This window comes from Mus pahari, chromosome 21 (assembly GCF_900095145.1).
Source record: "Mus pahari chromosome 21, PAHARI_EIJ_v1.1, whole genome shotgun sequence".
Taxonomy (NCBI): Eukaryota; Metazoa; Chordata; class Mammalia; order Rodentia; family Muridae; genus Mus; species Mus pahari.
This window is the reverse complement of record NC_034610.1, coordinates 44,798,216-44,936,799: the sequence shown is the minus strand read 5'-3', so window position 1 is coordinate 44,936,799 and position 138,584 is coordinate 44,798,216. Positions and strand designations below refer to the sequence as shown.

At 43.5% G+C, this 138,584-nt stretch overlaps 2 protein-coding genes, 1 long non-coding RNA gene and 2 pseudogenes across 7 annotated transcripts; 2 read left to right on the top strand and 3 right to left on the bottom strand.

The window, feature by feature from the left end:
* The first annotated feature begins 5,515 nt into the window (after positions 1-5,515).
* LOC110337982 lies at positions 5,516-5,970 on the top strand (annotated as a pseudogene).
* A 12,729-nt stretch (positions 5,971-18,699) lies between these two features.
* On the bottom strand, positions 18,700-40,069 carry Aldh8a1 (aldehyde dehydrogenase 8 family member A1). Its single transcript, XM_021221567.2, has 7 exons — positions 39,844-40,069; positions 36,472-36,619; positions 35,015-35,170; positions 32,632-32,781; positions 27,185-27,441; positions 23,462-23,623; positions 18,700-19,926 (listed from the first exon to the last, which is right to left on the bottom strand). Exons 1-7 carry the CDS (start codon positions 40,057-40,059, stop codon positions 19,474-19,476), a joined length of 1,542 nt encoding a protein of 513 aa, XP_021077226.2. The 5' UTR covers positions 40,060-40,069; the 3' UTR covers positions 18,700-19,473.
* Positions 40,070-44,156: 4,087 nt separating this feature from the next.
* Positions 44,157-114,449, bottom strand: Hbs1l (HBS1 like translational GTPase). Of its 5 annotated transcripts, none has more exons than XM_021220923.1 (18): positions 114,258-114,449; positions 111,198-111,263; positions 107,556-107,669; positions 104,551-104,745; positions 75,334-75,442; positions 70,998-71,263; positions 70,435-70,600; positions 67,749-67,866; positions 65,538-65,684; positions 63,790-63,864; positions 61,007-61,124; positions 60,446-60,514; positions 58,176-58,280; positions 54,657-54,747; positions 54,238-54,346; positions 48,246-48,346; positions 45,290-45,434; positions 44,157-44,760 (listed from the first exon to the last, which is right to left on the bottom strand). In XM_021220923.1, exons 1-18 carry the CDS (start codon positions 114,298-114,300, stop codon positions 44,749-44,751), a joined length of 2,049 nt encoding a protein of 682 aa, XP_021076582.1. In that variant the 5' UTR covers positions 114,301-114,449; the 3' UTR covers positions 44,157-44,748. The 5 variants fall into 5 exon arrangements, with proteins under 5 accessions (XP_021076582.1, XP_021076583.1, XP_029388788.1 ...); XM_021220924.1 differs by having other exon boundaries at positions 75,334-75,433; XM_029532928.1 differs by lacking the exons at positions 104,551-104,745; positions 107,556-107,669; positions 111,198-111,263; positions 114,258-114,449 and adding an exon at positions 103,241-103,286.
* LOC110338113 lies at positions 70,922-94,001 on the top strand. The gene is made up of 4 exons (XR_002381287.1): positions 70,922-71,515; positions 88,813-88,976; positions 89,508-89,592; positions 93,815-94,001. It is a non-coding gene; the product is annotated as an uncharacterized LOC110338113 (long non-coding RNA).
* Positions 114,450-120,403: 5,954 nt separating the features above from the next.
* Positions 120,404-120,989, bottom strand: LOC110337981 (annotated as a pseudogene).
* Between the last annotated feature and the right edge of the window lie 17,595 nt (positions 120,990-138,584).

Sequence of the window (138,584 nt, the reverse complement as noted above, 5' to 3'; positions counted from 1 at the left end):
GGGCGGTTCGAGGACGCTGTGTTCCGGCTGGTCTGGTGCGCTCCAGCTGCTGTACTCCAGCGTCCCTGTAAAAGGCAGGACCCAACACACAGAGACCATGACTGGTCAAAGTGTGTTTTAAAAGTGAATAGTGGATACTCAGTCGTAAAAGAGACTAAAAGAGACAACTTTTCCCTGTCCCCTCGATGGCTCAGGGGACATTGTGAAAGAGGAAGCAGGAAGAGACATCTATGTGGAATTTCAGAACCTTGTGCTCTGGACAGGACATGAACAACTGAGCTGACAGCAGTTATGATTGTGAGACAAGAGCTGCACAAGATCCAGTTTGTCAACATCCCCCCGTGGATGAAGGACTCAAGAGGCTTCACCCCTTCCTGATAATCCATGGGCCATTCAGGATCACTAGAGGAGAGGGAGTTGGGAGACTCCACAGCTCCCTGAAAACTACTGGCAGTTAATGGCCACAGGGCAAAGGAGAAACATTTTCTTTAGTGCCATAGCCCCTGGTAAGTTGTCTGTGTTACAGTAAATAACCCCTTATTCTTAAGCATGTATAAACCTTAGCTAAATTTCCTGCGTCACCACATAAAGATGGAAGGGAGACGTAGAAGTAGAAAGGGGGTTCCTTAGGAAGAAGTGGTGGTGGGGAGACAAGATAGGAAAATGGGGAGATGAACAGTATCACAACGTAGTATATACATGTATGCAAACATAATGAAATTCACTGTTACATATAATTAATATATGCCAATAAAAAATGTAAAGAAATGGGTAGATTATATAGTGTGTAAAATGTCCATGAATAATGGTTGTCTTCGTTTTATGTTGCTGTGACCGATACCTGAAGAATCCACATAGAGAATGAGCTGTGTTGGCTCACGGCTTTAGAAGCCACAACTCATGGTCAGCTGTTTCCATTATTTCTGGGCCCAGAGTGAGTTAGAACATCGTGGGATAAGGTGTTGAAGGGCACAGGCATGCGCCGTGTCGAACCTGGGAAATGGAAAGGGATAAAAGAAAGGGCCGAAGACAAAATGTCACTTCCTTGACCCCAAGGACCCACCTCCTCCAACCAGACCAGGTTCCTAATCCCACTGCCTCACATTGTGCTGTCACACTATAAACCCAGCAGCAGGACAAAGGTAAGTTTCCATTTAGGACGTTTCCCCCATACTGTGTAGCATCAATCTGCATGAAGTTCCAAGAAGACCTGAGACTCTAGCTTTTAAAGAGTCTGTCGCCTGCCAAGTGTGCCCTTTAAGTCACCCTCTTCTGCTGGCTAGTCTCAGGTCACCTCGACACAAGCTAGAGTTATCTGAAAGGAGAGAGCCTCAATTGAGGAAATGCCTCCGTAAGATCCTGCTGTAGTGAATTTTCTGAATTAGTGGTATATGGGAAGGGCCCAGTCCATTGTCGGTGGTGCCCTCCCTGGGCGGGTAGCCTTGGGTTCTATAAAAAAAGCAGGCTGAGCAAGCCAGGGGAAGCACTCGTCCATGGTCTCTGCATTAACTCCTGCAGAGCCATTCCCTGCTTGAGTTCCTGTCCTGACTTCCTTCAATGTTGAACAGTGAGGTGGAAGTGTGAGCCAAATAAATTCTTTCCTCCCCTGCTTGTTTGTTGGTCATGGGGGTCTCATCATAGCAGCCTAACTAAGTCACCTAAGTTCTACCTAGATTGAAACGTTTAGTATCATTCAAGTCTTGACAAAACTCATTTCCATGTGTCCCATATTAAATCTTCTCCCTTTGTATCTTTCCCCCTGCCATGGATCTTCGTGGGAGCACATCAACCAAATCTGTGGGTCAGTTTGGTTAATGTACCCTCAGAGGAACGGAAAAACATTTTGGAGGCTAGGAAACTAGGGATGGAACCCAGGGCCTCTTGCATGTTCAACAAGTGGTCGGCCACTGAACTGCATGCCTGGTTCTGGTTGATTTTCATTGATTTGCAAAATCGAACAAAGAAGAAAACAAAAGAGATATTTTGCTCTTGTCAAAAGAGACTAGGTATGAATGGGTGGTAAAGGTGTGGATGGCTGGTAGAGGTGTGGATAGAGGGGTGAAGGGGTGGTAGAGGGGTGAAGGGCTGATAGAGGTGTGAATGGCTTGAGTGGCTGGTAGAGGTATGACGGGGTGGTAGAGGTGTGAATGGCTGGTAGAAGTGTGAACGGGTAGTAGAGGTGTGAAGGGCTGGTAGAGGTGTGAAGGGCTAGAAGTGTGAAGGGGTGGTAGAGGTGTGAAGGGCTGGTAGAGGTGTGAAGGGCTGGTAGAGGTGTGAAGGGCTGGTAGAGGTGTGAAGGGCTGGTAGAGGTGTGAAGGGCTGGTAGTGTGCAAGCCTAGCATGTGCAAGGCTTAGGTTGAATCCCTCAGAGTGTGAAAGCATCACTTACACTACATTGTAAGTACTCCCTGCATCCCTTCTCCATATATGAACTACAAAGAGATGCGTAAGGAAAGAAGAACTGAGGAGGAAGGAGTGCACCGTGCGCTGAGGAGAGAGCATTGGTGTGTCTATCATATTCACAGGCAATGTTGCCCCTTTCTATGCTCTGGCTCAATCCCAGCCCAAGAAGTGCTGCAGGTACAACCAGAGATGTCTCTTTGCCCAGAGAAATCGTGCCCAGCTGCCCGCCTCCTCCACTGTGGAATCTCCTGAAGACCATTGATGGGTGTCCTGGTTATGGAGCACCCAAGGACAGCACACACTGCTCACCTGGAGGTATTCAGGCTGCCTGTGTGAGGAGAGGGACAAAAGCCAGCAGCAAGATGGGTGACAGGCCCCTTTACCCACTACACTGTTGTGAGTTCAGAGTCCCAAGAGATTGGCAATAGACAAAGGCGACACTGAAGTACCATATCTTGGAAGATCAAGCCTTGTGTTCCCAAGTATAAACAGATTGTGGGCATGTGTGCACAATATAAGATTGTGGATCTAAATACCTCTTGGCACAACACTTGGCTATAGCTATCAAAAACTTTTAGGATTGACTCTTCAGCTAATAATTCTATGTTTAATGCTACTTTATGTCTTTAAGATGTATTTGCTTTATTTTATGTGTTGTGATTGTCTCCCCATCTAATGTCAACATGTGTCACAACAGAGGGTGGGAGGCCAAACCATTGGAAGTAGTGGCCACCAGAAGACAAAGATAGATAGATAGATAGATGGATAGATAGATAGATAGATAGATAGATAGACAGATAGATAGATTTATATATAGCTATAAATGTATGAATATAAGCAAATGCAAAAGGAAGGAATAGCTTTTCACGACCTTCCAGAATGTGCCCAACTGTGAGATAGCACTGAACTCAGGTGGGCTGCAGTCATGTTGAAAAGAAATACCTATGTCTGGGACTCAAGGGCTAGCCTTGGAACCCCAAGCTACTCCTGCTGAGAAGGTCACAGAACTAGGCTCCCTCCTGAAGACAAGCAGAAACCACCCTAAGACAACCACGGAGAACGGAGCAGCAAACTCTCCCCCAAGAAGTCCCAACACTGCCAACAGTCCTAAAAGTGCCAAGCCGATCAAGCCATAAACCAACAATGGACCCTGTAGCGTAAAATAATAAAAAGGCAAATCCACGCTATCACTGGCAAGGACCAGCAGGCCTTGTTCTCATCTCTGGCGGACTCTCTAACCCGGAGCTCCGAAATCCCGCCACCCGACAGGATGGCGGGTCACTACCACACCAGCCCCACGCTTCCAAATTCCCACAGCTTCTTGGGGTGCACTTCTTGCAGACCCACGCTTTGCCTCCGTACCTTTCTATCTGGAACCCAGTTGAGCTGCCGCTTGAAGGAAAGCACCACACAATCAGAATCAACAGGTAACTCAATTGTTGGGCTCAACAACTAGAATCCTAATCATGTAAGCCATATTAAATATAAATCCTCCAGTGTCAAATCCTGGCTGATTCACCATCTAAACGGGGGGGTGGGGGGGGCGTCACTTGTAGCTACATCTTGTCCTCCCGCCATTCAGGTCCAAAAGCCCATATCTCTCTCCTGCCTCTTCTCTTCCTTTCTCCCACCTGGAAGTCCCGCCTACTGGCCCAGTGATTGCTTCTTTATTCATTAGAAGGATCACATGAAGTCCTGAGTATGTGATTCGCTCCTTGTCCCAGACAGCCCCTCTTGGGGAAGCTGAATTAGCATCAAAATACAAACAGTACCAGGGTTACCCACAATACTTCTCCCTTTCTGTCCAATTAAAAGACTCTTTTACCTCAACCATAAACTGAGCACAATTATCACCGTTCTGTAATGTAGAAAGTACAAAATTCACCTAATACCCAGTCCATCATTTTTGTCAATTAAATAGAACACTGCTACCTATCCTAACTTAAAAGAGGCTTATAAAGCCATGTTATAATCTGATTTAGCTTGTATACTACCTGAAAACTATCTTCTCAAATATATTTTTCTCAATGTGAATTGCCTAGGTTGACTATGAGACTATAACTAGTCTTTCAACCCTGTCAGAAATCCAAGAATGACCAACATTATCTGAAAATACAGGAAACCTAACACAGCTTCCAGAACTGAGACAAGTTGTAGAGGCAGCTGCCTACAGCCCCAATAAGTCAGGAAGTTGGAGCACCGAGACCCCTCTGAAGGGTTTAATCTAGGCAGGAGACAGAACCACAGGGTCTTGCAGTGAGATCTGTTTTAACCTGTCATTTGCACCTCGAGTTAGTATATTGCCACTTAGGGTAGGAGCAGAAGGTTGAATTCTCAAGCTTAAAATTTGCCATTATTTTTCTTGATCAAATATTAGACCCGACAAAGGCTATTTGTGTCCAGTGATAATGAGCTGGAAATGGCAGCTGCTCCACCAGAGTCATGGGTGTGTCTAAGCCCCACCCCACCTCAGCTACAAAACCTTATTGGTGTAACTAAGGGCAGATTAGAGCGGTCCGGGCCATTTGGTTCTTTCAAGTCTCACCTGTGTGTGTCTGGACTCCAGTCCTGTTTAACAGGCTTAATAGGAAGCACCCCATTGTATCTGTAAAATGTTCTGCTCAGACATTTGTACTGTACTCCTAACTCCCTCCGGGAGCCAACGCTTATACTATCATTTAAGGAACTGGCTCTCCTCTTTACATAAAGTCTGGCAGCTTCTCTTTGCTGGAGTGAAAAACAAGATGACAACAGAATAAAAATGAGATGGGATTTTTCAAAAGCACACACGTGCACACATGGCTTGCCCAGGCCAAGCCGAGCAATAGTTTTAGCTACACTGGGATATTCTGTGTCCGACTCTTTCCCAAACCTGGTTTCCTAGCTTTCTTTTGATCATGAGACTTTGGTGGTGCGACCATGAGACAATATTAGAATTGGAAACCCACGAATTCTATCACCCATCGAAGCTAAAGAGATGCCCTCTTTTATAACATCCATTTTTTATAGATATGATGGTTTTCCTTTACGGAATGTGTGCTATGGCACGAGAGGGACAAAGCCGAACCTTTGATCCACTGTTGGAACCTCTGAACAGGTCCGCTTTGGCTCCATGCGCCCCGCCCGTTGTGTGCTGCCACCTGCGTCCTTCTCCTCCTCTGCCACCGCAGGTGGAGTGCAGGTGGAGACCATCTCTCCTGGAGACCTGCGCACCTTTCTGAAGGGCAGCCAGACATGCGTGGTGCACTACTCGGGGATGCTTGAAGATGGAAAGAAATCTGACTCCTCTACGGGACAGAAGCAGCCTTTTAAGTTTACACTAGGCAAGCAGGAGGTGATCCGAGGCTGAGAAGAAGGGGTAGCCCAGACCCCAGAGTGTGGGTCAGAGAGGCAGACTGATAGTGTCCTCAGACTGTGCTCTGGAGCCACCGGGCCCCTAGGCATCGTCCCACCACATGCCACTCTTGGTTTTGATGTGGAGCTTCTAAAACTAGGATGACCGAAGTGGCCTCCTCCCTTAGCTCTGCACGTGGATCTGCCATGGCGGAATCTGGTACCTCCAGTGGGTGCACACGAGTCTATGGGGAGCTTTTCCTGAAGTCATCACCCTTTATAGACACCTACCCGACTGGATGTGTTCTGTCGATCAGCTTTGCTTCAGATACCTCCATGTCCTCTGTCCCCTTCTGTAGGCGTGTTGTCCTAAACTATAGGCCGTAAACCTCGAGTTACTTTATTTGGGGGTGAAAGACTCAGTTTCTATCTTTCGGAGCTAAGTTTCCAATGAAGTATATTGTCAAGCGATGAGTTAGTTTTAGAATATGAAATGGTGTTGGAGGGGGGAGGGGATTTGCAAGAATTTTTATTTTAATTTTTTGGGTGAAAATTTTATCTATTATATATTAAGACATTCTGCTGCTGCGCTGCAAAGCCATAGCAGATTCAAGATGCTGTTGAGGGCTGGATTTTTCTCCAGTGAGGGAGGTTCTGTTAAACTGAAAGCCCTACCTCACTGAAGTGGGAAGGGAGTGAAGGGAGTGAGGGAGAGAGCCTTTGCTTCTGACAGTCTTTCCACCTTCTGACATTAGCTGCCTTTTAAAGCAGGTCCCTTCACTGCTGTGTTGGACACTACAATATCTGTCCCTGGAACCTCTGAAGCCTTCTTTGTGACCTGGCTTAATTTGTTTTTCATCCTATGGTTTTTCTAGTGGATTTTCTGGACTTTTGTAATCTTGTAACTATCCAAGCTCCACCTCCTAAATTTAAGAACTTCTGTGGAAAGTTTGAATTGAAGGTGCTGTTTGTAGACTCGCCACCCAATGGATGCCCAGCCACCACGACACATCCTTGAGTGTTCTCTTAGAATATGATGCTGGTCATCACAGCTTCAGCATCTCCTGGGTTTTGATGCTTGACTCTCTGCTGATCTTGGCTTCCTGATTTTTCCTCCTTCAGTTCCTTCTCAGCCTCTGCTGTCCTTGTCTCATGATTTGGTGAGAGAAAGCTTTTGTCCCCTGCCCTCTGCACTACATATGCGTTTCAAGTTTTATTATTGCAATGAAGTGCTTTACGCTGGCTTTTCTCAAAAAGAGAAGGAGAAGAAGGAGGAGGAGGAGGAATAGGAAGAAGAAGGAGGAGGAGGAGAAGGAGGAGGAGTGTGTGCTGTGCCTGGCTATGATGATGATGATGATGATGATGATTAATTTATTTACATCAATTTGAGGGAGGAATGCAGAGTATAGGGGATAGGAAATGGGTAATTAGGATGGAAGTATTTGCCATGTATTTGTTCTATTGATGAACCAGGATTTCTTTTGAGAGTGTGTGAGTATTCACTTTATTTTCTATTAAATCTGAGCCAAGGTATAAAGATTTTCAAGTCAGTATTACTAGGTAGTATAACTATCAACTCTGGTCTCCCATAATTCACTGTGAGAGTTGAGATATGTTTCCAGAATGGGCTACATTTCCTAAGTGTTCTCTAGTTCTAAAGACCAAGTCTCTCTCCTGTTTTCTTCTATAGAAAAGTAAAGTTCCATATTCCTCATTTATTAAACAATTACCGAACACCTAAAATATATAATGCATTAGATTGGAATCCAGGGCCCATCAACAAACAGGACACACAAGTCATCCACCCTCACAAGAAGCACTTGCTGGTCTGGAAGACCCGCTGGACTTAACAATCAGTCAAGAACATAAGGTTTAACCCGAGCCCTGGAAGCTTTGAAAGTGGATGCCCCCAGTCCAGGATGCAGAAAGAGCTTCCTTGAGCAACGATGAGTTAAAGCTAAGAGTAGGCTAACACAGAGTTTCCTGGGTAGACCAGAGGGGAGGTGGCGTCGGGCAATCCAGAGCAGACAACGTAGCAATAGCTCCATGATTGAAGATGGCCAACGTCTCTGGCTCCTGAAAGTTCAATATTTCTGTTCTAGCTTCACTTCATGTTTTTCCCGTGGATTTTCTTCTTGAAATGTTTTGGTATGCCATATGCGATGTTGTTACAGCCTGTGATTCGCTGAAGAATGATCTCCCAGACTCTATGCAAAAGCAGAGAGCGTTTATTCAGCTGAATTTCCTGCATGCAGGTATCTCCCCCTTTGTGAATGTGAGCCCTTGTTTGATTGTTAGTTGGGGTATGTGCTTATTTACCTTGACTGGTTAGCTCTGTCTCTAGTTGTCTGACTGATTCTACAATTGGTTAGGCTCTGGAAACTTCCCAGGGGGTGGCTTGCTCATTCTAGCTACCTGTTCTTACTTCAGGCCAGATGATAAGGTGTCCTCGGATTGGCTGCCTGTGGCTGTGGTTGCCTGACCACAGGTTCCTGGATCTGGGTTCTTATTTCTGGGAAACAGAAACGTAGGCCTAGTCTCCCACACTGCCAGTTTGCAGCCTGTCACGGAGTCAGCCTGGCTCTGGCTAAGTCAGTCCTCTCAATGTTGAATTCCCAACAGCTCTTTAAAGTAAAGGGCTTGAAAGAGGGCCCTCGTCTACAGTTCATGTCTGTGCTGGATAGTCTGTGTCAACATGACACAAGTTACAATCATCTCAAAGGAGGGAACCCCAATTAAGAAAATACCTTCATCAAATCCAGCTGTGGGCAAGTCCGTAGCGCATTTTCTTGATTAGTTGTTGATGTGGGAGGACCTACCCTTTGTAGGTGGTGCCATCCCCGGTCTGGTGATCCTGGGTTCTATAAGAGAGCAGGCTGAGCAAGCCATGGGGAGCAAGCCAATAGGCAGCACCCCTCCATGGCCTCTGCATCCATCAGCTCCTGCCGCCAGATTGCTGTCCCATTTGAGTTCCTGTTCTAGTTGCTTCAGTGTGGACCTAAGCCCTTTCCTCCCCAAGTTGCTTTTGGTCACAGTGTGTCATTGCAGCTATAGTGACACTAAGACAAGGTCACCCCACCTCCTTCCCTTCTGTACACACACCATACACTTAACATTGCTGTATGATTTCCCAATGGAGGTGCTGCAGAATGACCTTCCCGTCATGGGGGCTGTACTCTGTCTAGCACTGGTTTCTTCCTATCACCCCGCAGGGATTCAGAGCCCCATCCTGGATTCTGGCAGGGCCCAGCTGTCTTCACCAGACTTCTAGAGCCCATGTTGCTTGCCAGAACTTGAGACTCTCTCCTGCTCATTTCCATTTTATGGTTTTACACCTGGTAGGGAGTTCAGGAAGTTCCCTTAAGCCTCTGGCTACCTTAGCAGCAGCTTCCCGGTGGTGGATCTGGCGAGCCCATCCTCACAGTGTCACTTCCTGTTTCTTCTCTGTTGGGAGACTCTCCCTTAAGGAGCCACCTACCTTCGTCCTTTCAGAGTCTCCACTGCAGAGTTCTAACCGTTACTAGTCTGCCACAGCCTAAGCAGGCCCAGTCATTCATGTCCCTAGGCAGCAGAACCATCCACTCTAGCCCCCAGCCCAGGGCTCAGAAAACTCTATCCAGGTCTTGCAACTAGTAAATAACACAGCACTAATAACTGGGGTTTGTAGACATCGTTTAGATGAAAATATATAATTCATGATTATTTTACCTTCATTATTTGAGAAGCTTTGTCATCCACGGAGTGACATGTCCCTGCCTGGTCAAGACACGTCTGTAATGAGGACGTTTGACCCCGGTGAAACCCACCCCATCTACAGACTGCCAGAGCTGTAAGCCAAGTGACTAAAAGTCACAGCGATTAGATGAGCGTCTATAAGTGAATCTGACCAGACCTCACCTGCTTCCCTCCCCTCAGAGGGCCAGGGAACAGGCTGTAAGTGGCTGCAGGCTTTCTATGTCCTACACTCTTAGCAGCCTGGGCCTGGCTGCTCAGCGTGCTGCAGGCACTAGGACAGTGAAAAGCATCGACAGACAGTTCCTTCCAAAGCCGAGAAACTCTGAGGAGGGAGACGTTAGAACCCAGGCATCCCACGCCCTCACAGGTCAGGGCGCCAGCCAGCCACACTGGGCTTGTCTTTCTCTCTGTTTCTCATCTCTGGCCCAATTTACAATGATGGTAAAGTGGGGGGGGGGACCCCTAACCTATCCCCACTCCCTGCCGCCTAACTAGAACAAAACCACTCGGCCATTTCCTTAAGAAGCAAGGTTGCAGAAAGGCCACGCTGGGAAGAGATGCCAGGGAACATAAGCTGTCACGCTTTCTCACATGGTGTCACAGAAAGGTAACCTGATATGAATTTGTAATCTTAACGCCCCATCTTACTTAGTCTTACTCAGTGACACAGGAGCAAGAACACAGCTCTGAGCACAGGCTGTTCTGACCATATCTGAGAAATACCTAAGGGCAGGGGAGGGAGGAGGAAGGAGGGAGGAGGAAGGAGGATGATCAGTGATGCAAATATTTTAAAACTCCACGGATCTGCACCCTAATAAAATTGCTACATAAAACACACTGAGAAATGGGAGAGGGTCAAATGTAAAAGGAAAAGGAGAAGAAAGAAGAGGGAAAGAAAAGCAACTGTTTCCTAATGTTGTGATATACACCACAAGGGAAAGACGCCTAGGAGGAAAAGGGCTTACTTGGCTCACAGGCCCAGTCACATCTGAAGGGAGCAGAGGCAGACCTCGTGATGGAAGTCTCTCACTGGCTCCCTCGGCAAGTTTTCACAGACAGCCCAAGCCCACCCTACTTGGAGATGATAGGGGATGATAACGCCCATAGTGGGCTGGCCCTCCTTCATTAATTACAAACCACGGGGGCTGGAGACATGGCTCAGCAGTCAAGAGTACTGCTTGCTCTTCCAGAGGACCCAGGTTTGATTCCCAGCACCTACATGGCAGCTCACAACCATCTGCCACTCCAGTTCCAGGAAATCCAGTGCCCTCTTCTGGTTTCTGTGCACAGATACACACAATACACAGACACGCAGACAAAATTACATCCACCACATAAAATTAGAAACAATTTTAAAAGACGAAAATGTTCCACAGGCCTACAGACAGTCTGACCTAGACAATTTCTCAGTTGAGATTTGTTCTTCCCAAGCGACTCTGATTTGTGTAAAACTCACAAAAAAGGAAGGGCCACACAAGGCCTTCTGTATCCCTCCATCCTGTGTGCCCAAAGCTAAGGCACCTCATGGAAAACACTCATCACCAGGGGCCCCCCACTAGGGTCTACAGAGAGAGCTTTGTACGCAACTATTTCCTCAACCTTGTGGGTAGGTACGACCAGCCAGAGTAACAAAAAAATTATCTCAGAACAACACAAGAAAAGCTCTGAATGCAAATGGAAGTGGGAGCTGAGCCTACCCGCCCCACAATCCCTGAACAATGTTAAATGGAGTTCGTTGGGCTCATTCTCAAAGAGAAGAACTTGAGCTGGTACCAGTGGATTCTGATGTTGTTTGTTTATTTGTCTGTTTGCTTGTTTTCTCCTATCTTTGAGGTGAGGTCTGTCATAACTCCTGGAATCTGATGCTGTTGCCGTTTGGTCGGTTGTTTTTCTCCTATCTTTGAGGTGAGGTCTCTCATGATTCCTGCAGGCTCTGAATTCATAAGCAGCTAAGAATGACCCTGAACTTTTGATGCACTTTCTACCTCCAGTTTTCAGGTGCTGCGGTGATGTGTGCATTCTCACATCTCATTGATGATGTGCTGAGATTGAATCTGGGGATTCATGCATAGTAGGCAAGCACGTTGACTGACTGACATACATCTTCAGCCCAGGGTTCTGTCTTCTCATTGGCTTTTATTAGTTTCCTGCCTCAGGTTTTGGCACTGTTCAAACTTTTGTAAAGAAATTGCAGGATGGCCAACGCCACCAGACAGCCCTCAACATTAACATTTTCTGTGCAGCAGACCGGCAGAGAAAGCACTAAGGACAAAGTACGTCTGAGTGTTGAGCAGCCATGAGTGTTTGAGCTATGGGTGTGTATGGCTGCACACCCATCTCTTCAGCTGTAGCCATCGTTTCCACGCTGAGTAAACAGTCACTGTGCAGAATTTACTTTTTAAACCTCATCCCGCCATATTTAAGGTAGTCCCGGTCCGCAAACAAAGCAACTTATAAACCCAGCCTACGAAAGACCTTAAGGAGAAGTAAAACGAGTGTTGTTTGAAACAACACACGTGCCCTTGGATATGTGATTTACTCAACCCAGGAAAGCCAGAGTTCGCTGAAAATCAGAGAATTAAAATAGGTGGAGACGTGTGTCGATTCCAAGCTAAAGGAATGAATGTCCAGCAGGCCCTGGCCAGGTTAATAGGAGATCAAGATCCCTGAAGGAAAGGAAGGAGAAGATAGTGCTCGTTGTAAACCAGAGAGCGCCATAGAATGTGGAGGTGTCCAGATTAATCACCGGATGAACTCGGTGGGGGTGGGGGAGGGTTTCTGTGGCTCACGTGTCCCAATCATAGTCCCTCACTGCGGGAACTCGAGTAGTAGCGAGGCAGGAGCCATGCCTACATGCTTGCATCCCTGAAAGATGAGCCTCTCTAGTGATCAGGGTCCACCCTGAATCCGAGGACTTGGCCTTTTTCTAAGGACGCATATAAGAGACACAATAAAAGATAACTGTTATTTTTAAGGACATCTCTTGTAAGGTGGTAATTCCTGAAGCGTAGACTCGGCCTTCAGAAAAGACTTGAAAACATTGGGTGAACGCATCTGTCTTCCCAGCGTTCCCAAGTGCTTCCTTCCAGTAGTCAGCTAAGCCTCGGGTTTTCAGACCTCCCGAATGTTTCTTCAGGAGGCAAATGCCAGTTCACAATAATTAGTAGCCTGTTTTATATTTTATGTATCTATTTATGTGTTTGCAAATTAATTTTGCTTTTATCTTTCAGTGGTCTTTCATTCTCCCTCACGTAATAAGTTCTGTGAAGTGAGCCGTCGAATCTACATTCCTTCCGGTCTCCATTGATAAATCCTCTAAGTATGCAATGGGTACCCAGAACAATTCAGTGGGATCTTGACACCACAATACATTAAAAACATTAAATCCTGGATGAAATCTCTGCTCTAAGACATTACTGAAAAGATTCCTCCCAGATATAATTGTGACTAGAAGCACCCAGTTCCACGGGGGAGGGAATACGTCCACTTCCATGGTACACCACGCAGAACTCCCCTGCCACTGTCTCGTGATGTGGACACAGCCTAGTGCATTAACTCACCCTATCCAGCGGCACTCTTATCTTCCTTTCAGTTCTAGGCTAAGCTTGGAAACAGGAACGGGAGGTTCAGACTACAATTGTCCTTCACTGTGTTCGTGTGGTGTCCTAGACTGTAGAAGCTGAGAAGGCCTGCTTACTTACCCAGAACACCCACATCACCGGCTCCCTAACCAGGCCTGTTTGGTTCTCAGAATATATTACTTTAGTATTCCCAATGTTTCTTCACATAGACTTCGTTGTCTGTGTGCCTTATTCTTTATGAAGAGATAATACTCAGAACATGCCTCTCTAAAATGTACTACTTTGGCATGAGAATTATTTTGAGTGCAAGCCAGCAGAAGAGGAACCCTCTGCCTTCCCCTGTGGACTTCAAAGAAAGACCTTGGCTGTCTTTGTGAAGAGTCACTTCACCTCCCATACCAGGAAGAGGAGGGTAGCTATCAACAGACAGGGACGTCCAGTGTGTCTGCATAAACAGATCTCATGGAATAACTTGCTATCACTTATTCCTCATAAATACCTCCCATATTTACTGCCAGCCGTCTCTCCTTCCCTTGGCCACTTCTCCACAATTTATCACCTGTTGTTAAAAATGGTTATCTCAGAAGTTTAAATACTCCTTCCTTCCTTCCTTCCTTCCTTCCTTCCTTCCTTCCTTCCTTCCTTCCTCCCTCCCTCCCTCCCTCCCTCCCTTCCTTCCTCCTTCCTTCCCTCCTCCCCCACCTATTCCCCTCTCTCTATCTTTTTGTAGAATCCCCATGCAAATAAAATTAAATTTCAAAATGCCTTTTGTTCTTAATCTGTCCTCTCGAGGTTTTATTTGCTGGGCTCAGCTGAAGACATTAAGAAGACACAATAAAAGCTTTCCCTCCCCACCCCCAAACAAATGGGGTGAAAACCAAGGTTATGTTCATGTAGATCAGGCACACCGAGTCACCGCTGTGTCCTTTTGGAACTAGAGACTAACAAATTTTTCTAGCCCAGGCTCTTAACTCCTTTCTCTGTGACCAGATCATCTTGCTAGAAGACTTCATTATATGGAAGGAATTCATTGTTTCAAGCGACTTTAATCCCAAGACACGCAAGTCCCTTTTCTGTTTTGAAATTCCTCCAAAATGCTAATCTGGTTTTAATAGTCTCTATAGCCTTTCCCTTACTGCACTTACTTACAGATACCTACTCCCCATCTCTGTCTGAAACTATAGAGTGTTTGCTTCTTCTCTTAACTCCCATCACGTGGCCATTACACACTTACAAGGAGCTATAGTGCAGTAGTGATGGAGATCACAGCCTCTGAACCACGCCTCAAAGAAGGGGCCCCCGAGGGGGTACAGTAGAGGGTCACACTTAATAAACTCCTGTATACAGTACACTTATGCAGAGCATAAGGCCAGGCCACACCTCCCTGAGAACCTCCATCCCCAGGATTCAGACCTGTGTCTTTTGCCAAGCAGCTGGCCTCTGGCATCCATTGTGCACTGTCTGATGAGCCAGGACCCTGGCTGCATTATTCTCTCCAGCTGGATGTCTGGGATGTCCTTGGAAATCAGTGAGAAGCTTGCTCTTGGCTTCTTTATAGTCAAGTGTGTGCTTTCTCCACGACTATGAGTGACACTTCGTACAGTGGTTCCGATTGTTTATGCAATTCAGTACAGCAAAGATATATATATATATATATATATATATATATATATATATATATATATATATGTGTGTCTTCTGTCAAAGACAATGAGCTCAGACCTATAGCTATAAAAGCAATCTTGACAAAGATCCAATGTGAACCCCCCCTTCTCGGGGAAGGTGCACTCCGTGGAGAACAGAGCGGTGAAACCCATTTTTAGGACACTGCTTCAGAAGCTCAAAAATTATGCTTTAACATATTTCAAATTATATAAACCAAAAGAGAGAGAGAGAGAGAGAGAGAGAGAGAGAGAGAGAGAGAGAGAGAGAGAGAGAGAAGAAAAGAGATAAAAAAAGAAAAAGAAAGAAAAAGAGAGAGAGAGAGAGAGAGAGAGAGAGAGAGAGAGAGAGAGAGAGAGAGAGAGAGAGAAGAAAAGAGATAAAAGGCAGGAGACACTGTAAAAAATGTTTGAAATATGGCAAAGAAATGTTGCTTTCTGTATGGCTGAGTCTCAAGCACTCAGCCCGGGATATAAAAAGCTTTGCATTACTGCCAGCATTAAATCAGTCTCCAAACTGTGTGTGCAGAGACAAAAAGATGCATTTTCTGCAGCAAATGGGGGTGAAGGGGTGTAAGTCCCTTCACTGCTGCATGCACTTGGGCATCTGAAGTCCAGGCCTTTGCTTCTTGCAGCCATTCTTAGTGAACAGTATATACAAAGGCAGAAAGAGCCACACTTGCCTTATCACGCCATGGGGGGGTGTCATGGTCCATCTAGAAACAATACAGGCCAAAGGTTCAGAGTGAGCGGGGAAGTCTGACCCCGAGCAGTTTCCTCGCCTTGTCATTTCGAGTCACATGAACTCCAGAGAAGGGGTTTTCTTGTCTAACTATTTCTAACTTTAACATTCAGGGAGTCGGTCTTGCTGGAGATTAGGATGCCCAAAATATATCCAGAGGACCCTTGCTCCAAACCAAGTCCAGGAGGCGCAGACTTTCTCCTTAATGTGGGACAGCAGAGGAAGATGCCAGGTCGGGCAGCAGAGGGAAGGAAGGTCAGTCGTCTCAGAGTAAAAGCCCAGCAAGCATTTTAGTGTCACTTCCACGGGGACAGCAGCAGAGACCTTATCATAGCCTCACTGATGACAGAACTTGTCCTGAACACAAACCATTCACTGAGCCCAAGTCAGAGCCAGTGGCCCCAGAAACCCAGAGTTATAAATAACCCCCCAGCACTGATATTTAGAGCTTATCACTAATAAGCAGGAGACCGCATCCCACCCCACCCCACCCCCCCACAATGCAAAGGGGACTTCCAAAGGATGTAAGTTACTGAGCTTTTAGGATTAGAAAAAAAGTCCAAAAAAAATCCCTCCAAAGAGTTAACTGCATTGATCAATATTCTGGCCTATCTCTGTGATTCTTACATGCTTTGATTTCTTCAGGATGGTGCATGAAAAGTAGATATTCCCTGCTTGGAAACTCAGGAGCTCCTGCTCTTGCTTCCACAGGCGGCCAATGTGACCCCAATGTGACCCCACATGTAAACTCACAACGGGATGCTGAATCTAGAGAGCCCTGTGTCCTGCCCAGGACCTGCTCCCACACACCCACCAGGCGCCTGGACCTGCTGAGCCCCACAGCTCATGGGAAACCATAACAATTACAGAAGGTCAAGTCTGCTTGCCACCCAGAGGCCCAACTGGCCCCACACAGAGACCACCAGCAACAGAGTCCTCCACAAACAGGTTTCTGTCCTCCCCTGCCATTCACTCCTCTGAGCTGCAAGCATTAGAGAGATGTTGTTCTTGTTTTAGACATAAATTCAATTCCAGAAGCTATGATTAAGAATAATTTTGCCTCCATAACTCATCCTCCGTGGGGGCAGAGGCCAGCTGCTTAGGATATGGGCTGAGAGCTCTAAAATACCTCTCAGAATTCAAGATGACTTTTTCGTTGTCCTCAGAAGGTCTTTAACACCTTTACGTGTGTGTATTTCTGGGCGTCCTGTGTGTGCTATACCAAGCACTACCTACAAACACCTTTTGCTGTTAAGATTGTTAGCAAGCAGGTAACTTCTTTTGCATCTCATTGTTCATCTAGGGGAGGGGAGAGGGGCCTCAAGATCTCTGGCAATCTGATTTGTTATGATTCATTCACTTTATTTAGCCAGTCCTTAATATTCCAGTGAGTAATTTCCAAAGCTCTGGGGGAGATTGTTGAGTCACGCTGGAATGAAATGCAATTATGAGATTGGAGAATAATGGCTTCTCCATGGGTAAGAGTGGACTGAGCTGTGTGGAGGAGGGATGGGAGGAGGTGTGGGATGAGAAACCCATCATCATATTCGTAGAGATGGCTCATCCTCAGACAATAGGCAAGGTTAGGTAAATCATTGTCACATGACGCATGGCCAGCTGCAACCGGAAATATGCTGCTTCTCCTTCTCCTTCTCCTTCTCCTTCTCCTTCTCCTTCTCCTCCTCCTCCTCCTCCTCCTTCCTCTTCTTTTTTTGGTTATTTATTTATTAGATATTTTCTTTATTTACATTTCACTTTCTCAAGCAGGCTGGTAACAACATGTTAATAAGTGAACCAGTCAAAGAGAACACACTGTTCACATACAAAACAAGATGATCTATCTACTCCTGAATACAGACCTCTTCTTTCCGATCCTCAGTTCTTTTGCCAGAAGGGAAAAAAAAATTGAGATACTTTCTCACTCTGGACCCCAGGCCAACCTGAAACTCATAGCAATCCTCCTGCCTCAGCTTCCCAAGTGCTAGGATTATAGATAAGTACATTTCATCAAATTCAGAGCAATCGGTCATAAGTAGCTCTGCTTTTAGATCTCCAATAGCATGAAAATACACAATATTTACAGGTGTACTTCTGACCTTATGAACGTCAAGTAACGATCTGTACTCTAGCATACTTTCCCAACCCTGTTACGTCTATTTTTTTTAACCTCCATTTTTTAGGTTACATTACTATATTAAGAGTTTTGCTAGTTAAAGGTATAACTTTTAAAAATGTGTGTTAAATGTTCCTTTCTTGACTCCTCTGTGGTTGCCATTAGCGACCCATTTCTCATCAGTAAGACAAGGAAGGACCCAGAGCTATGAACCCCTGTTCTCTCCCCATTCCAACTAGCCAGCGGATCAATATCTATCACACAGATAGCAATTGCTAAAGATTAGGGCTAGTGACATCTCTTCTGCTAATACTCAAGAATTGGTATTGGACTGAGCTGACACAGGTTGTGGGCCACAGACAGAGAAGAAATTAACAAGGGAAGAGGAAGGAGAGGAGGTAAAAGCTAGGAACCAATAAAGCCCAATGCCATCACTAGCTCTTCAAAAGGTCAGTTGGAATTTCTCAGCATTTGTTCATGAGAAAATTTATCTAAGAAAACTCAAGAAGTTCGGTCTTACCACCCGCACAAAACCTGCCTTACACTATGCAACCAAAACATTGCATTCTTTTCTACGAGTTCATTCTGAGTCCCTTCTGTGGTGCCAGGCATCGTGGAAAATATTCAGAGTTCGGGAGGGAGTAATTGATCTTGGGGCCTTCAGGAACCAGCCAACCGGGAATCAGACGGCAAATCAATAGTTTGAATCCGTGAGCAGCGGCAAGAGCTGGAGGAGGCTCCTAGATGCACAGCCACTGTACATCTCTCTCACCCGCGTGGGATGGAGCCAGTGAGCGAGGAAAGGCAAGGTGGGAGACCAGAAAGGGAAAGGAGACCCAGAACAATGTGTGCTGGGATCACAGCGCCTCTCTGTTTCTGGAGCGGAGCCCATGGCAGCCGTGAGGCTGTGCGAAATCCTGAGCTGTGGAGTCTGAGGTTCAAATCCCACCTCTGCCCCATACTTTCTGTGGAGCCCTGAGGTTGCTGTGGAACTTCTGTAAACGTCAGCATTTTCCTCACTGTATTCAGAGGATGTGGGCAATGGGGCATTAGACGTACTTTTATTAGTAAAGAGCCTGTACTTTTAAGAGAATGAGGATAAAGAGAGTAGTGAACAACTCAAGGCAGATGCCATACTGCTGAACAATTTATTGCTTCTTTGAAGAATTAGAGTTGACTAGACTCGACAGTGAAAATAGACCATACTGTTTTGTGTCCCGAGTTAACCTCTAAAAAACAATAACTACCTTATCTTCCCTTACTCGTATCAGACATATTTAGTAAGATCTAGCGAGCGTGACACTCACAAGCTCTTCAGACAACCATCACTTCCCGGTATGAATGGGCTCAGCCAATTAGCAGTCAAAGTTGGGTAGTGGCTATGGGGTTGAGAGGTTCATCTTCAAAGCTTTGTCAAGGCAGAAATTGATGGTGCGTTGTTTCTCTTCAGGCTTGTTGTTGTTATTGTTGTTGTTGTTGTGGTGGTGGTGGTGGTGGTGGTGGGGTGTGTGTGTGTGTGTGTGTGTTGTGTTATATACCACCAGGTCAGTCTTTTGCACTGATGCTGGGATCTGAGCTCAGGCTCTTGTGCTCATACAGCAAGCACGTTACCCACTGAGCCATCTCCCAGGCCTTTGTTTTGTTTTTTGTTTTTGCTGGGTATTTGCAAATAAAAACACCTGATTTGGGCAGATTTTCAAAAATTCATAAAAACTGCCTTTTTTTCTTTTTCCTTTAGAAGCCGGTAAAAATACCAACTAGCAATGGTCATCAAGAGCAGGTCTCCTGGCAAGCAGCGACATGACTGAACGAATCCTAGGATCTCTGTTGACTACACTGAGGAGCGAGCGATTCTCTGCTGGCAGGCGTCAGCCACAGCAGCTGCCCCATGGCGGAGGGGAGAGGTCAGTGTTTAATGGTGATGGTTTTTATTTCAGTGAAGAACTCGTATGAGTCCCTGGCTCCTTCTCTTCCTATTCCAGAGCTCTTCATCCCTCCGAAGGGCAGGTTCAGCTCCCTGATGAGCCAGCAGTTGGTCCAGACCAGCCCTGACTGAAGCTTCTTAGCTACCCTGTGGATGCGCCCCACATCCTTGGACCACACTGTGGCTGCCAACCCGTACCTGACGCTGTTAGCTCTTGTAATCACTTCTTCTTCAGTATCAAAAGGAACAACACACGTCACTGGGCCAAAGATCTCTTCCGTCATGCAGCGGGACTCATCCTTAATGTCTGTTATCACTGTGGGAAGCATGAAGTAGCCTGCCTGGTTCCTGAGTGGAAGGCTTAGCTGGTCCACACCCTCACCACAGAGAATCCGTGCACCCTCAGTCTGAGCTTTCAAGACATAACTTCTGACCTGGGGGAGAGAAAACCATAATTACAAACCTCTTACCGTTGGGTATTTCACACACATCAGCAGAAAAATCAATATTTTCTAATGATTGAAAAGCAATGTAAGGTCAATGCTAAGGGATTGGGGGTTATATTACCACAACAGCAAAGCTTAAGGCGGAGCAGTTTCCACCAGAGTTTGCATAGTCAGCCCTCCTGGGATAGGTAGCAGATTATTTCATGCCTCAGTACCAGGCACTAATATAAGTGATTTTGTGTATGTCACTTGTAACTCTATGGGTTGTTTTCATCCCCAAGTTGTTCACCTTATCAATATACCTCCAAAAGTATATAGGATCCATACAACTAATAAACAACAAAGCTTAATTCACACTCAGGCATATCCTGCAGTTAGGTACAAAACTCTCTCTCTCTCTCTCTCTCTCTCTCTCTCTCTCTCTCTCTCTCTCTGTGTGTGTGTGTGTGTGTGTGTGTGTGTGTGTTTTGCAAAGGACAGAAGTGTTTTCATCGTAAGAAGTGGGAATATGCCCTATAATAGGGTGGCAATGCCCTTATTAGACAGCCCAGGCTAACAAGTAAAACATTCAGTGCCAGGAATGGATTGCACCTGTTAGAGCTTTAGCCAGCGAGTTCTCATGTTACAAACTATTGCCTTTGCTCTTGCTTACCCTCTAGAACATGATGTTACTGAAAACATCACATACTTGAATCACAGAACATGGAGGAATGAAGCTATTATTGATGTGCAAACATCATCCCTACTGACTAGCTTTCATAGTCATGGAAGGTACTATGCACATTTCAAGAGGAAAAAGACAATTATCGCGATTATCCGGATGCGAACCCTGCAAGCTACAATAATGACGTACACAGACAGATATGTCCATTGGTGCAGTATTAGCATAAATACCATAAGAGTAATAAACTGTCTTCTGGTTGGATTTAAGGTCTACTCCACAAAAATGGAATCCTTATCTGGTACCATTATCAGGGGTCAAGAATCTGTGACTCAATAGACCATAGGCCCTAGAGGACAACCTACAACTATTATTTTGTTAAGGAGACATAACACAATATTAAACTGACTCTTAATGATTTATGGTTATACCATAGATTAGTAGATTTCTCAACCCTCATCAGAAAAGCTTTTTTCCCCCAAGATGATGATAATTAACACATAGATCCACAACTCATTGAGGTGCAGAGTATAAGAAACCGAAGAGTGCAACAAGGCCGTCCTCTGCTACATATGCAGCTGGAGCCATGGTCCTTCCACGTGTATTCTTTGGTTCGACATCAATGGGAGGAGAGACCCTTGTCCTGAGAAGGCTCGATGCCCCAGTGTGGGGGAATACCAGGAGAGGGAAGGGGGAGTGGGTGGGATGGTGAGCGGGGGGGAGGGGATGGGATAGGGGTTGTCAGAGGGGAAACCAGGAAAGGGGATAACATTTGAAATGTAAATAAAGAAAATATCTAATAAAAAGAGAAGAAAAGAAACTGAAGAGCGCTAAGCCATAAATGGGACATCTCTATCACACCATCTCCTTGGGGATCTTTGCAGAAGAGGAAAGCAGAAAGACTATGAAGGGCAGAACCAGTGGATGGCCACACAGAAGCAGTGTTTTCTGGATGGCATGAGGCGACTGCACATATGAACTCACAGCAAATGTGACAGCACACAAAAGACCTGCACAAGCTCAAGACAGATAAAATTTCGGCATTGAGAGAGAAGTAGGCATGAAGTCCCTCCCTTAGCAGAGTAGCTGTAGGTAGCTGATAGCTGCTTGGAGAGATTGGCCGCATTCTATTGGACAGCCATGCACCCAAGAATACATCGGCAATACACAGGACTTGATGTGGTAAAACCTGAAAACACAACGGGGTGGGTATGAAATGAGGATGGAACTTGGAGGAATTAGGGGGCATGGTGAATCTGATCAAAAACATTATGTGAATTCCTCAAAGACGTAATAAGGGAAGAAGAAGGAGAAGGAGAAGGAGAAGGAGAAGGAGAAGGAGAAGAAGAAGAAGAAGAAGAAGAAGAAGAAGAAGAAGAAGAAGAAGAAGAAGAAGAAGAAGAAGAAGAAGAAGAAATCATCTCTAATTTTCAGTCTTATTACTGATTATACTCTAAAAACAAATGAAGGTAATGTAGTGTAGCTGATTATAATGTAAAATAAATTATGCCATAAGCTAACCCAGTGACTCGGCGATAATGGAGCAAGCACTTTTCTAAACCGAGGCTGGGAAATTGAGTTTGTTTTCCATTTGGAGTCCATGCTGATTCATGCCAGCAAGGGAGATGTCCAGAGCCTATATGTTTAGACCCAGTTCCAAGTACTTGAAGCCAAGCACCAAAAAGAAAAATTTTAAACTTAATAGGTACCTTGAGTTTAATGTTCTGAACACAGTTCTGAAACCCAGAGCATGGTGTTAACATGATTCTTCCAATGAATACGGACAGCTGCTGCATTTCTGGTGATTTCCTAAAGTCTCAGGACACAACAGTACATAAACCTGACTACCTTCTGCTCAGGGGGAGACGGTCAGTAAGAGAAGAAGTGCACACTATGCGTCAGGCAGTGTCAAGAATCATGGAGAGAGCTGGAGAGATGGCTCTGTGGTCAGGAGCATGTAAAGATGATCCAGACAAGGACCTGGGTCCCGTTCCCAGCACACACGTGATGGCTCACTAGCATGTCTACGATTCAGTGCCTTCTTCTGATCTCCTTGGGCACCATGCATATCCATGGTGCACAGACCCACCTGCAGGCAAAACTCTCACACATTAAAACAAATGGAAAACAAGAAACGTGAGAAAAAGTAGGCACTGGAGAGTTGGGGGAGTTCCAGGGAGTGTGGTTAGGGTAGGCTGAAAACCTCAGAAGGAAACTTTCAGAAGGAACCATTTGCTTACGGATGGGGAGGAGAGGATCAAGCAAGTGTCTGAAGGGTTCCCTTCTGCTCTTAGTCCATGAGAAACAGTTTCCCATAGCCGATAATTTCTCAAAAGTAATAACACCTCAAGTTCTGACACGTAGTACTCTGCTTATACTGAGCTTCTCTTTAAGATTTGATTTATTCTCTTTACTTGTGCGTGTGTACGTATGTATGTGTGTGCATGCAGGTATGTGTGCCCATGGATGTCAGAAGCAGTTGTTGATCCCTTGGAGCTAGAGTTACAAGCATTTGGAGCTTCTCAATGTGGGTCCTAAAATCCAAATTTGGACCTAATCCCTCTGAGTGACTTCTCCAAGGCCTGAATTCCACTCCCACCCTATTTCTGTTTCCCTCCCTCTTTCCCTGTCTCTCTCTACATATCTCTCTCTTGTTTTTTTTGAGACAGGGTCTCACTATGTAGCTCTGGCTGTTCTAGAACTCACTATGTAGACCAGGCTGGCCTTGAACTCACAGAGCTCCACCTGCCTCTGCCTCTGCCTCTGCCTCCTGGGATCAACGGTGTGAGCCACCACACAAAGCCTCTACGTTTCTCTTTAATTAAGAACTTTCTGGAATGTAGATGGCAGAGATCCACTTACTTTCTCCAGATGTGCTTTACTTATCAAAGCACCCATGTTGGCTGATGGATCAGAAGGAATACCAACTTTCCACTTTCTGGTAGCTTCCACAAACCTCTTCAGAAATTCACTGTAGATGCTCCTCTGGACAAAGATCCTGCTGGTACAAAGGCAGATCTCCCCCTGTCAAAAGTGAAGACAACGATGAAGTTGGGAGCATTCTTCATGGATAGATGCCTGCATGGTTTTGATCACCTGACGTGTACTAGGCACTGGTCCAGGCAATGAGATCCAGATGTCAACAGGACTAGTCCCTACCACACGGAACACATAATCTCACATGAAGACAGAGAAAAAACAAATAAACATTCACTATGCCATATGACTTCACAGAGTTATCAAAACAATAGAAGAACATTAGGCAAATGATAAAATTAAGAACTTCAATGAAAGAATTCATGGGCAATATTTACAGAGTGCCTATTTGAAGGGACTTGTGGTTAACATGAAGGAGCTGGATAAGTAATGACCAAGAGGAAAGAGGTTTCAGTGGTAAGACGAGGGAATCTTCTATAGCCTGAGGTTGGTGTGGGTGATGAAGGACGTGAGTGGAAGAGGGAAGGGAAGAAGATGAGGTTGGGGTGGAGCAGGCCAACACTCTTAAAGGCTCAGGAGGAAGTTGCTTTACCCTCGGCATCATGGAAAGAAAGCAAGAGATTTTAAGCCACAGAGTTTCAGATTTACAGTATCTGTGTGTGCATATGTGTATGGTGTGTGTGTATGTGTGTGGTGTGTGTGGGATATGTATGCATGTGTGTGTAGTGTGCATGTGATAGATGAATGCGTGTGTGTGTGTGTTTGTGTGGTGTGTGTGTGTGTGTGTGTGTGTGATATGTGAATGTGTGTGTGTGTGATATGTGAATTCATGTGTGTGGTGTGTGTGATATGTGTATTCATATGTGCATGGTATGTTTTGTGTTATGTGTATGCATGTGTGTGTATGTGGTGTGTATGTGATATGTATATGCATGTGTATATGGTGTATGTATGATATATGAATGCATGTGTATGTGTGGTGTATGTATGCATGTGTGTGTATGCATGTGATATGTAAATGCTTATGTGTCCATATGTTTATGCATGTGAGTAGGTGTGTGCATATGAGTGTATGCGTATATACATGTGTATATGTACCATGGGTATGTGTGTGGGCATATGTATGTGTGCATGTGGGGGGCATGTGTGTTGTGAGTGTACATGTGGAAGGCAGAAGCAATCCTGGGTGTCATTACTCGGGAGCAGTTCTCCTTGGGTTTTCTTTTTGCTGTTGCTTGGTTTTGGTTTGGGGTTTGTTTGTTTGTTTGTTTGCTTTAGAACAGGATCTTTTCAGAGGCCCAGCATTCTCTGAGTAGGTCAAACTGCCTGAGCACCGAGCCAGAGGACCGGCCTGCCCTCACCTCCTTAGTCCTAGAACTGCAGCATGTGGCTTCCTTAAGTGGCTTCGGGTCCAATGCAGGGTCTCATACTTGAGTGGCAAGTGCTTTGCTGACTGCTCTGTCTCCCCTAACCCTGAGACTTACAGTCTTAGGTGATCATTCGTGAAGTTGTGTAGAGAGCAAAAGTTAGAGTGAGAAGTGAAGAAAAATATTCCAAAAGCTCAAATAAATATAGGGAACCTGTACAGAGGAGGCACCAATGAAAGTGGAGAGAGGAAATATAATTCCACTAAATTCAAAACTCTTAAAGAAGTATGGTACCCCCAAAGTGTAGAAGACCTACACAGATACATTAGAAAAGCAATGTTTTGGAATATGTGTTAATCATAGGACCAACAGAATTTGTTTATAGACCACACATAGGTAGAAGGAAAAGAGAAAGACATAACAGGGTTGCTCCAAGCTTTGGGCCCTGTTCCACTCTGGATGGAATACTTTTCCATGGGAAAGCAGAAGGGGGAAAGAGAAGAGAGGCTTTTCCAGTGGGTGGAGAGAGAGGGCGGATTAAGAGTTCATGCTGTGTATGTTCAACCCCGATGCCCACTAGACACAGAAACAAAGATACTGAATGCCCAGGGGAAAGGTCCTGCTAGGTTTTGGAGAGAAAAATAATCCTAACTGCCGTTTAACTATAACATTAAATAGTTTATGAACCACATCCAAACATTTCATAGCAAACTGTGAATGTGTATGGATGCACAAATATTGACGACATTTTCAGCACATCTATATTTAATGTTCACAGTAATCCCAGGCAACAGAATGATTCTCATTATCTTGGTACTTACACAAAGGCTTAGTGTCCAAAACAAGCAGTTAATGTTCTGAGATAATGAATTCTTTCTCCAACAGGACAACTATCAGAACCATCTGCCTGCGTGGCTTGGAAGATGGGCAAACACCTGTTGGATTCATTTGCATAAGTTCCTTATGCAAAAGAAGGATGTTCTAACAGCCTTCATCATTTAGTGCTAGGAAAATATAGGCCACCCTGAGCTCAGAAACCATGACTCCCAAGAAAAGCCTCATGCACTGATTCTCCATGCCACGGCACCATGAAAGCTCTGTGGTGTGTGAGTTATTCTCAGTCCACGATTAGAAAATGGAGTTTAGAATTAATATATGCTCAAGGGCACCCTGAGAGTTCACCCCTACCTCGCTCGAAGCCAATCATCTTCAATTAAGAGAGAAATATGTTCTGTCTGGAACCCATCAATCAGCTAAGCAAATAAAGCAAGATGTGGTAGTTTGCTTAAAATCCATCTTGGCCTGAACATACCTTTTATTTCATTTATACCTTAAAACATCATCCCCTCAAAGAAAGGTTTGATGGGCCAACCCAAATCCTAAAAGAATCCTGGTAGATGAATAGCCTACAGTCTCTATCTCCTTGCTTAGCATGTGGCTACCTTACACAATGTGTCAGCGGAGTCTCGCTCACTTCAGTTCTCAGAGTTTGTCCCTCTTGTTGTCCTGGAGCCCTGATACAGTTAGTTTGCTGGGTATTACTTGAAATCTGCTCCGTATGATGATTAAATCAGTTGTGTTATAACACGGACTTGTCTGTAAATACCCAAACAATACATGTCTAGCCATCTTCTTTGGGAATTATGGTAAAGGAAATAATCATCATTTCAATTATCATGAAGATATTAATTGAAAGCCACGTTTCTTACTACACATTCACAGAATCCCTTTGGAACGTGGCATTGTTCAAGTGATTATAAAGGTAACCAAACAGAGGCCTTGTTCCCATCTGTGGGAAGCTGTTGTTCAGTTAATCTGGTCTAGTGTTCTTAGTCCTCTAGGGGGCTGTGCCTTTGAAGAACAGAGCCCACAGAAACAGCTCTGATGTGATAATTAGGAGATGCAAAGATGTCCTGACGTTCTCTGTCACTCCAAGCTCAGAATATTACAGGGAATGGGAACTTGTACAGGCATCAGGGATAGTTCTGGGAGAGAAGAAAATCTACTGTTAATCGGACACATGCGTGAATAAATAAACGCAGCGGCCGGGAGTAGGGAAGTCCATGGTTCCACCGTGCTGGCACTGGATAAAAGTTGTGTGACTTAAGATGAGGGACTTGACAGAAAGGCTCCATGACCACACCAGGCACTCCCCGCTGCTAGAGTAGCTCTGGCATTGATTCCCCTCTTAGAAAAATAACAGACACTGCCAATCCCCTGGGCTTTGCACTGTGATAAGATAGATCCAACCGGACAGGGCGGTGGTAAGCGGGACTCAGACCTGGTTAGCAAAGCTGGACCTGACGGTTGCCGGGATACACTCCTCCAGGTTGGCATCCTCAAAGATGATAGCGGGGTTCTTGCCTCCCAGCTCCAGGGAGAGCTTCTTGCAGTGGGGAGCACTGAGCTGGGTAATTCGTTCAGCTGTGGGCTGGCTCCCAGTGAATGAGATCAGGGGTACCTCGGGGTGAGACACAAGGGCTTCACCGACCCTCGGCCCTGTTCCAAACACAATATTGATCACACCTGGTGGGACACCTGGATGGGAAATAAAACCAGTGGTAGTAATTCTCCCAGGGTTACGGAGGATACCTGAGGTGGCATGCAGACTCTCCTCTGGGAGTCCAGAAGCTGGGGGGTGGGGGTGAGGTGGGCTGGTGTGACTGCACCTGGAGGTTTTAGGACAAGCTCAAGTTAATGACAAAGCCAATCTACAAAGTCACCTCTGCTTATAGAACCCACCTGCTGGGGGTTTCTGGGTGCTTTGGCCTGGAAAGATGCAGAGCGGGGACATTCTAAGAACCTCTGACACTGACTAGGCTTTTGGGGCTGATGTAGAAGTACCATGGAGCAGATCAAACCTCATGTGGAGCCGGGACTGGCTCCAGCTTGATACCCAGAAGTCGCAGACCAAGGTGACCGTGTTAAGTCAGAGGATATTTGACTCTGCGGAAATGTGAAGAGATAACTCTCCTAGCTAAAAGAAGCAAGAGTAGGCTTCCCAGACTCAAGACCCTGTGCCCTTGGCTATATACAGCATCGCTGCAACCAAGATCACGTGACAAATACCAAGACCATACAAAAACCAGTGCCTGAATCTTTTCTACTGCAAGACTCTTTAGACCCAAATTTACATGAATACATCCACCTGTTTTCAGGATTAAATCCTTTAGGGTATGTGCCTATGTGTTGTTTGCATGTATCTATGTATTCATGTGACTGCACATGTGTGTGTGCATGTATCTGAGTGTGCATTCATGTGAATGCATGTATGTGTGCCTGTGTCTAAATGTGTGTATTCATGTGAATGCATGTGGATACACATGTGTATGCACATATGTCTGAATATGTATTCATAAGAATGCATGTGGATACATATGTGTGTGCACATGTGTCTGAGTGTGTATTTATGTGAATGCATGTGTGTGCACATGTGTCTGTATATGTATTCATATGAATGCATGTGGATGCACATGTGAGTGCACATGTGTCTGAGAGTGTATTCATATGAATGCACATGTATTGAGAAGCCCAGTGCATTCCTCAGAAGCCATCCTTTTGGAGACAGAACCTCTCATTAGCCTGGAGCTCCTGCAGTGGGCTACACTGGCTGCCTCTGAGCATCTGAGATCAACACACATGCACGCATGCACACATGCACACATGCACTCACACACTGCTCCCCTGTTCCTGGCACCCGGATTTCTCCTGTGTGTGCACCTCCACACCTGGCTCTGTTACCTGGGCTGTACAGACTGAATTCAGATCCTCTCACTGTGAAATACGCATTTGACTTACTAAGATATCTCCCCAACAGTGAATTTATTTCTCTCTGCCTGGGCACCAGGGTCAGAAAAACGATCTGAATTTTTTTTTCCCCACTGTATGCCGCGAGCCAGCAGTAAATGCTGACACACACTGGCTGCTTAGTGAGCACAGCTATTGCTACTAGTAATGCATGGTCATCCTCTGTTTTCTATGGTTTCCATTACCCAAAGTCACTTATTGTCTGAAATATTTTTCTTTTCATTTGGAGAAAATGACCACTCACACATCACATTTTATTACAGGACATGGTTATGCCTTTTCTATTCTATTACTAATTTTTCATAATGCCCAATTATAAATTAAACTTTACCATAGGTATATATGCATATATTAAAAAAGGCACATAGAGAGACCAAAGCCATCCACAGTTTCAGGTGTCTGATCACAGTCTGGAAACACATCCCTCCCTTATAAGGGGAGATTACAGACAGGTTTCTGGCCTCACAACCCTGTAAGGTACTTACTATTTATTATTAGCTCGCTTTTCTGGTGAGAAATGTGGCAAAGTAAAGTTAAATGATGATCAGCAGTCTGGTCAGAGCAGGTTAATGAATGTTAGCGGTTGAGTTCTCCGACCTGTGCTTAGCAGTCAGCATCCACACAGAAACAAGTTTTAAAATGGAGAAGTTTGACATGGTCATGTTGTGTTTGTATCTAGGAGGTCCCTCTGTTTCCTCAGGCGACTAGAGCAGGTGCAGAAATCCTGTGTGAGAAGCTTTGGAACAGCCTGGCAGCTCCCATGTCCTTCCCTTCCCCCAGTTAGGCATCTCTCTTTAAATCAAATCAGATCTTCAAGAATGTGATCTTAAAGTATAGATGATGCTTTTACATTAACAACCCAGGATTATTCAGAGCTCGCTTCTATTGAGCACAGCATAAACCTGGTCACTTTGAGGGGATGGTGAAGACCCCCGCCCCCCAACACACACACCACCACCACCAAGCAGCTCCTTAAAGGAGATGGGTGGGAAGTCAATGTGATGAATCTGTCAGTGTCACGCCTAAGTCGTCAGTCTCTATATTCTCTGTATGAGTTTATGGAGTCTAGTTTAGGTTAATATTCACAGACAGAAGAGCTTCATGTACCATATAGAAGAACTCGGTCCTCAGAGCAAAGAAGATTCTAGACAGATAGCCGCAGGCAGGGCAAAAGCAAGGTCATGCTTCCCACCATCCCTTGAGGCCCTGCAGCTCCAGCGATGGGCCATATCATTGTGTAGACAGCAGAGTAAAGGTCTAAGGGGGGGTTGGCTAATATTAATAAATCCTGAATGGTAAAATAAACCGAGTTGTGTCTAATGCTTACTGTGATATTCTAACAGAAGCTGAGAGAAAACACGGGAACACTGTGTATATGTCAGCAAGGGGCAGAGAGCTCATTCCACAGGCCAACTGATTCCCACGCGTCCTCCTGACTCTCCGCCTGAGTTCTGATGACAGCGTGCTAAGAGGCAGCAGAAACAAAGTGTTTGCACAGGTATCTGCCCTCTAAGCTTGTAAGAGATTCTGGCTACAAGAGAAGAACAGGTTAGTTGGCCCACAGAAATTGTGAAATAAAACCAGGCTAAGTGGCTAGCAGATAACCAGGGACACATGAACCCACCACGAATGAAGCCTTTTTAAGAACTAAGGTTTGATGAAGAGGCGAAAGAATTTTAAACGTAATGGTGCAGGTTAATAACTCATGGGAAGGGCTGTAAAATCTCTCCAGAAGTAAGATGTAGTGCCTTACGAAAGCAAGGAGATTTTGGAATTCCCAGAGCGATGTTTCCTGCCTGCTTCTTCATGTCTTTATTCTGCAGGACGATTGATCGCGTTTGCAGAAATGCTCAAGGCTGCAAGAGTAAATACCCAGGACATACTGTCACTTTGATTCGCCCTTAACTCTCACGCCCTTTAAGGTTTGTCTTGCAGTGTAGAAAAGGAGAATCTCGTATGTCTGATCCACACATCAATCCAATCCCAATGTATAACCCAGGGCAGCTTGAGCAGCAGTGTGGTCGTTCATTAGGGGGAAGATCGGGTGATGCAGCCCAGGGAAGAGAAGCAGAGGCTGCCTTGGAGTGACAGGTGACAGCTAGGAAATGAAAGCAAAATGGTAAGCAAATCTCAGCAAATGGAAAATCCTTATGATGAGGGGGAGAGAGAGAGAGAGAGAGAGAGAGAGAGAGAGAGAGAGAGAGAGAGAGAGATTAGAAAGGAAATCCTCACAAATCAAGATCTGTTCAACGTCTAAAGCCGCCGCCCAGGAACACACGTATTCAGCAAGCCTCTGTTCCTACCTAGGATCCAAGCAGAGTGAGATCCTGCTCTGCCTGGATTGGAGAGCCTCGAAGGCCCATGGCTGAAGGCTTGGTCCCCGGGCTACTGTGCTGCTGTGCTTGAAGGAACATGGAAGAGCAAGGATTTAGAAAAAGCTCAGTCGCTGAAAGCGTGACCCAGAAGGGAAGACGGCAGCCCCGGCTGGCACTTCCTCCTCCTCCTCTGTCCTTCTTGTCCTGAGGTGAGCATCTTCCTCCAGGACATGTTCCCTCTGTGAGGTGCTTCCTCACAACAGATCTAGATATGATGGGGTCAGCGGACCATGAGACTTGCAGAAGTGAGAGGAAACATCAGTAGAGGCTGATCCCTCTCCGGTGTATGCTACGATGACAAGAAGCAGACAAGCACGGCCCCTGTCCTGCCCTACTCTAGGAACCTGTGGTCACAGAGCCGGCAGGACAAGGCCCACATGCACACCAAAGGCTCTGCTTTGCGAAGATGTGATTAGAATGTCGTCCATTAAGGGAGGAGGGCAACATTCCAGGGAATGGAAGAGATAAGTGCAGGCTTCTCGAGGCCTAGGGTATCTGTATAGGTCGCCTCAAAGACTGCAGTTAGGATGGGATGTCTATAAGGACCAGTGCCGTTCTCTAAACAAGCCCCGGGTTAACCTATCATGAGCATCCGAAACAGCCAGCTAAACTTCACTAGAAGCTAACATGTATTCCTTTGCTTCTGAGGGAGAGAGAGAGAGAGAGAGAGAGAGAGAGAGAGAGAGAGAGAGAGAGAGATTTATCCTTGCTGCACATTCTGTTCTGTGGAGGCAGAAGCACCCAGCAGTGCGTCCCCTGTGTCAAAAGGCAGTAGGCACACCACACGCTGACACAGACAGGAGGCTGATCAATCTTTCCCCACTACCCAGTCATCTTTCCCATCCTATCTGTACGGGTTCATAAGCTGAGAGGCTGCTGACAGAAACATCACTTGCTGGGGTTTAAATACCAGGGCAACATCAGGCTTCTCAATGAAGATTTATATTCCACGTGAAACCAGGAAGTCCGCCTAGGTGTGGACACTAAACGGTTAGCTGATAGAGGGTGGGGCGCAAATGGAGGGTGCTGATAAGTTCTGTCCCATCCACTTCTGTGTGGTTCCAAAACAGGAAGAAACTGGGTATGGATATTTAAACCCCTTGGAAACGGCTGAATCTATTAAGCCTAGTTCAACTACACTAACTCTAGGAATACCCAACCTCCAAGGCTGACTGGTAGCTCAAATTTAAATTTAAAGTGACTTGATGATACCATCTTGAACTAATTGGTGCCTTTGATGTGACCAGGTCCCTCTAAACCTGCAATATTAACTACAATGCTCTCAGCCTACAGGGTGATGCTGTTCTAGGGTGACACCCCTATGGGGTTAAAGAGAACCCCCGCTGTGGATGAAGGCAAGGCTAGGAAGCATCCGGCTCACAAAATGGCAAGACAGCAATGGAGTCTTAGCTTTGGGTGAAGATTGCTTCTACCAGTTCTGCCCTAGCTCCGGAGTCTCCTCCCTGTCCCCCCCCCCCCCCCCCCCCCCCTTCCCCTTCCCCCTCGGCCCCCCCCCCCTCCCCCCCCCCCCCCCACATCCTGTTACCTGCTTTATCCAAGAGTTTGCAAAACATCCAGGCAGTCACAGAAGTCAGCTCACTGGGCTTGGCTATCACGGTATTCCCAGCGGCGATGGCCGGAGCTATCTTCCAGGTCAGCAGGTAGAGTGGTAGATTCCAAGGGCTGATCAAGCCAGCTATAGGTTAAGAAGAGAAGCAGCACAGCCCTCACCACCTGCCTCCAGAGACAGACAGCTGGGCGGCACTCCTCACACACAGTCTGTGCTGCTCAGGAAACCAACCTGGGCAAGTTATTCTAAAACACCTTGCAAGCAGTGCACCCCATACAACAGCAAAGTCGATACACTTCCCGTCCTCTTCATAAGCTATGGTTATAATTAGGAGTCATGACAATCTGAACTGCAGGGCTGAAGGCGGCCAGTCCTTTGCCAATGTGTTCTGAATAGAATGCATATTGAATCCTGTAGCCTGATCTTTCCTTTTTTAAAGAACGCCTTCTCTCAGGGCAGAATTAAGCTGTTGAATCGCTGTTTCCTGCTGGGCTCCCCCACCTCTGTCTCTAGCCTGCTGACACTAAGACACTAAAGCTCAGGCATAGTTGAATTATGTATTCAACAGGCACAAAATAATTGTGACTGTGCCACCAGGGACTGGCCAGTGGTTACGCTGAAGGACTCTGACATACAGACTAGAAAATCCGCCCTGGCAATGTAGGAGGTCTTAAAATCAAATCCAATATAGCAATCTTTTGACTTTGTGACACAAAATTATGATCTACCAAGTTCTCACTCAAGAACCATGCAATCAGCTTACTTTTAAAATGACCCAAAGAAGCTGAGCAGTGGTGGCACACACCTTTAATCGCAGCAATGGGAGGCAGAGGCAGTTGGATTTCTGAGTTTGAGGCCAGCCTGGTCTACAGAGTGAGTTCCAGGACAGGCAGGGCTATACAGAGAAATCCTGTCTCGAACACCCTCCCCCCAAATGACCCAAAGAATCTCATGATATTATAAATAACTTACAATTTTCTATATTATGACCATTCACAATTACCTTGAACCACAAGTTGGACATGACAATGTTATCTCACTGAAGTATTTTTTAAAAGATTTATCTATCTATCTATCTATCTATTTATTTAATGTATATGAGTGCTCTATCTGCATATATACTTGTGTGCCAGAAGGGGCATCAGATCCCATTACAGATAGTTGTGAGCTGCCATGTGGTTACTGGGTATTGAACTCGGGACCTCTAGAAGAGCAGCCAGCACTCTTAATCTTTGAGTTATCTCTCAGCCCCCTCTATGACATATTCTCAAACTGTCCAGTTTCTACCCTTAGCCTACACAAATATAAGGTCTCCCTTATGAATTGAAAAAAAAAATAGATTTATTTTATTTTATATTTTTGCCCCGTGGAAGTAAGTATATTTTATTGTACTAAATTTCCCATAGAAAAATCTGGTCTTTCAGAGTAACAAAATATATTCACAACAAAAAATATTCATATGCTTCTTAGGAAATTAAAACTTCCCACGATGTCTTGGGAAATAATTTCTAGAGGGTTCAGAGAATCAAGAGAGTGAAATGTTTCATTCGCATTCTTGTTGTAATCCGAATATTTGAGAAGAAATGTGGTGTTTCTTCTCAGGGGAAACAGCGACATCTGCTGATTATACGTAGTCATTTCAGACACTTAAAAGACAACAGCACTATCTACTGATTAGATTTAGCCATTTCGGGCGCTTAAAGGACACCAGCGACATCTACTGATTATACTTAGTCATTTCAGACACTTATAGAATGGGGCAAATAAAATAATAACTTGGTTAACGCTTATTTACTAGACAACTGACCTTACTTGAAGGGACACATACTTATTTATTGGGTTCTTTTTTTTTTTTTTTTTCAAAAGACAGGGTCTTGTGTCGTCCAGGCTGACTCCAGACTCACTATGCAGCCAAGGATAACCTTGTACTTGTGGTCTTCCTGCTGCCCCCTACCCTAATGCTGGGAATGACGCAGCACAGCCAGCTTACTAATTTACTCAAATTTCTTATCTTAATGAATCATATAAAGATGAACGAGAAAGAACGTCCCAGTTTTTCAGAGTTCTGAAGTGACGCCTAAACAGTGGCACTGTCTGGATTTGATGCTTTCTTATTCTATTTACAAGCAACAAAGCACTCCCAGCATGCCCTCCCGCTGCGGTCTCCCAGGACGAAGTTTCTGCAAAAGGGAGAGACTTTGACACGTTGAGAATGAACTAGAAGTCATTTTTAAAGCCAACGAATTTTCTGCAAAAGTAAAAAAACCGACCCTTTGTGTTTCCTTAGTCTGGCCCCTAGTAGTCAGTGCCTAGAATTTTCTGAACTTTCCGATACAGGTTCTCCTTGGATGCCACCTACCAATGCCCACCGGGGTGCGAACGGTGTAGTGCATACAGCCCAGGTGGCTCATCTGTGTGCACTCCGATACGTGGTGCAGGATGGAGGAAGCGAAGAACCGGAAGTTCAGGACAGACCGAGGAATGTCCATGGTTCTTGCCAGCGTGAGGGTTTTCCCTGTGGAAAATGAAGAACATAAAATGCCGCCTGTGTGTTTCACGTGAATTCGTCTGACCCCACGCTCATTTCCAGCCCGCCCGAGGCACTTCTTCACCGCACATGCGTGGATCAAGCGATGAAATATTTAGGCGTGAGGTAGTGGCATGATGAGGTGGAGGTGGGGCCAAACTAGAGCTAGAACGTCTCTGTGAACACCTCAAGCTTTCACCGCGAGTGTACCAGATGCCGCCGTTCCACGCACACGGGCGTTAGCAGCTTTGAAATGACAGAGTTGGAAAATGACTGTGTGCGTCCTGAAACATCCTCCAAACGCACAGAAGCCATCAAAAGGCCCACTTGAGAACACTCGGCACAGGATGCTGGTTTCTGCATGGAGTAGGCGGGACCTTTCTCGCACTTCTCTGACCCAAGAATAAGAACAAAAGAAAAATTGTCCTTTTCCTTTTTCTTCTTTCCTTTGTGCATATCAGGTGTGGGGAGAGTGGGAAGGGGAATCAGGCTATCACTGTATAGCCTAGCTACCAGGATTCACAATCCTCCTGCCTCAGCAACCCTAGCGATGTTATCTCAGGCAAGCATCACCACACTGACTTTGAAGAAATCTGCTCTAAGGGCCTGTCACCCGATTCCTAACTTTAGGTTGGCTAATGACAGGCATATTTCAATACTGCATGACTTTTCCTAAAAGACATTATGAAATTTATGGATATCCACGCTATCCCTCTGTCCTTTGGGAGGGAGAGAAAACGTGGGATGAAATGCTGCCAACACAACAGAGACCGAGCTGCTCTTCCCATGGTCTGTGCTTGGGAGCCTCTGACTGGAACAGCGGATGGCATGGCCATCCGTAGGTCCTCCTGCCTCCCCAGTCCATACTTTGCTGTAGACTCTTGTAGTTCCTTCCACCAAATAGGCAGAGTGTATTCCCCCACCATGTAGCTTTGGGATCAGCCCCTGACTTGTTGCAGTGGGGCAGAGCATGTCAGCCACAAGGCTTGGCCTTCTGCATCCCTCACACTTTCCCCTCCATCTCTGCTATTGCCTTGAGAAGCAAGTGTGTAAGCTGCCTGGACACCTCAGACAGGACAACATGACCAACTTGCCCCGAGGGCGATCCATTTCAGTCAAAGGCAGAAGATTATTTGACAAACTGGAATGGGGGTTCTGGGAGCCAATATCTATGCAGTGCACGTCAGCTTTCTTAAGCATCTGGTTTACGACACACCTGTGCTCAAACCCAACCCCTGTCGGTAAAAGATCTTGGAGGGCAGACAGATCCTGCCAGAGATGCCCGTCACCTTGGTCTTTAGATTCTGCCTGGGCTAACTCCTCCAGAGACTGCTCCAGGACATCCGCCAGCCTGTTCAGGACGAGAGAACGTTCCTGGGGACTCTGGGATGACCAGGCAGGGAAGGCCTCTCTGGCAGCCTCCACAGCAGCTTCGATCTTTGAGGAGCAAACCAGAGATGGTCACGTTAGCACTGTGGTTTCTGAGGGACTGGCAGCATTCAAAGTCCATGGCTCCCTTCAAACCTGATGACCATTCTGCCCAATTTCAAGGATTCAACATGTCATAGTGCTAAACTACATACAAAATAGACGACGCAGTGCTCATGGAACCAACACACAGGATTAAAAACAAAGGAAGGGGTGTTTGTTGTCTACCTCCCACTGTCCTCGGGCAAATCCAGTCATCTGAGTTCTGAGTCACAGCCACCATGGGCTCTAAGGGATGGGCAGCTGACCATGTGAAAGCATATGCCAAAACCTTCCTTCCTTTCCACTGATTCCCTTAGGAATTTAGTCTCAGAGTAGCTGGCTGGCTCACATGCCACTGAGACAGGACCAAACTCTAGCGTGAATGTCTAGCAGGACAAAGACAAGCAAGAGAATGTCCCCAGCTCCTGTGAGCAAGCCAGCCTGGGGGCCAGGGATGGGATGGATGACCTCAAGGGTGTCAGATCAACAGTTCACCTGGCTCCGCTGACTGTGCATAGGCAGAACAGCTGTTTCAAAGGGTGGCCTGTGGACCCAGGGAAAAATACCTGTACATCGGAGAGCTGACATGTGATGCTGAGTTGCTGCATTCAGTGCACGATAGCAGAGGCACCAGCAATTTGATTGGGGAACAGACAAAAGGTATTTCACAAATAATAAGCATGGTAAATAAGGACATGAGACAATGTCCAGTCTTAGGAGCCACTGTGTTCTGGGATTCGAGTGTGGCTCAGTGGTATTTTCCTAGCACGCCCAATGCCTTCGGATTAATCCCCAGAACCACAAAGAGAAGTGGGGAACAAAACAACCTTTTAGGCACATGTGCCCCCTCCTCATCCCACCCCGGCAAGTCAGCAACACCCTCCCTGGAATTTATCCCAGAGAAATGAACATTTATTTTCATGCCATTAAAATAAAAGGTGTTTGTAGCAGTGTTACAGCCAGCCTCAGACTGCAAGTGACCAGCTCTCCTTTGCTGGGTGAAGGGCAGCCAGCCAGCTGTGGCAGACACATGCTTCTTTGTACTAGAAGGATTAAGCTACAGCTCTGCCGAGAGAGAGCTGCAGAGCTGACAGAAGTGCAGCTGCCTTCACCAGGGCAGCCTCTCCTGTTACAGATAAAGCAACTATGGCCCAGCGGCCTGAGCCACTTGGGCTGAATGGGGATCTAGGAGTGGCTAAGGCTACATCTCAAAGGGATTGACTGAGAGGCAGCCACCATACACACACACACACACACACACACACACACACACACACACACACACACACACACACTGCCACCCCAGCAGCACATAGTTCTAACGTAGGTCAGATGCTTAACTTGCAAACTCAGAGTCAAATCCATGAGACAGGAGCTGGGGGTCAGGGAGAGGAGCATGTGCAATCTTTACCAAGGTATCTAGAATGTGTCCATCAAGTAATTTGGAAAGAGTGATTTTAATTTTAAAAGAGGAGAAGTCTCAATCGTTTCCTAAAGAACATATTGTTTTTGATCTAGTCTGGGATAGGAAAGTTGTCTAGATGTGTCAGACTTCCAAAGCTCTTAATTAAGAGCTGAGAGTTTATAAACTCAAGTATTCACTGTGTGATCCCATCCTACCGCTGTCCCTGGCACTTGAAGTGACTAGCTCATCAGTTACCAAAGGAATATAAACAAACTCTCCTAGCTTTACACCCCAAGTGCTGAACCCCTGTGAAAAGACCTTTGACCCCCATCAGTCTTGACCCACAGGTTGAGAACCACTGTTATAGCATAAGTTTCCTTGCCCCACCCATGATAGAGGCCTCTGTTGGAAAGGGAATGTGGGGCTCCCAGGGTAAATGGATAAAAGCAGATGCCCTCTTGTGGCCAAAACGTGATGCACTCAGAATGCATCTGAGTGCTTTTCTGCCCTCCTCTATGGATCAATCAGATTAAGTCCACAGGCTGTACTATCTTAGTTTGCACTGCATGCAAACACACACACACACACACACACACACACACACACACACACACACACACACACACAGAGAGAGACCCAAGATTTGACACATATCTTGTAAAATCAACAAAGACACAGCTTTTGTGGAACCCAAAATATTTGCAAACTGGATTGCTGAGAAAATAAAACATACATATTACTGGAAAAGCAAAAGCAAATATGTTTTATTCTATTTCCTGAAGAAGTGCCAGCCGGTACCACACTCCACCTGCTTCTCCTCACTTTGGAAACACCAGGAGATGGAGAAGAGAAGCCTTGGTCTCATGCAGTTTGGGTCAGCAAGCAAAATTGCTGGTTACAATGTAACTAACAAGTTACCCAATATTCGTAAACTTTAGTACAGAGTCTAAAGTTATTTTTTTCTTCTAGAAGACAGATTTAAAATTTACCAGTGAAGAAAAAAAAGCTGAATTTTTGAAGAAAAAACTTTGCATATAAGGTATATTTATATAGGAAGATTGGAATTAGAATCGAGTTGTTTGTGCCTTGAAAGTAATAAACAATAGGCACTTTGCATTTGGTAACCACACACACATCATTCACTCAGCACACCAAACATTTTTTATTCTCAGTGTAATAATTCATAACATCAAATATATCTCAAGCATTTTACAAAATTCCCCAAGTGACTTAATTCTTCATAACTAAAAAAGAAAGAAAAAGGAAAGAGAAAGCAATACGAACCGTCATTTTTAAAGTTAAGTTTAATGAAGACATAAGCCTTTAATTTCATTACTCAAATGACTGGCTTTATTAGGCTGGGTATTTTCGGAGCTATGAGGAACTATCAGATGATGGTCTAAAATAAAATACTGGGCTTTTGTTTTGTTCCCAATTTAAGTTTTCAAGACTTATTTTTATAAACCCATAGAGTCAGTGAGTACTTTGTAGAGAGAAGGATGCATTTCATATTGTAAGAGTTCCTTTGAATACTTAGTTCTCTATAACTATTATAGTCTGTCTGAGAATTACAAACAATAAAACCACTGTTCCCACAGCCAACAAATTTCTCTTGAACATAGTAAATTCAGAGCCATTCCGACTCAGACCTGTCCAGTACTATGATAAATCACCTTACAAAATGCTACATTTTCCTCCGTCCTCACCCCTTTAGTTTTAGAAAATAGTTGTCCACAATTTGTCAACACAGTAAATACGTTTTAGTCTCCCAAGTGAATAGACTCACCTCTTCTTTCCCACTGTTTGGTACTTTGCAATAAACTTCCCCTGTTGATGGATCGTAAGAATCTATATATGAGGTACAGGGTAAAAATTTCCCACCTATAAAGTTCTCCAACATCAAAAGTTCCCCTTTTCCAGCCATGTTGTTAGGAGAGTGCGAGAGTGCTCTCTGTGCACAGCAGCCCTCGGTGACTGCCCTCGGGACTTTGGACATCCTCATCTCATCCCCAGGCCCTGTGTCCTCATTTGCATATTAGGCACTGGGAGGAGGAGACCCGACGCTCTCCAGAACATTCCCGATTCCAAACTCTCCACAGTTCTGGAAGGCAACTGACGGTCCATTCTGAGAAATGGGTACTGCATGAAACTAACATCAAGTTACATATGCACAATGTCTTCAGATTGTCCTTTCGTATCAACTGTGTGTGTGTGTGTAAGATGATTTTATAGGCACTGCACCGTAAGTGTCCACTGTTTAAGCATGAAGTACAAAGCGTAAAGAAAATTGGTTCCACAGAATAATGTCCCATGAAGCAATCAGTCATCCTCACTTCCTCTTTTCTAGAGAAGACATTGAGCCTCTGGAAGGTTACGCAGTGTGGCCAAGGTCACACATGACCACTCACATACTGACAGGAAATGAGAAGAGACTTTACCTACATTAATGCCTAACAGCCTGTGAGTCCACCTCAGGAGGACGCATCCATGTCCTGTAGGGACTGGCCACAGGAACAAGGGAGCCCTTCTTTTCTACCTGGCGATGCCATGGTTTGAACACCCGATATCGTTCAGAATTCGGGCTCATTTAACCTTCCAGCAGCAGTGTTTAAGTGGGCACTCCTGGAATTAAGGTGCTGCTCACGGCCTCTGTGGTGCCTTCGTAATGGGCTATCTGTCGTTTGTGCCTTCTGCCGCAGGAGCACAGCTGCTCTGCCTGGTGAGGAAGTGGCAGAGCCTGGGACTATTTCCCATACACAATCTCCTCACACCATCATCATGGTCTTCCCAGCCTCTAGAACAGCAAGAATTCAGGTTCTCTCAGGTGACCTAATTTCAGTTATTCTGTCACAGCTCAGCAGAACAGCACATGGCCTCTGAGAAGACAGGACAAGCCACCGTTCACTCTGCTGAGGCTCCATGGATAACCAAACTCTCCTGTGCATCATAGCTCTTGCTTTGTATTTTGTAAGTAACCCTCTGAAGATACTGTTCCTCTGTTCTCCACGTTGCTATCTCCCCACCCTTCAGAAGGCAGCGCCTGCCCTGAACTCTGTTTCCTAGGCCTGCCAGCCAACGTGCCGGTCCCTGAGGTCCCTGCAGGCCAAAAGGCAGGGTCTGCCCTCTCAAACTGACTACCGCTGCTTCCGGCTAGAATCACAGAATGGAACTATGGGTGCTGCCTCCCACTCGCTCTGTCCCTGACGGCCCTATGCAGCCTCTGTGCTTGTTCCTTTGAGCTTTCTTCAAGGTCTGAATTTCATCTCCTTCTGCTTTTCAAAATTAATAAAGTGATGTTCATAAAGACAACTAAATAATGTTAAAAAAAATTCCCCAGAGGAAAGAATGTAAAGGAAATTAAAATGGAAAAAGATATTAAATTTAGAAAACATCTTTAAGAGAAATAAACAAACATAAAAAACAAAGTCTCCAAAGAAAGGAGAAAGAGAAATAAAGTTTCTTAGTTAGGGTTTCTGTTTGTGTGAAGAGACCATGACCAAGGCAACTTATAAAGGAAAACATTTAACTGGGGCTGGCTTACAGCTTCGGTCCATTATCATCATGGCGGGAAGCATGGCAGCGTCCAGACAGGCATAGTGCTGGAGGAGCTGAGAGTTCTACATCTTCATCTTAGGCAGCCAAGAGGAGGCTCTCTCTTCCACACTGAGTGGAACTTGGGTTCTAGGAGACCTCAAAGCATGTCGACATGAGCCCTGAAAAGGCTGATTCTGAGACTGTACATTAGCCGTGAAAGCTATCTTAGAAATGTCTTCAGAGATTAAAACTGGCAGTGCTCCAGCATGTCTAACAAAATGAAACATTTTCGCATATCACAATATAAAGCATATTACAGGCATACCACACAACCCTACAGGACAAACAGTTGTAGCAAGATCTAATCATACTTTAAAGGAGATGCTCAACAAACAAAACGGGGTAACAGACCCCTAGAAATAGACTACATCATGCTTTATTAACTTTAAAGTTTTTGAATGCTAATAATAAAAACCAGCAGCAGCTGAGAAACACTGGATTATGGAAAAAATAAAACTGCTGAACTAAAAATCAACTTGTCTCTATTAAGAATGTCTTAACAGGCAGGGGATGTGTTGTGTTGGGGGAAAGAATATTCTTTTGTATCAATCAACAGGAGAAGAAAAACTATGGATTAATCAAAATTAATAAAAACCAGATTCGACCTGGAAGACCTCCTGAAGATCCTGACTACAGATAAGAATGAAATCAAGAAGGATCAACAAAATAGGTAACTGATCCCTCTCCATGGGAACAGCCCTAAGACTGGCTGGGACATGAAAATGTCTCAGCCAGGGCTTCAGCTGTGCACAGCCAATAAGTTTTGTTGGCTACAGAATCTTCAAGACATATGCCATCCTTTCAAATGGTATAAATGGGAATCTATATTACAGTTTGGTCCAAACTAACTTATAAATTGATAGATGCCCATTTCCTGAAAAAAATAATCTTTAACTGAGTTATGCTTACTGCACATTGCATACTCATGACCTTTGAAAGCTTATACATTTGAAAAATAAAGGCCATCAAAGGAGGCAAGTAGCCCAGGTGATTCAAACTCACACACTGCCTCAATTTCCCTGCACAAACAACTGTTGTTTTCTGCATCCAGAAAAGCTTCTCTGAGGTCAGCCAGGTCATCCACCATCACAATTCCGGTCAGGACTTCAGGGAAGCCCTGCTCCTGGCCACTCCCATTCCACTTCCAAGATGATGAGCACTGAAGAACCTCCACATGGCGTTTGCTTCTCTGAGGCAAACTTCCCCTGCCTCAACAGCAGACAGTACACTGTCCACTGTTCACACTGGACAGACAGGACGCAGGGAAGCAGGCTGCCAGACTTTGCAAGGACAAGGTAGGCAGACAAGGTAGGCAAGTCCTTCACATTTCCTGCGTCACAGAAAAGTCAGATACTCTGGGCGCTCCAATGACTCGGAGAAATTTTGGGTGACTTTGGGAGACAAAGGTAGGAAGTGTTTGCCTCGTACTCTGAGAAGATGGAGTAACTGAGGAGAGGTAACCAGCCATGTGGGACCGAGAGAACAGAATAAACAGGTTATTTAAGCTACGAGCTAGTTGGGGAGAGGGCCCAAGCTTAGGGCCTAGGCATTTATTCATCAACAATGAAGTCTCGGAGTCATTTGAGAACTGGGACATGGGTAGAAAAGACTGTAGTTACGAGAAGGGCAAAGGTCATGAAAGTTGTCCCTCCCAGACTAACTCAAAGGTAGGATTAACTCAGTTTCAAGTAAGTGAGCCAAAATGTTTTGATATGTAAGTCAACTGAAGGCTGTATTCTATCAGAAGTATCTATCAAGTCTCCCAATAACATAGGAATAGAATGTTCTTAGTAAGTTTCATTTCAACTGCAGCCACACAATGCTGTCATTAAAGGATCACGGTATGAGAGTAATCACAGGGCTGTGGACCCAGCAGGACATTTAGGGTCTGTACCCAGACCATGTGGCTGGGACTCTTCAGCTGCGCAGCAGGTAAGGTATTGTACACCTGCAATCCCAGGGCCTGGAGGGCTGAGCTATACTGCAAGTTCAAGACCAATCTAGACTATACAGCAAAACCCTAAAAAATAAATCAAGAAAAAGAGCCAGAAAAGAGGACCTATTAAATGTGGGAATCCATGCCTTTTCTAATTTCTAAAATGTCTACAATAAAGTCCTTCAGTCCCAGGCTCGGCTAAGGATATCAGATGAACTCAATTTCTTTGACTTCAGAAACGGTCCAACAAGTCACCATTAAATCAATAACCCTTCAAGTTTGTTGTTGATACTTTGAAGAAAATCAGAGTCTTACTCATAAAGGAGCAGAGCCTATCCATATAGAAGACCTAGACATGGTCAATAATCAATTCCAAAGGAATAGAAAACCCAAGATATGGTTAGAAGTGGCTAAGACTAAACTTGGTTCGCCATTAGCATAAAAAGCAAAAAAATCACACCAGTCAGTAAACTCTTGGGTGGAAAGATCCCACACAGCGCCCAAGTCTCATCTGGTGATGGGGTAGAGACTCCTCATAGATGCTTAAGAAATAAAACACATTTTTGCAATACATTCAAACTAAGGCATTTTATTAGCTGGCTTCTCAACTTAAGTAGCATCTTTGTTACCTAAGAACAGGTTCTGTCACTTCGCATTACACTTCAGAAGGCAGGCTTAATGGACGGTTTTATTTTCAGCACAAATTAGCTTTACTGTTACCTTCAGTCAATCTTTTCTTAGTGTTAACTAAAAAAAGCACCAGGTCAAAGATGGACTCTCCAAGCCCCACGAAGATACAACTTCCTTAGAACACACACACAGCAGAAAAATGAAAACAGAAGGGCGTTTGGTTTTGGTTTGGCTGGAAGTCGAGCCCACTGAGTTAAGTGTCTTCTGATGCCTCCCACAGGTCTCAGCACAACAAACGTATTTACTGCCACCCCAAAAGGCAAGAGATGACAGCTCAGTGCTGGCCTCTGCCAGCTGGCAACTGGGAAGTTTTGCAGAGTGATCCTTGATTCTCGTTGGCAGCTAACTGTATGTACTTCAGTTTCTCTCAGCTACACAACCATGGCCGCATGCTGTTGTCTCCTTAGCTGCACCACTGAGAGCCTCAGAGGCTGACAAGCTCCTCTGGAGACCTGGCGAGGGGATGGACCCTCACTCTTTTATCTGTAAAATAAAGATGGAGATGCAGCTAGCACTCGAGACACTTTACAGCGACAGCGGCAGTGGCATGGGTGGTTCCCTCCCTCACTAGTTCTCCCGCCCCGTCCTGATACCCAGCTTCTTAATCTTAAGATAAAATATTCCTATTATTTATGAGAATGTAGAAGAAATTCGAACTACTGAGATTTCCTGCTTCAGTACTAGGTATCCCTTTCAAATGCCATTGTATTTTGTCACATACAAAAGATACGTTTCAGAAAATGTTTACAACTTCATTCATTCAAGTTTTTGGATGAATTATTTGAAATCACTGAAAGCCAGTAAGTTAAAGAAATATGGCTTCTTCTACTAAATAAAACCAGGGCTCCCTTTCATCTGACTCTAAGTCTCTGGTACTTTTCTCCTCTTATTTAAAAACTATTTTAGTATAAATTTTCATTCCTTGTTCCAATACTGTATATTCCCTTCAGCCACAAAACCCCAGCAATCACCTTTGGAAGTGAAACAGACAAAGCTAAGAGGACATAGATACCTCAGTGACAACACCGGCAGCTACCGTGGAGCCACCGTAACGCAGCATAAACCGCCCCAGCTCCTTGAAGTCTTTGTAGAGTTCAAGAGCCACCGGTCTTTGTGTCTGCAGCTCTACCAAGGCGTTCTGGCCCTTGGTCAGCAACCTGTTAGGAGTGCAGGGAGAAAGGAGGAACACATGGGCACAGGAAAGGTGAGCGGCTCACACACAGTCAGCAAATCCACTCAGCCTTCCAAATCCAGGAGAAAAGGTTGCATGTGTGTATGTTTTAAACACAAGCATATACCTTTGAATTTTTTCTGGGCTAAAAGGAATTTAATTCTAGATTTAAAAACTATTAAGAAGATCTCGTGTGTGTGTGTGTGTGTGTGTGTGTGTGTGTGTGTGTGTGTGTAAGCCAATCTTAAAACAGAGCTCTATCCATGCCCTTCAGTCCCACTATATCCTATCCCCCCCAATGCTCAAACATCCATCTCAATTCACGCCACCTCACCATTCCTCGGGAAATCAATTAGTTTAGCTATCTAATAAAGTAAATGATACTAAAGTTTACCATTATTAGGATACTAACACTTAATCCTCTTTTTAAGTGTATTTATTTATTTTTGTAGTTCAAGGATTCAACTGTGGACTTCACACATGCTAAGTGTGTTATACTAGATCTTGTAGCAGGAACAGGGAGAAAAACTCTAAAGTAGACATAATGAGCCAATGTCAACTGAACAGGTCCCCACACAGTCGTCTGGATCATACAGCCCAGACAAAGAGCCCCATACACAAGCCCTCTCCTCTGAGAGGCTCCACCCACAGCTGCCTCAGAGGGATGCAGACCCACAGCCAACAGTGGATGGAACCTGGAGACTCTTATGCAAGAGCTGGGGAAGGTTTGCAGGCCCCAAAGGGGATAGGAACGCCACAGGAAGACCAACAGAGTCAACTAACCTGGACCCTCGGGGCTCTCAGAGACTGAGCCACCAACCAGAGAACAAACCCGGGCTGGACTTAGGCAGCCCCGCACATATGTAGCAGATGTGCAGCTTGAACTTCATGAGAGTCTTGCACAGCTGGAACAGGGGCTGTCCCTAAAGCTACTGCCTGTCTGTGGGATATGTTCCTATAGCTGTGCTGCCTTGTCTGGACTCGGTGGGAGAGGAAGTGCCTAGCCCTGCAGAGACTTGATGTGCCAGGGTTGGGGCGGGGGTGGGGGTGGGGAGGGAAGAAGGAAACTCAGGGGGGGCCTTCACCCTCAGAGGACAAGGGGAGGGAAAAAGGATTGTTGGAGGGGGTGACTGGGAGGAGGGGCAGTGAGCAGAATGTAAAGTGAATAAATAAAAATAAAATGAAAAAAGATAAAGAAATAGAAAATATGGCACAGTTGCATCAAAAGAAAAAAGAAAAGGAAAAGGAAAAACAAGCCCTGTCTCTGTCACTTGTAAGCTGTGTTGCTCTCCTACTTCATGTGACTGCTGGGGACATAACTCACGACAGCCTAGAAAACATGGATCTTGAGAAGTGCCATTCTTCTAGTGTGGTGCTTCCCAGAGCGTCACAGTACACACTGATGTGAGAAGCTAAGGACTCCTTCAAGAGAGGCAGAGCAGCCCTTCCCTCCTGAGAGCAGACTGCCTTCAGTGAGGAGACTCTTCACGGGCGGTCAGCACATTAGCCCAGTAGGAACCCGGGCCCTAACACAGGTGCAGAAGGCGAGAAAAGAAGGGGATTTTTCGGTGGGATTCCCCATAGGCTCAAGATGAGGGAAACTCCAAATTGCAGGCAGCCAAGCAAACTGGGATGGCCTTAGCCTGTACCAAATAAGCATCTATATTTTGCAATATGCACTTGCATTATTTTTATTACAGGATGCTTAGTTTCTCAGAAAGTATTTACTGTGTCAGAGAACTGTGCAGACGCAGCCTAGACACTAAACAATAACCACAAAACCAAGACAGAGGTGATCCCTGCAGTAGAAGGGCATGTGGACAGGAGCAAACTTACATCACAGGCTGGAAAAGGAAGGCACGGGAACATGCACAGACCCTTTTCTTAGACTAGGGGACAAGCTCACAGCACAGATGACAGAGGCAAGGCAAGCACAAGACTGAAATCTAAAACAAGTGGCAACACATTAAAATTCAACTTTAAGACCAGAGGACTTGGGGCTGGAGAGATGGCTCAGTGGTTAAGGGCACTGACTACTCTTCCAGGGACCTGTGTTCAAATCCTAGCTCCCACATGGCAGCTCACAACTGTCTATAACTCTAAAATCTGACACTCTCACAGAGACATACATTCAGGCAAAACATCAATGTGCATAAAATAAAGGTAAATAAATTTAAATTTTGAAAAAAAATAATATAGGACTAGCATTTGTAATGTCTTTGCTCCATCAGTATCTGTGGCCTGATGAATACACATACATTTATACTTTTATTTATAATTCCCATCACTACCATCCACAACCTGAATCATATCTAGCACTCCTAAACTAAAGCTTTCCTGTTTGTGTAGTGTTTGTATGTTTGCATATGTATGTGCAGGTGGGTGTTCATACATGCAGAGCCGTGTGTGAAAGTCAACCTTGCATGCCATTCCTCAGGCACTGTCCACCTTGCTCTTTGACTGGGTCTCTCAGTGAGCCTGGCGAGTGAGCTCGGCTGGTCGGCCAGGGAGCCTCAGGGATCTGCGTGGCTCTGCTTCCTGCATGCTGCCATTACAAGTGGGTACACAACACCTAGCTTTCTTCGGGGTTCTGAGGACAAGACTGCAAGCACACAATTCACTGGCTGAACTATCTCCCAATCCCTTACATGTTTGTTTATGTACATCACTAGTCACTAAAAGTGGTGAGTAGAAAAGTTCTCTGGATCCCACTCACCCAGCACAAGCAAGCTTGAGTTTACCTCTAAGGAACCGCTTACACTGTTAGTGTCTACGGTTTCTGCATTAAAACACTCACTTGGGCTTCTTCTTTGTGACTTCACCAGTACTTTTGTTTAGGACACTAATCAATCGCTTAAGAACAGCAGGCTCACTGACGGTTTGGTAGTGTAGCAGCACCTAAAACAGACAGACAGACAGGCAAATGGGAACACCGAGAACTACTTGCTACAGCAGTTCCAGCCTTTGCATTTGGCACATGACAAGTCATTTGGTGACAAGTCAGTCACCAAAGCTCCATCACTTCCTAGTGAGAGGCTCCTTCAAATTTCTAGCCTTCACCCTGGGTGAACTTTAGTAGGCGATACAGCCTTCCTGTCCCTGTCCCTCTGCATAGGTGAAGAACTTCAGTAGGCGATACAGCCTTCCTGTCCCCTCTCCCTCTGCATAGGTGCAGATGATGGTACCTTGGAATCACTGAAAAGGTTAAAAGCAGCTACTGTTTACAGCACTTACCACCATGGCGACATCATAAGGAGCCTTAGTGAATGACTCTAAGAAACTAAGCCTTTTATTTCCATCTGTGTGCAGGCCAGTTTCCATGACCTGTGCTTTTACAGCATTGGGGCAGGATGAGGTAACAGACCCAGAAGGACAGATAGATATTCAGCAAGTGAACTGCTTCATCACCAGTAATGAGGGAGGGAGGGAAGGAGTGAGGGAGGGAGGGAGGGAGGAAGGANGGAGGGAGGAAGGAAGGGAGGAAGGGGGGAGGGAGGGAGGAAGGGAGGGAGGAAGGGAGGGAGGAAGGGAGGGAGGTCCGTCATATTCAGCAGTGATCACTAATCCATTCTTGGGCCACAAGAATAAAATATTCCATATGCAGAAATAATGAAGGAGAGCAGCATCTATAAGCATCCCTGAGTACCAAGTACTGCACGAGAGAATTTAAAGGCAATAGTTTTATTTATATAGGAGACTAGACAGGGTCTAAAGGGTAAGTGACAAGGGTTCAAATCACTTTCACCTGGGCCAACGTCTGTAACTTACCCACTTATTCACTAAAATGAGGATGCTGAGAAATCATCTGGCATCAACAGCAGCCAGGACAGGGGAATGTCCACATACATCAGGCCACCTATGGCCATCCCACCCTGAACACTCCTGGTCTCAGCTGGCCTAGATGATTATGTCATACACTGATTACTGCGGACTGAGTGTACATGAAGGGACAGCAGAAAGTTGTCATTTAATGTGGCTATGGAACTTCTGTCAGCTTGAATTTCACACCTGAAACAGTTGAAACTACAAATCCTGGCTCTTCCCATGTTGGTTTCCTAAGAGTCCTATAGAAATAGCATGGGCACAATTTTTATAAAATAAGCTTTTATGAAGAAAAAAAGAGGAAGCTTTGGCAGATCCCAATCAAAGTCAAAACACAGATAACCATCCTTCTTCAAATCACCTGCTGTGGTGTGCTGCCAGCATGCTGACATCTGAGAAGAGGGCAAGACTACATTCTCAGGAAGCAGGAAGCCACCACACTTTAAGTGCTCTGTAAGCAACATTTTGGGCCATTTACAGACATGTTGCATCTGGAACCTTCTAACCACAATAGTGTGCACTGTGGGAAAGAGAAGCCACCCAGGGATGCAGGTTGAGGACTTGCACATCACACACTAGGTAGTGGGTCCTACCCGCCCCGCATCCTGGAAAAAGAGTGAATAAAGGAAATAAAAATTGTGCAGGGGGCTATGGATGTGCAAGCCTAGACTTTAGGAACCTTCTGTAAGTTGTATCAAAAGCAATAATGGTGCACTGAAACTCTAGTACTCCAAAAAGTTAAACCAATTTTCTTTTTCAGTGGTACTTAATGATGTGAGGAGCTCCTAGGCAGGCAGATGGCCACCACATGCCGCAGAGAGGAGACCAGCTCTAAGTACTCAATGGCTACGGACCTTAAAGTGCTACACACTGAGAGATAAACATAAGATAAGAATCTAAGAGACATCTCTTCAGGACCAAAGATTCCTTACTAACCTCACACATGACTAGGTCTTCATGGCACCCCAAATACCAGAGAAAAGACACACGTGACCCTTATGAACCTCACTGAGATCTTTCCACCATTTGCTGAGCTGTATGTAACCCTAGAATAACACCAGGACTAACAACTGGTCTGTGAATGAACACACGGGCTTAGGTTTCATTTTTCGTTCTCTCTCTACAGCATCCTGTATTAGCTAAAACAAACAAAAACAACAACAACAACAACAACAACAAAAAAAAAAAACGGTTGGACATAAGTGAGACATCTATTTGAGAACAAGAGAATTTACTGTATATTATCTTGATGTCTTACTATCACATATAAATCAAACTCATCCATAAGGTAGAATAATCCCCAGCACTGTGTTACCTGGAAAGTGTATCATGTCTCACAGTGAAAGTGAAGGATGATAGACTGAGTCCTGGCCTGACCGACCTAGTCACCTAGTGACAACTGAATAAGGTCTACTCCGTCTGTAAATTGGACAATGCCAAATCTGAAAACTTGACTAATCTGCTGTAAACCTATGCAAGCAATTAAGTCTGTTGTCTTTCATGTGTCCCTGACATTAACAAGTTACAACAGAAGCAATGTTTCAGATGTGGTGTTGGGTGTTGCCTCTTCCTGTGACGAGTTTTAAACAGCGTGTGTGCATTCAGTGTTCTGATAAAACCCTTAGCGTTTCTGAATTCTGAAAGACACCGGCCTAAGGGCGTCAGAGCTGCTGCCCTCTGCTTCCCTGGTGATGACAACAAAGCTATCTAGGGCTTACTAAGCTTTAATGTTGGCCAACTAATAAATAGTCTTCCTTAAGTGGCCTTTTTTTAAAAATCAGCGACTATATGGCCATCTGATATTCAACAAAGGTGCCAAGGCTGTTCACTGGGGAGGAAGCCGACGAGAAAATGTACAGGACTGGATGGCCGTGAGGCTCTGCCCAGCACCACATGGCCAACTACACACTGATCAGTGGCACAAGCCTTAAAAAAAACGCAGGCAAAGGCTTGGTGATGCTGGCTTGGACCCTGTGCTCATGGACTTGCCACCGAAGGCGCAGATAAGGAAAAGAAACTGGATTTCCTCAAACTTAAGCATGTGAATCACACTGCAGGACACCGAGAGTGAGAAGACAGTTGTTGACTAGACTACCCTCTTACATCACACTCAGAACAAGCACTGCATGCCTTCAGTCCCGGGATACAGTTCTTGAGACAGACGGCTGCAATGCTTATATAATACAGAATTTTCTCTGTAATGTGTATAGCTCAAAACAACTAAGGAAAATGTACACATACCTGTATGCGTATCATTGCAGAATTAAGTGCTAACTGAAAATAGTTTAGTCGTTTAGGAAGCGCTATTTTAATTTCCTTCTACCACAGCAAGTAGGTCTGACCACCTTTCCCATTCCAGTTTTATCATGATAAGCAGTACAGTAGTGGTTCTCAACCTGGGGGTCATGACCCCTCTTGGTGTGGAATGTATGTCCCTTTGACTGGGTTCCCGTATCAGATGTCCTGTATAACAGGTATTTACATTATGATTCATGATAGCAGCAAAATTTCAGTTGTGAAGTAGCAACAACAATAATTCTATGGTGGGGTCACCACAGCACGAGGACTGTATGAAAGGGTCGCAGCGTGAGGGAGGCGAGGAAGAGCCTCAGCTGGTGCTGGTTTTAAGAAACTACAGACAGGGATTTAGTGGTGCTCTTCAAATAACTGCCACCCTGCCCTCCCTCCACTGGTAAACACTAATCACTCTGTGAGTAAGCGCACCTCCATAACCTCCTTCTCCAGGGATCTGCTTCACTCAGTCCAAAGCAATTAACTGTGACCTATCTGCTGATTGATGCAGGAGTCCTAAATGGTTAGCAATGAAACATTCCATTATAACAACTCTTTTATAAAAATACAATATGCTTATGAAAGTACTTAAATGCCTAATGAACACAATGAGACCATTTATTCAGAAATAAGAATCATACATAAGGTGAATCTGAGTGTCCTATGTTAAGTTTCTTCCTGGCTCTTCAAATACCATCAAAGCTTTAGCAAGCTGAAAAATCAATTTCTGCTCCTGCTTGACTTCACGTCTTCCCTTGAAAGAGTTCTCAGGCTCAAGATCGAAATAAAAAGTAAAATCAGTATAATTAGTAAATCCAGGCTGCACATCTTCCCAGATTAGAATAAGGTGTCAGTAATAATAGTGCATACTTCTGTAAGTAACAGCTTTTCTGAATTTATAAAAACAAGGGTTCTGTGTGGTGATGGGGACTTTAAGGCTGAGTACTTAAACTCACTGAGAAACACTCGCTGCTGTCATGGAGCATCTGCACATTGATCTGATGGGGAAGGAATTAGCTGACTCTTAAGTTACAAATGCAGAGAACTGCACGAGTGTGTGGTCTTCAGTCCACAAGAAGAAAACGACCCCGACACAGAAGCCCACAAGTAACATCTCTGTAGGGTAAGAAACACTGTAAGAAATTCCCATCCCACAGAGAAAGTGCTCAAGTGCAGTCACCGCATGCAGGGTCTGAACGAGCCTCTTTAGCACAGCAATTGTGTCCTCAAGCAAGTTGAAAAGGAACAAACTCTGTGTGTGTGTGTGTGTGTGTGTGTGTGTGTGTGTGTGTGTTATCCACGGATTAAAGGGAAGCTGGGAGGGGGCTGGTGGCGAGGCTGGCCCCGGAGCAAAGACAGTAGAGTAAAACTACATGCAACACATACATGCTGGGAAGATGGCATGTGAGCATGAAACAGGCTATCTACACACTAACAGAAGGGATCTATGCAATCATAGCATGTGAGCATGAAACAGGCTATCTACACACTAACAGAAGGGATCTATAGATTATGCAATCACATAATATTCCTATTTTCTGTATTCCTATTTCTGTGGCTTTCTAACCTTTAAAGCTAATCTATCACTTTTGTAATCAAAAATACTGAAAATATATTACACAAACCAGAAGCACCAAGTTAAAAAGTACTAGTAAGCCTTACTAGTCAGTAAAGTCTATCATCTCCCCCAGAAAAGTCCCATCAGCAGCAGCTTGAGTCAAAATATTATGAAAACACCTTCTCTTGATAAGGTCTCAAACTTAAAGAGTCAAATAATGGCTGGAGCAGTGTCTCAAGGGCTCAAAGCCCTGCTGTACTCTCGCTCTCGGAGGACCTGGGTTCTATTAGGGGTTGGCCTGTCACTATGTATACAAATTCTGAACCTCAAATCTGGTTGCCATCCACTCCAATCCATGCTCATGTACACTGGTCTTTGTTGTGTAAACCCTGCTCCCCAATTTAAAGTGATTGGTTGATAAAAGGCCTGTGATTGGGCAGAGAGAGAAATGTAGGACCTGAGAATCAACTGGGGGGTCTTGAGAGAGACCACAGAGGAGAAGGAGAGAGAATATGGAGGGGAGGGGGCCACGTGGTCAGGAGAAGGGCATCCTGAGGGCAGGCTGATGGAGCAAAAACAGCCCAGGTGAGACTCACACAGAAGGTAGCAACGGGCTACGGTCTGGATACAGTGAGAACAGTTAGTACTGCCCAATCTAGGCTCACTGTGAATAAAATGCTAGGTTTCTATGGGCTAGCTAGAATAAATATTTCATTAACAGGATTTGATTCCCACAATTGCCTGTAACTCGAGTGCCAGGGGACCTCATGCCCTTCTTGCCTCTATGGGCACACACATGATGTACTGATATACATGAGGACAAGCACCCACACACAGAAAATAAATAATAGAATATAGACAATAATATACAGAGAGATGTGCAGAATATATCTATAGAATTATACTATATATAATATATACTATATATAAAATATATAGAATAGTATGCATATATATAGATATATAAGAATCAAAATAAGAAACCAAAAAATTACTTTCAAATCCTAACTTATTTTCCTAATTAGCAAAGACATTCCTGTGAAACAGCAGCATGTTTCTGAGAGAGGCAGGACTTCCCTGAGTTCACAGAAGCAAGGACAGAGCACTGGAAACTTACAGGAAACCCTTTAGTGATAGGAACTTCAATATTGAAGACGAGGATCCGAGCTCTGAAGCGGGTGCAAGCCTTAATGGGTTCTTTGAGGCCACAGAATATGCAGCCGACACTGTAACAACAGAGAAAGGGAGAGATGAGTGAGCCAATGTGGAAAGCCCATCTGTAAAGGAAGGAGGACAATTACACAAAGAAGAATGTTCTCTTAAGGACCCAGTTACAGCTTCATGCATTACATCTTTCATCCCTAGTACACACGAAGTCTGTGTGCCAACATGAATTAACTCCACTTTAGATGGGATTTACTAAAATTATATTTGGTCCAATAAAATTCTGGCTAAAACTGAACTACCGGATTGCTACCTCATGCACCCTGAAACCATTGATCTGACACAAAGTCCATTTAAACTGTTCTTACTCACTTGATCTTAATGATGTCCATCCCAACCACAGTGAGATTAATGTGATCGCCTGCTGCTGCCCAGTCGACAGGCTCATCATGCAGAGTGATTCCTGGAAATGGGGAGAACCAAAGCCCATGTGAACCATCTCTGCCGAGCCACACAACCAGGTGCTGCTCACTGAGCTCATGGCTGTCAGCCTGAATGGGTCAGCAGTGACAAGTGGAACCCAGTGTGGAGGAAGCATCCTTTCTCCAGACTTGAGGCTGTATAGCTCCTCCCTACACACAGGGGGCCAGGTGTTCCCCATGTAATCAAACGGTTTAAACTCATTTACACAATGAAGCCAGTCTCTCAGCAGGCTTCGTTTAAACACCACTATGAACATGCACAGGCAGTTAAGGCATATAGTTCAAATAATTAATATAATTAAATTACTCCTAATGGCATAAAGACAGGACTGGCAAAGGTGACGCCAGTGGTTTATTCCCTTGAGCTTTCCTGCCCTCCCTTCCATCCTTCCAACTAATGCATAGCCTAGGCTGGCCTTGAACTCTGATTCTCCTGCCTTGCAGCCCCCGGGTTCTGGGATCCTAGGAGTGTGCTCTCATACTGGACAAGCTGTTAGAGAATGACCTAATGGAAGCCATGTGCTTGGAGGTGGGTGGGGTCAGAGTCCGAGGGACCTCTCAGCAAGCCCTTAACTATTCTTGCTCAAAGATGCCTTCTTCCCAGAGTCCACACACCACCTCTCACAACAGGAGGGAGAATTAAGGAAACAGCAATAAAACTTAACTTCAAAACAGTGCAGGACACCACCACACCGATACACCTATACATCCACTCATTCCAAAAGAGTCCCAAAGAACAGCTCCTCATGGCAGTGTTTAGCTTCCTTATTAAATGGCTTCATGTGATGGGTAATATTTATGGGTTAAATTATCTTTCCCTGGATATCAGCATTGTGATGAGGATGGTGCTATAGGAGGACTGCTCTGGACTGACATGTTTTTTAATAAATCATAATCCTCTCATTTCCTTATAAAACTATACTTTCCTCCTCATATGACATGTTCTTTTAGGACAATATTCTTAGCTTTAAAAAAATTTTAATATAAAATTGACTAATTTAAATGTTAGTCAAATATCAACTAGTTAAATGTTAACTAGTTAAATATCAACTAGTTAAATGTAATTTTTAAATGTAATGGAAAATGGCCATATCTGTATTTCCTGGGAAACAGGGATGTGAAAAATATGAGGTAGTTAATTTAATAAAGTAAAAATTGCCTTTGGATTATCTTTTGTAAGGGAAATTTCCTAGAGCAGTTTCCTTGGTTTTCCTCTCAAGCATCTTCCTCCCTGATATCCTCCCTCTACAGGCTTTTCTCCTGGGCCAGTCAGGACTCTCCAGACACCTGAGTGTCAAGTTTTGTCAGACATCCCAGGCGAGCCATCATATAAGCGATGATGTCCCAGAAGTAACAGCAGTCCTCCTGCCTCAGCTTCCCCAATGCTGGGATTGAGGATGAGCCACTACTCTAAAGTCTGATGTCACTAACGTAAGTGACTTGGAGTTGCTACTTGATGGCCATCAAGCCTCCATTCTTGCGGTCCATCATACACGTACTTCATGTATTCAGAAAAAGAGCACACAGACCAGCAAGGTGAGCCCAGTGAAAACAGAAGTCAGAGCCAAGCTCCGCAAGCCCTCAGAGCGGGGACTTCTCTGAAAGGAAATGCTCAGTCTCCATCTGGAGAAGACAGCAGTAAGGAATGCAGGGCTTTCAGAGGTCACCAAAGGCACTCAGTATTAAGAGCTAAAATTTCCAAAATGGTAATTTAGTATCATGTTCTTAATTAACAGCTGCTGTTTAGTTTTTTTAAAATCTTATTCTTAAAAAAGCTCATTATCATAAACAGCAATTAGTGTTTCCAAGTGTTTCAGTTTCTCTATCTCTGTTTCTGTCTATCTCTGTCTCTGTCTCTGTCTCTCTTTCTCTCTCTCTCTCTGTGTGTGTGTGTGTGTGTGTGTGTGTGTGAGGACAGAGGTCACTGGTCCTCAACCATCTCATGCTGTTCTGCTGCTGCTCTGTGGCAGGACTTTGCCAAGCAGGGCTAGTTTGGCTGCCTGCCTGCTTCTGCAGTTCTAGGATTACAAGCACCCATGCCAATGGTTGCCATGTGGGCTCTTCCTGCTGGCATGGTAGCACTTGACCAGCTGAGCCACCTGCACACCCAGGGCCTTGGGTGTTCATCACTTTATACAGGGTGATGGAAAGTAGTCTTTTTAAAATACTTATTCTTCATCTAAACAGAGCCACCACGGTCTCTGTCAGGCAAGAAGAAGGGGTCAAATGGAAACAGAATTTCTTTCCATTACCATACTATCTTTAAATACAGCTTGAGTATATTACCTAAACAGATATTTACTAATTTTTTAAGATGCCCATGGTGGCTCACACATGAATCTCCGCACTCAAGCAGCCATGGCAGGAGTACTACACACTTAAGGCCATCCTGGGCTACAGACTGAGTTCAAAGCCATCCCGAGGTATATGGCAAACCATAAATCCAAATACCAAGAACTGGGGATGTGGCTCAGTGGTATTTCTACCTAACAGGCATGGAGATTCACCTAAGTGGAGTTAGGAAGACAAGAGCAAACAGTGGCAGGAAAGACTTAAAATTCAAACTCTTTAAAAAGTACATTCAAATGTAGAAACCTGCCAGGAAAACTGGGAACACAAACTAAATTAATAGTAGAAGAGTATAGTAAAATGTTAACATTTCTTATAGCTTATACTTCAGCTTATACTTGTTAGAAATATTATTATTCTATCCTAAAACATCTTCCACTTTACTCTGAAGTCACACAATTAGCAAAAAGTCAGATTAAGGCTAAGTAGAACTGAGAACTTTCAAGCTGAATTTAGACAAGAGCCTATACACAGGAAAGGCTACATCTAAGGTGGGACTAGGTACCAAGCATCGTCAGTGTGCCTCTGGAAATCCAGTGGAGGAAGCACCTTAAACCAGCTTCAATAGTAAGTTATCTACCTTATAGATCTACCTTAAACACACACAGAAAGAGAGACGCAATCAAAGGTATCACGTATTGGTAAAAACATCATCAAAGCTGTTAGCTGATTCTGAAATACAGATTCTATGGTGACAAGCTGCCTGCTACTGACTAGCTATTATTGGGTTGGATTCTTTAATTTCTTCTACAAATTATAATTTTACAAGAACCTGTATGGTATGTATATGGATGGTTCAGTTTTACACCAGATTTCATGACTCAGTGCCCAAATTGCCAGGCTTAGAATGTTATATGTCCGCATAGACAACATATGCCACAACAGGAAAACAATTGTTTAATGTTTTTACACTTTAGCGTTCAACAGTTAGTATCATTTTGACAGTTAGTTACAATTTCAGTAAGAGGATATTTACTCTGGAGTTGTAACCAGACTACTGAAGCAGAAATCTGCTGTCTCAAGGCCTCTTAGCAGAAGCATGCTGTAGACGCGGCAGTACCTTTAGCAGTACAGGTTTCATTGGGTGGCATGGCTAACAGTCGGTCACCAGTCTGGATGTAACCAGCTTCAATTTTACCAGTCACACAAAAGCCAGATCCTTGATCTGTAAAACATACCAACAGCATGTGAAGCACACAGTGACGTTATCTGGTAGTTAATACTATGACATTTGTTTCCAACATAGTCACAAAAGGTCAGGAGTCAAACGAACAGCAAACAATCGTCAGGTCAGAAGCCTTAATACCTCTATTAAATAGAGCACCCACACATTCCCGTTTTTCTTGCAATAAAATTACTCAGATTACAAACCTGAAGGCTCATCCTTTGCAGAGAACTCCTGACTGGTAAAGACCAGGAGTTCTGTAAGCTCAGGGGTGAGGGGGGAAAGAAGCACGGGCCAGTAAAGTGAGACAAAAGCAAGCGTGCTCCAGGCCACAAATACGACTTCCAACTAACACTGTGACCCAAGAATCCACGCGGCACCCTGGGGTGCAGGTCACTGGCCCAGCACATGCCAGGCTCTGGGCGAGGGACGGCGGGGACAGAGAACCTTAGTTCTCTCTCCTTAGAGAGAGGCTAACAGCCTCAGTTAACTTCAACTATCTGAGATTCGGGTGGCCACCCTACAGCCACTATTCTGAGGCAGAGGGCATTTGGGAAACATCATGACGTGAGCAGTAGGGGAACTTACAGACAGCAGTTCATGAAAAGCAGGCGGAGGGAGAGAAAGGACGCATGAGAACACTATTTCAGAACCGGAAAATGAAGCCCACACACCCAGGGACAGGCCACAAAAATGAGGTGGCAGGGGAAAGTGGGTCACAGAAAACAAGGGAGAAAAGTGTCACGATGGATATGACAACAACCACCATCAAAAGAATGCAAATATAAGTACAGCAGGAGTCAGAACCATAGTGTGTCACCTCAGCAGGAAAGCTGAGGGAGGAAGCAGGAAGCTGCCCAGAGAGAGCAGGAGGTCAGAACCCCAGTTAAACACCACCACCTCTTGCTGTTTCCAGCAGATAACCGGCATCTCAAAAGCACTGCTTTATCCCTGGACCTCCACCACTCTGAAAGCCAGTCACGATGGTGATGGGTTTCAATGCCGTCACCTCCTTCCCACTCACAATCATTTCCTACTCTCTATTAAATGCACACTGTGCCAGGTATTGGACTAGAGTCTGCAGATCCCACAGACTCTGCTAGCCCTCAAGGGCTCACGATATAGAGGGCAAAGAAAGCCCGGTAACGCAGAGTAATAGCGCAGGGAGAGTGCAGGGGGTGTCTGTGTGGTAAGCACAGCAGCTGTCAGTGTACGACTGCACGCCCAGTGCACTCCTTATCCTCTGAGATAGCGCAGGCTGAGGAGACGACCGATGCTCTATAGCGTCAGTCACTCCGAGGTGTCAATATACGCTAGTTCATATCTTTTATCCTAGGCCCTTCTACAGTTTTCTGGATAGGACCTTCTACACAGTTTTAAGTTAGACGTATTCTTGGGTATTTAGTACAACACCTTCTCCATCACAGTTGGAACTTTTGCCTTCCTCAGCCTGGAGGTACAGGGTTTCCTGGATCTGTCACAGGTCTGCTATCACAGTTAATGGTTCTGATGTTCACATTTCCCATTTAAGCCTACCTGGTACCATGTCCTACCCAGCCTGACACAGATGGGCGCAAACAGGCAAGGACAGGATAGAAGCATGGAAACCCAGGTAAACACAGTGCCAATCAGGATCTCACAAGGTGTGTGCGTCTATGTATGTATGTATGTATGTATGTATGTACATATACACACGTACTTCATTACTTTAAAGAGTACATTTATTTAGTGTCTCTGTGTGCAGTCAATCTCCAGAGTGCAAAGGTGTGAACACAAGAAGAAAACCTTCGGGGGTTGATTCTCTCCTTCTGCCATGTGGGACCAGAGATCAAACTCAGGCTGTTAAGGCTTGGTGGCAAGTGCCTTTACCCAGTGAGCCATCTTGCCAGCCCATTACTCTAGATGTTAAGAAATGGTGAATTATCCAATGTGTTTAAGGTCAGAAAGATGAAACTTAGGGTTCTTCGCCCCTGACAGGTGAATATATAGTGGGAAGGGTGTTCAGGGGCCTAGGCCTGGACCCTGTGATGTAAAAGTGCCTGCTCTTCATCCTTACATTCAGGCAGAGAGAATCAACCAGATACAATGTAAGAGAAAACAAGACACAGAGTAGACAACCCTTCCCCAATCTCCCCACCCTCCCCACCCTGCAGAACAGCACTCACCTTTGAAGACATCAGACACACATAATCTAAAAGGTTTGTCAATCGAGCGCTGAGGGGGCTTGAAGGAATCTGGTAGAAAAACACAGCAAAAAGCAAGGTGTAGTTTAAGTTATGGGCTGTGGGCACTGCTCGGCAGAAGGTCACAGGCACAGCTTGGCCAGGACCTGGTATCTATTCCTAGCACCCTCAAACCTGAAAGGGACTTTTTTCCCTATCTCCACCATGCCCATTACTCTCTCTTGTTTCTAGAAAAAGAATTTATTTTGTACATACTAACAATAAATGACTACCATTTATACCATTCATTTATAAACCATATTTCCCATATTGCTTCATTTAATTTCAACTAGTCAATAAGACAGGTAGGGCAAGTTCTAAACTCACTAATGTGTCTTCAAAACATTAAGTATTACTTTAAATAGCCCACATGATTTCAAACCTGAGAACCTAGTTTCTCTGACTACAAACCCTATGCTTTTCATATACTCTGCCTCTCATGAAGAACTCTAGATAACGCGTGTCGAGTCTGCAGCACACTGAGAGTGGCCACAGCATACATACCAATCTGCTCCAATAAGCACATCCCTTTGTACCACTTCGTGAGGTCACTGGACTGTGACCTTGCGGTTAAATTCTCACCACTCAGGCCGCTCGTCGGGATAAAAGCTACATCACTCTCCTGTGAGAAGACAGACATAATAACATGACAACATAAGCAAACACTGCAAAGACTCAGCAGCACAATGCTTAACCAAGTCTGCAAAATGAACAACAGGCTTTTCAAAAAGGTAGGACTCAGGGCAGTTCCGCTTGATGTTATCTGGACCAATATTTTGTTATTTTCAGGAGAATTTGGAAATTTCTTTGAAACCATTAAAGCAAATCACTTGCTGATGGAGGAATACTGCAGATATTTGGCAGGATAAATTCTTCTCTACTAACATTATTCCATGACTTTCTTAAACTTGATCATCTAAAGTGGTAGGGAAATTTCTTATTTACATAAAACTCAGATCAAATATTCAATATACATAAATTTTCAAAGTCAGGTATATACATACACATACCTGGAGGAAATAAAAAGAAAAATGGAATTAAATATACTGAGCAAAATAATATCATGACAGAAGGAAAGAAAGGAAGAGGGAAAAATAGCACTAAGGATTTCTGAACATATGTAAGGAATCCTATTATTTTATACTTCTCTAAAGTCACATGTAATACATGTAAGTACATGTAGATATGTCTAGTTTTAATCAAGTTATGCTCCTTGGGGTGATAACACTACCTCATGAGACACAGACTAGTACAAACTCCAGTACCAGATATGAGAAACCTCCTCCTTTCAAGTTCCTGGTGAGGTAAAGTCCAAGAAATTCCCAAAACAATACTCTCGGTACTTGTGTTGCCCTTGGTTGTCTTCCAGAAGTTTCGAATAAGATCCTGTTGCTGAAGACACCACACTTTAAACCCAGGTCTCAGGAGAAGTGAGCTGTACTGTCCTGAACACCTCTTCTCTGAGGATTAGCAAGCTCTGAGGAGGGGAGCCATCAGCAATAGTCCTACCCGGGTGAGACACCTCTGAGCCAGAGCAAAGAGCAGCATCAGAAGAGAGCCCCAAAGGTGCAACCAGGAGCTGTCCAGCCTCTTCAGCCAGCGTAACCAAAGAAAAACCAGGAGCTATACAGCCTCATCAGCCTACGTAACCAGAGAGAAACCAGGAGCTGTCTACAGCCTCATCGGCCAGCGTAACCAGTGAGAAACCAGGAGCTGTACAGCCTCGTCAGCCAGCGAGAAACCAGGAGCTGTACAGCCTCGTCGGCCACATAAGCAGCGAGAACCATGCCTTGCACTAGAAAGCCATCCATCCATGACCACTGCTGGTGGGATCATGGATCTCAGAGGAGAAAGGACTTGTATTTCCTAAGAGCTTTGATTTGAGTTCAGTGTAGCTTCTCAACCTTTATCCTAGAAGCTTCTCACTGATGGAGCCCAGGACAAAACCACAACTGATCAGAGTGCAGGGGACAGTCAATTATGGGTTGCCTACCTCCAAAAGACCCACCTACAAAGTAGTTCCTACACCTAAGTCTGAAGGGGCACGATAGAGGAGGGGTTCAAAGACTTTAAGTCAGAGCCAGCCGCCACCTGCAACAGGCAGGACAGATGGCCAACCCTCCCACCCGACCCCACCCCAACCCTGGTCCCTTGCCAGCTCCAGCCCTCTGGAGAGCCCACAGCTCACCTAGGCAGCACAGTAGACTCTCCCTAGTGGCATGAGTGTGGGTGAGCCAGTCCCATAGGCTCAAGAGTAGCAGAGCTGGCCCTGCCCCTCACTGGCTGCAGCACTGGGTGAGAATGCCGAGGCAATGCCAGCCAACTGCAGCAGCCACCCAAGCTGAGATCCAACATCAACATCCACTGCATCCATAGATGAACTGCTAGAGTGTGTGCAGGGGCAGTCCTACGGATCCAAAGCTGTAGGATCCCCATGACACAGGGCAACAACAGGATATCTGAGAGGAGTCCCAGTGAAGAGCCAGTATTTATACAGTAGCAGAAGCCAGAGGCCTCGAACCAGGCCAATGGTCCACTGCAATGATCACTTGCAAGCAACGTGTGGACTAAAGGGTGCACTGTGGGACACACTGCGACACACCACAGCTTCCATGATAACATTTTTTGTTTGTTTTTACTTAGGTTCTTGTTTGTTGTTTTTTTCTATTTCTATTTATTATTTTCCTTCGGGGGGCAGGTTGCAGGGGCAGAGGACGTAGCTGAAGAGACAGAGAGATGAGTGGGATTGGGGTGCATGGCATGAAATTTACAAAGAATCAATAAAAAGTATTTTTTTAAAAAAGAAGTAACCATAAAGAAAATTATATGAATAAAAAATACAATAAAAAAATAAAAAAAGAAGAGCCTGAGGACCAGGGAGTGTGCTGCAAGACGGTCAAGGGCTACCCTAGACAAGAGCATGCAGCCGAGGCCGGCTGAGGGGAGGCCCGCTCTTCCTCACGGGCAAGCAAGCCTGAGTTGATTAATCGATCCCACACTAAAGCGACTTCAGAAGCAACACTAAAGGGACGCAGGCTGGACTCAGGTATCCATGCACACAGGCGTCAAGGTAACAGCAGTCCAAGGAAAAGAGGCCACGGACGTGAGAGTGAGCAAGAGCAGAGGTTACGGGGAGATGGAGCAACAGGTGATGAGGCCATGATACAAGTGTATTGTAACCTTAAAGACTGAAACCAAAAAGGAATTGTAATCTATTAGCTTTTTCCTTCTATAAGTAAAATGATATAGAGAAAAAAACAAATTAATTTCATTTAAAATTATCATACCTTAAAACCTGCTTGCTTGAGAAAGTGCCCAAGTTTTCCAGTAATCTCTTGAAATCTTTCTTGTTGCCAATTTACCTGATAAAAATCCAATTTATACACAAAATTATACTTGAGAATATAACACATAAAATCAGAATTTCTACAGTAAAATGTACATAGCCAAAATTATATCAAATATAAATTAAAACTCCAGGAAAAACAAAAAAAACCTTACCACTAATGTGGTAACTCCTGCCCTAGCCAATCCCAGTAACCAAGTATGTATAACTGGCTCTGGGTACCGGGCAGCTAGGCCTATGAAGAGCAGTGTCTACACGTATGTGCAGATGCACACGGTAAAGAGAGGAACTGTGAAGACAATGAAGTCCACACACAGTCTTAGGCAATGGCTCCAATATCAGCGCTTACCAAAAAGTTTTCCTGTTTTCTCTACATTTGAAATTTTTCATGCAAAACTGCTAGAGAAAAATTAAAGCCCATGTAATAATAAGCTATAAAAGAGCCAACAGGGAATACTGGTAAATATTTATCAAATGCTAGGGTGAAGAAGATATGTACAATAAAAATAAGTACAAAATATATTTGTATATGACCAAATAACCAAAATGGATAAAGAGTAAACTATACAAAGAAAATATTTCCAGGAAAATATGCTTAAATATTATAAATATTCATAAAACAATAAAGTTAACAAATTGTATTCTGTGAATAAATTAAAAGATGATTTTTTTTTTTCATAATAGGTGATTTGCCAGTTTTGGGTCATAAATACAGCACATACACCAAGAGTAAGTAACCAACATAGTTCGCCAATGGCCTAGGATCCAGAGATTTCCACCTACGCATGCTCAGACACACGCACAAAACAAACCCTATGAATCTTTACAATTAGATTGTTTGAATATATTATCTTAGTAACACAGACTCATATAAAGCCATTAAATTTTCTTTACCCAAGTAAACATGCATAAGAGTACTGTCAACTTTTTAGAAAAGTGAGAATCACATAACACAAGCCAATGGCTGTGATGGAGAGAAAAATAAAAACAAGTCATTTCTATAAAAATAAAACTGCTGGAGGTACAATGAAATGGCTTATACTTTCATTTTACAGTGGTGCATATTATTTTATGATTGAAAGTTTTAAGTTCTAAAAAGTCATTTTCAAAATAAGATATTCTTGCTTAAAAATTACTATAATCAGCTGGGCAGTGGTGATGCACACTTTTATTCCCAGCACTGGGGAGGCAGAGGCAGGTGGATTTCTGAGTTCGAGGCCAGCCTGGTCTACAGAGTGAGTTCCAGGACAGCCAGGACTATACAGAGAAACCCTGTCTCGAAAAACAAAACAAAACAAAAATTACTATTATCCTGTTCAGTTAATTAGAAGAGAGCAAATTTATTTTTCTTGATATGGTAACTAGACTAACAAAATATATAGTAGTTCCATCTGTGGGCCTCTATATGGGCCGAATAGACTCTACTTTAAAATGACTTACTTTGTTTATTTTGTGTGCGTGAATATTTTGCCTCATGTATGTATGTGCACCACATGAGTGTCTGGTGCTTGCAGAAGCCAGGAGACAGTGTGGAATCGCTGCAACTGGAGTTGCAGATGGTTGTGAGCCACTGTGTGTGTGCTGGCAGACAAACCCAGGTCCTCTGAAAGAGCAACAAATGCTGTACCCCTGAGCCATCTCTCCTGCCCACAGAATATCATCTTTATCAACATTTAGCCCTTCAGCTACCTGATCCATTTTATTGACAGCCACAGCAAGCTGTGTCACTCCAAGAGATCGGACCAAAAGGCCATGCTCTCGGGTCTGTCCTCCCGTCTCAAATCCAGCTTCGAACTCTCCTCTGCTGGCATCAACGACCAAGACAGCTACGTCAGCCTGAGGAAGAAGGGAGAAACACAGCTAGAAGTAAGGCCACGCCCCTTCCATTCAAGGGCGGCTCACTCAGCTCACCGCTTGGTCAGATTTAAGGCGGGCCATAGCATGACCACAAACCAGAGCACGTGGCTTATAAATTTCAATAATGGTTATATGCTTCTGTGACACCAACCAACAACAATGACATAAGGAGCAGGCAGATGGTCAGCAATGGCTCAGCAGGGCAAGCTACTCCCTGCCCAGCCTGACTAGATGGGTTCAGTCTCCTGACCCATGGTGCCAGGAGAAAACCGACTTCCATGAGCTGTCCCCTATGAGGGTTGTGGCTCAAGCACAGCCACACTGCTACACACACACAAATAAGCACAACAGGAAAGCCTGTACTCACGACATACAAAGTAAAACGCCTGTCTAAAGGACGGAAGAAAACATTAAAACAGAGATGGCAGAAATCTCAAGTGTCATCTCTCCCCAAACGGAATATTAGTTAAGATATAACCCAGGGGCTTTTCTCAAGGAATGCAAATAGCCAAAGTTTAAATTAATTAACAACCCCCATTTTAAAAAAAGGTCAAAACTAGACATTCCCAGACGCTACTTTTGGTCGTCACAGTGATTTCAGAGACGCTGATTTCTCAGAGGCAGCACGGATACGTCTTGGGCACACTTGTCACTGGAGAGCAGAACCTCCCGAAGGGCGTTTTGAAAATAACTACAAGGAGTCCTAAGTTATGCACATCTTACCTCCTATCAACTCCACATTTTGGAATTTACCTTAAAAAACAATTATACTACAAAACTATCAGTAGGTTATCTATATATAGTGAGAAAACCTGTGACACAAATTGCCAAAGGCCACACGTTTGTCTGCTGCAGCTACCAACAGAGACCCTGGTAACACAAGCTGCTCACATTTTCCCTTTCCTATTCAAATCCACAAAACACATGAAAAAGCTAGCTCTGGCTGGGCAAATCTCGGAAGACCTCAGGTTCCTGGGACTCTCAGGCTGACCATTCTTTATGGGATTCTACTTCCATCATGAGGAAATAATTTACAAAATTTTGCAAAGTCCTCTGCAGCACAGCTGTTCTTCCAAGTCCATTTTTATCAATTATTTCTGCCAATGCCCTGTCTGGGTATTTCCAAAGGATGTCATTCATTTTCCTGTACACCGTCTTCTTAGCGTTCTAACTGTCCTCAGAGCTACCCAGGCTAAAGTGACTGACTAAACCATTGGAGACTGCTGATACTGTCTCTCCAGGGGCTGCTGATACACCACTCATGGCTTTACGTGCTATGGGCTCTTGACACTGAGTCCACAAAATCGTTTTAGTTGTTTGACAGGTTTTGTTGTGATCTGGTTTATAGAGGATTTTTATCATGTGATCCTTACCATACATAATGGGGGATAAAATGGTCATAAAGAAGGTCTAGAATCTATACATCACAGAACATTCTTTACAGAACTTTATCATGTAAATTGCAGTTAGTGTCCATGAACTTGGTATGGTAGTAGCATACACTGGCACTCGCAGCATCTGAAGGTAGAATGAAGACTGAGTTTGAGGCTGCACAGTGAGTCTCGGCTGCTTAGAAACTCTAGGTTGGTCTGAACTCACTGTGAGTCACAGTCTTAGAAACCCAGAACAACCACCAAAGCGGTCTTCAGGTACCGTGGGGCGCTCAGACCGCTTTCTCCTCTGCTCTTCCTTCTTCAAACACTCTTTCCGGCTTGCTTTCCAATGTTTCTACCGCAAAGTGTCAGCACACCAGATTTAATTTTAGCAGTAAAGGGGGGGTGGGGGTGGGGGGAAAAGGCAAGAAATCTACACTGCACCAAACACACTCCTACCTGATGCGTCCACAGTCGTCCCAGGGAAGCTTAGACAACAAGTAAGCAGGGCATGGAAAATACGATGTATCCCATCCTCTTCTAACTACTCAAAGGTAAAACTTTCCATTTAAAACATTTCATGAGTTAAAACCCTAGATGTGCAAGCTGGGTGGGCATCAAGGACTGAAGCCACAGTCCGTGTGCAGTACTCAGCTAAGACAGCAGGTACCTGGGCCGCTCCTGTGATCATGTTCGGAATGAAATCCTTATGCCCTGGAGCATCCATTAAGGTAATAACTTTGGTCGTGGTTTCAAACTTCGTCATGCCTACATCCATCGTTACTCCCCTTAAACAAAACACAAAATGGTTAAATAGTCACTGATGTGGGCTAAAACTCTTAGTAATAGGCGAAATGGCAACCCAAGTCCTTCATCATAATGAAGCAAAGGATTGGGGCTGAAATATCAGCTATAACTCACTATCCCTGTATGCTTTGAAACAAGGTTGTATAGATAATAAACTATCTAAAATGATAAGTATTTCCCATTTCCTTAATGTTTTATAAGAGACTATAATTTATGAACAAAGAAAGCTATATACACACATCTCTAGATAAGAGAAAAATAAATACTACACATGAAGAAAGATATCATGACAAGTGATTACTTTCAAGAATTGGCTTTTCTAATGTTCTGTTGTGCTTCACTAATTATAGAAATAAACTCATAAAACTTTCCCTTGCAAAGCTGATTGTTATAATTTGAAGAAAAAAAAGAGGTACGAGAGATAACCAATTTTTAACAAAAATTAAGACAGATAAAAACAGTTTGCCTCAGATTTCATTTCATCCTTCTTGGATACCAAGCCAGGGGCCCTTTTCAACCAAAACAAAGATTCCAATGATAAGAAATCCCTAGGAATAGCTATAAGAGCCTTGAGTCATGTGACCTTGAAAACTGAAAAGGAGAAATCAGTAGACAACAGGCTTGCTCTGATGGTTCTCAACTTGTGGATGGTGAGCCCACAGGGGTTAAATATCAGATATTTACATTAAGATTAACAGTAGCAAAATTACAGTTATGAAGTAGCAATGAAATATCTTCATGGTTGGGGGTCAGCACAGCATGAGGAACTGTAGTAAAGGGTCACAGCGTTAGGAAGGTTGAGAACCCCTGCTCTAGACCATTCAAGTGAAGAAATTCAGCCTGCCTTTAACAGCAACAGTACTAACACCACGACAGTCAACTCCACTTTGCCCAGGCAGTCAGAAAAGTGCTTTCCTTAGTCAAGCCATTTGAGCTTGTCTAAGTGATGTCTAATCCTGGTTACTGTCCTTAACAGCTAGCGGCCACAGGCCACTTTAGAAAACTCAGCAAGGAGTCAAGACTCAGCTCCTCCCTGAAGTGTTTGACCCAGTGCAGTCTTGACTCAGCCCTTGTCTGTATCTGAACCTTTCGTATCCTTCTGTAAGGATACAAAAATGTTACCCGGCCTATTAATATCTGTCCTTCAACATAGATTTGCAAATATTTAACATTTCAAATATATTTAAAGAACACAGCAGTTTTAAAAAGGCCATTCTACAACATACTGTGGAATGGGCTAAAATCTTGTACTATGCACTCCAAGCTGTCGACAGGACAGTCTAAATTATACCGTGGTGAGAAGACAAAGGTAGCGCCACAACAGCACCACAGTAAGCAGACACTAGAGCTGGAAAACTCAACACAACTGGGCACTACAGGAGCAAGTGCACTTAGCTCACTTGCAGCTCAACCCACATAATTAAGAAAATTTCACTGAGCCCTTCCAGCCTAAATTACATTCTTCTCTGTCTCTTAATCTATAGGATCAGGTTACACAAAGAAAATAAAAGCCATAGACTTCAATAATCTGTCTGTTAGACAGGTGGGGGTTACTTGGGCTTCGATGGTTCTCAGTGAATTGACAGGTTAAGCTTTTGTGTGAGGGTAGAAAGCAGGGTCACAATAATATACAGAGAAAAAGCTATATAAGGGAGAAATACCATGAGGATACAAACACCCAGCTATCGGAAGCACTAGGGACTCATGCACCCTGCGTTAGAGAACTGCCTTACACATAATGGAGACAGGGACAGAAGGAAAATGAACTCATGCAGAGCAAAGTCTGCAAACCCACATACACTCTCTAACCATAATCAGATTAAAGACTTAAGAGATGTTTCGACCTGTTAACGTAGGATTTTGACAGGCCCTGTGCGTGTTGGTCATTATTTTAACTTAGTTGTTCTGTATCTGTCGTCTCACCTTATATGGACAGACTTTGCTTCTCTGTGCCTGATAGCCTTAAATGTGGTATTCGTTTATGCTTTAAATTACCTCAGAAGAGGTAACTGGCTAGAGATATGTGGGTACCTTCATTGTTCTGCTAGAATCCACCAAACTAGCACTAAGCCCTGGAGACACAGAAAGAGTAACTGCCAAGAGAGACTCAGTTGTTTCTTTCTGGACTCTGTGTCTCATGAGGATGGAATTGTGGACCTGTAGTCTGCTAGGCAGCAAACAGTTCACCCTTTTCTGCTCCTTTATAACCTGGTGCAAGACTGAGTCAGATCCGACTTTAACCCAAAGTCAACCCAGCCGGATATGCCGAGGGAGCAACAACTGCCAACTCTTGCGGGCTCACAGTGACCAAGGCAGGGAGCCTCCCCAGCCACCCCAGTGACCAACTCAGGGAGCCTCCCAGCCACCCCGGCCCCCCCGTGCTGGGCTGGGGATAAATATTCTCTTAACCTTCTCACAGAATAAAGCATGACAAACAAGAGGAATTTTGAACATTTTCTCTGATGCATTTTAGGTTTTACATATCCAACAGCCATTGCCCACTTATTGTAAAGGACTAAAAGTGCTGAAATATAGCGAGCGACGACTACCTTTCCCTTTCTTCTCCAGTTTCATCCAAGACCCACGCATATGCAAATGAAGCCTTGCCAGCCTTTTTAGATTCTTGCTCATACTTATGCATAGTTCTTTTGTTTACATTACCCAGAAGATAAAGCATATGGCCCATCAGAGTACTTTTCCCAGCATCAACATGACCTAAGGAAAATTGATTCAGGGTTAATACTAGGTACATTTCAGATGTTCACATTGAGGCATTGCAACACTAATTCAACAGTGTGCGTCAGGATTTAGTGTAACAAATACCAATTTTTATCAGGGTTAAAACACCTAAATGGGGGAGGGGCTGAGGATTGCACACACTGTTTTAGAGAGGGCAAATTTTCCCTTTTTGGGGGGGATGTTCACCAAGTAAAGCTGCCACAAGCTAAGTCTGATGATGCCCTCCTTGGTAATGTGGTACCATTGCACCCTGGGTGACTGGAATGCATTATGATGCAATGCCTCTTTGCTTTATTTAAGGCTACGCTGCTCCAAGAGGCTGGGAGCCTCCCGATGTGGTCCTGCTAAGCCAGCAGGCAGAACAAGGGCATACCAATGACCACTAAGTTGAGGAGCTGCTTCCCGCCCTGCCGCTTTTCCAATTCCGCTTTCACGTCTATCTGCTGCCTCAGCTTGCCAGGCTTTCTCCCTGGGGTCGGAGTGGAGCCCAGCTCTTCTGATGTTTGAAGGGAGGGAGGTGGGAGGCCAGATTTCGGAGTGCCGATCTCAGGAACGTTAGGAGAAGCGACGCTCACATCATCACCAGGAGGCCCTCTGTGAGGAGCACGCACATTGTGTCCATTTTCCTCAGCAGTTAAGCTGCAGAGAGATCAGAAAAACTGTGAGAAAGCCATTTCGGACCCTGCCCAGCTGAGTCGGAGGGCAGGGGTGTCTCCCGGCAACGCCTGATATTCTGGGTCTCAGTCTGCCTGTCTCAGGCCTGTCAAGCTGGGAAAGAGAAGTGACCAAAGCCAGTCCACACGAATGAGCACTTGGAATCCTAGGTGTCTACTAAACATGAAGACACCGCCCTGGTGGCCAGCAGGCAGCGACACTTCTGCACCGTAAGAGGTACACGCAACTTTAAACTTTCAAAAGTCTCTAAGATCTGAAATCGCCCATTCTGGGCCCAGGCCTACACCCACTGCTGTAACGGAAAGAACAAATTGGTAGCAATGTTTCAGACACTTTCTCATATAATTTTATGATCTTAATTAACTTGATTTCTTATTTCTAAACGACCTTTCCAAAAATGGAACTATCTGTTTATAAGTCTAAAGGATTAATCTTGACTTGGACATTTAAGACACTAATTACTACTTACCAGACTGAGTATTGATTATCTGTCCTGCATTCGATGTTTGAATCAATTCTACTTACCCGTGTCTAGAGGTATAGTTACAATTCTCAGTATTAGTAAAACAGAGTGTGCTCCAAGCAGTGAGTTACCTCTTACACATGTACATAGAGAGAAATGAATTGCCAGTGTGTATTTTACATTCTCTCATCCAAGTTCTAACTTAGTTTAGCTTCCACGATCAGTCAGAATCAGGATGTATATTTGTGATGTTATGGCCAGGACTGGGTGTATATGCAATGGTACAGCCAAAAGTAAATTTTTCAATCAACTGGGCTTTCAAGAAAATTCAACACATTATGAATGTGATTTCTTGAACTCTTGGTAACTTTTTTTTCACATTTGTGTGTGTGTGTGTGTGTGTGTGTGTGTGTGTGTATGTGTGTGTGAGAGTGTAAGTCAAAAAACAGCTAAAGGGTGTTGTTGGTTCTCTTCTTCCACCAGATGGTTACTGGGAATTATAGGCAGCAAGGCTTCTCAACACTGTTATCTTATCGTCTCCCTGGGCCCGTTTTTTAGGTTCTATCATTTTGAGAAAGTATGAATGTTATATGCGTTTCTCTGCTGCATTTGTCTGGAGTTGTTCCGAGACAGAATGTACCCAGTCACAGGCTGTCCTGACACTCAGGACATAATCAGCCTGCCTAGACTCATGGTGACCTACCTGCCTCAGCCCCTAAAACCCTGCTGTTGCCGGGGTGTGCCTGCTAGCCTGGCCTTCATATTCGACTTAATCTGAAAAGTAATTTGCTCATTTAAAAGTCAGAAAAAGGTTGAACTCAGGTTAAACAACCTATACGTTTTAATTTTTCATGTTCCATTACTCAAGAATATTTGTCCAGTGTTATTTGTGTGTCCATGCCTGTCTGCTTATGTTTTGAAGGTATTATGTAGCCAAAGCTGGTCTAAAACTTAGGCTCCCCTGCCACAACCTCTAGGGTATTAGGATTGCAACTGTGTAGAATGACCAACTTCAGTATTATATATTGTCTGCTGTTAGACTACCAAAAAACTCCAATAAATTATCTGTATGTTAAATGATATTTCAAGCCATTTGATCGAGAGGATCCTGTTAATCTGAAACACTGTGTCTAAAAGCCTAAAAATTTAAAAAAAAAAAAAAAAAAAGAACTAGAATACATTATAAGATATATGGCACGCTATATATTATGATTAACTTGTATTCATATAGCAAATGTTCAAATACTCTCAAAAGCTGGGGTACCTGTGTCTAGACATAGTGCTGAGACATAAGTCTACTAGAACAGTCTAAGAAAGACAGCTGTCCCGGGAAATGGTCGTCTGTGGTAACTGTGTATCCACTGATCGCAGGTGCTGTTAGAAGCTCTGCCTAGATTTCCAATACAATATATTACTTAAAGTTTATCTGCAAGCTGCTAAGACTTCAGATACTCTCCAGATTGTGGCTGTTGCACCCTTAAAATAAGGGCTGTGGCCAGGCGTGGTGGCGCATGCCTTTAATCCCAGCACTTGGGAGGTAGAGGCAGGCGGATTTCTGAGTTCGAGGCCAGTCTGGTCTACAGAGTGAGAAACCCCGCCTCAAAAAACAAACAAACAAACAAACAAACAAAAACAAAAATAAGGGTTGTGTGTTTTAGTCTCCCTAGCTGGCCATAGTGCTGCACACCTTTAATGCCAGCACTCAGGAAAGAGGCAGGCAGACCTCTGTAAATTCATGGCAAGTTTTGTATATGTAGTGAGTTCCACACCCTGTCTCAAACAAGACAAGAGACTTCCATAAAAGAATTAAATACAGCTGAACACATTAAGGCTAAAAAGGATATTTGTGTTAATTCAACTCTATTTACGAGAGAAAAAGAAAATTTTTAAAACTGCACCAGAACTTACACTTGTCTGACTAGGTTAAAGTCACATGACACAGGTTAGTTTGCCCATTACCTAATTTGTACTGGAAGAATTCTCTCTCCTAGACCTGACTTATCACCATACTCAACTTGAAATCAAGTGAACAAAGTCTTACTTTTAAGTCCAAACACTGAACACTAAACGAGGGGACATATATTCCCATTTCAAACATTTTTATAAAAGGAGCAATTAAGTTCCTGAGACTGAATTTCATATGGCTAAAACTAAGTCATCCTTGTTAGTGTTTGGTGACGTTTGTTCCCTTCATGCTTTGGCAAATGAAGGATACATACCGTGTAAAAAGCCCTTTTATTTGTTTTCTTTTTTATAAGACAGAGATTCATGTAGCCCAGGCTGCTCCAGACCTCTATGTAGCTGAGGATGACCCTGAAGTCCTGGTCCTCCCGCTTCTACCTCCCAAGTGCTAGAACAGCAGGTTCATGCCACAAACTCAGCGAAAGTGGTATTTAGAGAATAAAAATTCTGACCAATTACTCACTTCCCTTCTCCATTAGAAACTTTCTAAAGATTGATTTAAAAATATCAAGTATTATCAATGTTGACAGTCTTTTTTTCTAGATATCCCAAACTCTAGGAGTTTTTAATTGCATGTGTGATTGATACAAGGAACCATTTTATTCAGCATAAAAATTAAAAGAGGGGCAAGAGACACAGCTTACAATACACAAAGCGCTTGCTGTACAAACGTGAGGCTCTGTGTTCAGATCGCCAGCACCCATGGGAAGGCTGGGCACGGTGGCCCTCTGTGATCTGGCTGCTGGGATTGCAAGCACACGGACCCCAAGGCTCCCTAGCAGCTGTCGTCTGTCTCCAAGGTGAGACAGTGACTGAGAGCATACACAGCTCTTCAGAGGACCTAAGTTCAGTTCCCAGTATCAACCTGGGGCAGCTTCCTCCAGTTTCCTCTTCTGAACCCCACAGGTACCTGCATTCACAGGCACATTTACACAAAGTTAAAAAAATAAATCTTTAAAAATAGGTGAAGAGCAAGCAAGGAAAGCACACATTAATCTCTGGCCATATGCATACATTGGTGAGTGCATATATACAAACTTTATGCAAACACACATACAAATACACATACTTCATACTCACACACACACACACACACATACAAATTTGCAAGCACACACAAACATTCTTACACTTAGTACATCTACACACACACATATGCAAACATACAAATACATAGTTGCAAAAACTTCAAGGCAGTATTTTTATTTTTAATTTTTTTCCTTTAATGTATTTGCACATTTATGAGCTCCAAGTGTATGCAATGCCTGCAAAGACCAGAAGAGGGTGCCAGATCTCCTAGAACTGGAGTTCCATAAGGATGTGAGCCTCCATGTGGGTGCTGGGACTTGAACCTGAGTACTTTGCAAAAGCAGCCAGTGAGTGTGGCTAACTACTGAGCCAGCTCTCCACCCACAAAGCAGTATTGTAGCTAGTGAGTCACAAGGCTAAAATCCAAACCAACTTCTCAGCCCTGTCTGTCCTTTGTTCTACAAAGTCCATGAGAGAGCTGAATTCCAGTGCTTCATTACGCAGAACTGAACTGGCTGCTCTAGTCAACCCATCGGAGGCCATGGAGGTTTTAGAAAGGGGTGGGGCTTGCAAGTCTTACCCAGGCACTTCAAATCCCATGCTCTGCTTCTTCCCGGATACAGTCATTTTAGCAACTTTTGGCACAATTTCAGATTCACTCTGGGATGACCGAGATATAACTGATTTTCCTAGTTAAGGAGTAAAATATAAAAGGACAATTAATTTCCAGAAACATATGGCATATTATAAATTAGAGACTGTGATTGATTTACACAGACGTCACACCGTGCAAATTTATCTTCTCTTTAGACAGTGAGACAGAGAGTAAGGCCCATGCTGGGAAATCCCCGGCCGTCTGGACACCCATGTTCAACCCCACCAGGTCGCTTTCAAATTTTGAGCTGACTGTTAAGTTTCAGTATTAAGAAACAAGGTGGTTTCTGCTCTGAGCCTTATTCTGACATTCTACCTAGATCTTCTACCTACCTCTGTGACCACACCCTTTCACAACACTAAAACTGTCTGGTCAGTTAGCAGATGGCTAAACTATTTTTGATTTATCAACTGATGAACAAAATGAAAGTCTGCTGAAATTTTCTGGAACATTTCCTGTGTTTTAGTTGCATAGAGCATTAGATACTGTGAGGTCTATTATACCCATAAATACAGGAGATGAGGCCAATACAGAAAAATTAAAAGCATGAAAGATAAGCTATGAGCCAGAGTATGAGTGTGCACATTTGACTCTTCATACATAACTCTCTAGTTTTAAAATTAATTTTCAAGGAGTACCAACAGGAATGGATTCACAAAAACATAGAAACTACATTTTACACTAGTAAACACAGAAAGTGGCGTGTCAATCAGGAAAAATGAATTAATGTGCATACTTATGAAAAACGCTTACTGTGTGCTCACTGTGGGCCAGGATTACTTGAAATGCAAAGGTGAACAAGAAGATGTGCTCAGAGAGTCCAATCAGGGAACAGAAAACACTTTTTAAAATATAAAGTTAAGCTGTTGTCACGGCTAGGAGGAGTTCATATATGTGTAAGATGTGATGGCGGCACACATGCATTAGAGAGAGTCTCCCTAGACATGTGGGAAGTTAGAGCTCCATGACAATCAATCAATCAATCAATCAATCCACCAGTCAGTCAATCCGCCTACAGCATAACCAAAGCACACACCAGAAGGCAGTCTGGTCCCTGAGTCTTCTGTAGGAGAAAGAAGTGCACCATGTGAGGCCGAAGAAGTCAAACACACAGGACCACTGGGCCAGACACCAGCCCCTCCTCATGTTCTAGAGCCGTGGCCAGCACGGGAAATGAGAGAAGATACAGTAACAACATGTGAAGACAACCAGAAGATAAGGAAAACTATGACATTGTACATTCAGAATCCTGACCACCTGACAGCTTCAAGTGGCAAGTAGGCACTTCACCAAAGTCAGGCAAGGCACAAACTGTAGCCTGCCTGCCTTTGTGGTTCATGAGCACATGACTGTAAGAGTGTTGGGGTAACCCATCCCCTTAGGCACACACATTATATCAAAGATTTGGTATGCCTTGGTATTTCCAATTGTTAGTTGCTGTGCTGGCAGAGACGAGTGCTGGCAGGATATTTGGTATTGTCATGTCTTAGGCTCATCACCTGCTTTCTATATGAAAATGCCTGTTCTTCCTCACCTGCCCAAAGAAGATTCTGAGATTATGTTAAAAAGCAAGTAGCCAATTTGGGGCCAAAGGTAAGACAGCGAGCGAGCTGGACCAGGCACTGCCCTGCTGCTGACTGGCTCAGACTGGATAAGTAATGACAAGGCCCTGTAGAATGAAGAGCTGGTGGATTAGGCCGTTAGGACCGGCAGGACCAGCAGTGCCATCAACCGGGGCAAGGAAGACAGAAGCAAGAGCATGAGAAGGGCAGGGAGGTAGAGCAGGGAACGCCGTGTGGAGAGACACAGGAGGAGACTTAGGCAGCTCTCTCTCACTAGGTGGGCTAGTTGAGAGACTGCCCAGCCAACAGGCCAACAGCCTTATACCATGCAGACGGCTCCACGTCTTTATTAGAACCCAAGTGGGGCCTCTAAAGCCCTGCGATAGAAGAGCATTAGAAATCTGAAGAGAGAGAAGGAACAAACCAGAGGGGTCCCACTACAGAGCCCTGAAAGTACCTGCCATTTAAGTGCACAGAAGCTGGGGGAGTCAGGGGGAGGTGACACCAAGAAAGGGAACAGAGGGCCTACAGCACCCCAGGACCCAAGGCTGCTGACCGATCAGGTGATAAGAGGCTGAAAACTCAGAACAAGGTGGCTTTAGATAAAGGTCACTAGTCGTTTACAAAAGCATTTTAAAACCAAGGAAGTAAAAGCCAGAATAATCCAAACAGCAGAAGGCACGTAAGAAAGCAGAGACAGACGGCCCTATCTTTTCATCTGTGACTGGGAAGTCACCATCCTTGACATCTTTCAAGTCTTAGTAATTCAGCTGGAAGCAAAATCTGGCATGAACTAACAGAGGCTATGGACAGCCACTCCAGGGTGGGAGGAGCAATGAGTTTGAGTACAGAGTCCGTCTGTTACTCAACCACCATGCTGGCAGGCCCACGCTGTGTGCATGCACTGCTTCTGTGAGCCCACACGTTTCTGATATTCTGAGGAGGATGACTACAGATGCACAGTGACTAACACTGCACGGCAGGGAGGGAAGTGTCCAGGACCCCACTGGAAAGGAAACTGGAAAGGCTCACTGCGCATGCTGCCAACACTGGCATGGCTAAAGATGCAGGAAGGAAGAGCAGGGTCCAAAGCATGGCCGACACCAAGGCGGGGCTGAAAGGGGAAGGCAGGAGGCAGACACGGATGTCTGGGAACTAAACGATGAGACTTTCTCATGGATAACTTCCTTGTTTGTTTGTTTTGTTTTGTTTTGTTTTAATAGCTACTTTCCTGGTAAGAATGGAAAAAAACAAGACTTAGAATTTTTAATAGCAGAAGAATAGTGTTACACATAAACAGAAATGTAGCTGCACATGGTGGCACATAATTTTAATCATAGCAGAGACAGGAGGAGCTCTGATTTGAGGCCAGCCTGGTCTACAGAGTGAGCTCCAGAACAGCCAAAGCTACACAGAGACCCTGTCTCAAAAAGCAAAATATACACACACGAGGTGCTCAAAACCACGATGAAGGAACGTGCAGCATTTGCCTTTCTGGGTCTGCCTTACCTCACTCAGTATAATCTTTCTAGATTCATCCATTTACCTGCAAAAGCCATGATTTTTTTAACAGCCATATAGTATTCCATTGTGACAACCTTAGACATGTTCACTGTCTGTCTGTGGAAGGTCATGTAGCTGACTCTAGTTCCTGCCATTGTAACTATGTTAACATGTTCACTGTCTGTGGAAGGTCATGTAGCTGTCTCAAGTTCCTGCCATTGTGACTACATTAACATGTTCACTGTCTGTCTGGGGAAGGACATGTAGCTGTCTCAAGTTCCTGCCATTGTGAAGAGGGCAGCTATGAGCCCTGCTGAGCAAGGGTCTGAGGAGCGCATGTTGAAGCCTTTGGGCGTGTGCCAAGAGAGGTGCAGCTGGATCGCGTGGTTGAAGATTCTCCAGAATGATTTCGTACAGCGACTGCACCAATCTGCATCCCCAATAATGAAGAGCAAGGGTCCTCTTTCTCCACAACCTCCCAGCAGGTGCTGTCCAGCCGTCTCTTCATCTTAGCTATTCTGAGGAGCCTCACACGTGTTTTAATCTGCATTTACATGCTTTAGGTAACTACTAGTCATTTTTATTTTCTCTATCAAGATCTCTGTTTAGATTCCGAGCCCATTTTTAAATTGGATCATTTGTTTCCTTTAAATCTTTTTTAAAATTCTTTGTACATTCTGGATATTAATCCTCTTTCAGAGTCTGGTGATGAAATTTCCTCATTTGATTGTTTCATTAGCTGTACAGAAGACTTTAGCTCCATATCCCCGAATGTCAGTATATAACATGAGTATACAACAACCCTGGAAACCAATAAAGTCTAAAGGACCACAGAGGTGGGGGCGGGAGTGGGGGGCGGGGGCAGGGGCAGGGGCAGCAGACACAGGTGACAAGAGGTAGGAAACAGTAACAGGGAGAAGATGCAAGGTCAGTAAGAGAGAGAAGAGGAACAGTCAAACACAAAGCCATAGTAGTAATCTTTTATGTCTACCTAAGATTATACTCAGTACATGTAAGTGCGTGCACACACACCAACCTTATACACAGTTAACCCACTTAAACTATGCTCCCCTTAAAAATCCATAGACTAACAAAAGCACTAGTACCAAGCATAAAAGAGCTCCTTTGAAATGGTTGGTCAGGGTAATCCAAATGACTCCCAGATAATAGAGATTATAGATGTAGATAATATAGATTACAGATGGAGCTCCTGGTTGTTTCTCAGGGATCTGGGGTGGCTCTCTTGCTGAAGACAACACACACTGTGGACACAGGCTCAGTTGACAGGAGCTGGATCTGACCCGAAGACCTCTACCCTGTGACCTAGCTTCCATGGTTCCAGAAGGTCCTAAGCAAGCGGCCAAAGGGCAGAGGAGAGCAACTACGCAGTCCTACCCAGCTTCAATCCCTGTGGACAATTACCAGCATGAAAGCCCATTCAACGAGAGAGAAATCATGTCTGAACCTACTCAGCTCCGTAGGGCTCATGAGGTCATGAACCAAAACCATAAAGAAGTAAATCTATTTCCACCATTTTACTAGACTAGCTTAACCCCTTCCTCACTACACGCTAAATCTTATCCTTATACCCACAGGGTAAATGTGGCTACCATCCCTCAACACAGAAGCATCTTTTTACAATATGGAGACATGACAGGAAACCACTACTGGACACAAGGCAGAGATTAGCAGATCCTAGGGAGCCCAGCAGCAGCAGATACGTGTATACCACAGCTCCTGCATCGTGTGGTACATACTGCATCCTACAGCACAGGGAACACTGTGGAGGAGGAGAGCAAAGACTGTAAGATCCCAATACCTGGAAATCTACAGTGAAACAGCCTCTCCTAAGAAGGCCGCGTGAACAACACCATAACAATGGCAACATCAACCGGTATGGTAATGTGAAAGGAAGTCTCTCAGGGTCCAACACCTAAACACCTCTCTACAAGCAACCAAGCCTGAGGAGAGAAGAGTTAGCCCCTCCCAGGATGAACTCCCTTTTGACTGTTCAGTACAAAGGAGCCGGCCTAGAAATTAAATACACACAACAGCAAAAGCACACTCAACAAAAGCCCAGCAAAACCAAGTAGGTTGTGTTTGTGCGTATTTGTACATAAGCAGACACACATATATACACAATTATAAAGAGAAAGGAGCTTTCAACTCAGGGAGAGGCCGGAGCAAGGGGCATGGGGAAACTGATGTGATTCTATTTCAATTAAAACATTTAAAAACAACAAAAAAGTAGGGGATACTAGACCCTTTTTACGCTTTGTGGTTACTAATGAGACATTAACAGAAAAGGCACTGATTGCTGCATGCAAGGTCAAGGTTCTACCCAGCAGGTACCAGGACCAAGTAAAACCTTAAGATATTACCCTCTAAAACCTCAACTGTTTATAGACCAGGACCTCTAAGCTGGACACTCGAGAAATGGAGAATACCAAATGAAGAGAAAGGTCCTTGGGTCAAGAAAAGGCCATGGAGGCAATGGGAGTCAAAATGGATGTGAACTAGTCACTGTGAGGGGAAGGAAGGAGATCGGACTGAGTGGCTCAGTGGGTATCACCGCAGACGAAGCCAGATGAAGTCCTGGACTGGTGTGCCCGATGGTGTGCGGCATGATCATCAGGACCTCGGGAGGCAGGAGACAACTCACAGCCAATGGCCAAAGTCTTCAATGAGCAAGAAAAGGAGCTGTGAAGTTGCAAAGCAGACAACTGCACAAGAATCAGCAGAAGCCTGACATAGAAGCAAAAGGAAACCACCACGGAGCAGACAGAGGAAAGAGTTCCAGCGACAAGGAGGCTGGGCGAGCAGGAAAGGAAGGGTTGGTTTCCTAGGTCCTGAGGATGAGAATGAAGTGGAGACATCCCAGGAAAGACTGGGGCAGCACTGTGGAGGGGTTGGCTTTGATGAGAAAAGCAAGGTCTAGAGTTCCCAGAGTAAACTGGGAGGAGATGTCTGGTGCACCATGACGGTGATGATGATCGTGACTGTGGCTGTACTGATGCTGCTCCTGCTGGAGGTGATGGTGGTGCTGCTGCTGCTGGTGATGGGGACTGCGGTAGTGATGACGGTGACGATATACTAGTGGTACATAAAGAGGGAGGAGACACCTGACTGGGTAAAAACCAAAGGCGACAAGGTGGACTTGAACTTCTAAGAACAAGAAAAAGTACAGGATGAAAGTCCCACCCTGAGACCCACAAGACTAACTCTAACTTCCCTTTAAGCTCATTTTTAGTACCTTCCAGTTTCATGAAAAACATCGATTCTTACATATTTACCATACTGAAATAGTGTAATTTTTACTTGTAAGCATAGAGAAGTCAATGTGATGATCTTGCATTATTTTTAGGGATGCAGCAAATATTACTTTGGTGTGTGTTTACTATAAGATTCAAGATGCAAAGTTTTGATTTTTTTGATTAATCGAAAATAAACACAAGGATGCCAGTATTGTAGATAAAACAACCACCGAAGCCTAACACTAGCCCTCCTGTCTTCCTTCTAAGTCAGACCATCTTTATGAACAGTAACAAAACCACAGGTCACTCCTAATTTCAAAATGCAGATACACACACAATTTTGCTACTTCCAAGAGTTCACATTGTATAAAGTCATTCTTATCATTAGCACTGGGCTGGATGGGAAACAAATCCTACCAAGGTCAGAAATACACCAACAACTCAGTCACAGATACATATAAGCATTCAAATGAGGAGAGAAAGAAAGAGAGAGAGAGAGAAAGAGAGAAAGGAGAAGAGAGAGAGAAGAGAGAGAGGAGAAGAGAAGAGAGGAGAGAGACAGAGAGACAGAGAGAGAGACAGAGAGAGAGANAGAGAGAGAGAGAGAGAGAGAGAGAGAGAGAGAGAGAGAGAGAGAGAGAGAGAGAGAGGGAGGGAGAATATGGAAATCCATTCACTGTGTGCAATAAACTTGCAGTACACCTCACAGGGCAGCAGCAAAGGAGGGCTGGGTAGAGAACAGGCCTCTGTCCCCCAGCCCCGCCCTTCTGCTAACTAGCTGATGCCTTGCACCTTTACAACTCTCCTCTCAAATTCTTGGCAGTCACAGGTTGCACCACTGGGGAATTAACCCTTCCTGTGAAATAGCTTCCAGCTGGCCCTTCTCCTCAGCAATCTGGTAAATGAAGTGTGTCAAGTTTCCACTCACACAATGAGGTGAACTAAATGTTTCCCAGCTCTGTGGATCTATGTATAGATCACTTCCAACAGACAGCTATGAGGTCAAAGTCAAACATGCCATTCATTCTAAGAGTATTGGGAGCCGTGCTCAGCCAGCCTCTAATCCAGGGCATCCAAGGCATGCATTCTAAAGATGCACAGTTAATGGTTAGCCCCGAGTCCCTAGCAGAATGGGAAGAACTGCATACGTGGTCCAACCTTCATTAAAACTAAGTTATTCACTTCATCAAACCTGGCTTTTCCATTTTATAGATACACAGGACATACAAGTTAAGTGATTTCACTGTAATAACGGTCTACAGCCTAAGCCAATCACCTGCATACCTACCCAGTTCACCTTCTTCATGCTACAGTTCCATCTGCAATAAAGCATTCTTTGAAAACGGCCCCTCCTGTCCCTTGTGGTCACCCTTCGACGATGCTTCCCCCAGAACTGCTGCTTCCTTGTTAGCTACAATGCTGGACTTAACCAAAGACTGTACTTTTGTGAAGGATGCATGAAGGATGGTATCAGGTGAGTGTTACAGACTCCTGTTGGATTTAATGGTGGTTCTTCTCAAAAACATATAAACCACTCTAAGACACAACTATAAGAATGTGAAAAGTCTGGGCCTGAGTACACAAGGCTTCACTTTTAATCAGAACTAACAGAACTAAAACTCTAACAAACCAATACTCTTTGTAAAAAAGATTTATTTATTTATTTATCATGTATGCAGAATTCGGCCTGGATGTATGTCTGCCTGCCAGAAGAGGACACCAGATCTCATTATTGATGGTTGTGAGCCACCATGTGGTTGCTGGGAATTGAGATCAGTACTTCTGGAATACCAGACAGTACTATTAACCTCTGAGCCTTCTCTCCAGCCCACACAAATCAATAAACTTTTAATGCATCTGGTCTTTGTCTCCCTCCCTCCTAACACATACACACTCACTCACACAGACAGCTTTGGAAGGACTTTTCTATTTACTAGAGATACAGTAAAATAGGTAGCATTAAATATTCTTAGAAATTATTTTTTTAAAAAAACTGTTTAGAAATGGGAAGGTCAAATTAAGACAAGGTAAGAGAAACCACAAGTGATAATTGTGAATTATCCATGAAAACCCGTGTGTCAACACTGTATAATTCCTATACTTTCTCTACATCATTATAAAGGAATTTTCAAGTTTCTGCCTTAGGATCTCACTTATATACCATAGTTTCCTCACTGTGGCTATCAATTTAAACAAGTCTCATATGAAAAGAAATCTAAGAATATACTACCAGAAACTATATTGGGCACAACCCTTGTCACATCCACAAAATGAGTATCTGCTTCAGGATGAAGCTGAAATGCACATATTTGCAAGAACACAAAAAGCAAAATCCCAAACGAAGCTAAGAATTCAACTTTCATTATAGCGACAGATTATCATTGAGTAATATTTTAGAATAACTGTAATTTGAAAATAATCACTGAAGTTTGTAGTCAATCAAGATCATCAATTACAGTATTCAATTTGGACACTTCTATGTCCATTTAGCTTCCTGAGTTCTTAAATAGGATCAAGAGGTATTAGAACAAATATGAACCATACCACAAGTAAGGAACTCAAAGCACATTTACCTTCTCTATAACCCAGTTCTATTTGCTTAAGAATTATGGTCAGTCTGAGAGAATGAGCAGTAACATTTGTAAATCAGGAAAAATGACAGGAAACCAGAACTTACAGCTATCAATCGAGACTTACCATACAATACCCAGACTATTAAAATCAGGGACTGTCATTAGAATAGCTCAGTAAATTAGAGACTCAGAACTACTCCAACCAGGAGGGATGAACTGGTATGTCTGTTATACATATAAGCAAGCCAGTAAGAAGTGAGCATATAGAAACAGAAATGTGCAGCCAGCCATCATTTCCTGGCAGCTCTTCCAGTGTTCTGGCATTCTGCTGAAGGAATGAAGGCAGAGGGAAGCGGAAGGGCGACTCCTTTGAGCGTGTTTCCTCTTACAGACAAGTATTTCTGGGTAAAATCTATTCTGGACTCATCAAATTCTCCAAAAGTAGGATTCCTCAATGTTCCTGACATTGTGAATGTGGTCATTTGCTGCTGGGGAGAGACTGCCCTCAGCATTAGCAGATAGTTGGCAACACTGCCCAAATCTCTCCAGACAGTGGGACAGAATCCCTCCAGGGGAGAAGCTGTTCAGAGTATTAGCAGAGGAATGAAGTGCACAGCACGGGTATTATCTAAAGCCACTTCCCGGCAAGCCAGCGACTCTAACCCTCTTTCCCTGTCTGCCAGCCGGGAAACTTCAAGTCTTTTCTATCCAGCTACACCACTTCCTTTGCTTTTCTTCTCGTGAATACCATTCAGAGTTGTTCCTTCCTTTCTCAACTACGAAGGACCTGATGTCTGCAGAGTCTGATAGTGCTCTATCTTCTATCCCTTTTCAATAAACCATCTCTTTCCTCTGTCACCAGAGTCTTTTCCCCCATGTTCACACTAAAATATATTCAGTGCCTCCGTACAAAGAAAAATAAACAAAGCCCAAAACCCCACTATTACTATACGCAGGCCTTTGCAACATTGGCCCCAGTGTATCATTAAAATCCCATCTCCATCTTGCTACTCCTGTCTGCAGACTGGAGTCCTTTGGCATCAACAATTTGATTCCTCAAATACAGACCAATAGCAATACCAGGTCTATGTTCTATACAAACGTCCTAACCATCATGAAAACTAAGATGAATAGGAAGCCAACTTCTACACTCAATTGAGATTTGCTATTCCTAAACCGGGTGTGGTGGCGCACGCCTTTAATCCCAGCACCCGGGAGGCAGAGGCAGGTGGATTTCTGAGTTCGAGGCCAGCCTGGTCTACAGAATGAGTTCCAGGACAGCCAGGGCTACACAGAGAAACCCTGTCTCGAAAAACCGAAAAAGAGAGAGAGAGAGAGAGAGAGAGAGAGAGAGAGANGGCTGTCCTGGAACTCACTCTGTAGACCAGGCTGGCCTCAAACTCAGAAATCTGCCTGCCTCTGCCTCCCGAGTGCTGGGATTAAAGGCGTGCGCCCCCACTGCCTGGCTTTTTGGCCTGGTTTCCAATTGTATACAAAGGAGATTATACAGAAAGCATTCTCCTGTGTCTGTTTTCATTGCATTCTGTATATTTTGAGCTACAAAATGTTATTGGGAGTGAGGTTCAGTCTGTTCCTTTCCATTGCTCTTCCAGAGTGTTCCACTAAGTGACTATATCGAAATGTACCTATCAGCCAGGCGTGGTGGCACATGCCTTTAATCCCAGCACTCAGGAGGCAGAGGCAGGTGGATTTTGAGTTCGAGGCCAGCCTGGTCTACAGAATGAGTTCCAGGACAGCTAGGGCTACACAGAGAAACCCTGTCTCGAAAAACCGAAAAAGAGAGAGAGAGAGAGAGAGAGAGAGAGAGAGAGAGAGAGAGAGAGAGAGAGAGATTGATTTGCTATTCCTACGAAGTAAAAACTACAGAACTGTCTCCTGTAGGTAACAAAGAATAGAACACAGTACATATAAATCTACATGCACCTTCGCTACCCTGTCGGAATACCAATAGTATACCCCATGTCAAGGACTCCAACCAGTCTCTTGGAGATTATCTCTGTGCCTAGTTTATTATAGTCTAAATAGTGGGCATTTCTGATGAACTGAAAGAATCCAGACACATGCAGTACCTTAACAAGTGACTACCAATAGAAAGGAGAGAGTCTGTGGAGCTCTAATCACACCAGAATTAGAGACACTCTGGCAGTAAGTCACTCATGATGGAAAGAAGAAAAACTCCAACTGTGTAACATTGTGGTAGGAACTGGATAAAAATAGATCAAAATAGACCATGATTATAATGCAAAAGGAACTCAGGAAAGGAGGAAACAGGAACACTCAAAGGGGACCTGGAAGCATGACAACAGTCCATGAAGGAACCCCACCTCAACGAGGAGACCACCAAGAGCTCGCCTCACGAGACTACTTACACACTGGGTGTTTCAGAGCTTTTCGTGTCAAATTATGACATCACCCTGAACACAAGCAAGGACAGAAGTTTGCAGAGCTTCATTCTGAGGGATGTGTTTCACACCAAGATAAACAAGATGGAAAGAAGTAGCATGTTAAGGGTTCTGAGAGATGGGGGAGCACTGGGCATGCAGGAAAACAGGAACTTCAGTGGCTGCTAAGACTCTAACCAGATGCACTATTAGAACATGGGGTGAGATGATCATGTGGTCAAATAACCCTATTAAAAAATGGGGTACAGAGCTAAACAAAGAATTCTCAACCGAGGAAACTGAAATGGTCTAGAAGCACCTAAGGAAATGTTCAACATCCTTAGTCATCAGGGAAATGCAAATCAAAACAACCATGAGATTCCACCTCACACCAGTCAGAATGGCTAAGATCAAAAATTCAGGTGACAGCAGATGCTGGTAAGGATGTGGAGAAAAAGGAACACTCCTCCATTGCTGGTGGGATTGCAAGCTGGTACAACCACTCTGGAAATCAGTCTGGCTGTTCCTCAGAAAATTGGACATAGTACTACCTGAGGACCCAGCTATACCACTCCTGGGAATATACCCAAAAGATGCTGCAGCATATAACAAGGACACATGCTCCACTATGTTCATAGCAGCCGTATTTGTAATAGCCAGAAGCTAGAAACCACCCAAATGTCCTTAAACAGAGGAATGGATACAGAAAATGTGGTACATTTACACAATGGAGTACTATTCAGCTATTAAAAACAATATCTTCATGAAATTCTTAGGCAAATGGATAGAACTAAAAAATATCATCCTGAGTGAGGTAACCGCAACCACAAAAAAAACACACATGGTATATACTCACTGATAAGTGGATATTAGCCCCAAAGCTCAGAATACCGAAGATACAATTCACAGATCACATGAAGCTCAAGAAGGAAGACCAAAGTATGGGTACTTCGGTCTTTCTTAGAAGGGGTAACAAAATATTCACGGAAACAAATATGGAGACAAAGGTGGAGCAGAGACTTAAGGAAAGAGACTGCCCCACCTGGGGATCCATCCCAAATACTATTGTGGATGCCAAGAAGTGCATGCTAGACAGGAGCCTGATATAGCTGTCTCCTGAGAAGCTCTGCCAGTGCCTGACAAATACAGAGGTGGATGCTCGCAGCCAACCACTGAACTGATCATGGGGTCCCCAATGGAGGAGTTAGAAAAAGGACTGCAGGAGCTGAAGGGGTTTGCAACCCCGTAGGAAGAACAACAATATCAACCAACCAGAACCCCCAGAGCTCCCAGGGACAAAACCACCAAGCAGAGTACATATGGAGGGACCCATAGCTCCAGCTGTATATATAGCAGAGGATGGCCTTGCCAGGCATCAATGGGAGAAGAGGCCCTTGGTCCTGTGAAGGCTCGATGCTCCAGTATAGGGGTATTTGAGGGCTTGGAGGGGGGAGTGGGTGGGTGTGGGCACACCCTCACAGGAGCAGGAGGAGGGGGGATGCAATAGAGGTGAGGGGGGGGGAATGGGAAAGGGGATAACATTTGAAATGTAAATAAACATCCAATAAAAAAAAAGTGTTAATCATGGTGCCAGCTTCTCCAAGAATGAAGGGAGGAAAATAAATGTGAGATGAACTCAAAGAAAGAAAAATAAGGGGTGAATTGAGTGTTGGGAAGGGAAAACCATGAAAACTGGAACCTGTGACTGCTGAGACGCTAATCAGATACATTAATCAATAGACTATGGTGACGACTAATCAACATGCCGATAATGAAGACAGTGGGGTGTTGGGCTGAGACTCCACATAAAACACCAGACTACAAGGCTTCAGAGCAGAATTCGTACACAAGCCATTAATCAACTGAAGTCACTAAGACCCATGCAGCTAATACAAGGTGAAGGTCAAGGGAGCAGTCAAGTAAAGAATGCTCAGTAGAATACCTACCCACTCGCCTTGCAGATCAAATGAGGTCCAACTCCTTAAATGGAACCAAGTTCCACATATTATGAACTTTGACATGGTCAACCCCAACGTCCTATAGACAAATATTAGATAACTACTCAAGATCGTGCAGGAGACTAAGGCTGGCCTTTGCTCATTTTCTCCAGGATTTCTCAAGGCATCTTCTATTTGGTCCTACTGTGTCCTGATTGCACCTCCTCAAAATGACAGACATGCTTTCCCAAGAAAACTGAATCAGGGTCATTCTAAACTAAAACGCCTGAATCATGCACCTCTAGGAAATGAAAACGTGTTGCCCACATGTGATTCTGTGAGTTTAGTGAGGCAGATCATGAATTACTGTCTGAGGTACTTCTGAAAAGGTAATGCTAAAGTCAGTCCTTGTGCCAGGCAGGGCGGTGCATGCCTTTAAATTCAGCACTGGGGAGGCAGACGTTGTGAGCTCTAGGCTAGCCTGGTCTACAAAGCAAGTTCAAGGACTTCCAGGGCTAACACCTGGGCAATCTTCTGTTCATGCTGATTTTTAGGATGTTGGAAAGGCATTCAGATCCAAGGTATACATTCCAGTGAGATGCTGTCAACTTTAGACCAGAGGTAAAAGCAACGGCTATCTAACTTATGAGTTAGCTGTATGTACTATAGTACAAATATTAAAATATAGAATGTGTCTTATTTTTCAAACTGGTCTATTCTAGCTCGTTATTTTTGTAACAAAAATATCCTACACAATATACAGTCCAGTGAATGAAATATCCTAGACATTCAAGTGTTTAATGCATAAGTATGTAATTTTGTATATGGAATGGAGCACACAACTCTAACTTAGTGGTTCTCACATTAGGAGATGCAGATGGACTGAGTAACACAGACGTAACTGCAAGCATGAGGACCCAAGTCCAGATCCTAAGCACCCATGTAAAAGCCAGGTATGGCCAACCGTGGTTTTAACCCCAGCACTGACGTCACAGATGGGAATCGCAGGAAAGCACTGACCAGCCAGTGAAGAGCAGCCCTACACTCAGCCAGAGATCGCTCTCAAAAGACAAGGAGGAAAAGCAATTGAGGAAGGCAACTTAAACGTCAACCTCCACATGTGCCCACAGAAAGTACACCTGCACACATGCGCATACACCATGCACACAGATCAAGCACACACACAGAGACACATGCATGTAAATATCACATACATATACATTCTCACACAGACACATGCACATGGATATCGCACACTCACAGATACACACCCCTCACAGACACATGCACATTTCACAGACACACCTTACACAGACATACACACATACCCATCTCACATAGACACACACTTGGGCATACACACAAATCTCACACACAGATATTCACACACAAACACAGATACAGACATTCACACCTCACAGATACACTCAAAGAAACATACACACCTCACAGACACAGGTACACAAAGACATGCACACCTCATACATACATACATACATACACATATATATATATATATATATATATATATATATATATATATATGCACACACACACCTCACATAAGACACCCAGACATACACACCCCCATACACACACTTTACACATGTGCACATATACACTTGCATCTCATACACACAAACAGCTCACACAGACACACATGCACCCATACTTCACACACAAACCCATACACAGAAAAGACAGACAGACAGACAGACAGAAGGAAAACCCTGCACCCCTGCCCCGCCCCCTCTGAAGACTGTTCTCACAGGAGATACTGATTCTGACCAGTGCCTTTCTCTAAGGAAAGAAAATAGTATTGAGAACCACTGCATCTGTCACCTGGGCTAAATCTCCCTCTACACACAGAGAAGTGGGGCTCAGAGAAGCTCCCGCCCAGGCTGGCCCCACACCCTCCGGCAGTCTAAGCACCCACCTCTAAACTGAACCGAAAAACCATGGAGCCCATAACCCACAACTAAAATGCAAGAAATACAAGGGACAACTTTTGAATACAAGCCTGTAGTACCAGAGGGATTTTAGCCTAGACCTGTTGTCAAGCATGGGTGACAACCCTGGATTTGCTACCAGCATTGGTGGTGGCGTGGAAACAGACAGAGAAAGTGGTAGGGAGGAGAAGACACTATCAACAACATTTTTGTTTTAAGTTAAAAATGACTTTGCCATAAAAGGCACCTGTTGCTAAGCATGGGGGCCTGAGTTCCCCCCTGGGACTCTTGCTGGAATGTGAGCTAGGTTTTCCAGGGGAGTCCATATTCTGTCACCAATCCTGTTCCTATAAGTGCATACAATGTACCATAAAGTCCAAATACATTCACACACGTTAACATGTTCAAAATTTCAAGAAACTGATGTTGATTTTCAAAAGAAAAACTTCAAATAAATCACTTCACTGAATCTAACCGAACATTAAAATTCTAGTTATCAGATGTACAGTGAGACTTCAAGACTAGAGACTAGACCACTTCCTTCAACAGTACAGCTGCACTCCGATCTGAACGATTCCCTCAAATCCACCATTCAGCACCCACGACTGAGAAGGAAACAGACAAGACAGAATTGCTGGCACCAGATTTCCATTTTATGGAAGTAACACCAAATCCATTAACTTGAGAAAACAGAAACGTCAAGACCTGGGGAAAGAGCTCAGAGGTTGAACTGCTTGCTGAAAAAGCCTGAGGACCTGCATTCAAATCCCCAGAAACTCATCAAAATGTCAGGTTTAGTGTCCAAGTTACAGGTGGCTATGACAACCCACCTGTGATTATAGTGTCAGAAAGACAACAGGGGAATCCTAGAACAAGCTGGCTAACAAGACCAGCAATATGGGGAAGTTCTGGTTTGACTGAGCTCCTGCCTCAATGAGGAAAGCGGAAGAATCAACCCTGGGCAGCCACATGTGTAGCACCTACTTGTATATACACACACATGCACAAACATGTATACACACAAGCACACTGCACATACATTCATTTACACATGCATTAGTAGATTTCGATGTATGCTAGAGTTTCTCATAAACCTTGATACAAAATGACACTCTAGTAACCAAGTAAAAGTGTAGCCACCAGAGCAGTAACAACTTCCCCTGGTCACTGTGCTCTTACATCACTGTATTGAGGCTTGGGGAGACAGAAGCTGTAACGTGTTTACTGGAAAGCAGGGACACCCGGTTTTAATCCTCAAGATCCACATAAGAAGCCAAGCCAGGGAGGAGGAAGGCAGACCCTGCATCTGAGTGAGACCATGTTCCAAAACAGAAGGTGGTGTCAACTCCTGAGATGACACCAAAGACTGACCTTTGGCCTCCAAATGTGCATATGCACACAGAAAAAAAAAAAACAATACAAACTCACATATCTGAACAAAACCACATTTTATTTATTAATACTACTGCTATGACCAAAAAATATGCTTGTTAGGCCAAAATTACAACAGCCTGAAAACTAAAGCCTTTTCAACTTTACAGAAAAAAGTTTAAATCCTCACCCACACCCACCCAGGAAACCTCCATACAAGTATACTGCTGCTCTTCAGCCCTCTATCGTGGGCGTTTATCTCATTTCTTTTTCACTCCAGATTTCTCTAAGATCCCCATGGACTTCCTACTTTGAGTAGCTAACATTTGACACTCATCTTCTAACATCACTACTCTAAGGATTGTGTGTGAGCAGACTGCTTTCAAAACTAAAGGGAGTGTGGGGCTGAAGAGCCGGAGCTGCAGGATCACCGGCCCGCGCCAATCACCCACCTGGCAGCTCACAACAATTTCCCTGAGGGGGTAAGAAATCTCTGTATATGCTTTGAGTACATTAAAGAACATACTTTAGAGTGCTAAAAAATGGGCAAGTTAGCAGATAATTCATCTAAACTACAAATCTCTGAGTTAGTCAGCTGGGTAAAGCGAGTGCCTCCGTTCACTAAGGGGATTCTGAGAACCAAGAGCAGTTGCCTCATCTCGGGCATTTTCCATCTGTGAGATGCTGTGCTTGCAAAATCACAGGGGAGCTTGCTTCTCACAGAAGCCTGAGGGGCAGGTTCTGTCCTCTCGGGTAAATGGTGCCGTGACAAGGCTAACGCACAGCAAACCGCCCCAGGTACCACAGTTTTCAGGCACACTGACAGCTGGTGTCATGATGCCCAAGAAGTGCCACACATCTATCCCCTCACCTAGCAGCTCACTCACAGGTACAACTCCATACAAATTATCGCTCATCAGTGTGACATGAAACCCTAATAGCAATGCATTAGGACTCAAAATTCTATGTAAAATCAGCTTAATAAACATCTTACAAGAGCCAACCCTTTCATCTCTCGGCTTCCCAACAGAATCATACCTGTCACGAAATAACTGAGGCTGCACAACAAACAACTTAAATTCATGTGGTATTTGGTTAAATAAAATCACTAGACACCTCCTCACTGGGCTACTACAAAGCTCTTAAAGGGGGCTGGAGACATGGGGAAGGCACACATACAGCCCTCTCGGGACCTGAACTTAAGGAAGGTAGGTAGCTCCCCCCTGCCTATAACTCCAATCAGAGGATATGATGTTCTTTCTGGCCTCTGTAAGTTGCATTCACACATGTGTGTGCATGCAAACACACATACATAATTAAAAATACAATCTTAGAAACACGATTTTAAGGAAGCTAGATAGAGTGGCACACGGCTCAACAGCGGCATTTTTGAGGCAGACACGGGAGGAGTGAGGAAATACCCCAGGCTTCCCACCAAGGCTCTTGAAACGCAAAGGGAAGAGAGCCCGTGCTTTGACTTCCTATAGAACCCCAACACCGACATACTTCTTTCTGAAATCTTTCTGTAAAAGGAATATAAGGTAACTAAATGCTGGTTTAACTGAGCTGAGTTCTCCTCTCCCTCCACTGTGTCCCTCATGAAAATATTTAGTAGTAAGTAGCATGTATTCAAAAGGTATTCTACTAAAAGACTTATAATTGCCATAAAATGAAATAATTGTATGTAAATAGATCTAATTTTAATCTTGATAATTTTTAAAAACAAAGTTACTAGGATTAAAAGGAAGTTCTATGTAATATTCAAGTTACTCATATGCTGTATTAAATTAAGAAGCTTTAAGGGTCTAAAGTAAATTATTTTTAAATTAAGCATTTCACGTTTCAATTTTTCCAGTGTAGGTGTATATATGAAGAGAATCTGAGAACAATACGGAGTATTTAAGCTTCTTCACTGAATTCAACCACTTCCTCTGAAAAACCTCCCACGTAATATTAAGCACAAAGCCAATTCATTCTCAGTTATCTTTACAAGATGTATAAATTCTTCTTATTGTTTGAATAAAAATACTCAGTAAAGGATCAATTAGTGAAAATTTTCCAAGAAAATACATTTATAATGGAGACTAGAAAAGTTACTGACTTATGCCTATTTTAACAGCCTACAAAACCAGAACTGCAGTAAAATGAAATATATCTCAGTGCACTACTATTGCAAGGTCACATAAGCTGAGTAGTAATCAGACTCTCATCCTAACCCTTCATTATTGTTATAATAACGAAGGGCTGTCTTGATACCAATCACAGGACACTTCCAGGATGCCATGAGAGAGGAGAGAGGCTGCAGTTCCTACCAACAGCCCATCTCTACCACTCACTCTCGCTCTCGCTCTCGCTCTCAAGTCTAAGGGAGCAAAGCACAAGGGGGAGCAAGGGGTCTGAGGAGCATGGCACTCGTAGGAAATAACTCAGCCATGGTCGCAGGATACTTTAAACAACACCTTCTCCGTGGTCACACCTGGCACAGATACACTACACGGAGTCTGCATGATAAACCCACTATCAAGACGAGCTTTTTTTTTGAAACGAGGTCCCTCTCTGTATAGCCCTGGCTGTCCTGGCTGGAACTCACTATAGACCAGGCTAGCTTAGAATTCAGAGATCTGCCTGCCTCTGCCCTCCAGAGTGCTTGATTAAAGGTGTGCGCCACCCCAGATGTGACAAGGTGAACACAGCAGAGAACTGACAGATTATGCTGCCTGAATGTTCTCTCAGACACTCTCTTCACAACTCACTCATACAAACTGTATGGGGGACCCATTCTTAGGCTATGTGTATTTTCTACTAGCATGTTTTAACATATATGTTAACAGTTATCAAAATTAAGAAAGATAACATTTAATACACTATTTTAGACATCACACAAATTACTATTAAAGGTAAAAGGTTTATGCTATGTGTCAAAGGAAGAAAATGAAGTATTATAAAACTGTGCTGAACATGAACCCAGAGTAGAATATAGCAAGGTCAAGAATACAAGCTGGCCTGAGTTCAGCCTTGCACACTCCCCATTCTTCTTCAGTGACACTGCTGAGTGTGAACTTCCAGCAGCTGGACAGATGGCTCAGCAGTTAAGTGCGTCTCCTGCTCTTGCATGGACTCGAGTTCTGTTCTGAGCACACACACTGGATAAACCACCTGTAACTTTAGCTCCAGGGGATTCCAATGCCACGTGCTGGCTCCTGTGGGCAGCTGTATTCATGCGTACATACAACCACACACACATACAGAATTTAAAATATAAAGTAAATATATTTTTTAAACTAAATAATTTCCCTCTTCCTCAAATAAAAAATATTCAAATGGTCTGAGACAGGGAGATACTCTAAGAAAAATAAAGAAAACTTACCAGCAGATGAAGAATGCAGAATATGAATGAGAAAAGAAAATAATTTATTTTATCTATTTATCTAATTTATTTTCACTTTATGTACACTGGTGATCTGACTGCATGTATGTCTGTGCGAGTGCGTCACAACCCCTGGGACAGGAGTTACAGACAGTTATGAGCTACCATGTGGGTGCTGGGAATTGAGCCCAAGTCCTCTGGAAGAGCAGCCAGTGCTCTTAATTGCTGAGCCATCTCTCCAGCCCCCAGAAAATACTTTTATATTTTAGCATGAACAACAGTAAAGATACTATAGCTAAGCAGAGCTTAAAGGCTAAAAGACTTTTAGAACTAGAGTGAGGGCTGGAGAAACGTCTGAGCAGTTAATAAACACTTTGTTCCTCTAAAGGACCTAGGTCTGGTCCCCAGCATCCACATGGTGGCTTGTTCTAGGAGATCTGATGGTCCCCGACCTCAGCGAGGAACCAGGCGTCCCACACAGATACAGCCAATGCAGTCAAGCATGCAGAGGAAGACAAAATCAACAAGATGGAGAAAGAGGATCGGGAAGAAAGCTCCTGCGCAGAGAGGAGGGGTAGAAATAAAAAGAAAGCCACAAGAGCTTGAGAGACTCGGACTGGCTAGCTGTGTTAAGGTGAGGTAGGCCCAGACTCATCTATTTACACAGACGGTCCCCAGCTAGTGGCAGGGCTTTGAAAGGGTTTGAAACTTTCACAAGGTACAGCCTCAGTAAAGAAACGTGCCACTAGGAAACAGGACCAGGTGTTTAGAATGTGACCCTTATGTTTCTGGCCTCATGGATTTTACCCCCACACTGTAAGCCCAAATACTCCCCAAGTTGGTTGGCAGGCTCATCACAGCAACAAAAACAGTAACCAATATACTAGTAACACAAGAACAGAAAATAAGAAAGGTACTACAGCAAACAAGGGATTCAGTCTGCTATTTGTCATGAAAATATAAGGCACAAAATCATAATCGTGCTAATAACTCAAAACTATTTTGTGATATTCTGAAAGGAAGAGGAGATAAAGGATTCAGTAAAAAAGACAATGGTGGATCTAATCACGAGATGTCAATTCATTTAAGGTGGCTGGGAGCTGGGTATGGTGGTGCAGACATGTAAACTCAGCACTGAGAGGGGTCAGGCAGGAGAACCCTGAGTTTGAACCAATCTTGGATACACAGCAAGTTCTAAACCAATAACATAAACTAACTTTATGTGTGTATGTCATCTTAAAATGATGGCAAACAGGATCTAGCATGGCGGAGAGGATTCAAGGGGCTGTACATCACAGTAGACTGATACTAACACCTAAGAGAACACTAATATTTAACCCTAGCAAAGCTTCTATATCCATGGTAACAGTTGTTGTCTTGACTCCAGAGATGCTTTATGATCACTGAACATCCATTCTTTAAACTTAAATAGGGGAAGAAAGCTACGTGAAAATAATTCAGAAAAACAAAATCTACAAAAATATTAAAACCCAAAAGAAATTCAAAAGTATTAGTAGTGCTCCAAGATAAGGAAAAATTTTGTAGAAAAAAATTTTTGTATATAACAGGGCTAATAATAAACCTACTTTTCTATAAAAGGTAAAAATGCTGGTGGGGAAACCAAATTTATTATGTTAGCCCTTAGTGTCACTGAATTAAAGACACGAAGCTAAAAAATAAAAGATTCTGTCAAAGGTATAAGAATAAATTATTTCATATTAATATAATGAATCAGAACTTTCAAACAAAATATCTTGAGAAGACTGACAAACTTGTTTTAAAAACTGAAAAAATATGTATCTTCTAAAATATAACCCAAGAGCTGAGAGCAGTGGTACTCACCTTGTCAACTCAACAACCGGGCAGCTGAGGAGGAGCAGTGTAAGCTGCAGTCAGCATGGGCTGGCTACACAGTCAACTGTGGGCCAGCATGGGTGACGCCAGCATGGGTGACAGAAGAACTACTGTCCAAACTAAGCCAAAGTTTAAGAAATGGCAAAACAGGAATCAGGAGTAACAATGATTATAAGGACTACTTCCTGTAGTCTATAAATAAATACATATAATTCCGCTTTTAGATAAATATATACACATGTTGCTAAAACTTACTGAAGTTAAAACAAAAAAGTAAACAAAAATTAAAAACGAAAATTTCTAAGAATAGAGATAATTTAAAAATATGGGAAGGCAAGAGAAAAAGTCTGCAGAGGCAGTACCAACTGCTATGAGGTGAAAATAAAAAGTGTATGTATGTCTGCAGGTGTCCCAACATCACCTCTGTGGTGGGACTAAGAATCCAGTGAGCCTCAGACACATATGAAGATACCCTGACTCCAATCGGAAGAGAACGGAGCAGGTACGAGAGGAGAGGGATGGAAGAAGAGGAGAGGAAGCTCAAGGAATGTCCCTGGGAGACTGCATAATGGATGAACTAAACACAGCAGGTACAGGGCCTTAGGAAAGAAAAGCACAACAATTAGGCAAAAAAAGAGGAAATTCTATGGACATCTCAGAGGAACTATACTGAGTCTGGTGTATGAAATATTTTAAGAGGAAATGCACTTAATCAACAAACTCCTTAGATGTTTCTGCAGTCCTTCCAAAAGCTAACAGCTAAAGATGGAACTAGTGGGACAGATGATGTGTGTTAGATCCCCTTGATTCATGGAACAGAAACTGGGTATACCAATGTTCACCAACATGTAGTTGTAACTCCCAAGTCACACTCAAGGAACTGTGGCCATCACTTACAGGCCTGCACAGAGCACTGGACAGTCTGAGTCCTCAACAGATAAGCTCCCAAGTGAGGCTAAACACTATTTCCTTATTTCAAGCTCTCATACTATAAACACTGGCTTCTCATTGACAACAGAGGACAATACTAATGAAAAAGCAAGAAGTAGCAATTCAGATGAGGAGACAAAAACAGAGAGATCTCTTTCCGAGTTACAAGTGTTGCAGCGTATCAGCAGAAGCCTCCATCCACCCCCTCTTTGAAGTAAGACTCCTCAGGCCCTTCATTTTGGCATAAGGCCTACATCTAAAACACTCTGCTTTAGTAAGTCAGGCGTGACAAGACAGGAAGTATGCGCTCAACCCTTGCCCCTCCCACCATCACCTCAGAAATTAATATTCAGTAACCTGTGAATGCTTGTGTTTCTATGAGGCATAAAATATCAAATTACACACACACACACACACACACACACACACACACACACACACACACACGCAGGTACGCACAATCCCATGGGGAAAAAGAACTATAAATGATGAATACATTGGAAAAACTTCTTCCCACCCAGTGGATTGGTTTTTGTCTACAGTAAGATGAAAAGTAGCACTTTCTGGATAAATTATCAAAATGCCATTCAGAAATACCAAATTCCTATAGAAATGTTTTCATACTTGATTTAAGAAAACCTCAGAATTGTAATTTCTTTCAATGTAGCTTTTATAAAAATGTATATATACACTCAAAATGTGACAAGTTTCCATAGCATGAAAATTAGTTACACAATTACAGTCTTATGAAATTACAGGTACAAATATAAAAAACTATCATAGAAATTCCTATTAATTCTTCCCTTTCTATCCAATATTATCTTTGTTTATACACACTCCATTATTAAAATAAAGAAAACAATTTCTAAGCTACTACAGAACTCATTTTATAAACAAATATATGTATACATACATACATGAACATAAGAGAAAGTTGATGATACATAATTCATTTTCAATATATAATGATCCAAACACAAGCTGTTCAAGGCCAATCTAGAAGACAGTAGACATTTTACAAACACGTTCTTTTTCTCTGCACTATATTCTCTGAAGTGCTTCCTTTTATAGTCAAAGCCCTTCCCTGGTGTTATCACTGGGGTGACAACTAGACGCACGATAGCCCCATACCAATATGAACTCTAATAGTAAAAGGGTAAAAGAAAGGAAGGTTCAAAGCAGAGGGCGCACAGGTGAAAATGCAGGGGTGCAGGGAGAGCAGGGCACAGCGTCAGGGTGAGCAGAAAGGATGAGTGGTCCTAGACAATTCAAAGAACCATGAACTTTACAATGAGAAGGACAAAATGCCCATGGACACAGCAGATCTTTAAAGAAGAAAGAGAACAAAGAGCAGCAGGCACCATTCTGAACATCTTTTCCATCATTTAGAACTAGTTTTACTGTATTCCTATGCTAATAGAGGCATCTGATCACAGCACAAAGATGCCCTTGCATGTCAACATGGATGTTTGAAAAAGGAAAAAAAGTAACCCTAACCCTCAACATCCCTGTCCCAACAGCAGCAGCCGTACACACTTGCTGAAAGCGTGGCCGCAATGCCTAGTACCAATGAGCACACCCTGCTCTGCGCCAGGGACCACGGCAAGGGTGACAGACAGCAGGGAGACTCTCGGCTTCACTCTGAAACTGTGACATTCCCAGTCTGAAGGACAAGACCTTGTTAAGCACATGCCAGACAGGTTAGGAGCCAAGTCAAGAGAAACAGGAAGGCTAGGAAGTTATTTTTTAGAAGAAATTTTATATGAGTGTATATATGTAAAATATATATCATGTAAATATATGATATATATATATATATACACGATATATATCTTTTCTGCATGAGAAAAAAACCTCTAAGTGGTAGTTTCAATCATAATCAGCCAGCACGTACACACAGCCCACCTAACCAAGTACAGTTTGCAACATATTGTTTCTCTTCTTAAAACACAACTCTATCATAAAAAGTAAAATAATACTATCATACTCTTCAATATGGATCAAGTGGAAATTGAATATGAATATTTGAATATTTGGCTTTGTGTGGAAAGAGAATCATGTACATAGGGCTTAATCTATGAGTACTACGCATTACAAACTCTCAGAATACATTCAACTCTAAACTGGATACTACCTGCACATAAATCTAGTTCGTAAGTCATCTAAATAGTTGGGCTACTAAACCACTAGAGGTAGAAGACTAGAAAACCAAAGACATTGGCAAAGGGTAACCCAAATTTTAATGCTAATCCTAAAATGCATGTTGTGGTTTTTATAATCTCCTAAACATTAGAAATAATGAAATAATAGTTACAAACACATTGTGGGACTTGTATTATGGCTCAGTAAAATACTGGATGTGGCAGTATCATGTACAGCTGAAACTACTGGAAAAATCTATCTGCATATAAACACACACAGACACACACACACAGACACACACACACACACACACACAAATAGTGAAGCAGCTGACAGGAAAATAAATGTTTAGTGGGCAGCTACTCAATATTTATGAAGAAATAGCCTTATGCAAGGAATATTAACACTATTGTTTATCATTCTAGGCAAAAGACAACTACCCCTGATTAGTAACTTGTCCTTGATATTTCTGATTATTAGAAATTAACTTGGTCTGATATATTTGACATTAAAATTTTTACTCCACAGTTCTCCAGGAGAAGCAGACATATATACCACTTGATACATTAAGTATCATCTACATATACATCCCCAGGGCCTCCCTCAGAACCTACTCAGCCAGTCTGAAATGCAGCAACAGTAACTACTTTTAGAAAATATTCTCTGGTGACTCCTAACTGGAGCTGAGGACCCATGGTGTAGAAGTATCCTTATCTACTGAGCACAAGCACTCTCACAGGCTTGGCCACTGGGGAGCTTGGGGAGTGCTGGGCACACAGCCATCAGGAACAAGAAGGCCGGCTCCATATCTCATTATTCACTCTACAGCACTGTCAGAGACCTGGTCAAACTATTTAAATAACATGCAAACATACTTCCAAATATATTCTCCATGTTTATTTTAAGGAGGATACCTTAAAACCTATAAAATATATAATGTATAAAAATAATGTATGTATTAATCCAATTCCAATATATACATGGTCCCTTAAAAGATTTTAATTTCATCATCAAAAAATCACCTTAACCATATTTCATAGTACTTGCAAAAATCAAGAATTTTAAGTTTTTCTAATAGGAAAGTTTCAGTAGTCACCTAAGTAAAATAATAAAACAGGAATGATACATATAATAGTTGAAAGTACAAGCATGTCTCAGCTATGCCCTATATCCTGAGGACACTCTTCATACTATGACAATCCTAAGTAGTTGCACTTTCATTTAAGAAAAAAAAAGGACAAAAATTATTTCATAGAAAAAAACTTAAGAAAGTTGGATATCAAATGAAGTATCTGAGGTCCAATTCACAATATCGTGTTTCTATCTGCACATTGTAAACATACACTCTTATGAGCTAGCAATTTAAATGAAACCAGTCATTACTCCAAGACATCGGAAAAAAATTCTCAGTGCAAAAAATCCTTGACTTAAGTTGTTATACTGGACGGACTTAAGACAATTTTAATAAAAATCACAATTAGAATCCCATAATATAAAATGATCCTACAAACCCTTTACATTGAGATTAAAAAGCTTACAACAGTAGCCAAGTTTCCCTTCTGTCCCTATTCTCTAGTAAACGCCTTCTTTTGATTAGCTTTTACAGTGTCATCGGGAGACGCAGATTTGAAGTCAAATGGCGTTATCGCTGCAAGAGGGCTTATTTCTGTGCCCGACACTCCTTGAACTTGTCTGCTGTAAAGGAAAGTCTTGTAGAGCTCAAGAGTGCGCCTCTTGCAGCTTCTCAGTGGGTAACGAAGACACAGCGTCGATGCGAAAGCTGAAGGCCTAGCAGCAAGGGCCTTGGTCCACGGCAGAGAGAGAGGAGCTTTCCTGGCAAGGGAGGCTCTTTTGGTTTTCATACTATCCTTGGTAGAATTGGAAGGTTTCCCTAACTTTGAACTCAGAACTTTAGTGTCTGGTGTTAGAGCAACTGATGGGTCAACTACAGGCTTTGGGACAAACTCTGGAGTTTTTATCAAGACACTAAGATCAATAGTTGAATCAACTTCAGGACTCCTTATTTCAGATAAACTAACCTCAAAGGAATCTCTCTTAATCTGAGAATTGTCTAGTTCAATCGTTTTTGCAATCAAATCAGAAAGGGATAAATTCTCCAGGTCTCTTGTGGGAGCAGTTTTACAAAATGCCAAAGATGACAGAGATCCTGTTAACTCGGATACTCCGTTAGCAGGCTGCGAGCGGCTTGCCAGTTGTGACAGGGGAAGGGCGCCCAAGCTGGCAGGTGACTGGTCACACAGGTGAGTTAAAGCACAGCACTGGCCAGAGCTGTTTCCTCTGTGTTCCTCAAACAGCTCAGCTAGGGATGGACATTCACGCTGGGAAAATGGTAAACTCTTATTTTTTACTATATTATTCTTGGCACTTTGTTCAACTTCAGTGCTTATACTGGAATTATTTTCCACTGGGCTAGATAAGTGCAATGGATTGCTTAAGCTTCCCAAGACGTTCTGCACAGGAGTACTTTGAAAATCAGGTAGTGAGCTGCTCTGAATTCCCAAAGAACCACTCCTTACTACATCCTCCCTCATCAGGGACTCTAAGTCTCGTATTCCTTTGAGAGTAAAATCCTCTTCAGGAGCACACGCAGATGCAGGAGGTCTGACCACATCAGCATCTAGACTCTTAAGAAGCTCACTCTGCCCGTGGTCTGAGGGTGGCAGTCTGGCTGACGGCTGGCGTGCACAACAATCTCCTGGTGGATCATGAACCAGGTGAGCTAGAGCCAGCTCTTTTGTTAACTTACATGATTCTAGTTCCTTCTCACTTTGGGGTCTGTCACGTTTCTCCTTTCTAGGAAGTAAGTAGTGACGTGGCTCAAGTGAAGAACTATGGGATCCACACTCTGCTACTGAGCTACAACAATCAAAAGGTTTGCTACTGCTATCCAAGTGATTTTCTGATTGAAGATAAGAATGGTGAACATTTTTGGGTGAAACGTCAAAGGAAGAAAATAAGACTCCTTACCTTACAAGAGCCATCAATGTTCAGATGCATGAGTTGACATTTGCAGGAGATGATCACAGCAACCAAAAGGAGACATGAAATGAGGCATTTAATTACTAAATGCTTCGCTTGATTGTGATATAAATGATACTTGTTTATTATTCAGCAATAGGGACCATGAGGAAAATAAAAAAGGAGTATTACCTCTAACAACCTAAGGTGACCTTCATACTATGCTCACAGTGTATCTAACGGTAAGCACCAATGTTCTAGTTGTCATGAATGTACTGAATCATACAGTTCGTGACTGTGAAGGTCTATCAGAGTAAAATTATGATTACCTCATTAAAACTTAAAAAAATGAAAAAATTAGGTTCATTTTATTCTGTATTTTAAGACATTAAAAACAGCAAGCAAACAACGCCTGTGTTTTTTCTTTTTGTGTTCTAAGGACACATTATTAATACGAAAGACATCCTGATCAATTAAAAGTACATGTTTCAGCCCTCTCCCCCCACAGAAAAGGACTGATTTCAAAGTAGTAGGCTAGGCAATTTTGCAGAAGTCTAATCCAAAGATTAAAGGACATATCAATCCAGTTAACAAATGATCAAACTCCCGCCAACAGAAATCATAACAATTAGTACATGTGTACCACAGTTCTCCACATCCATAAAATTCCATACCCCCAACCCTATAATTTTAACATTAAAGATCTATTGTTTTCTTACACGTTAGCTAAAAATGAAAATGTGATGAGTATAATTTCAGTATTTAATATTATTTAATGATACTTTTAAATAACATGAAATTATAATCATCCACAATATAAACAGGAATTTTTAACATTAATAGCTAGGTTCTCATTTCTATCTCATCTCATTGGGATTTTTAAAAGACAATAGTTCAGTAAGAAACTGACAAGAAGGAAAATGATTTCTTTTATCTGACTTTATTTTCTTTGTACTACTGGTTTACATACACTTTAACAGGAAGGGAACATAATGCTCAAGTTGAAAACTGCCAACTCAGGGGCCAGAGTTGGTTCAGTGGTTAAGAACATTAATCCCTCTTCCCTTGCAGAAGACCAAGGTTTGGTCTCCAGTACCCACAAAGTAGCTCACAGCATCCTGAACTCCAGTTCCAGGGACTGCACGCCCTCTTCTGACCTCCTACAGCATTACACACGTGTGGGGCACAGATATAAATGCAGGCAAAACACTCATGCTCATAAAACAAAATAAAAACTCTTAACAAAATTGCAAACTAGAAGGCAAAGGACACGTAAGAGAGCTACGTGCAGCGCCCAGGCAGAGCAGGTGAAGGCATACCTTTTGAAGGCTGTCCTGCACACACTGCTCTCTCACTCCTCTCCTTCAAAGGCTGCGCACCATCTTGTTCCAGAACCACGGACAAAGCCTTCTGCACATCAAATTTGTGTTTCAGAATTGCCTCAGTCAGTATGTCATCGGGCACAGCGTCCCCCAGTACCTCTCTCATGTGATCGAGGCATGAATACAGGCGAGCTAGAACACAACAGATTAGAAAGCTGAACTATACAATAGCTTCAAAGAGCTCCACATTGTCACATTCGAGAATTTTAAACTACACTAGGATTCTCAATCGTCCCTTTTCTTTGGTAGAAATTACAACAGTTAATTTTTCTACTATGCACCTGTCTTCTCACATCTCATTATTGAAGAAATCAATGTTTCTGACTGACACCTGGAAAATAAAGTGTATATAATAATGACCGTTCTCATACAGGATGATGTTACATGTCTCCAGAACAATACTGCCTTTTGCTTTAAAAATACAAATGGATGGAGCTGGAGAAACGGTTCAGAGGGTAAGAGCAGGCACTATTCCTACAGAGAATAGTTTGTTCATGCTGGGCAGATCTGACTCCAGCTCCAGAGGAGCCAACACCCTCTTTGGAGGTCTACAGGCACCTTTACTCCCATGCACAAGCCAACCACAGACACTCGTGGGCACGTGCGCGCGCACACACACACACACACACACACACACTTAAAAATAAAAATAAAAAGCTTTATAAAATTACAAGTGTCACACTCTGATAGACTGTGACCGTGGACTTTATACTCATCACTTTTAGCATGCTCAAAACCAAAAGGAACTGAACCACTTTGAACTTGGTGAACCCAGTTCATCACTAACTCTATTTCTTACATGTTTCAAACTGATGAGCTCTTCACAACCAAAACAATTTAGCACAAAAATAATCAAGTCCAGAAAACTAAGACAGAAGTGTTCATTCATTTTTAAAACAATATTTAAACCTGAGATTATAATGTTTCAAGATTTTCATTATTGTTATAACTAACATAAAAAGTCAGTATTATACTCATCAGAAGCTAAGGAATAAAACAAGCACACATTTGCACACTGTAGCACTTGGCTACTTTCACACTGCCCATATCAAGTCCTCACAGGAACACTGTATGCCAGACATGCCTCAGAGCACAGACCTCATGGCTGTCACAGGCTGCTGTGTGAGCGAGGATCTACTGTGAGGCATCTCTGGTCAAGATTGCTTTGTAAACGCTGCAGTACATGCTTAACTGCCCTTTTAATTATTTTAATTATTAAAAACAATTTCCTTTAAATACTCTAGGACAATTCTGCCTTATACCTGCGTAAGGTTTACTTTATACCTGCGTAAGGTTTACTTTAAAAGGTTGCCAGACTTTCCCTGTGACAGGAAAGAAGAGAATTAGTCCATGAATCCTTGAAATTGGGAGCCAGTGGTTAGCAGACACAGCATCCAGCCTCTAATAACTATCTACAGGATCTATTCCCTGCACATTCCTCAAGTGGGAGTATCAGAGGGGTGAAAAGTGGAGACTGTGCAGGTAGACTGGCCTAACTGATTCACATCCTATTTGTGTCCCTGTAAAATAAGGCTCACTGATAGACCAGTCAGATTCAGGGTCTTAGTACCATGCCTGCAAAGCACTCTTTGCGATACATGACAATTATACCTGTCGTGTATGTAGACAGCTACACAGCAAGCCAGAAAACTAACCTTCTTTCTCAAATATAACTTGGACTTTTGTAAGTCCTTAATTACTAACCATGGAAGCAGACGTAGCCGAGAAAGGACTTCTAGCCTACCCCTACCTCCTTACCCCTCCAGACTACTTTAAGAATACAGAGAAAACTCCAGAGTGCATATTCTAGCTCTGCCATCCACCAGATGCTCAAGTGAATCTACAGAGTTCCCAGGGAAAGTTTAATTTCTTCTATCTTTATTGTTTCTAACCTCTAATTTTATATATGTATGTCTTCTTTCCATTTATCCTTATTGTTAGCACTTGGCATTAAAAAATAATTAATTTATTTATAAACTTCATATATATGAGTGTTTTGCCTGTACTATGTATGTGCACCAAGTCCAGGCCTGGTGGCACAGAGGTCAGAAGAGAGAAGGGATGAATGGAAGCTTGTGAGCCACCACGTGAGTGCTGGGAACTACACCCAGGTCTCCTGGAAGAGCAGCAAGTGCTCTAACGCACTGAGGCCTCTCTCCAGCCCCAGGAGTTGCTGTTTTATTAACATTCAAAGACCAGCTTTCAAACTCACCGTTGCTTCCTGTTTCCAGATAAATTATAAACTTACAAGTTAAAAACACATACAGAAAAAAATCTACTGTAAGGGAAAATCGAAGCATCTCAGCCTCCTTCCTTCTCACAGAGGGCATCCATTACTCACGCCCTGGCCAGCCCAGTGCTCCTGTATCCTTTAGTCTGTGCCTTGGGGTGACACTTGAAGCAGTGGCAATGTAAAGTGTACTTGCAAAAGGAGTCAAACCACAGTTACTCCCTTTTCAAATGTTTCAGAGCTGAAAACAAGCGGTCAGCTGCTGCTGTGGCTGCAGCTGCTCCTTCCTGACTCCTGGAAACTTCCCTGTCAGGCACGGTGGCAGGCAGTCTGCTACTCTGCTCTTAGGTGTTTTCATCTTTAGATTTCCTGGAAGCCATGTTCTTGTCAATAAAACAACTCCTGTCATTTAATCATCTTTCCATGTTCTATTACCAATCACTGGACTTTCTCCCTATGTAAAGGGTAAGAGAAGAAAACTCACAGTCCAAAGTCCTGGGACTGATGTGCTCAATGCAATCATTCTCCACACACAACTAAAAAACTCTCACAAGACACATCAAATAAAATGGAAATCTTCCTTCAAAGATGTGCTTGTATCATTAATGTCCATAAACATTACTATGAATGACTTCCATGAAATTTACAAATTCTTACTTGGTGATTAATCATTTTCAGCCAAAGAAGACATGCTATTTTTAAAAACCCATACCTTGGTCAATTTCACTTAATTGGTGATTCAAAAGAGAATTAGAAGACTCTCTCAGATCTTCGTAGCCATATTCTTCTTCAGGGTTGTCACGGCGTGAGTAAATGAACTGAGCAGCTAGGATATAAAAGGAAAAATGCTGTAGTACAGTGCATCCCCAATAGGCTCTCAGGTGGCTCTAACACGAGTTAGGATAAAGGAGAAACTGCTAGAGCCCACTGGTAAAGCGCTTCTCTAGTACATGGAAGGCCCTACGTGTGAGTCTCAGTACTTTAGACAAAAAAGCTAAAAATTAAAAATCCTGGAGCTAAGAGGCTGGCTTGGGGCTTAGAGTGCTTGCTCTGCAAGCAACGGTAAGTGGTGACTGCCCAGCACCCACAGGAAAACCCAGCAGGGCCGCACGTGCCTGTATTCCCTGTGCTGCTGAGAGAGACAAAACCCACCAGAGAGCTGGCCAGCTAGCCTAGCCTAAACAGCAAGTTTCCAGCTCACAGAAAAAGTCTGTCTAAAGGCACTAAAACAGAGCAACAGAGGAAAAGATCAGGCTGTTCTGCTCTGGCCTCTGTATGCTCATACATAGGCGGCAGGCATCTGCACACACACATGCGTGCATCACACACACACACACACACACACACACACACACACACACGAACATGCACATAGACTGACATGCACAAATCCACATGCATAATACACACACAGACCTCATCACCATTCCCAGTCAGTTGTCCATGTCTAACAAGAATGATGAATTAGCAATATCACTAGCAACTGTGAAGCGGATGTTAAAGCCTGCAAGCGCCTGCGCCATCACCTAGAAGCTCCTGTTTCTGGGGAGGTTCCCTACTTCCCAAACCAAAAAAAAGTAAAGGCAACTAGGACAGATCAAAAGAACCCTGCACTGACCAATTCCTCTCTGCTGCTTCACACCACAGGGACAGCTCAAGGAGCACTGTCCTGCTGAGAGCAGCAGTGCACATCTCTAATGCCAGCTTCTGGGGGCAGAGGAGAGCACTACTCTGTAAGTTCAAGGCCAGCCTGGTCTACAGAGTGAGTTCCAGGACAGCCAGTCTAGTCTATACATCCCCTCCCTACTCAGACACCTCCAGTTAAAGCTGACACACACACAAATGACAAAGACCTTTCACAACTGGTTCCTGTGTCCCACCCATCCCTTCATGCTGTGACTTGTATGAATTCTGTAAGGCTCCCAAAACCAACGTCACTCGGTTGCCATCACTCTACCTACATCCTCCCTAATGTAGCAGCTTACTCACCCTTCCCATCAGCATGCTCAGACTTAAGTCAGGATTCTTCTCTACCCATCAGACTACAGCAGCACACTATCTGAACAGGACCTGACACAGCTGCTTTACAGTAAAAAGAAAAAATAGGGCTTTCCTTACACATAAAGGCTCAGAACAAATATATCAAGGACTACTTCCCTCACTGTTCAAGTTGCTTTTCCTGGGTCTTTTGCTATTAGCGTCCTGGCACACATTCAATAATCAGTATGAAAAAAAATCTTTGTAATGAAAGTTTTTAAAGAGCTACATTAACAAAAATAAACAACTTTTATCAAGAAATAAAAAAATGCATGCATCCATGGCTAAAGTTTAGAAGTTTCTATTAATTGGTAAAGCAACTCAATTACAGGCTTCATTAGACCATGAGTAGAGTATGTTTGCCTCCTGAATAAATAAAAGAACAGAAACTGTTATCCCCTGAGCTTCTCGAGACATCATGTGTTCACTAATCCCCAAAGGAGAAGAACCCTTCTACAGGGTATGCGGAATGTGTGATCCTGATCCTGGTGTGTGTGGAGATGAAACCACAACAGAGGAACTGTCACAGAGCAGCCAACAAGGCCCAGGAGCAATCCCGCTGTTCTGCCACAGGAGGCTACTGCTCTCAGTATCAGAACTAGCCCCAACTCTTCACTTCTCAGCCCACGCCCAGGGCACACAGGCCAGTGATGCCGGCATCAGGGAGGCTGCAGCAGGGAATCCAGACTGTAGGTTAGCCTGTGATACATGGGAAGGTCAAGCCAGCACAGGCTAGGTTCCGGTCTGCTGCGACTGCTACACCACACACTTGTCTTTTCTAGACTGCTTTGGTGGTAGTGTTTCTGTCACTGCTGCCAGGGTGATGATGGTGATCACAACCTGGATCTCCCCCAGCATGCCTACTAAGCAACAAGCATGCCTACTAAGTGCCCTGAAAATGTTCTAGAAAATAAAATATTCAAATTTCATGCTTTTGTGAAAAGTTAAGTTTTTTATCAAGCAAAAGCATTTAACTACCTCCTGTGTGGTGATGTCAACAGACTTTCAAAAAGTTCAACAGTAACACAGAGCTAGGGTGTCAGGAACGGGAGACACACAGAAGTCTGTGATCAACCACCAAGTAAGCCAGGCCACACGTATAACTCTCAGGGCAACAACTTCTGAAAGAGTAATTTTTGTGCTGTTGGCACACTAGGTAAATGTTGCCTATCTAGAGAGAAACTTTGAATTTGCACTATTTGTGAGCAAACTCTGCTGTATTAACAATCTACTTCACACAAACTATATTCAACAAACCCTGAAGATCTCAACACACACACACACACACACACACACACACACACACACGCATGCTCACACTTACACAGTTTGAGACAGGGTTTCTGTAGCTCTGGCTGGCCTGACTTGCTATATACACCAGGCTGGCCTCAAACTCAGAGATCAGCCTGCTTCAGACTCCTGCGTCCTGGGATTAAAGGCATATGCCACCATACCTAGAAGGCCAACCCTTGTAAGCCTCTTTAATGTCTATTCTTTTCCTAAATAAATGGTTCCCAAATGCCAGTCTAATATTCAAAATATTCCTGATATAAAATTTATTACTACCTGCCTTCAGAGCTTTAAGAATTTCACTAATGATCAAGTATTTTAGTGAATTTATATTAACTACATGTTACAAAGAACATTAGAAAAACAAGGTACCAAAGCTTTTCTTAAACTGCTGAATTTTTCCTTAAAATGTCTCAGCTCTTACTGCACAAGCATGAGGGCCTGAATTCAATCCCTAATACCCATCAAAATCAGGTGTAGTCACGTATGTGTCTGTAGCCACAGTGCTTTGGGTGGCAGAGACACAGGGTCTCTGAGTTGCTGGTCACCAGCCTAGCCCCACAGTTCAGTGAGAAATCCTGACCTGGAACTAAGGGGAGAATGGGACAAGGTACCTGAGGTCCGTCTGCACTCCCATGCGTGTGCACAAGAAGCATGCACCTAAACAAACAAGACACACTCGTGCACACAGACACACACAGAAAACAAATATTATTCATGGGTAAAGAAACAAACTCTTGTAGGTGAAACCTTGTCGGTGGGGCACACTTACTTACAAATCCATCCAAATATGACCAAAGCTGAGGACCACCAGGAGTTCTAGGCCACCCTGGCCTATTTTTGGTTTTCAAATAATCTACTATAAAAACTTTAAGTGTTAATGTGTGTGTATATAAAGACATACACACATACCTTTTTTCAACATTACATATTATAGTCTCATGAACATTCTGGTCCAGGATGACAATTATACTTACTTGAATTTTTAGACAGCTAAATCAAAGAAATCATTTGTTTAACAACTTACCTGTTGAAGGTGAGATGCAATAGTCATCCTCCACAGACTGGCCATAGAGATCATCATCTTCAAAATCTACAAAACAAAACACAGGACTTTATAAGACAATCAGTCTTTTATATTAGTGAGGAAACACCTGGACTAGCTACAAATTAAGTTAACATATCACCTTTCAAGGGAGTTGAAATGTCTACTTTTCCACAAATTCTAAGAACGTTTCCCACAAAAAAGTCATTCATTAACAATCTATGTTACTGACAATCTATACTTAAAAAACTATATATATGCCTTATTCTTTTAAGTTAATTGAGCTTTATTTAATTTTCTCACATTACCTCCCTCCTTCCATCTAACCACACATCTTTAGAGAAGTGGTAAGCACAGGGTACACAATCAACCATACAGACATTCTTTGTGGGGAACCAGGATGGCTAACTTTGGTGACTGTTAACCGGCCTCAAAGAATATGTTCTTTGTCGAGATTTTCCTAAGGTTGCTTCTTTCTCTAGGTAAGTTCCTAGAAGTCTGCCCCACCACCTTACCTTCCAACAGCTGCCTCTAATTTCTGTTCTTCCAAATACAACATGTGTTTCAAAGCATGAGAAATCACAGCTCCTTCTTAGCAAACTTTTTAAGTACCTGGCATACATGGACCACTAAATTAATATGTTTATAGGTTAACAAATCAAACTACTTTAAAACTACAAGGAACATATATAAATTTATAGCAGAGGCTACTATGGAGACATTTCAGTACACAGTGTGTGCACATTCCCAGTTCTCTTAATGCCAAAAATCTCACAAGCCAGAAAAGGGTGATCACAAACTCCACAATGATTAGGCAGCATAAAAATACGGAGCACGTGGGAACACACATGAGCAAAATGAGAACTTCCCCAGCAAGAGAACATCCAAACCAATTCTAAAGGACAGCGGTAGCCAGTTTTCTAGGGCACGCAGGCAGCAGGAACAACATGCTCAAAGGCCAAGACCAAGTGCTGTGGCAAAGAAAATTCATGTGACTGCTTTAACTGGATAAAACATGTAAGATTAAATTAGGTCAGAATGTAATCCCAAATTTAAATTTTCACTCATAACCCCCAAACATACATCTTTAGATTTTATAAATCACTTTTGCTAGTTCAGTGGACCTCAAGAATGACAATATACAAAGATCAAGAGAACTCTTCCCAGTGGTCTTCCTAAAGTGCTTCACATATTCAACAGAACATTGGAAGGATTCACTACACGTAAGGCATTACGCCACGCCTGAAGTAGATATACAATTAAAGGCTGTTAAACTCTCGGAGAGTCTGCAAATGTAGCTCGGTGGCTCTCCCTTTGTGCACAGTCCTAGGTCCCAACAGCACTGTATAAACCAGGCCTGCCAGCCCATGCCTGTCATCTGGTACTTGGGAGACAGAATCGGAGGCAGAAAGATTATGGTCACCATCCTTGGCTACACCGCGATTACAAGTCCAACAGGGGCTACATGGAACTGTCTCAAAACAAAAACCTAGCGATGGAGGCCATCATGAAAAGGACTCAGAATTAAACAGAAAAGTAACGCAGGTGTTACACAGAGGAGCCAACAGGCTTTTTGTCCACAGACTAACTCTAATGAAAATAGAATACTTTTATTCAAAGCCCAGAAGGAAGCTTAAGTGGGAAGAAGAAAACTGAAAATGAACGTTTATAAACAGGAAGGAAGGAACATCCCGGGACAGGCTACGCTTGCTTATGATGTCACTGATTGTTACAAAGAAATCAAACCTGACCTCGGTAGCCAAGGTAAGAAGGTATTCAGCACTCAGAGGATACACAGAAATCCCCAACCCTTCCCTTCTAATGTAGACCCTCTCTTTCGCATCGTTTCTATATTACGATGCGAAATCATTACACTATGGAATCTCTCTTGCTTTATCCAGCTGTTACTTTAAACAGTACTCATGTGTTACCCAGTACCCTTAAACAGTCAATTATCTCTGGCTGTGGAAATATATTGGTAATGAATGTCCCTTATTTCACAGCTACACAATCTCTCCCAGTCTAAAGTCATTTCTTAGCGGTAGTGGTCCACCAGGCCTTTTATACACAGACACTACATATTCTTACAGTGAATGCCTGCCAAGTAAGATATTCCAGGCAGACTGGGTCAAAGTCTTCAGACGCAGCCCGGGGTGTGCTGCTCAAACCTGTTGAGGACACCGAATCCCCCCACCCACCCACCCAAAGGGGGTGTTAATAACAGCCACCTGCGTAAACATTACATGTTCTCCATTTGAAAAAGCAGCAGGTCTTTAGGATTCTTGCATTACTTTACATGTGTCTATTTTTAGCCTCTGGGATGCTTAGGGATGCTTATTATCATCATCCACTCAGTGCAAACTGCGAGTCCCTTTTTCATGACCTCCCCGCTGGTGTTATCTTTCCATTTCCTTTTCAAAACAAATTTACATGAAGCACTATCGGCCAATAACTGAGTGTATACACCCGAAGATCGGCCCATCGACCTAATAATTTCTTGAGCCCTTTTAAACAAGAATCGTTGCTGTTTCTCGCGTCCCCAGTTTCGAAGTCCGCGGGCAAGTCTGGAGCAGTCAAATCCCGCACGGACACAGGGAAAACGACATCAATCTGGCGTCCGTAGGGGGCCGGCTGCAGGGAAGCGCGAAGCCAGCCTCTTCTCTAACTCACGCCTCGTGGGCACGTCTGAAGGAGGGCTTCCGAGACAGAGCTCGGGAGCTCACTGCGGGGTCCCCGCAGGACACAGGGACGGAAGAGGTGACGCTTGGATCCGAACAGCATCCGATCCCGACCTCGCCACACCTCTGGGCCCCGGAGATGCTGCACCCCCGCCCGGTCGGTGAGCGGGCTCAGTTAGGAGGCAGAGCACACGCCGGCTTCGTCCCCGGGTGTGCCCCTCAGGTCCTGCCCGCTCCCTCCCCGCCGCAGACCCCGGGGCGAGCGTGGCTCCGGGCTCCACGCCCGATTCCACGGAGATGTAAAGCGGCCAGGGAGACAGCTGGAAGAGCTAAAGGTCACGGCCGGCGCGGCCTGGCCACCCACCTTCGTCGTAGTTATAGCCCCGGACGTTCCGATGCCGGGCCATCGCGCACAGACGGCGTCTGCCGCCGTCCCTGCCCGAAGCACTCGGCTCAGACACCGACGAGGCGCAGACCGCGGGCGGGACACCTCTGCCGCGCCATCTTGTCTTCCGCCAGGCCTCTGCGCCGAGCGTCCGCGCGTGCGCGACGTCATACCTGCGCACTGCGCGACGGCAAGCTCTCGGGGTCACGGTCGGCCTCCCGGGGACGCATGCGCGCTCGCCAACTGGCCGGAGCGGGGGGGGGGGGGGCGGGGCACGAGGTCCCGCCCACAAGCGAGTTGACTGACGTAGACTTCAAGGCCTGAAATGGAGCAACCAGAGGGTGGTTAAGCCTGGATCTTTTGTCTACACTGGTTTGCAGGATTATTTCCCAACTTTGGTTTTTGATAATCTGAAAAGCTGCTTATTTCGCTCAGTAAGAACAAGGAAACTTTGTTTCAGCTTTTAAGCCTTAGTAAACACTATAGGCAATCAACAAACGTGTAAATTTGGCATAATAATTAGTCCGAGCTGTAGAGGGAGACTTTTTTGAACGAGTAATTTTAGCTTTGAAATGTAGCCACACTGGGTCAATATGTTTTGCATGTAACTCATGGCTTCAGGTATGGGCTCCATATTAAATTCATTATCAGCTCTGGTAAACAACTGTCTGACCTTAGCTTTGTAAAATATTTCATTAGCACGAATTAATTAAGAAGGAAGCCTCAGGCATTGATTGAATACATAAATATGTGAAATTGCTAAGGGTGTTTAGTACAGCCTTTCAGACACAGAACTAGCCTTGGGTGCTTATGATGTAATAATAACACATAAATCTATAACCTGTTATTAAACATCCTCATTTCATACAACATAAGGCTAATAATGCTGTGTAAAAAACATCAACCTTATTATCACACTGAACAAACCACTTTATTGTAGCTTGTGTTTTCAATGCCAAGACCTGGAATCAAAGGCGAATGTCTAACACCACCTTACTCAGCTTTTCTTATCCACAACAATGAGAATAACACAAATTAAATCCATATTTGTAAAGGGCTCAGATTTGAATTCTGACTGACTACCCAATGGTGTTCTTAACTAACATTGTTTCATATGGCTCCAAGGCAAAACTTTATGGACAAAAAAAAAAAAGTAGGTGTTAATTTTATGATTTTTTAAGTGTTTTGTTTTACACCTTTCAATAATTTCCACATTGCAGCCTATTTCTTTGTAAGTGAAGATATTATCTTATATATTATCAAACTCATAAATAATATTTGCGCATGTAAGAGGACTTAGCACAAGACATTAAGTGCTAAAGAATATTAAATGTGCTGGACCTGGTCCCTCAACTCCTTTAATCTTGGCACTTGGTAGACAGAGCCAGGAGGACCAGGAGTTCAAGGTCACCCTTGGCTACACAGGGAGTTTCAGGCCAACCAGCAAGCACTGTTGAGACCCTGTCTCAACTTCACATACATAAAACTTAAAAACCAAGGTCAGCTTCTATCCCACTGTAAACGTGAATGCTGTTAATTACAAGTCACTGATGCGGCTCTTGAAGTAAATGAGTTATAAACCAACCACATAACAATCCTACCTCAGACATGACGCATAACTTGGGTGTGTGGACCAGACCACTTTGTATTGATTCCTGAAAATGGTATATTATTTACACTTGTTAGTTTCCCTGGCAAGGTGACATAACTCAGAGTCACCTGGAAATTGCCTCATCAGATTGTTCTGTGATGCAATGTCTTGATTGATAATTGGTGCAAGAGTTTCCAGTCTGCTCTACAGGGCAACCTCCTTAGTAGCGGGGCCTGGGGCTGTAAGAAAGCTAGCCAAGCATGAGCAGAAGAGGGCCTGTACACAGTTGCACCTGTAGTCCCTGCTTCAGTCTCTGCTTCAGTTTCCGCCTTGATGTCCCTCAGTGATGGATTGCAACTTGAAAGTGTGGGGCTGGTGAGATGACTCAGTGGTTAAGAGCACTGACTGTTCTTCCAGAGATCCTGAGTTCCAATCCCAGCAACCACATGGTGGCTCAAAACCATCTCTAATGGGATCTGATACCCTCTTCTGGTGTGTCTGAAGACAGTGACAGTGTACTCATATACATAAAATAAATAAATCTTTAAAAAATTGGATGTGTAAGCCAAATAAACCCTTTCCTCCCACAGTTGTTTTTTGTTTGTTTGTTTGTTTGTTATATGTAAGTACACTGTAGCTGTCTTCAGACACTCCAGAAAAGGGCATCAGATCTTGTTACAGATGGTTATGAGCCACCATGTGGTTGCTGGGATTTGAACTCCAGACCTTCGGAAGAGCCACTCACTGAGCCATCTCACCAGCCCACTGGCTGGTTTTGTATCTACTTGACACAAGCTAGAGTCATCAGAAAGGAGCCTCATTTGAGGAAATGTGTCCATGAGATCCAGCTGTAAGGCAGTGTTAAGTGTTAAGCAGGTGAGAGTCCAACCCCTTGTGGGTGGTGCCATCCCTGGGCTGGTGGTCCTGGGTTCTATAAGAAAGCAGGCTGAGCAAGCCAGGGGAAGCAAGCCAGTAAGCAGCATCCCTCCATGGCCTCTGCATCAGCTCCTGCCTCTAGGTTCCTACCCTGTATGAGTTCCAGTCCTGACTTTCTTTTGATGAGGAACAGCAATGTGGAAGTGTAAGCTGAATAAACAGTTTTTCCCCAACTAGCTTTTTGGTCCTGGCGTTTTGCTGCAGCAAAAAAGCCCTCAGACACACAGCAAAAGGTAAAACTTGAAAGCCTCCTGTTGATAGTGGTACTGAGTAACTTTGAAAAACCATAAACAGGACATATTTTAGGTCCCTAATCAAGACAACATATGTAGACTCTCAAGCATTTATATACAGAATATTAAAATCTGAAAATGTTATGGGATCCTTCTGCTCCCCACCGCTCCCTAACATGGCCTTTGAACTTTGTCACTAAAACTCCATTCGTACTTTTAAAACCTTCACGTAGAAGAAACCTGACGGTACATGTCCTTTTTTATATCTTCATTCACTCAACTATTTTTGCATTCAGCCACGGAGGTCGGTCCTTGAATCAACAGCTTACTCCTTTTTCTTTCAGAAAGAATTCCACCGCGTAGAAACGTAGGAGGAGCCGGGCTTGGTGGCGCACGCCTTTGATCGGGAGGCAGAGGCAGGCGGATTTCTGAGTTTGAGGCCAGCCTGGTCTACAAAGTGAGCTCCAGGACAGCCAGGGCTACACAGAGAAACCCTGTCTCGAAAAGCCCCCCCCCAAAAAAAAAAAAAAAAAGAAATGTAGGAGGAAGTGCCGGCACGACCTGACGGTCAGCCTCCTTGGCACTGCTAACTACGAAGCACGGCACACCACACTCCTGAAGCCAGAACACTGGATTCTCAGGAAGCGCGGGTAGTTGGTATCTGTCCTGTGAAGAGTCTGCACTCCCCGTGTGTCTCCTCCATGTGCATTTTCTGCAGAGACCCTGCTGGTATGAGTGCTCACTATTCAGTCCAAGGTAATGTGCCAACCAATCGCAGGCCACAGGCCTCCATTATTTAAGTGGTTGTTTGAGTGCAACAAAGCAGACACTGTTCCCTGAAACTGTCTCCCCAGTAGTTTATTTCTGTGCCCTTTAGCAACCTACGGGCATTGCTGTCTTGTTAAGGGATGCCCCAGTAATGAAAGCATAGAGACACCACAATTTGTTTGTCTTCCATTAGTCTATTGAAACCCACCTTAGTTGTTTCCAGTGTTGACCACTACAAATAAGACTGCTATGAGTGTTCATAACAAATATTTGCGTGAAAATGACATCTATATTCCCTGAACTAATACTCGACCACAGAATGGTTAAATGAGGTGATTATCATTTACCTTTTAGGAAAAGAATGGCAGTGGGAAGGATAGAATCCAATGGTACAACACTTGCCTCATGTACACAAAAGCACAGCTACATGCCCAGCACTGTGAAAGGAAAAAAACAGACAGTACCCCATCAGTGTCCAAAAGCGGCTGGAAGATTTTACCCAGCCCTGAGTCACGGAGCTGCGTCGGCCTTCCATAGCTTCTCACGGTTTGAAGATACTTGATTTTCTAATGAGCTCTTCAACAACGTGTCTGTTTGACTCTTTCATTGCCTTATGATGAGGCGTTTGTTTTCTTATCTCTGAGTCTGGAGAATATTTTTGACATTCATAATACAATTCCTCTGTATAATCCAGATGTATAATTTGGTGATATCTCTCCTAGAGTGTGACTCATTGTTGCATTTCTTCTTGAAAGGTAGGAGATGATACTTGGGGGTTCTTGAGGTTGTTAGGCAACCACTGTACCCCCTGAGCATCCTCAACCATTTTTATTCTTTTAATGGTGTCTTTTTAAATATTTTTTTTGTTTTGATGAAATCCCATTTATTCGTTGTTGGGTTTCCATGGATTGTGCTATTGATTTTCCATCTAAGAAATCTATACCAGAACAAAAGTCACGTTTTCTCCAGGTCTTATGGTTTACAGTTTCTGGCTTTACATTTAGGTTTATGGTACATTTTCAGTTGAGTGTTGTGAGTGGTAAAGATTTAGAGCACAGGCCATTTTGAAAACTGGCTGTTTATTGTGATGGAAATTATGAATCACATTCTGAACATGTTTGTTCATTTCTGCCTTGGGGATGGAAAACAGGGTCTTGAGCATTTTAGGTAGGTGCACTCTCCCATTAAGCTTCATTCCCAGCTTAACAATCAGATTTGATAACTTAAGTTTTGTAATGTAAATGTAATTTTAGGGGCTGGGAAGATGATCCAATAAGTAAAGTATTTGGATCCCCAGAACACCCATACAAATCCAGACAGCAACTGCAGCATGCAGCTGTACTCTAAGAACTGAGAAGACAGAGTGGGGGAAGGGGAGGTAATCCTAGGAGCATTGCTGGCCAGCCAGCTCAGCAGGCAAGCTTCAGCTTCAGTGAGAGACCCTGTCCAAAAACTAAGACAGAAAGCCACTAAAGAATACACATGACATAGATCTCAGCCTCAGCCTATACATACACACACACACACACACACACACACACACACACAAACGTGCATACCACACAGAGAAACACACACACAAATATACACATACATGTATACCACACAAATATCTATACACACACATAAACACACAAATACACACACACCACATGGAGGCACATATACACAAACACTCACACATACATGCACACCACACAGAGACATACACACACATACACATACACACACACGCAAACATGCACACCACACAGAGAAACACATACACACACATAAATATACACAGACATGTATACCACACACCACATGGAGACACATACACACACAAACACTCACACATACATGCACACCACACAGAGACATACACACACATACACACAAACACACACATACACGCACACACCCTAAAAGGCATCAATTTCGATGTAAAGTTCCTGAAATAACCAAGATATTCAGAACAAAGAATGGGACTGGATGAGTTACATCACCTACCTAGATTCTACACATATACAAGCAGTACAACATTGAACGAGACTCAGAAACATATTATGAACAAGGACCCAGGCATCGGATCCCTGCAGAGCCTTGTAGAACAAGCCAAGCTGTTCTATCTCAACAGAAAACAGAATATTGGAGATATCTAAGATAAATGTTAATAAGCTTGGGGGAAAGGATGAAGCAGAGCTCGGTGAAGTATGTCCACCCTCTTGAAACTGCAGCCCTCACAGGCTCAAGCAAGAGGATTACAAGGTAGAGGCAAACCGGGGCTACACAGCAACCATGGTCTCAATAATAAATACATAAATACAATAATAAATACAAAATATAATTATATTGCATTCTGGCATGTTCTATACATTGATAGGAGTGAGTTAAAAGATCTCACAGGTCTATAAATTGTATTATGCTAGATTCCTAAGGTTTATGAACCTTGGATGCATACATAAGTTATGCATAAGTTAAGTACATAAGTTTAAAGTGTAAAAACTAAAAAACAAACAAACAAAAAATCCTGAAGTTTTCCTGTCCTATGAATATACATACATACGTTTTTCTCTAATTCTTTTTGTGAGTGCGTGGGGTGGTGCAGTGACCTTTTATAGATGGTATTCAAGAGAGTAGCACAGCTTTCCAGAGCGGTCATCCACAGTCTTCTGAGTGGCAGTGATGGCATGAACTGTGGTCATGAGCCCTCCCATGATGCCAAAGTTGTCATGGACAACCTTGGCCAGGGGGGCTAAGCAGTTGGTGGTATAGGATGAATTGCTGACAATCTTGAGTGAGTTGTCATATTTCTCATGGTTCACACCCATCACAAACATGGGGGTATCGGCAGTAGGGGCGGCGAAGATGATGACCCTTTTGGCCCCACCCTTCAAGTGGGCCCCGACCTTCTCCATGGTGGTGAAGATGCCAGTAGACTCCATGACATACACAGCACCGGCATCACCCCATTTGAGGTTAGCAGGATGCCGCTCCTGGAAGATGGCTTCCCATTGATGACAAGCTTCCCATTCTCAGCCTTGACTGTGCCATTGAATTTGCCATGGGTGGAGTCCTACTGGAAAATGTAGACCATGTAGTTGAGGTCGGTGAAGGGGTTGTTGATGGCAACAATCTCCACTTTGCTCAGGTAACCAAGCACTCAATACGGCCAAATCCGTTCACACCGACCTTCACCATCTTTTCTACTGGACAAGGCTGGCACTGCACAAGAAGATGCAGCTGTCTCTGGAACAGGGAGAAGCAGAGAGCAGTTTTTCTCTATTTCAAGTATGTGTTTATTTTAGATATTTCGCTTATGACCCATAGCATACAATTTTGGATATACAAATAAACCTTAAGTCACTTAACAGCCTATTCATATTACAGTCTGTTTTCTAGTTCTTTTTTTCTACTCTGAGGTGAACAGTATTGATCCATGGAATTTAAATTAAAATGACTTTATTATGGCTGAGACAATCCTACTCTTGGCAGGTACTTTAACACCCTTATGCTTTTTCATGAATCACAGTGATTTCTGTTCTCTGTAATTACTCCAGTGAAATGGAGTTGATTTTTATCATTGGAAAGGAAGTGGGAAGGGTGATAGTAATTATGATATTAGACATGCCAGATCCCAAGAGCTCTAGAGATTTATAATTAAACATATAGGAATGTTTAGCCTGCACTACAAACTATAAAATGTCCTGAGTCTTGGGCCTAGGGAGATAGCCCAAGGCTGAGAAGTATTTGCTGTGCAGCCAAGAGGACCTGGGTTCGAATGCCCAGCACCTCCATTAAGTCTGGTGTGACAGGTATCCGAAATCTAAAAGCTGGGAAAGTGGAGAAAGAGGACCCTTGGAGCCGCCTGGTCAGCTGATATAACTAAATTGGTAAGCACCAGATTCCTTGAGAGCTCCTGTCTCAGACAGAAGGTGGAAAGCCATTGAAAAGGACACCCAGGTCCAGCCTCTGACTGTCCAGTGTGAACAGACACTCGCATGCACCTACACCTGAATTCAGACACCCAGACACACATATGCACATATAACACACACACACACACACACACACACACACACACACACACACACTGGCCTACATTCTTCAAGTCTTGTATTGTTCATTGTAGATTATTTTAGGACTTGTCATTACACAGTAACTAAAATCCATTCATCTTTACTCTGGTTGCCAAGTACCTGTAAAAGCTAGTGATATTTTTATCCTCCCTGGAATTTCTCCTCGTGGTCCTTAACACTACTGGTTTTTCTTTTTCTAACAACGTTTCTCTTTTCCTTTTATTTTTAAAAAGCCAGAAATTTTGCTGAGTAAGGGGGGCAAGATTCTGTGAATAGGTCTTCCTATCAAGGCACAGTTCTAACCCCTAAAGCACCATGCAGAGAATCTGTTTTGACAGAAGCGCTGACCCGCACACCTAAACAAACACAGCGGGGCGTGTGGATCTCTTCAAAGAAGACTCTGGGATGCTTTCTCACTTCTTTGTCATACCGTGGAGCGAATGCAGAATGTATTAAGAGGGTGGAAAGAGGACAGTGTGAGTCATGAACTTATCAAGCAGAATGATCCCCGCAAGAACAAAGCAGAAGTCCGCACACCATACGGAGACATGCGTTTTCAGGGGAATGCCAGCAAGGCAGTTAACACCTGCACGCAGGTTGCTCTTTCAAGCCCCCACCCGTGCTGTCTAGCTGTCAATCATATTAGCATGAAACATAGTAGTAAAGCTACTTCACAAGTTCTTTACAAGACTCACTTTTCAAAAGTTCGTGTTGTTCTAAATGCTCTAGTAAGAATTAATCCTCCCGATTAAAATCTTTCGGTGGAAACATTTTTTAAGTCCAAACCCCTAGAAAGACAGGATTTCCATGATGATGTCAACCCTGCCTGGCTTCTCACCTCACCTGCTGTTACTCTATTACCCAGCCAGAGGCACTGCAGGCCACAGATCCAACTTTTACAGCTTCAAGTCTATGTATGTGCTCTGCCCCAGGGCAGTAGGACATGTTCTTTGTTCAAGCTAGACTTCTATCATGTCCTATTTTATTACTCAGTATAGTGTCACCAGGGCCACACATACTGTGACACATGCCTTGAGAATGAGAACATCCCTTCTATGCCCTCCAAATACTCTCTGATGTCTGTGCCAGAGCGCATAGGAGAGATATTCTAACTCTGCCTTTGCCCCAGCCAATGTCCTAACTGGACAAGAGTTTCTCAAAGACAGGGACAGTCATCAGCTCATTGTCCCTCTGGCAGCTATTACAGTGACTGGTACAGAACTGGGCAAAATAAACTAAAATGCCCTGAGTGATTCTTGAACATATGTGTGACATGTAAGTAAGTATGGTTTGTAAAATATTAAAAAAATTATGACTTAGAAACATTAATATACATGGGATTCTGGAAGAAGAAAACTGCTTGCAAGGAATAAGAGAGTGAAGAGAGGCTACTCCGTCGTCAGTTCTCACAGTGACACGCCCAAATGCCAGGTTGGCACTAACAAAACACATTCTAAGTGACACTTTCACATAAATCTGTGGCATGTGAATATTTTCAAATGAAATGGGCTGAACTTAGTGTGTGTGTGGGGGGGGAAGTAATAAAGAAACGGAATGTTAATAATAATGAAAAGATAATAATGTTAGTAATAATGAAAAGAAATGTTTCAGAGTTTTATATGCATATCCTCAAGAAATGAAAATGTATGTCCGCGTAAAAGGTTCACACCGATACTCATAGAAGCTTTATTCACAGGGATCAAAAAGTAGGTTTCAAACCGCCACTAGCTGACAACTGAACACATAAAATGGTGGCTGTTCATACTGTAGAATAGAGCTCTGGGTAGGGAAAAGGAATAAAGTTATGATGATACATTGTAGTGTGGGAAAGCCTCAAAAACAAAGTCCACACTCTGCTGGGTTCCACTGATACTGAGTATCCAACATGGCAAAATAGCAGCTATTACAAAGTAGACTAGCACTGCTGGAGAAACTGAGCCAGGGTGGCACTCGATGGTGGGCAGGAATAGAGACAGCCAAATAGACAGAGGTTGTTCTGGGGCTGACGTAAACACTCTAAAAGTGTCGTGGTGGAGGTTTCATGGCCCTATGCATATAACAAAAAATAAGTTTACAACTGCATACTTCACTACAAACTTGGGTGTGTTGCTTATTTAGTAATAGTGTTCTTAAGAAAAAATTTAAAGTGTTTTTAAGAAAAAATTTTAAAAGTCCTTTTCAACAAAGCTGAATGAATCCTCAGTCTGTTTGAAGGCAGAGTCTCTGCTACCTGCATAAGTGAAAAGAGTAGTTTCTGTAACCTGGAGACAGAGGGGAGCTGTCTCGCAAAGTGACCATTGGCTGAAGTGGTTATGGGCTATCTAAGTCACACATTCCATTCTGCCATTTGGAGCTATAGAGTCTTGTGCTAGTCTCCATCACTTGTCTTCATTATCATCGCTCAGGATAAAAGGGTGGGAACTAAGATGCCTTCCTTAGTAATAATTCATTGGTAATGATTCATTGGCAATGGCGATTTATGGAAACAGACTAGCTCCACTCATAAGAGTGTCCCAGCGGGCAGTGGTGGCGCATGCCTTTAATCCCAGCACTTGGGAGTTCGAGGCCAGCCTGGTCTACAGAGTGAGTTCCAGGACAGCCAAGGCTGTACAGAGAAACCCTGTCTCGAAAAACAGAAAACAAACAAACAAACAAACAAAAAAGGTGTCCCAGCAAAAACAGCTAGAGGATGCTCCACTCCCAGGCACTCCAGCATGCCCAGGATCATAGGATCAGGGTTGAGTAGGACACAACATCTGTTCCAACACCATTGGGAGTAACTGGGACCAGCATGATCCTGGGACATAGGAACCCCAACCAACCAGTGGCTCAGGTTTCTTCCAGTTTTCACAGGTTTACCTTGGGTGCGAATTCTGAAGTCAGTCACCACAGCAACCAGAGAAGACTCAAATCCCAGGCATTCTGACACACTCAGGATCACAGGATCACAGGATCACAGGATCACAGGATCACAGGAGCTTGGTCATACCAGGTTCTCAGGGTCAGAGAGGCAGTTTGACTCCCAGGAACTCTGACACACCCAGAATCTCAGAACCACGAGATCCCAGAATCACAGGATCACAGAGACACAACCAGGAACACAGGAAGGACAGGTTCCAGTCAGATATATCGAGGGCAGGTAGCACTAGAGATAATCAGATGGCAGGGGGAAATCATAAGAATTTAAGCAACAGAAACCAAGGTTACTTGGCATCATCACAACCCAATTCTCTCACCATAGCAAGTCCTGGATACACCATCACACCGGAAAAGCAAGATTTGGATCGAAAATCACTCCTCATGACGATGATAGAGGACTTTAAGGACATAAATAACTCCCTTAAATAAATACAGGAGAACACAGGTAAACAGGTAGAAGACATTAAAGAGGAAACTCAAAAATCCCGTAAAGAATTACAGGAAAACACAATCAGACAGGCAAATGAAATGAACAAAACCATCCAAGACCTAAAATGGAAATAGAAACAATAAAGAAATCACAAAGGGAGACAACCCTGGAGTTAGAAAACCTAGGAAAGAGATCAGGAGTCATAGATGCAAGCATCAGCAACAGAATACGAGAGATAAAATAGAGAATCTCAGGTGTAGAAGATACCATAGAAAACATAGACACAACAGTCAAAGAAAATGCAAAAAGCAAAAAGGTCCTAACCCACAACATCCAGGAAATCCAGTACACAATGAAAGTCCAAACCTAAGGATAATAAGTATCAAAGAGAGCAAAGATTCCCGACGTAAAGGGCCAGTAAATATCTTCAACAAAATTATATAAGAAAACTTCCCTAACCTAAAGAAAGAGATTCACATGANCATANAAGAAGCCTACAGAACTCCAAATAGATTGGACCAGAAAAGAAATTCCTCCTGTCACATAATAAAACACCAAATGCACTAAACAAAGAAAAAATATTAAAAGTAGTAAGAGAAAAAGGTCAAGTAACATATAAAGGCAGACCTATCAGAATTAAACTAGACTTCTCACCAGAGACTATGAAAGCTAGAAGATCCTGGGCAGATGTCATACAGACCCTAAGAGAACATAAATGCCAGCCCAGACTACTATACCCAGCAAAACTCTCAATTACCATAGACGGAAAAAACAATATATTCCATGACAAAACCAAATCTACATAATATCTTTCCATAAATCCAGCCCTACAAAAGATAATAGATGGAAAATACCAATACAAGGAGGGAAACTACACCCTAGAAAAAAACAAGAAAGTAATCTTTCAACAAACCCAAAAGAAGATAGCCACACAAACATAATTCCACTTCTAACAGCAAAAATAACAGGAAGTAACAATCACTTTTATATCTTAACATCAATGGACTCAATTCCCCAGTAAAAAGACATAGACTAACAGACTGGATACCTAAACAGGACCAACATTTTGCTGCATACAGGAAACTCACCTCTGTGACAAGGACAGACACTGCCTCAGAGTTAAAGGCTGGAAAACAATCTTCCAAGAAAGTGTTTCCAAGAAACAAGCTATTTTAATATTGAATAAAGTCGACTTTCAACCAAAAGTTATCAAAAATGATAAAGAAGGACACTTCATACTAGTCAAAGGAAAAATCTACCAAAAAGAACTCTCAATTCTGAACATCTATGCTCCAAATGCAAGGGCACCCACATTCATTAAAGAAACTTTACTAAAGCTCACAGCACACATTGCACCCCACACAATGATAGTGGGAGACTTCAACACCCCACTCTCAGCAATGGACAAATCATGGAAACAGAAACTAAACAGAGGCACAGTGAAACTAACAAAAGTTATGGACCAAATGGATCTAACAGATATTTATAGAACATTTCATCCTAAAGCAAAAGAATATACCTTCTTCTCAGCATCTCATGGTACCTTCTCCAAAACTGACTATATAACTGGTCACAAAACAGGTCTCAACAAGTACAAGAAGATTGAAAAAAATCCCATACATCCTTTCAGATCACCACAGACTAAGGCTGGTCTTCAAGAGCAAAAAAAGAAGCAGAAAGCCCACATACACATGGAAACTGAACAACACTCTACTGAATGATAACTTGGTCAAGGAAGAGATAAAGAAAGAAATTAAAGACTTTTTAGAGTTTAATGAAAATGAAGCAAATCATACCAAAACCTATGGGACACAAAGAAAGAGGAAAACTCATAGCTCTGAGTGCCTCCAAAAAGAAACTGAAGAGAGCTTACACTAGCAGCTTGACAGCACACCTGAAAGCTCTAGAACAAAAAGAAGCAAATTTACCCATGAGGCATAGACCTCGGGAAGTAATAAAACTCAGGGCTGAAATCAACCAAATAGAAACAAAAATAACTATACAAAGAATCATCAATGTTGGTTCCCCAATAGAAGAGTTAGAGATAGGACTGAAGGAGTCGAAGGGGTTTGCAACCCCACAGGAAGAACAACAATATCAACCAACCAGACCCTCCAGAGCTCCCAGGGACTAAGCCATCAACAAAGGAGTACACATGGCTCCAGCTGCATCTGTAGCAGAGGATGGCCTTGTCAGACATCAATGGGAGGAGAGGTCCTTGGTCCTATGTAGGGTTGATAGATGCCCCAGTATAAGGGAATCGAGGGTGGGGAGGTGGGAGTGTGTGGGTGGGTGGAGGAACACCCTTATAAAAGCAGGGGGAGGGAGGATGGGATAGGGNGTTTCTGGGAGGGGGGAACTGAGAAAGGGAATGACATTTGAAATGTAAATGAAGAAAATATCTAATAAAAATGAAAAAAGAGTGTAGCAGCAATGTACGTGTCCTCTATTCTCTGTCTCCCCAGGTTCCATGGCAGTAAGACAGACCCTGTTGGCTCTGGACTGGTGTTTGGTGCTAGAGTTACCTCCAAGGCCCTTGAATGTCATAGTCCTTCTGTAGATCTAATGATCGTTCTCATTGCTTTCTCAGCCCTCTGAGGCAGCATGTGACACTCAGAGAGTCTTCTCCCCATCACCGATATCAGTCCACAGCCAGGGACCACACATCCTCCTGCCTGTCACTCAGCCTCACTTCTGAGCCATGGCATGTGGGGGATTTGGTAAGGAACTTTGTACAAAGGAGGTTAGGTAAAACAAAACCACTTCCAAGAGTACCAGGATGTATCTAACCCGTTTGAAATCTCTGTCTCTTTCTCTCCCTCCCCTCCCCGTCCTACCACCCTCCACCCCCATCCCCCTTAGTGACATCTTACTGTGTGGTCTTTGCTGGTCTCACACTCCTAGGTACAAGTCATCTCTTGGCACATCCTCCTGACCAGCTGAGACTATAAGTTTGCCCCACTAGCCTGCTCCACCTGAAAAGCTCAGCTCTCTATGAATGTAATATTCTTTTTAGGGGCTGGTGAGATGGCTCAGTGGGTAAGAGCACCCGACTGCTCTTTCGAAGGTCAGGAGTTCAAATCCCAGCAACCACATGGTGGCTCACAACCATCCTTAACAAGATCTGACTCCCTCTTCTGGAATGTCTGAAGACAGCTACAGTGTACTTACATATAATAAATAAATAAATCTAAAAAAAAAAATATTCTTTTTAGAAGGAATACTTCAGTGAAAGTCGAAATGTAAATTCGTGGTCTATCTTGGCCTGAATCCACAGTAGGTACATACCCCCTTGTTAGTGTCTACACAAATTCTAGGTGCCTAATGTGCCCACTTGAGGGTGTCATTGTGACAGCTTCTGTGTGCACATCACGTAGGGTCCCACAGGTTGTTTTAGTGATGGGAAAGAACTATATCCACGGGGCAGAATGTTTCAGGTCACCAACAGAGTATTAGTGAAAGAAATCAAAGGGAGAAGCAGTTTTAAACCCCATGGGGAAAAAATACAAAGTAAAGAAAATTTGTGAATAAAAATTTAACACATAAAAGGTAGGGTTTAAAGGCATAAAAGGGCCTCTGCTCTTGTAAGATGTAATTTAACAGGGAGCTGTTGAAGGAATTTCCCCTCCTTGCCCTGTCTTGCTCTGTGTCTTTGAAAAGCAGATGACATATATTATCAGTATGTCCTTTGGGAGCCGAAACCTGGAGAAATTCTGAAAAGGCAAGAAAAAGATCGTGCCAGTCAGAAACCCCTCCACCTCTGCGGGGGCTCTGACTAGATTGTCTTAAGAGGAGTGAAGTCTAGCCGGGCGTGGTGGTGCACGCCTTTAATCACAGCACTTGGGAGGCAGAGGCAGGTGAATTTCTGAGTTCGAGGCCTGCCTGGTCTACAGAGTGAGTTCCAGGACAGCCAGGGCTACACAGAGAAACCCTGTCTCGAAAAACCAAAAAAAAAAAAAAAAAAAGAGGAGTGAAGTCTAAAAGGTGTGCAGTGTTGAAGAAGGTATTGCTCATCTTGGAAAACAGGGCGAAAGTCAGTGTGCTGTCTGTACTGACTTTAGATTTTGCAAACTCTCCCCCCAAACAGTCACAGTGAAATGAGGTTAGGTACTGATGTGATGCACGTGAGAGCGCTCATTTAGAAGACATTGCTTTTAATTTACATTTCTTTTGAGGAAGTAGTCAGTCCAAATAAACAGACTTTTCTATTCCTTTTCATAAAAACAAAAACACCCTCTCCTTATTTTACAACTTTTGATTTTTAGAGTTAGCCAGGCAAGAACTGTTTCCAAACCTGGTTAGGAGATAAGTTACTACACTGATATATAACTAAAAGGTTTACAGCCACATCAAAATATAAATAAGTAAACAGACAGAAAAAGAAATATAGATAAATAAAATAAATATAATAAAAATAACAAAATAAAATATTAAAAAATAAAGATAGAAAGGTAGACAGACGGATAGACAGACAGAGCCCTAGTCCTTCTGTAGCAGACTGCTGGGCAACAATTAGTCTTATGATTTCCTATCAGCATTTCGGGAAATCTCCATTAACCATTCAGTATATCCCATCTAGAATGTTCCTACCCTGTGATGCTGATACTCCTGCACTGAAAGATGGGAATATTCAATTATTGAGAGACCCCTCTTCCTGCCAACTCTGGGACATCCCATGACTTCAGTGGCAGCAATGTCATGCACCTGCTAAGGCTAAGCTACTATATATATATATATATATATATATATATATATATATATATATATATGTGTGTGTGTGTGTGTGTGTGTGTGTGTGTGTGTGTGTGTATTCCACCTAGTCCTCTTGGGAAAGCTCACTCTGGAAAACCAGTCACCTTATAGAAAGATTATATGCAGTGTTTCAGCAGTGCCTTGGTTAAGGGACCAGATGACATTCAGCATCTCTGACCAGATGTGCCCACAGACATGGCTTTAGATGGTCCCAGCCCTTTCAGGTGATGTTCAGCAGAAGAGAGGCAGCTAGTCCCCACCAGCCCCATCACAATGAAGCCTTAGGAACAGTATAATTCGTCTACAGAATTGGCTTCTATAGTGATTTTTGTAGGTAATAATATATAACTTGAATAATTATTAATACAAAAGATTCACTGGTGATGAATACTTACATGTATTCATAAAAAGCTTCATGCTTATAGACTCATGCTTTATAAAGATGTCAATTGATTAAGTGGTTAAAAATATACAACTGACTGTGATCATTTGTGGGGCAAGAATCAAAGAGTAGGAAGTGGGTTTCCCGTGAGAATTTTTTGTCAGTCGTGCGCCACAGGTCTGAAAACCACCTCCTGGGTATACCATGGAAACTCACAAAAGAGCTTTTTATTCTATCCTCTTGAAATGTAATACTAAAATGACCCAGGAAGGAGAGTGTATGGCAAAGATTTAGTTTTCTGACTAGAAAACTGACATTATGAAATTCTGTAGTCTCTGCTCTTTCATATTACCCAACACATCAACTGCCTGAAAGTTTTAAGAAATGGCTTTATGCTTAAAAAAAAAAAAATTCACAGCTCAACAATGAAGCTTTTGATAAAGTTTCTCCTTCCCAAGATAGAATGTGAGAGTTGTTTATGATTTTTTTTTAATTACTATGGGGTTTCTTCACTTTGATTGTGCTGATAATTGATTCCGATCTACCTTAAGGACTGCCTGATCCTTAGGCTACCTTTTTATTAGTAATTGAGAAAGAGCAGGAAATTAAACAGCAGGTGACTCATCATGTCGCCAGGGCCGACCTGATCAAATTTAATAAACACAGCAATTCTCCATGAGCGTTTTCAAATGTTCTGAAAATTTCCAAATAATTAATTATTCCCTCCCAGGTATTGCAGAACAAGCAAAGGCAGAGGACAGTTTGTTCCCATGCTCAAAACACACCAGTCCATGTTGATGTGCTTCAATATACAGATACGAACTTTCTTATCCATTAATCATAGCTTGTTGCTGGGACTGGAGAGATGGCTCAGCGGTTAAGAGCACTGACTGCTCTTCCAGTGGTCCTGAGTTCAATTCCCAGAAACCACATGGTGGCTCACAACCATATGTAATGGGACACAATGCCTTCTTCTGGTGTGTCTGACAGTGTATTCATATAAATAAAAATAAATATGTCTTTAAAAAATATGGCTTATTACCATTTGATCAAGACCAGTAATGTGTTTATCAGGAAAATGATATTAGACATTAGGACACTGGGCAATGTAATTGGCAAGAACACAGAAAGAGCCAACCATAGACCCCCATTATCCTCACCTTCTTTCTTCTCGACCCTGCATTTAGGAGTATTGTCCTGATAAAACCCAAATGGTTTATAAAGTGTTTGTATCTTCTGACCAGTTTATTCTACTTTGGCAAAAGAACATTTTGAAGTGGGTGCTAATGTTTAGAAAAGAAGTCTTTCAGGAGAAGTCGGGAAATGTTCTTCAGATGTGGGAAGCAATATAGAGCAATAGGTACAAACGAGAGGTTTAGAAAGAATCCACTCTGGTGAGTCTGTGGTGACATTCAAGGTCATGACAAATGTCCCAGATAGCCTAAAACTACACATCATTTACCAGTGTAAACAGTGGCTGGAGATTTCTTTATAAGGATGAGAGAATCGGGACAACTTTATTTTTGCCTCCTTTGAAAATCAATTTAATTTAAATCAAAGTGATACCCGCCTATACTTTGCAGCCTCTGATTCTTCTCTGGTGGCTAATCCACAGTGACTGTCCTTTGCTCCCCTCCGCTTGGCTATCTGTGTTTAAACAATTTTATTCATCGTCTCTACGTTTCTTCTGAGTTGAGCATTTCTGTGACTCTGGGATTGCAGCATCTCTCATCTCTGAGTGTAAAAGCAGGAAGTGCATCATTACAGTCTGGATATGAAGTGTTCCCTGAGCAAATGTGTCATGTGGTCCCTTCAGTAGAATTCAGAGGCAGAATCATGTTGAATAGACTCATATAGTCATAGCTGAATCAACAATCAGGATGTGTGACCTACTTAAAGGAAACGACCACTTGTGCATGGCCCTGAAGTGCATATCATGTTCCCTGTTCCTCCCTGCCTCCACCGCGAGGTGAGTGCCCCGGCCGTCATCATATCTTTCTCTACCACATTTGTCTTATCTCAGTTCCTGAGTAGGCTGATGTTGGAGCCAGGCCCCAACATAAACCCCTCCCCTTTAAGTTGATCTCTCCTGCTTATTTTTGTCACACCCCTGGAACGGAAGTAGCACACTCATACACAGAGTTCTCCACTAGCTCTGAAAATATAAGTATATTCCTAGTCTTTCACTGCTTAAACTATTCTCACCTAATCTGTTCAAAAATCCTTATAGATTACAACAAATGACAAAAATATAGGCAACTGTAGATGTTAATTTTCCACATAGAAAGTTGTTTAAAATGTCCCATCTTGATACCTACCTTGACAATTATTTTAGAAGAAACTACTTTCCCAATGTGTTACATTGTGAAATGTGTGTTACATTTGTGAGCTATAAGGGCTGGGGCCTGGGAAAATGGCTCACTTGGAAGAGTGCTCATTGAGTAGCAACGAGGACCTGGGTTTGACTGCCAGCATTCAGAGAAAAAGCTGGGCCAGCAGTGTACACCTGTAACACTAGTGCTGTGGTTGGGGTAGAGGAGGGGAAGGGGATGGAGGGATGGAGGGATGGAGGGATGGAGATGGAGGGATGGAGGGATGGAGGGATGGAGATGGAGGGATGGAGGGATGGAGGGATGGAGAGATGGAGGGATGGAGGGATGGAGAGATGGAGGGATGGAGATGGAGGGATGGAGGGATGGAGGGATGGAGGGATGGAGGGATGGAGGGATGGAGGGATGGAGATGGAGGGATGGAGGGATGGACGGATAGAGATGGAGGAATGGACAGATGGAAAAACGGAGGGACAGAGGGATGGAGGGATGGAGGGATGGAGGCTGAGCCTGAGGCTCAGTGGCTTGTCAGTCCAGACAGATCAGTAAGACTGTCTCAAAAGACAAGGTAGATAGTGCCTAAGAAATTTCATGAGGTTGAGCTCTGAACTACACATGCATGTGCACATGTGCACATCCTGTCTCTGTCAGGGTTTCTATTGCTGCAATGAAGCACCATGATGACAAAACAAGTTGGGGACAAGGAGGTTTATTTAACTTAACACTTCCACATCACTGAAGGAAGCCCGGACAGGAACTCAAATGGAGCAGGACCCTGAAGGCAGGAGTTGGTGCAGAGACCACGGAGGAGTGCTGCTTACTGGCCTGTTCCTCCTGCTTTTTTTCTTATAGAACACAGAACCACCAGCTCAGGGATGGCACACTATAATGGGTTGGGCCTTCGCTATCAAGCACTAGTTAAGAAAATGCAGCCAATCTTATGGAACCATTTCCTGAATTGAGGCCCCTTTTTCTCGGATGACTCTAGCTTGTGTCAAACTGACATATATGTGTGGGTGCGTGTACATGTATGTTCGTGTGTGTGCATAGCGACCACACATGCACATACATGAACATACATGTACACACATATATGCACACAAAAGAAAGAAGTATAAGGGACAACGGAATCTCTGTATCCAAATTGCTATAAGCAAAGTATACAGATTTGGACACTTTAAAACATTTAAAAGCTAAATAACCAGATAAATGTTAACACTGAGTGACTGGGAAGCTGAAGAAGGGAGATGTCACATTGAATGCTCACGTGTCTCTCAGATTAGTATGCTGAGAGTCTAGTCTCACAGGTGATGGCATTAGGAGGTAGAGACCTTGAAAGATAATTAAGTAAGAATGATAGAACCCTTGTAAAATAATCCCTGAGGACCCGTAGCTCTCTATCCTCCGTATGAGGACTCAGAAAACAAACTAAGAAATAGGTCCCACGTGGCCCTGAGTCGTTGCTTCCTGTTATAATAGCCCAAATGAACTAAAGCAGGAAGACTTGGGTCCCGTGTAATTATCCACAGAGTCACAGAGCGTGAGGAACCAGGCATGTGGAATGAGCACCATGCTGGAGGAGACCATGAAAAAAGAATGCTCGAAAGCTAGCTCACCAAGAGAAGAGAAAGACGATGCAGGTAGGAAAGCAGTGATCTGCTACTTTAAGATGCTCCATGGTTAAGGAATCGCTTATTTTGTGTTATTACAGAAGAATGGCTTTTGTTAGGGGATGGTCTCCCTCAAACACGAGGACAATGTAGAAAGGTAATGAAATGAAGGAATTGAAACAGTGAATTTTCTATTGTGAAAAACTTTCTAATAAAAAAAAAAAAAGTAAGCAATTTTTTTTTTTTGGATTTGGGGTCAGGACTGAACTAGTTGTCCTTTTAAGAGAAACTACTGTAGCTAATCTTGAGACAGCCTTTATCTTTAGAGAGCAAGCTAGAGGCTGGAGAGATGTCAGCAGTTATTGCTTCTGCTCTCCCAGAGGACCCTAGTTTGGTGTCCAACACTCACACTAGGTGGTTCACAACCACCTGCAACTCCAGGTCCACAGCTCTTTTCTGGTCTCCAGGGACAGGCATACACACACGACATGCACACGCACACGCACGAATAAAAATAACCAAACAAGCTTTTATAAATAATAACCTAAGACAGGAAGACATTTCAAGTATAAAACAGTGCATGGAAGGAGTTAATAGAGTGTACAGAAGAGGAAACAGAAAACACCAGAGGGGAAGGTAAAATCAGTAAAAGATCAGTAAGGCTAGAAAACCCAAAGCTTTGACCTTTCCTTTGAGAAGCAATGCCTTGATCCAAAGCACAACCAGAAATGAGTGGTTTAGCCCGAAATGAGAGCAGATACACTGAAAAGTCACTATGGTGCCTTAGGAGTGGGCTGGGGATGCAGCTCAGAAGCAGATGCCCCTGTGCTCCATCCTCGGAGGATGTGCATCCATCCATCACGGGAGAGGTAGTAACTTTGAGTCTACAGGAATTTAGATGAAAGAAGACTTGGGTATGGACTAACTCACTGGGCATTTTTCTTTTGTTGATGTTGTGGGTTTTGCCAATGAGAGGTATTGGAGAGGAGGAAGGAGCAGCTGAGAAGCTGGAGCCCCAAGCAGACAAGGAGCCGTGAGGGAGCTAACTCTACAAACACACAGTTTGTAGCTTCCACAGAAGGGATTCACGCAGTGTTCCTAGCCATCGACCAAAGGGAAGCCCTCTCTGAAAAGTGGCTAAAACCACCGGCACTCGTGGGCACACGTTAACATCTACAAACTATTTCAAGAAGATGGTGTACAGATAATATCCTCAAACCCCAGCTAAATTCCAACTCAGTTACATCCCACTTCCCAAATTCTCTCTGTGTGACTGCAGCAAACTATACATCACTTCCTTAAAGCCTAATAAAACATGTCTACAGTTGTTTGTGTAATTGCTTTGACTCTTAATTTTAAAAATACATACAAAACTCCTTACATCTCTGTAACAAAGTCTCTCTCTCTTTCTCTCTCTCTCTCTCCCTCTCTCTCTCTCTCTCTCTCTCTCTCTCTCTCTCTCTATATATATATATATATATATATATATATATACACACACACACACACACACACACATACTTATGAGCTATCATGACTAGGGGATATAATTTACTTTTATGTAACAATGTGGTTTCTTTTGCAAAGATAGATTGGTAAAACGTATCTTATATCTTTCTAAATTTTCCTGTATTTTGTATGGTTTTCTGTGGAATATTATTTAGGTTCACAATAGCAGCAATTCAGAAAATAATGGCACATCCCAGTGCTTGGGAAGCTGAGTTTTAAGGCCAGCTTGGGTAATATAATGGAACCTCATCTCAAAAACCAGAAGACGACTGGAATGTGTAAATTATTAGTGCAGTGATTAGGTCACAACACCTTTGGGGGGTCTGACGACCTTCTCACAAGAGTCAAATATCAGTCATCCTGCATATCAAATATTTACATTATAATTCATAACAGCAATAAAATTACAGTTATGAAGTAGTTATGAAATAATTTTATGGCTGGGGGTCATCACAACATAAGGGACTGTGTTAAAAGGCCACACCATTAGGAAGGTTGAGAACTGCTGCTCTAGGATGCGCGAAACCCGGTGTGTTTGAAATTCGTCACCAGCAAAAGATAAGATAAACAAATACATATGTATACACAAAGAAAGAAGAACATCTAAAGAGGAAAGAAGAAAGTGAAGGGGGTGGGGGAGGGCGGGAACTCGGAGAAGAACCACGTGTCAGCCTTGGCTTGCTTCTTCACTTTCTGCTTCTCTCTCTATCAAGGCAAGACCGAACTTGGTTTCATTGTCAGAAAATCCTGGCGTCATGGGAAGGTGGGACTTTGGCCCTGGTCCAGTCAACTCTCCTGATAATTTCTTTCAGCTTCACTCTGGCGGCTTAACCTGATAACCAGGAAGAAAAGAACTGCTTAGCGGCATGTCAGCTCACTACGGAGCGAGCTTCATGTGTCAAGAATGGAAAATCCCATCACCCATTGCGAGGATGGATGTCAAATCGTACAAAGACTAATCTTGGCCAACGGATGCTCTTTTAAAATGCCCAAATCTACTTGAGAATCACCCTGGTTGACAAAGCCATGGCTGCAGAGAGACAACTCAGTTGTATCAATGTGCCTGTCTGTCACTCAGACCTCAACGAAGAAAATAAATAATGTGATAGGGGCAGGTGTTAAGAGCATGCTCAGCCTTGATCATAGGAAAACATTGGCAAAAAATATTTAATAATAATAATAATAATAATAATAATAAATCCTTTCTAAAAGTCCACACAACAATTATTTTTTAGACTTTGAGGCACAAGCACATGAAGACAACCTGTCAGCCTGCCTGAAAATTTAATAAATAATAACAATTAATAATTAATTAATAATTATTATTATTATTAATAAATCTTAATAAATTTTTCCTTTGCTCAGGCTATGATCATGATTTTTTTAAATTGAGGCTACATATTTTTGTCCTGCTGCATTCTTAAGCTTCAGCTGACAGAACAAGTTTTTAAAATGGGAACTATACCTCTCTCATACTTCAAGTGCTGTATTTTATTTATAGAACAGTAGGAAGTGAGGGACAACTCTTAAATGCACCTTCAGAAATTACAGTCCACCTCCCACTTCCCCTGGATTCTTATTTTCTTGCTCCGGATACTTTCATTATTCGTGAGTTCGATTTATGTGTGATATGGTTTTACTTATATAAATTATTGTTCAAGTTAACTAGACTAAAACTGAAGCCAAAGGCCACTGTTTACACATTTTTTTTAGTAATGTGTTAAGATGCTTTGGTTGTATACATTTCCATATGAGAAACTCCCGTTGAAATCTAATTAAGTAATACTGAGGTAGGAACATTTGGAAAGTGTCCTTAAGTTGCTTGGCTGGGCACAGCAACACATACCCCTGTAATCCTGGCTCGCAGGAAGCTGAAGCAGGAGAGCTACAAGTCCTGGTCCACCTGTCCAATATTGTGAGTTTCAGAGCATCTTGTCTTAAAGAGTAAATTTCATTTTAAAAACCTTTAACTAACACCTCTGTCGTAGTCACTGTTCTGTTGCTGGGAAGAGACACCAAGACATGGCAACTCTTATAAAGGCAAGATGTTGATGGGGAGCTGGCTCACAGGTTCAGAGGTTTAGTTCATTATCGTGGTGGAGAGCATGGGAGCATTGAGGAAGGCATGGATGCAGTAGCTGAGAGCCACATTCTAAGAGACAGAGAGAGAGAGAGAGAGAGAGAGAGAGAGAGAGAGAGAGAGAGAGAGAACCTCAACACCCACCCCCAGCGAGATTCTTCCAACAAGGCCACACCTCCAAATCCTTGCAATCCTTTCAAACAGCCCCACTCTCTGATAACCAAGCATTCAAATTTATGAGCCCATAGGGGCCATTCTCATGCAAACCACCACACCCCCTCCCTGACCCTCATAGTCTTTCAGCCAAATCATAATGAAAAACAAAAACAAAAACAAAAACGGTGCATTCAGTTCAACTTCAAGTTCCATAGTCTATCACAATCTCAACTCTGTTTAAAAGTCCAAAGTCTAAAGTTCAAGGCAATCTCTTGGTTTTAGTCCCCTGAAAATCAAAATAAAAAGACATATCACGTACATCTACCATCCGATGGCAAAACATATTCATTGCCATTACAAACGGGAAGGAAGGCACAGAGTAAGGAGAGATGGAAGAGAGAGAGAGAGAGAGAGACAGAGACAGAGACAGAGACAGAGACGGAGAGACAGACACACACACACACACACAGAGAGAGAGAGAGAGAGAGAGAGAGAGAGAGAGAGAGAGAGAGAGAGAGTCAGAGAGACACACAGAGACACAGAGACAGA

Coding starts and splice junctions, on each gene's coding strand:
- Aldh8a1 (XM_021221567.2), bottom strand. CDS start 40,059: ATGAGGATGTCCAAAGTCCCGAGGGCAGTCACCGAGGGCTGCTGTGCA. Junction 23,624..27,184: donor GGTCCAGCTTTGCTAACCAG/GTCTGAGTCCCG, acceptor CACTTTTGACAG/GGGGAGATCTGCCTTTGTAC. Junction 19,927..23,461: donor GTAAAGCACATCTGGAGAAA/GTAAGTGGATCT, acceptor TCTCTCCCCCAG/GTCAGAAGTTATGTCTTGAA.
- Hbs1l (XM_021220923.1), bottom strand. CDS start 114,300: ATGGCCCGGCATCGGAACGTCCGGGGCTATAACTACGACGAAG. Junction 75,443..104,550: donor TGCAGGACAGCCTTCAAAAG/GTATGCCTTCAC, acceptor CTCCTTAACTAG/GAAAATCAGTTATATCTCGG. Junction 70,601..70,997: donor CCTCAACTTAGTGGTCATTG/GTATGCCCTTGT, acceptor AATTTTCCTTAG/GTCATGTTGATGCTGGGAAA.